At 39.5% G+C, this 117245-nt stretch overlaps 18 protein-coding genes and 3 long non-coding RNA genes across 31 annotated transcripts; 13 read left to right on the top strand and 8 right to left on the bottom strand.

Moving 5' to 3' along the window:
- Positions 1-20249: 20249 nt before the first annotated feature.
- On the bottom strand, positions 20250-30882 carry LOC115760077 (potassium voltage-gated channel protein Shaw). 9 transcript variants are annotated; one of them, XM_030701257.1, is made up of 10 exons: positions 30659-30882; positions 28509-28538; positions 28251-28437; positions 27868-28078; positions 27697-27814; positions 27445-27639; positions 27165-27383; positions 25777-26386; positions 25583-25705; positions 20250-22447 (listed from the first exon to the last, which is right to left on the bottom strand). In XM_030701257.1, the coding sequence occupies exons 4-10, from the start codon at positions 28074-28076 to the stop codon at positions 22086-22088; spliced, it is 1836 nt and encodes a 611-aa protein (XP_030557117.1). In that variant the 5' UTR covers positions 28077-28078; positions 28251-28437; positions 28509-28538; positions 30659-30882; the 3' UTR covers positions 20250-22085. The 9 variants fall into 9 exon arrangements, 7 of the variants coding, with proteins under 7 accessions (XP_030557117.1, XP_030557116.1, XP_030557114.1 ...); XR_004017574.1 differs by adding an exon at positions 24086-24413 and having other exon boundaries at positions 22351-22429; positions 27868-28437; XR_004017575.1 differs by adding an exon at positions 24086-24413 and having other exon boundaries at positions 22376-22447; positions 27868-28437.
- An 851-nt stretch (positions 30883-31733) lies between these two features.
- Positions 31734-36445, bottom strand: LOC115760056 (glycerophosphocholine phosphodiesterase GPCPD1). 2 transcript variants are annotated; one of them, XM_030701233.1, is made up of 4 exons: positions 34824-36439; positions 33278-33985; positions 33079-33225; positions 31734-33015 (listed from the first exon to the last, which is right to left on the bottom strand). In XM_030701233.1, the coding sequence occupies exons 1-4, from the start codon at positions 35973-35975 to the stop codon at positions 32896-32898; spliced, it is 2127 nt and encodes a 708-aa protein (XP_030557093.1). In that variant the 5' UTR covers positions 35976-36439; the 3' UTR covers positions 31734-32895. The 2 variants fall into 2 exon arrangements, with proteins under 2 accessions (XP_030557093.1, XP_030557094.1); XM_030701234.1 differs by lacking the exons at positions 31734-33015; positions 33079-33225; positions 33278-33985 and adding an exon at positions 34397-34720 and having other exon boundaries at positions 34824-36445.
- Positions 36446-36897: 452 nt separating this feature from the next.
- On the top strand, positions 36898-42015 carry LOC115759919 (chromosome transmission fidelity protein 18 homolog). Its single transcript, XM_030701054.1, has 12 exons — positions 36898-37776; positions 37831-38395; positions 38461-38689; positions 38750-38866; positions 39114-39216; positions 39376-39518; positions 39573-39807; positions 40141-40316; positions 40842-40975; positions 41048-41280; positions 41787-41850; positions 41915-42015. Exons 1-12 carry the CDS (start codon positions 36898-36900, stop codon positions 42013-42015), a joined length of 2979 nt encoding a protein of 992 aa, XP_030556914.1.
- Positions 41933-42586, bottom strand: LOC115759921. The gene is made up of 3 exons (XR_004017561.1): positions 42504-42586; positions 42066-42262; positions 41933-42006 (listed from the first exon to the last, which is right to left on the bottom strand). It is a non-coding gene; the product is annotated as an uncharacterized LOC115759921 (long non-coding RNA).
- A 120-nt stretch (positions 42587-42706) lies between these two features.
- Positions 42707-43159, top strand: LOC115759920. The gene is made up of 2 exons (XM_030701055.1): positions 42707-42844; positions 42906-43159. The coding sequence occupies exons 1-2, from the start codon at positions 42757-42759 to the stop codon at positions 43115-43117; spliced, it is 300 nt and encodes a 99-aa protein (XP_030556915.1). The 5' UTR covers positions 42707-42756; the 3' UTR covers positions 43118-43159.
- An 826-nt stretch (positions 43160-43985) lies between these two features.
- On the top strand, positions 43986-44940 carry LOC115760212. Of its 2 annotated transcripts, XM_030701462.1 has the most exons (3): positions 43986-44303; positions 44366-44636; positions 44699-44940. In XM_030701462.1, the coding sequence occupies exons 2-3, from the start codon at positions 44543-44545 to the stop codon at positions 44917-44919; spliced, it is 315 nt and encodes a 104-aa protein (XP_030557322.1). In that variant the 5' UTR covers positions 43986-44303; positions 44366-44542; the 3' UTR covers positions 44920-44940. The 2 variants fall into 2 exon arrangements, with proteins under 2 accessions (XP_030557322.1, XP_030557321.1); XM_030701461.1 differs by having other exon boundaries at positions 43986-44636.
- A 39-nt stretch (positions 44941-44979) lies between these two features.
- On the bottom strand, positions 44980-45699 carry LOC115760213 (PI-actitoxin-Afv2a). The gene is made up of 2 exons (XM_030701463.1): positions 45247-45699; positions 44980-45189 (listed from the first exon to the last, which is right to left on the bottom strand). Exons 1-2 carry the CDS (start codon positions 45323-45325, stop codon positions 45017-45019), a joined length of 252 nt encoding a protein of 83 aa, XP_030557323.1. The 5' UTR covers positions 45326-45699; the 3' UTR covers positions 44980-45016.
- Positions 45700-48347: 2648 nt separating this feature from the next.
- Positions 48348-48969, top strand: LOC115760016 (collagen alpha-1(XXVIII) chain). Its single transcript, XM_030701177.1, has 2 exons — positions 48348-48625; positions 48689-48969. The coding sequence occupies exons 1-2, from the start codon at positions 48421-48423 to the stop codon at positions 48862-48864; spliced, it is 381 nt and encodes a 126-aa protein (XP_030557037.1). The 5' UTR covers positions 48348-48420; the 3' UTR covers positions 48865-48969.
- Positions 48970-50450: 1481 nt separating this feature from the next.
- Positions 50451-51448, top strand: LOC115760194 (early lactation protein). Its single transcript, XM_030701424.1, has one exon. The coding sequence runs from the start codon at positions 50487-50489 to the stop codon at positions 50919-50921; it is 435 nt and encodes a 144-aa protein (XP_030557284.1). The 5' UTR covers positions 50451-50486; the 3' UTR covers positions 50922-51448.
- Positions 51449-51548: 100 nt separating this feature from the next.
- Positions 51549-52232, top strand: LOC115760195 (male accessory gland serine protease inhibitor-like). Its single transcript, XM_030701425.1, has 2 exons — positions 51549-51708; positions 51769-52232. The coding sequence occupies exons 1-2, from the start codon at positions 51642-51644 to the stop codon at positions 51948-51950; spliced, it is 249 nt and encodes an 82-aa protein (XP_030557285.1). The 5' UTR covers positions 51549-51641; the 3' UTR covers positions 51951-52232.
- Positions 52233-53695: 1463 nt separating this feature from the next.
- On the top strand, positions 53696-54139 carry LOC115760029 (male accessory gland serine protease inhibitor-like). Its single transcript, XM_030701196.1, has 2 exons — positions 53696-53829; positions 53893-54139. Exons 1-2 carry the CDS (start codon positions 53763-53765, stop codon positions 54072-54074), a joined length of 249 nt encoding a protein of 82 aa, XP_030557056.1. The 5' UTR covers positions 53696-53762; the 3' UTR covers positions 54075-54139.
- A 666-nt stretch (positions 54140-54805) lies between these two features.
- On the top strand, positions 54806-55590 carry LOC115759928 (male accessory gland serine protease inhibitor-like). Its single transcript, XM_030701065.1, has 2 exons — positions 54806-54934; positions 55009-55590. The coding sequence occupies exons 1-2, from the start codon at positions 54868-54870 to the stop codon at positions 55188-55190; spliced, it is 249 nt and encodes an 82-aa protein (XP_030556925.1). The 5' UTR covers positions 54806-54867; the 3' UTR covers positions 55191-55590.
- A 1872-nt stretch (positions 55591-57462) lies between these two features.
- LOC115759930 (kunitz-type serine protease inhibitor homolog delta-dendrotoxin-like) lies at positions 57463-57901 on the top strand. The gene is made up of 2 exons (XM_030701067.1): positions 57463-57549; positions 57616-57901. The coding sequence occupies exons 1-2, from the start codon at positions 57483-57485 to the stop codon at positions 57831-57833; spliced, it is 285 nt and encodes a 94-aa protein (XP_030556927.1). The 5' UTR covers positions 57463-57482; the 3' UTR covers positions 57834-57901.
- Positions 57902-57985: 84 nt separating this feature from the next.
- On the top strand, positions 57986-58934 carry LOC115759929 (kunitz-type serine protease inhibitor PIVL). Its single transcript, XM_030701066.1, has 2 exons — positions 57986-58584; positions 58648-58934. The coding sequence occupies exons 1-2, from the start codon at positions 58386-58388 to the stop codon at positions 58833-58835; spliced, it is 387 nt and encodes a 128-aa protein (XP_030556926.1). The 5' UTR covers positions 57986-58385; the 3' UTR covers positions 58836-58934.
- A 192-nt stretch (positions 58935-59126) lies between these two features.
- LOC115760026 (male accessory gland serine protease inhibitor) lies at positions 59127-59542 on the top strand. Its single transcript, XM_030701188.1, has 2 exons — positions 59127-59255; positions 59319-59542. Exons 1-2 carry the CDS (start codon positions 59186-59188, stop codon positions 59486-59488), a joined length of 240 nt encoding a protein of 79 aa, XP_030557048.1. The 5' UTR covers positions 59127-59185; the 3' UTR covers positions 59489-59542.
- Positions 59543-60519: 977 nt separating this feature from the next.
- LOC115760317 (homeobox protein aristaless) lies at positions 60520-97190 on the bottom strand. Its single transcript, XM_030701605.1, has 7 exons — positions 97079-97190; positions 90036-90127; positions 89838-89939; positions 77737-77838; positions 77042-77565; positions 61454-61617; positions 60520-61268 (listed from the first exon to the last, which is right to left on the bottom strand). Exons 1-7 carry the CDS (start codon positions 97173-97175, stop codon positions 60583-60585), a joined length of 1767 nt encoding a protein of 588 aa, XP_030557465.1. The 5' UTR covers positions 97176-97190; the 3' UTR covers positions 60520-60582.
- On the bottom strand, positions 67376-67749 carry LOC115760320 (male accessory gland serine protease inhibitor-like). The gene is made up of 2 exons (XM_030701608.1): positions 67646-67749; positions 67376-67579 (listed from the first exon to the last, which is right to left on the bottom strand). Exons 1-2 carry the CDS (start codon positions 67710-67712, stop codon positions 67395-67397), a joined length of 252 nt encoding a protein of 83 aa, XP_030557468.1. The 5' UTR covers positions 67713-67749; the 3' UTR covers positions 67376-67394.
- On the top strand, positions 67883-68189 carry LOC115760322. The gene is made up of 2 exons (XR_004017593.1): positions 67883-67965; positions 68033-68189. It is a non-coding gene; the product is annotated as an uncharacterized LOC115760322 (long non-coding RNA).
- Positions 70617-71099, bottom strand: LOC115760319 (male accessory gland serine protease inhibitor-like). The gene is made up of 2 exons (XM_030701607.1): positions 70992-71099; positions 70617-70923 (listed from the first exon to the last, which is right to left on the bottom strand). The coding sequence occupies exons 1-2, from the start codon at positions 71059-71061 to the stop codon at positions 70739-70741; spliced, it is 255 nt and encodes an 84-aa protein (XP_030557467.1). The 5' UTR covers positions 71062-71099; the 3' UTR covers positions 70617-70738.
- Positions 71233-71534, top strand: LOC115760323. Its single transcript, XR_004017594.1, has 2 exons — positions 71233-71295; positions 71359-71534. It is a non-coding gene; the product is annotated as an uncharacterized LOC115760323 (long non-coding RNA).
- On the bottom strand, positions 71440-71903 carry LOC115760318 (kappaPI-actitoxin-Avd3c-like). Its single transcript, XM_030701606.1, has 2 exons — positions 71807-71903; positions 71440-71740 (listed from the first exon to the last, which is right to left on the bottom strand). The coding sequence occupies exons 1-2, from the start codon at positions 71871-71873 to the stop codon at positions 71526-71528; spliced, it is 282 nt and encodes a 93-aa protein (XP_030557466.1). The 5' UTR covers positions 71874-71903; the 3' UTR covers positions 71440-71525.
- Positions 97191-117245: the final 20055 nt, after the last annotated feature.

The raw sequence follows: 117245 nt of genomic DNA on the forward strand, positions 1-117245 counted from the left end.
ATACTCATTCATCTGTGCTGAGCTGAGGAATCAATCATCACTTATCGGTAATCATGAGCGCACACAAGAAGAAGTCGAACTGGTTGAAGTATTTATAGCCCGGGTGCGTCACATAGCTAACTGGGCTAAAATAAGATAACTGGCAGGCGAGGCACATCATTCAATTTGCACAATAACCGCTTGGGAATTAGAAATGAAAAGTGAATTATCGCCTGTGGCTGCCAGAGAGTGGCTGATGAACTGAGTAACGAAGGACATGCCAAAAATGAATTCAATTAGGGTATCTGCAAATAGTTAAACGAATTAAAACTGCGGCACAAACAAACAAGTTGCAAAACGAATTTGCTGGCACTCGCAAGAGTGAGGATTAAACCATTATTCGAGCGAGCTCTGACTTTGAGAAATTGACCAACTGATTGTTGTGGACAGTTTGGCACTTTTGTTACTAAAGTTTTTGTCCGCATTTATAGAAATTTGCCAGCAACAAAAAAAAGCCAGACTTTAAATATGAATATAGGTCACAAATCAATTGTACACAATTGTGCACTTAAAAAAAAAATTAATAATATGTATGTTTAATGAAGGCAATGTAAGTTCCATGATCCTAATAATAAAAAAAAAATTGGGAAAATAAAATCTATTAAGGAAAATGTTTAATTCAAAGAAACAGCAGAAAAATTATAAGTAATTATATATTGTTTTGTATATTCTATTTCTACTTGGAATATCTACTTTGATTGCATCGAATTGGATTCGATATCTAATACAAATATATTTACAAAAAGTCCTTTCAAAAGATTGTATCGTAGTCCTAGAATATCTGCTTGAATGCTATTAAAATAACATTCCCAAATTAATTCAGGTATACAAAACTTTTATAAGTCTGAATGCATTTGCTATGAATGTAGACTTTTCCACATTAATTCCATATGCAAATTCGTTATCATCCAGATAAATACAATTCCCCATTTGTTGGTGCCAGGCCTGGAAGATTTCAATTTTTTAAGTGTACTTTTTTTATAGGTGAGCTCGCTTTATATTTTAAGCACATAAAAAATAAGATTTAAATGAAAATTTTCAGCAATCCCCGATAATGCTTCTCTTAAGTCGTTCCCAGTTTTATTTTTTCAGGTTGTCTTGTCACATGATTGATTTGTGTTGTTGTCGTTGTTGTTATTTATGGAACGAGAAGGTCTTGCACAGTAGCTATCTTGATAGCATTGGGGACGATTTGCAGGCATCGATTAGTCCAGTGTCCATGGAACAGGCTATAAAGATGATAAATGATTTGGTTTGTTCAGCTATAAGGAAAAACTTGCAACATTTTCCATCTGACCCGGCTGGCATGTGCAACACCTACCAAAGCAAACAGCATCAATTGCAAGGGCTTCACCCTGGCTGCCCCACTATTCCATTTTTATGGTTTCACATAACGATTTTGGCCGACAACAGCAAGAGTGGAACTTTTTACAATGCACAACGGCGCATTTAAATTGATTGTAAGCAAGCGGGAAGCAAAACAGGAAGCATCCAACGAACAGCCAACATCAATCAAAACGCATTGTGCCCCGGCGCCCACGTTAAGCATCCATCGGGGAGCTGCACAACACGCAGCCAGCTTAAAAATGAGGCAACATCCAAATCCACCAAGCCCCAGTACCCACCCACTACCTGTAGCAACATTAAATTTAAGCACAGCAGAAGAAGTAGCAGGAGCAGGAGCAGCAGCAATAGCAGCTGTTGGAGCAGCAGTAACACCTACAACCAATACGTGAGGACATCCTCGTCTAGTCGAAGCGCTTCCTTTCCAGTAAATGTGTGAGCATACACAAAAGAATGTCAAAGTCGCATGACTACGAAGTACCCGTAAAAACATCTTAAGCACAAGCTAGATATGTGCTCGTGACACGAAATACAGTTTTCAGTTTTCTATCATTCTCAATCATTGCAAAATCAAAATTCTTTACAATAATGCAACCGCCAGGCTGATCTTTCAATTCGCGAAGAATCATGTTAAAAGATTAAAGTGGAAAAATACAATGATAGCCAGCAATAGCATTAGCATTATAATTCTAAAGACTTTGAGCTTAGTGGTCATTTTTATATCCTTGAAAAATACGAATTTATATAATTATTATTATATTAAACAATAAATAAAAATCTTATATATTTTAATCTCACAACATTTCTGTGATATTTCTTCGAAACTCTAATTCATTAAATGGGATGTCAGGCATACATGTAAAGTCTTAGGAATTTATATGAAATATATTATGTAGACCATTTGGGCTGGCTTTCAGTTATAACATAATAATTTACAAATATTTAAATCTTGCATGGATCTCGGCACAGATCTCCACTTCTGGCAGTGATAATCCCTTAAGAGAGCATCTTTCTCCAAAACTGCAGTTTCTACTAAGCTCAAAATACACAGACTAAACATATCATATCTAAGATTATACCCCATAGCAAACGCTTGGTGCGGGTATAAAAATATTTTACGAAAAAATATATATATATATTTTTATTTGTTACCAGTCGAGTGTAAAATGTTGCACGAGCTCGAGGATGCCTTTGGGTTTGCTCTGCGTAGATGCCGCAACTGGCCGCAGGCAGCGCTTAATGTCAGTCGCACATTTCAATAATATCCTAGATATCCTTGTGCCCTACCCAGTACATATATACATATATATTTATATATGTGTATTATTATTATTATTTCCTTCGTTTTTAGCTTTCTGTTTAGTCGTGGAGGTCAGGGCTTTATGTCCTTTTAAAATGCTATATTAAAATGTAAGCGTTGTGCAAATTCAAATAACTCACAATGTTGATAATCTGAACATTCAAAGTTTATGGGCGCGCCCACGCATACGCCCCGTCGGCCAAACCAGGTTCATGTGCTGACTTAACTGGTCATTGACTTTACCAACTTTATGATGCACTAAAATTAAATATACAACGTTCCATATAAATATCGTGCATCGTGTCTCTGTGCATGTGCATGTAAAAAAAAAAAGGGACAACTTTTATATGCCGCAGCGCAAGAGGAGCAGACGGCAGCCTGTTTGCAGGACCAGGCGGCAGCAAGGCGCAAAATGTTGGTCCTTTTCGGTGGGAGGTGTCGCTGAGCCTGGTCAGCTCACTGGTTTACTCTGCTGATTAAACATATTGCGGCAACGACGATGTTCCCACCACCCAAAAAAAAAAAAAAGATAAAATATTTGACTCAGCTTACTCGACTTGAAGATACCCACAATATGTTTGGACTGATCTAAGCCAAACTCGATTGTATATGTTGCCAACTATTTTCTATTATAAGCAATTAATAAATAACAAAGACATTTTTTATTCGACTGTCATGAAATTTTCCACAAATACGTGTAACAAAACTCAATGCTTTTTCATAAGAAAATATTTGTTAGATCTCTCTAACGACTTTGTATACAATATTATTAAGATTTGGATATTTATAAGGGATATATCCTATCCTCTTATGTATCAGAGTACACAAATGTCGAAGTTTTTGTAAGCGTATTTACGACACGCCCTTTTTATAGCTTACAGGGTATTGGATAAAGGGAAAAAATTCGAACAACTTTAAGCCACAAAATTAAATTCACACCGAGAAGTTTTTGAGCTGTTTTTGCTATGGGGCTGACGTCGCTTTTTTTCACGCCCGTTGGGTGAACGTCGCAGCAGACTTTGGTCCCTAGTCCCTAGCCGAAAGATAATGGATATCATGTTGCCGCTGGGTTTACATTTTAGTTTTGCACTTTTCGTTGTAATAAACACATGACAATATGAGAGGCTCCTGGCGCTGCATGCACCCTTCAAGGAAATAGCGAAATAAAAAGGAAATGGTGTTGCAATCGTTCCAAAAATCAAATTCTCTTTACGTCGTACAAAGTTGATCAATCAAAATTTATCGGAATTAAGTGTAATTTAATTTTTTATGACAATTTTTGCTGTTTTGAAGAGATATTGAAATATGCATTTTAAATGGTTTTCGCATTATATTCTCTATATACCCTGAGGATCTCGATACAATCTCCTTGCAATAATCTGAATACTTTTTAAATATGAATTTTGCTTAGGAAACTTCAATTTAATTTCAGCACTTTCCAAATTGTGGTGAATGCGTTTTGAAGAACGCAAAAGGCATTTCTATAAGCAAACTTTTTATTTCGCCGACTGCTGAAAGGGTTTCAAATTTTGATGTCCTTTTGTGTTTATGCGAGCGTGCTTGTGTTTGTGTCTGTGTTCGTGTTTCTGCATGCATGTGTATGTAAAATGTTCGCAATCCCTGAGGAAAAATAATTCGAATACTGCTGCCTGCTGGCAACTGGAAAATATTAATACTTTTTCATTTACTTTGGGCAACGGACGACTCCAAGGCGTTCCAAGGCTTTGCTGAAAACTTTACAAGTTGACCAAATATTTTGGTTGTCCCCGAACTTTGTGCATATTTTATGTGCAGCACTTGAGAAAGAGTTTTGCGACTTCTGTTAAGCGCTGAATAATGCCTTTTCGTATTCCCCAATAACAATTTGTGAGTCCTACATGAACTGGAAAAGTGTTACTAATAAGCCAATTGGAATAGCACCCTCTAAATAATCAAATTAAATGACGAGGTCATCCGCTTAAATGCCGGCCCATGGCCCCTTAAAGTATGCCGCGATTTTATTTGCAGAGATTGTGTTAAATACCCCATGGATTTGTGCGCTTTTTATCAGAATCCGTGTGGCAGCAATACCGCAAGTGCCATTAACCTTACTCAAAAATCCTATCCTGGGCGTAATTAGGTTGCCCGCTGAGCAGCCAGGATCAGGACCTCGAACAGGGCCACGACCAGGACCAGTCAACCTTAATATTAATATTATTATAAATAAATTTAAAACCTAAACTTGCTTAGGCCTCAAATTTAACACAAACAGCCACACACACACACACATACACACAAAGGCAGACAGATAAATTGTGCGGGTGGTGCGGCGGATGAGGGTGGAGGCTGATGATTTGCGGCGGGCGTGAGCCACATCATAAAGCGAAAGCTAAACCCTTCTTTGGCTGAAAAATGACACTTCCGCAAAAAGGCGACGAACGGAAGGTCTAAAACAACGAAAATTACAGTCACAGCCACTGGACGCAGCTGCGGCTGAATCTGTGGGTGGTTTTCGGGCGGTTTGGGCCTTGGTTTTTGGTCTGGTTTTGATTTTCTGACTTGGCTGCAGGCAACGCCGACTGCTTTATCAACATCGAAGGCAAGCCCGGGAAATCGACACAAGCAATTTTATGATTGGGCTGGCGCCCCATAAACCGTTTCGCCCTACCCAGCCGGTGTTACCCTTGCCCTGTAGCACATCTTATCCACTTTGTTTGTGCTGCTTTCGGAGAATCGAATTAGCATGCAAAATCTTTTGTTTGACTAACAATGTGTCAAAGTGTATGACGAGAGCGCGTTAGTCTTTGTCAAGGCACCCGCCACACACCCCGCTCCGGCTGACAGAGCCCCTGGAGCCTGCGGGCTATTAGGCCGATAGAGTCACAGCTTCGGCTTCAATGTTCCCCAAAGGCAAGGAGGAGGCATGCCTTGGCCTGGTTGACATGCCACAATGCTGGTCACCTAAATGGAAACCGCAAAAGATTCTGTCGTAATTTCGTTTACAGCTCACAAAGTGAATTATTACTGAAATGTTGCCCTAAGAGTTGGGTCATTAAGCGCGCCCCAGAAGCTGTAGCAAAAAAGTAATTCTTTTAATTAGTAGCTTAGCCACAATGCCCATTTAAAACAATAAAAAAGTTGACCAACCTTTTGCACCTATTCCTACGGGGCGTCCCTTTGGAGTCTACTTTTTAATTTAATCTTTTGGCATATGAACGAATGTTATGAATAAGAAAAGGTGGACTCGAGGCTTTTTCTTATAGAAAAGATTAAAAATTATCTAAGCTACTGTATTTTAAACGAATCTGAAATGGAAGTTTCATGGATATTATTAAGTATACGAATCGAAATTTCATATTCTAATAAAAAACAAACGAATTAGCAAATCTCTATAATACAGATATCTACAGCTAGAAACGATTCTATACATTTTTGGGCTATTTTGACTTAAATTCAGGAAAATGTTTACCCAAATTTAAGGGCATGGCTGCCTTTAAGCCCGATAATATTATAAGCGCTACAATAATGTATTTTATATATATATTTACCTTTAGACAGTTTTTACCTTTAGTAAGTTTAGCATTTAAGTTTCAAAACTAGTTCAGCTTTTTAGTTTAAAGGAAGTATCCTTTTTCCATGCTCCTTGTGAAAAGTTTTGTTGCATGTTGCCTTTGACATGTCGTTAAATTTAACATCAAGTTGATTTTTTGCCCATACTCATATTCTTGTTAGAAAATTGTTCAAATTGTGCGCCGGGTGGCAAAGATGCAATTTAATCTTGTTGTTAAATATTTAATAGAGGATAAACTGTCTGCTAACAAGCACACTTGAACAACTTTCAGAAGCAGTTGCAATTTTACAATGTGTGTATGTTGCATTATCATCAAGCTGCTAATGGACACAAAACCAATAAGAATACCAAGCGTATCCAATAAGTATTTTAAGCCTCATCAATAATGCTAGTGTACATTTAGATACTGTGACACAAGAATGGAAATATGGCCGTTTAAATACAGAGAATCATAATTGAACAAATTAATTTAAGATTTGCTTAAGTGAGCTCTGCCCTTAAAAAAGCTAGATTAAAAATTAAATAAATTGTATGTTAAAATGAGAGCGAAAACAGATTATCTTGATATGTTGACATCTAATTCCCCACATTTTATATCAAGGAATTCGAATGACAAATATATTTAGAAGCTAAGCAAGATTCCTGCAAATGTTCTAACAGAAAAATGATAAATGGTATCAATAAATTCATAAGTGTTTTTCATATAATAAAACAGTACATTTATCATAATGATTTAGAAATATTTTGCGCTCCCCATTTCAAACACATATATTTCATCGAGAACTCTTACGAATGTCCCAGACCCAGTTATATGAGTCAGGCCTACTCAAGCGTTGGGCATAGTAGGCATTAAGAAATAAACAAGTTATTCGGAATATTGTGGGTCATCAATTTCCACCAAACTGTGGCTGCTTAATTAATGTTCGTTTGCTTTGATGATGTTGATGCGACGGCTGCGGCTTCCACATTGTGTTGACCTTTCTGGCAAATGCAACTTGAACCACTGTGAGGGAATCAAGTAGAAGTAGCCCAACAGCTTGTGCTAAATTAGCAAATGACATAGTCAACATGGCCAACATAGCGACTGGCGGCAGCTCATGCCCATGCCCGGCAAGGCCTGCTAACCCACAAAACAACGTGCAATGCCGACACCATTTACAGCTACCCCCCTTTCCCACAGCTCAGCGTACGCTATATGACTCCGCATTCTGGGTCTCCCCTCCACAGTCAACCTGCCACGGACGCCTTTGCGCTGACACAGAACATAATGCCGACGGGCAATGCTCTTTTAAGCACGCAGTTCTGAATGGCGCAGGCCCCAGGAAGGGGGTGTTGCGCGGTGGGTTGCTTTTGGTTTGGCCGCTCTTAGTGCTGCTTGTCTAGCGAAAGTGCCTCAAATGCGCGTAACAATGATGATTATATATACATATACATATATACTACATAAAACTACGTGAGGGTCGTGTACGACCGACTAGCAGGTACTCAGTAAACACGGACGAGATGCTTTAACAAGCAAATGGGAGCGCCTCCTCTTGCATCCTTGATTGCCTCTGTTGTTTATAGCAGAAGGTAGGACTTATATGTTTAAATATTCGGAATCTATGTATACTTAAGGAAAAGCTGCTTATTAAATGTATTCTCTATTTGCGCACTTTCAATCATTTAAAATAAACTTGATCAATACGTTCCAAATGCCTACTTTCTGTTCTTGGTCTAAATCTGTAACTGGTGCTGATCAAGAAAATGAATACCATAGACTCTTCTGCTTCTCACATTTTTAGTCCGTTTTCAAGGGGTACAGGGTATAGAGAGTAGAGTTCCACTGGCTGCTGCTGTCGCACTCATCAAAATGTGACAAAAAAACAAACAAACAAAGAGATAAACAAAGAGACACTGAACAGAGACGTTGGATTTCACGCGGCTTTCATTAGTCGCAGTTTACCTAGGATCGAGCTACCCCCATGTACCGCGTAAGCACCTAGCGGGACCCATAAAGGTCTCGCTGATAACTTCTTTACGTCTTGGGTCCAACTAGAGACGACGCCGCGCCAGCTGACACTGACACACAGATAGCTCCCAGTCCACCAACAAAATAAAAATATGCTAAGGCAGCACGAAAATATTTTAAATTGAAATTCTGTTTATCGCGCTGACGAAATCGTCCAAACAGACCAAAGCCTGCAGTCCTCAAGCCCCAAATCCCAAACCTTCAGCACCGACGACCGTCAGCACACATTGTGGCCTGGCCTGCTTGGCCTGGTTGGCTTGGTTGGCCCGGCTTTGCTTAGCTTTTTGGGGGTAATTCAATAAAGTGGAAAATGATGCTCATCGTCAACGTAATTTGCTTTCGTGGTTTGCACAAATCTGCCAAGGAGACCAAACCGACTAATGATATGAGGACTGTGCACGGAAAACGAGCCACTTCAATGCCGCTAATCGGTTCTTCATATCATATCAAAGGGAGTACGAATCGCTGAAACTTGGCATAATCATCAGCGACAACATAATCTCAAATAGAGAACAGCCGGAGCTAGAGATGGGCCGTTTTTTTTTTTCTCTTATCTTGATATTGAACTTCATGCGTGCGAGACGGACTTGGTGCTCAACGTGTGCAGGATTTTATGTATATGAATTATTTATCATCTTATAAGGGCGTGATTACGAAAAATGATTATTAATTGTGAATGCCTACTAGCTTAAATATATTGTTGACTGAAAAAAATCCTAGGGGTCAACGCTTATAAACATTTTTTAATTTAACAAACGACAAAAGTATGAAAAGTTTCATTACCAATTAGTGGAATAGTTTGTTAGCTGTAAATGGGAAAAAGTTTAAGGGCGGAAACCTAATCAAAGCTAAATAAAAAATGTTTTCAGTTAGGAGCTAAAACATGTATGGCGCCCAATGTGGGCTGCTAAGCTTAAAGAGTTTGAGAAAATCAATTACTCAAAATCCATTAGGTGCCAGATTAAAAAAATTAGAAATATAAATAGAAATAGAAAAATTAGCTAGCTTTTCGGTTGCTTTTACTTTAAAATATGAAATATTATTTGAAGCTTCCTTTTCTTAAAGCCAACCAACGAGAGCTAAGTTTGTGCATGCAACAATTAATATTCGTTTGTTTCTATTTCTCAAAAAAGACCGCAGAATGTAATTTAGGATTGTAAAATTAATCTTAGATATGCATGCATTAAAAAGATTAATTGTGTTAGCTAGAGCAGTTGCTTTGTGTGTGTGAGTGAGTGTAAGTGTATGGTTGCGTGGGTGTGCGCGGTTAAACTTGGCAGCCCAAGCCCATCTCTAATAGGAGTCGCATTAGCAGCTAGTGAGCGCGTCATCATCAAGTGGCAAGCGATGGGCGAACGGCGACAGACTCTGGTGCTGGAGATGCCAAGGAAACCAGGCAACCAAGCCAAACGAAACCAAACCAAACCGAAGCAGCATATACAAAAGGCAACTGCTGCCTGAGTGGCCGGAATGGTGGGGCGTCTGTCTTTGTGTGTGCCTCTGTGTGTGTGTGTGTGTGTGTGTGTGCATGGGCCGACCCCATTACGTGCCAAAGCACTAAAAACAAGACCAGGCGGCATCCCAAGCGCCACCACAGGGTGTTTCATATGCCAGTGTGTTTGTGTGTGTGTGTGTGTGTGTGTGGGCCTCCAAATATGTGTGAACAGCGCTCGTAAATTTTGTCATATTTTCTCGTCTTTCACGTTCAACTTTTTCCATGATTTTGTTGCTGTTGATGCCTTTTTTTCAGGCGCACAGTTTCTTGTTAATGCGCCTGACTTTTTGTTTTGTTTTGTTTTGTTGTGATTTTATTTTCATTTTGTATTTTAGCAGCCCATTAAAAAATGCGGCCGCACGCACAGTTTGACATGCACTTTTAATCGATTATAAAGGAGAACGAACCGCAACAACAACAACAACCATAACAGCAAGCTGTTAAAATTTTCTTGGCACACGATTTTCCATATTTATAAAAATTTTTATTTCTTCACGATTTTTCTTCATTTTTTTTTGGCACACATGCGAAATGTGTTTGTGTGTGTGTTTGTTAATGTGTGTGCTCATGTGTGTGTTGTCTTTTGTACACTTTTAGTTATTGTTGTTGCTTTAATGCTGCTGCTGCTGCTGCTGCGACGGCTGCTGATGTCTGCGGTGCGATTAAAGTTTATTTTTGCTGCTTTAATTGAATAATAAATTAAGCGAATGGCCCCGACACAAAGGCTCAAGCAGGAAAATATCCAGCTGACATAAGTGCACGACAACAAGAACTAGTTATATCCAGAGATTTATGCTCGTGTGAGTGTGTGTGTGTGTGCGTATGGTCCTCAGAATTTCAGGTTGTTTTAGCCAAAAATGTCTGCCCTGGCATCTAATTAAAATCTAATTCATGTACGGTTCAAATGGGCTTTTAAACGCAAGTACTTCACGCTGTCTGTCTTTGTAATGGCCCAATTGGGGGAAACATTAGTTTCTTCATTATTCTGTTTAGAGCCAAAACTTAGAACATTAGCCTTGCAATAAGCGAAACATATGGTTTTATTAGCATAATTATTAGTATATGATTCAGTTCACGACTTTTACTAGCTCCTTGTCTTGGGACTCGATTCGATTAAAGCTCGATTTCAAATGCATCAACCTAGGTTTTGTTTAAAGCTATGAAAGTTGGATTTTTGTTTTCTGTAAAAACTAAATGTGTTAACAAAATGCATAAAATAAGTAACCAAATGAGTATTCCATTCAATTATCAAGGTATTTAACATAATAAAGTAAAACAAACTTTTACTTGCAGCTAGAAAAGTAGTTTATCAATTTTTTTATGCATAAGTCCAAATAATATACAACTAGTTTGGAATTGGTATAAATTCATTTGATATTCAGACTCGACTTACAAGGACCCTGTAGGGAGTTGCGAAGCTTAGAATATCTGGCAAAGTAGCATAAGAATTGTAGTTATATTTCCGAAATGCACTCTACATTTATATGATTTATATTTGGCCTTAGAGAACCGTTAGACACAGTTTGTTAAGCTTAATTTCTTTTGAGTACAGGGTATAAAAATAAAAACAAATACAGAGTGTGTGAGGAAGGATTCTGTGTTCCACATGCTTCGTTTGCATATTGTAACACGCTTTGTTAACCCGCTGAAGAACAGCGAGGGTAAAACACACACAACCACACACAGGCAGGAGGGTTGAGAACAGGTAAGCTCCAGAGGGCAATGAATACAATAAACAAAATGCGTAAACAAGGCGTGAGGAAGCGCTCAAAGCGAGCATGATTAAAAAGTAAGCAAGAATAATTGCGAAACATTTAAGGACAAGGACCAAGAGACAACCAAGGAAGCTGCAGAGCAAATGAAGTGCATTAGAAAATAAGAAATTAAATTTTTGCCATGCCAAAACCAATTTTAGACACTAATGGAAACGTTTTAAGGAACGCATGAGCGATGTGGTGTGTGGGTGTGTTGGTGTGTGCGTGTGTGGGATGTGGGGGTGTGTGCGTGTGTGCGTGGGTGCGTGTAAGGATGAAGAGTGCTTAGTACTGCACATTTAGCAGATAACAGATACCGGGTTGGATATATATACAGCTATAGCTATCTGTATATATACACAAAATGCATAAGCTGCTCGAAGTTTAATCGGTTTATGTGACAGTTGAGATACGAGGCTTGTGGGTGGCATGAACAGAGGGTTGGGCTTGGGCTTGGGATTGTGGGCTTTGGCAGCTTGACTGGCGCAATAAAACGCACTATATCATAAAGGATCCGAAGCGATAAACTGCATGACGCACGAATACGATTCCTACTGCCCCCAAAACGAGACAAGCAGCAGCATAAGCTGGCGCAGTCGAACTCCAAGGGGAAGAAGCAGTCGCAGCTGAGGCTGGAGTTAAGGGGCTGAAACCGTAGCAGCCGGAGCAGCAAGTGGCTGTCAATGCATTTGGGCAGTGCTTAAGATAAGATGTAGGTCTTTGGGGCTTTACTGTGGCTGCGGATACGACACCCACGCACACACACACACACAGCCAGTTGGCTGTCAAACTTTCTTGGGATTACGCAGAAAACAAAAAGCGAGCGAAGATGAAGGCGAAATGCAATCCAGAACAGTTTAGACCAACTGTGGACGCTCGTATAGCAAAGCTCCAGCAATAAATGAATGAGTTATTGTTTCGAGATAGTAGTAAAGCCAATTAAGGCAATACTTTTGTCCAAACATCATAATATCAAATGTGTCGCAAATGGCCACATTTATCTGAGCTGTCACGGAACAATTTCCTGAAGCATTTCAAAATTCGATTACATACAATACGAATTAGAATTTATCTCTAGTGATAAAAGTTTTATTAAAATGAATCGAAAAATAGCGACAGTTGACAATTCGCAAACAAACCCAAAACTAGCCATAAACATTGTTATATATGTCGGCGAGAGGTAAAAGAAAAACTTTTGCTTTGTAATTGAAATGCAAAATTTCATTTGCCAGTTAATCCATTAAAAACTTTAGCAAAAACAAAAATTATGAGCGCACATTATGTAACACATTAAAGATATATATTTTAGTCTGCTGCGAGCTCCATGAAAGAGTTTTTTTTACGCCACGCCCCACTCTGATAAACCTTCAAAACGCCTTAGAAATTGGTCAGAAAATAAAAAAGTGAAATGATTGGCAGGTAATTTACCAAAACATAAAGAAAAGCCCGTACTAAAACTGTACTATTTTCATTCATAAAGTGCACAATCAACTTTGATTAAAATGTAATATGTGCTAACCGCAAAATCCATTCAAGCGAAGCAACCGTTTCGAGCCTTTGACAGCACAACCAGCTGAATCCAAGCCAATTTGTACTCATTTACATTTATATGATTTGTTTTTCCATTTGATAAAACCACACACATACACACACACACACACAATTTTCAAATCAATTCCAATCCGAACTGTAGCCAATCAATAATTTTCACTTTTCATTTATTGAAATTGGATAGGCATAGGAATTTTACATAAGGCATTGGCAAACAAACGAAAGGGGTTTTTCCCAGGATAAGCTCTGTTAAATTAAAGTCCAAAACTTGTTGACAACAAAAGCCCGCAGCCAAATTATTTGCCATTTCGAACAAGACAAAATTGTTCGTTTCGATGATATGCTTGAATTTGAAATAGGATCTTAGAAACAAAGAATTTTGTTATTTTGTTTTGCGCCCCCTAAAAATGAACTTGTCACTGAAATTGCTTCGAAATTTGAGTTATAAAATTGACAACAGAAAACACGTAAGAAAATGCTGATGAAAAGTCCGCGACAGGGTGATACCCTGTACGACAATCTAAAAAGAAGAAAGTAAAGTTGTCTAGTCACGGACTCGGCTATTGATGCTGATCAAGAATAATTATACTCTTCCGAGTCGGAGATGCTTCCTTCTGCCTGTTACATAGATAAATAGAAAAATAATTTAATAATTTATGCTGACTCTCAAGTTTTCATTTCTTGTGACCAACATTTGATTCCTTTAAGTTTAAAATATATTAAATGATGCCCGTTTACCCAAAACATATTCGCACATACATATATTTATTGTCATATATTTTATTTGGTTTCAATATTCAGTTGAGCACAACCTATTCCCTATGTATTTTCAATTTTAACATGTTTGCAATGCGGAATCAAATGTTTCCCTAACTTTCCACAAGGAATCTGAACAACTTTCCTTGCTCGACTGCTTCAAGGATCATTCTGGTCTATTTGCAATCGTCGTAAGTCGAATTTAAACAAATCCTTACCTTGAATACACATACACCCTTTAATGGAATACACTTAATATGTACCCCATCTGGTTTGGCTGGGCTTTAAATGTTGCCATATTGTGTTTTGTTATTCTCGTGTGCATGTAAACAGGTGACTTCACAGCTGAGGGTTGGTCGAAGCGTAAAACATATGGATTACTGCTCCAGAAAATGGAAAAACAAATGCAATATGACAGTTGGAAATTGTGAATAAAAACAAGTGACAAAGTCGATGGCACTTAAAGCTTCGATTGATTTTTGACAAAATTCTGAAATTCTCTTTCAGTTTCAGCTTGTGCATTGCTTGCACAGCTGTCAATTGTCAACAGCGTCAAATTCAAACAAAATCAAGCAGAGCTATGCAAATTCGCACCTCTATTGACCCCAAAACCCCACCCTAAGACAAAACAAATGAAAAATCAACAAACACAACATTTATCAAAAGTGAGTGAATGAATATTTTTAATTTGCTGGTCTGTCAATGGGTCGCAATAAATGTAAATTTCATAAATGAAGTACTGAAATGATATGATAGCTGACAGGTCTCACACACTCAAACACAACTGCCATCAATAATAAAATGCAATTACAATTGCGAATGGAATGAAAAAAATGGTGCACAGAATACCCGCATAAATAAAAAGCTAACAAAGGTTATAAAAATTACACAGCTCAGCAGAGCGAATTGAATTGCATTTTCACTGCAACTGCTGTGCAGCTAACAGTTGTAATTGTAGCCAAAGATACAGATACATTCCAGAGATACATTTGCAGTTAGAGTTACAGATACATTTGGAGATACACCGATTGCCGGCGGATGGGAGACATCAGCTTCTGGATAACCTTTCATTAATCGCTGAATGAGTTTACCCTCTTTCTCTCCCTCTCCCTCTCGATCCCTCTTCCTCTAGCCCTTATGCCTTTTCTTCTTTTTCTATCTAAATAAAATGTCGTTGTTACTACTGTGCGCATTGTTCATGGAAAACTAAGAGGAGGGCCCTGATTTCTGTTGCCTTTTCAACTTTGCACTTAGCAGCGCTTCGCTTAACCATTTCCAGCACAAACATAGATTAGTGAGTGGGTTAGTTGAATTAAATAGATGCTGTCGATAGTAAAATTATTCAGACTAAATTAAGAAAAACTACACAAAGATTTAATGGAAAATCAGAACCAAAAATAGATTACCCCGGTTGGTTTGGTAGTTTTCGCCAGAAAGTAGATTTATCGGACTCACGATTGAAATACTTGGTTAAAGCTCCTTAGATGACCTCTTTCCACAAAGAGTCAGCTGCAACCAGAGTTTGGTGAAGAATAGAGAGGTCTGGGCTTTTATCAAAGACACCAGCTGAGTCTCTAGATGTCACAGACTCTCCATGACATTCCAACTTCTAAGCAAAGGCAAATAGGGCGTTTATGGCTCCGTCTGCCTTTCAATCGGATAGCTGCGACATACGTTATGCAATTTTTGAGCCATTCGCTTTCAGTTGAAGTATAAAAGCGCGGAAATGTGATTCGGATTGCGCCTTGCCAAAGTTCCCGGCACATTCGAAAGTTTGCTAACTGTCTTATAAGGCAATTGATAATGACATCCGTCGGATTATAAACTAAATACGTTTGATCAAAAGAATGTTGAAATAATATAATAAAAATAACTAACTTACTCATAGTTATAATAACTAGCACAGCACAAAGGATAATATGAAGATTCGTAAGCACTCTCGTCTAGCTTTGAGAGGCTGAAGTTCCCATTAATTTCTTGCCTCGTCTTTAGCTAAACGGAAGCCCAACTCAATTACATCTGACTGCAATAAAAGACAGCATTAAGCACGGCTAGATAATTAATACATTACAGACAACACAAGGAGATCCCGAATTCCTGGAGCTGACAATTACATACAAAAGCGACATGCATATATAAATACACATATGTGAGAAAGTTTGAATTGAATAAAATGTATATTTGCGATTTATATTTGAGTCGTGCATAAGAAGGTTTTGCTTGCGATTTCAAAATTTAAAATCTTGATTGATTCTTTCGAAATCAAAATAATTGCTGGCCACAGGAGCTTTAAATTGCTAATATCATATGAATTTCTATAATTTGACAATTGGGAATATATCATAAAATTCAAAAAATTAAAATTGCTTTTCACAATTATTTAGGTCCAAACTTTTTCCAATTTGCTGCTCTCTCGTTTAAAGCTTTATTTTGTTTTGTTTGATTTGCTCTTCATAATCTTAACTTCATTTTCACCTATATTCCCAGAAAAAAAAATTGTGTGTCGTTTGACATGGGTAGAACTTCTTTAACAGGTCAAATTGGTAGGTATTGAAAAAATTATGTCAAATTTAAAATGTCAAAAAGTTGTAAGATGATGTCTTAAGCACAGTGTGCTTAAAGTAATTAGCTAAACATGCTTGTACCTGGCTTACAAAATAAAATTAAAGAATTAAGCGCAATACTTGAAGCTTAATTGCACACAAAAATTGTATAAGAATATACATTTATGTGACATATTTAATAGGCTGAGTTAGGCCACATTTGGGCCCGCGAATCGGCTATTTTTAATATCCTTCTACCTAGCTTTAAAATAGAATCCAGTTGGATGAACTTATGCTTGGACTTACATCTGCTAGTTCGCTTAGATTGCTCAGAAAAAGACATCCAGGAAATCTACAATATATAATGTGGGAACATAAACATAAACATTTCTGGTGGGTAAAATATTTGAACTGCAAACGTAATTTGTTTATTTATTAATTTTATTTTATTACTGTGATAGCTGCAATTACAGCTGCAGCTGCAACTGCTGCATGCAACATGCCGCAATATTTGTCATGAAATGTTATTAATTTATGAGCGGACTTCAAGCGCGCTCCAGAGGCGCAAAATGTGCTAATAATAAAAATTCAAAAAAGTGAAGAAAACGAAAAAAAACGAATAAAAATAAACAAGCAAACACTGTGAAATAAAAGCTTCAGCGCACACTTAATCTAGTTGAGTTTTCCCCCATACCCCGACGCACCGCGCACTTCGGCGCCCGGCGCCCGGCCCCACAGTCCTGCAGTGGCGCTTATGTTTAATGCATGCCACAGTCAGTGTGGCAGTTGTAAACGTAACCAGGCAACAACTGCGGACAGCAACTATGACTGGTCTTAATCGCAATCGCAGAGCCAGTCAAGCAAACGCCTGAGACCTGAGACCCGAGACCTGGAGACCCAGGCGACTACAGCGATTGCTACAAGTGTAACTGCAGGAGGGAAAACCCGTGAAAACTCTGGGTTCGGGGGGCATGGGGCGCAATTTGCGCTGACTGCCAGGGCGGGCATTCGGTGCGTAGGGCATTCAGAGTGGAGCTGGGGGACAACACTCGCACACTCGCACACTCGCACACTCACACATTCACACACAAAACTGTCGTCCTCGCACTTGGCTTTAATATTCAAATGACAACCAACCTCAAGCAATTGTAGAAAACGCAACGCGACGCAGCAAATACTAAAAAAAAAAAACAAAAAAATCCCAAAAAAAAAAAATAAAGGAAAAACTTGTAGATGCGACCGCGAAGAGCAACAGACGACGGCAACGACGACGGTGACGGCGACGGCGACGGTGCGACGGACTGACAACGACTCCGCTGACAGCTGGAGCACGACGTAGCACACAGATACGATGCCACACGACACACACACACACTCATGCACGCAAGCACGCACGCACGCACACACACATTCACGTACACACGCGCGCTCAAGACACTTGGATATGGCAATTTGTTGTTCCGGGTCCCCAGAGCGACGTGGAGACTAACACGCCGCGCAGCCAAAATTACACTGAAACCGTTTGTGAATGTGAACTCCAGCAGCAGCAGCAGCAGCAGCCGCCGCCAGCGACCGCCGCTGCTGCCGAGCCGGGACCGGCAGACAAACCGACCAAATACAACGGGATCAGAGCGCTCCATGGAGTATCTATGGTAACCGAAGGCAGCGCACGAGAGCCTCACACAGCCAGACTGACTGCTGGGCCAGCGCTGGGCTCGCCTGGGCTGGGGGCTGCGGGCTGGGAAGGGGGCGGGCGCTAGGGCAGTCGTCCATGCAAAATAGCCAAATAGCCAGAGAAATGTATTTTTGGCTGTGAACAAGAGAAAGAGAGAAGAGAGCTTCATTGGCAAATGCCAAAGAGATGGACAGAGAGTCGCAGCGAACGAGAGAGCGAGAAAGAGAGAAGGAGAGAGAGAGAGCTTTTTCCAGGCAACTCTCACCGCGCATAGACAAAAATCTGAAAACTGAAAACTGGAAAACTGTTAATGTAAATGCCTTTCAACTCTCACGCAATGTCGGCAAGTCTTTAGCTTGTTTTCATGCTCTAACGCAGGGTATTCCAAATTTGTCACTTAATTTGGTAGAGCTAAACAAATATTGATATCTCTTATAACTCTTTTTTAAAGGCAGCGTACATATCAGAGCCGACTTAAAGATTTAGCGATAGCTATGTTATAATCATAAAAATTAATATTAATATTTTAATCTCGAAGTTGGCGCCATAGCAACGAAAATTCACTAACCGGCTACTTAATTCCCTTTTTCTAAATAAGCATGTTAACTAGAAGCTTAGTTGCGCTAAATGTAATCATGTTTTACAACATAAATAAAAACATAAGCAATAAATGAAATTAGAAAAAAATAATATAAAATAAAATAAAAATAAATAATTTATTAATAATATTATTAATAATATAGCATTGACCATAAGTTCCCACATCTTAAAGCTGTCATTAAGGTAAATACGAACGTTTGTAAAGAAAATCTTGAAACTAGTAAATAAAGTGTATTTCAAATTCGATACTCACTTGATTGCTGATTTCTTTTCATTTTCTTTACCTGCTCCCACAACATTCCAGCAACTGAGAGCCAATAGCAACTACACCACCAGCAGCAACAACAACAGGAACAACAACAACATCTTTGATGTTTATGACGCTCAAAGATTTGCCAAGCAATGCGTAGCAGTACGTAGATACATTAATAGATGCGTACATACCCATAGATACTCATAGCATTTAGCTGGCCTATGATTTTTGACTCGTAATTGAAATTTCATGGATTATTAGATTTTGGTGTGGGCGCTTCAAATTACGAAGCACGAAGATTGACGCCAGTCCCGATGCGGCCGAAGAGCAGCTGACTGTCTGGGCGCCAACTGTTGATTGGTAAACTGTCAACTGCCCTTTGGGGCTGTGTTCCCTGTTGTAGATGTGCTTAGGTGTATTTTGGATTTCAGCTGGGCTTGTGGCTGTGGGTTTTGTTATGTCCTGACGCTTTCATGGGCCATGTGGCAGCCTAATGAAGCGCTCTGCTGGTCAATAGCCTCGGGCCTTTGCACCTGGTCAAAGCTCTTAGCTTAACTCCAAAGTTCAAGCCGTTGGGGCTTGGGTTGGCCTTCAGGTATTCATGATGCGCTGCCCAACGGTACGAGTAATGTAATTGCTTTCACAATTGAGCAATGAAATCGAGACATTTAAATGCCCAAGTTGTTGTTGTGGTACATGTTCCAAGGCAACCCAAAAATAAAAGAAAAAAAAATAAAAAAAAGTATAAAACTAAACAACTTAAGGTCTTGGTTATCCGCGCATTTTGCATAGGTTTGATGACTCGGCGAAAAAGTGAAAGAAATAAGCAAATAGCAAAGTCTATGGCAAAAAAAAAGTCTGCCTGTTTACTTTCAAAACGTTGGTAAATAAATAAACAGCAAAACGAAATCTCACTAAGGCCATAAGTCCTGTTTGGGTTCCCGAAGTAGGGTATGGACTTTGCTAAAAGCATTTGTTGACAGTTCTACGTAGCCATGGTGAATAAATCTAAATTAAAACGTTTTAAGATAAATTTAGTAAAATATTCTTAAATTCTTAAGCACACTTTTAACAATTAATCTAGTTTGTAGTTTAAGTATTAGAGTTTTGTATCTGCACAACTCGATAAAAACGCTTCTGGAAGGCATTTTGCAGAGAGTGTAAGAAAATAAATAAATAAACAAACTTGCATTTTCCACGTCTTCTGATGGAAGGGCAACTGTATGATACGTATTTCTATTCCTTTATATAAAAAACTAAGGATACTTTTTACAGCTGCCGTCTTTGAGCAAAAATGCGCTGAGCTGAGAAATGGCTCCAAAGTAAAATACGTTAAAATTTAAAGTTTTTTGTTTGCATTTTTTGCAGCTTTTGGTGTTCAATAGATTTGTTTATTGCATTTCAGTTTTGAGTTTCGTATATTTATTATATATAATTAAATTAATTCTTCTTCATGCGTTATTGAAAGAACAGTTTTGCCATTAGTTCAAATAGTATACAATTCGCTTAACTATACAATTACAAATCAGTTTTTAAATTGTTTGAAAAGGAAAACAATATTCATAACAATCAGAAATAAAAACAAAACAATGTTTAAACGCATTCGCATATTTCATATATATATTTATATATGCACGCTTGGGTACTATTTATTTTTTTTTATAAGTTTCTCGTAAATGCTTTTCCATTGTAAAAACTTAACAAATGTTTTGCAAACTTTATTCATTTTATCGTTTTCCTTCTTTAACGAATTATTTTGGTATTTATTGCAAAGCGTTAGAATCTTCTTAGAAATTATCGTTATTATTATGTATAGATACAATAACTATGTTCGTATGTAAGTATGTATAATGCTTGCTGAGAGATATTTAAAATGTACAAGAGGGTTTACCTAATGATATCCAAGAGAAACACATTAATATGTTTCATGTATATGCACTCTGCTGTGAACTCTGACCCCCTACCACTGTCCTTATTACCTAAGAAAAAGAAAGTATTTAAAAGGAAAACAAGCTGTGAACTACGTTTGCCTACAACAACTGTGAAGATGAAAAACATTTGAATATATGCAATTTAAATCGTTTTACGCTCGTTAAAGCAAAGTCCTGCCAGAGAGATTTTCCATGCCAATTTACACTTCTTCTCCAACTTCTACACGAGGCTTCTGCCGTCTGTTCCAGGTTTAAAACAGAAAAAAATGTAATTAAAGTTGAAGCGTTTCTTTCATGGGCCCCTCTGCTAATTTGTCTGGTGCTCATGATGAGAGCACGGGCAGCCGGAAAATTTCATTTGTTTTTCTAAAGTTTTCTAAAGTTTGCACAATGTTTTTCGGTTGGTAGCATCAACGCCAAAGTCAAGGAAAGCCCGTTGGATGTAAGCACTTATTAGCTGAAAAAGTTAACACGTGCCTTAAACAAGCGATTGGCAGCGTTGAATGCTTCAATGAATTTTAAGCAGTTGCTATAACATTGTGAAAAACTTTCATATTTATAGATCTTCTGTCTGAGCCATGCGTATATTTTCTAATTAGGCAATAACAAAGCTTCTAAGCAAAGAAACGCTAGCACAGCACGAACCAAAGTCCAGCTACTTGAGTTGGTTTTTTCAGCTGAGGCATACAAAAAAGACAATACTTAGGGCACATGAATACTTAGCTTTGGGAACTGTTGAGCTTTAAGGAAAATGGCATAACTGATTTGATGTTGTGTCTAGATTCTAGATGAAATTAAAGCTTTCGAAACACAACTGTCCTTGGACAATACTTAAGGAACTGGCAAACCGAATAAAAAACATTGTTAATTTTCTTTGTTATTGTTCTTGAGTCCTACGGCTGTTAAAATCGTTAGCTATGTAGTATATACACTTCTGGCTATTTCTGGCTAATAATGTATTTATATAAAATGGATCGATAACCACGCTAAATAAAATACTAAAAAACGTCGTCATTAAAAACTTGTTCAATATCTGTTTAAAACGCCAAGCAGTGCCGATGCATTATTAATTGTAATAATACTTATATAGCTACAGTAATATGTATGTCATGATATGGCCGAATATGGGAGTCTATGTTAGCTTGCGTGATAATAGATTTATAGAGATATTTACTCGTAAATAGTCATACGTATGCGAAGGTTATGATAGGTTATAGGCTAAATATTGCTTGATGGGATTTTTGAGAATATCATCATGTTCCATTGTTCCAATTCCAAATCCTTTAAAGAAATGCCTTCTTGGTGGCCTCCAGAGTGGTGCTGGTCGTCGTTGTGGTGCCAGTGCCAGTGCTATCCTTACCCAGACTCGCGGTGGTGGATACCGCTATGCTGGGCACCGCTGGCATTGTACCAGATGCGGCTGCAGCCGCTGCACCCGCTGCCGTGGCTGTTGCTGTTGCATTTGCTGCCAATGTCACTGGTATTGTTGGGGACACTGTCGCTGGGGGCGTGGCCGCTAGCTGTGTCGGGAAACGCGGCTGAAATGTGGGCTTACCCATGGCCAGCGCCGGATTCAGATCTAACATGGTGCGTGGACTCATCGCAACGATGCTGGCGCCCAGGGGACCTGTGAAGAGTTGAGCAACTGTTTGGTTTTAGCGCAGTTAAGCGAGAGCAGAAGAATGTAGGTTGTAGAGCAGAGAGACAGCGAGAAAGAAACAGAGAGAGAGAGAGAGAAAGAGAGATAAAGAGTAGAGAGAGAGAGAAAAAAATAAGCATTTATATTAAATTTGGTTAATAAAGCTAGAAAATCAATCCAATTTCAATTAACTTAATTCGAATTCAAGGGTAGACGCAACGCTATTAGTGTTGTTTATTACAGGGTGCACTTGAAACTACTAATTACAGGGTGTGTGGTTGGGATAAACAATATACAACACACACATACAAAAGACAACACACACACGCACGGGCAGAGAGTGTTGCACATGTTTAGTTAATACACACAACTTAAGGTAATTAACAACTAACTAGGTTTAATGACACTCGAGTGGTTCGTGCCACACAGACGGGCAACATGCAGCATGCAGCATTGAAAACAATCAACTACTTTGGATACTTGAGGTTGGTTGCTTAAAGTTTTCGCAAACTTTTCGAATCAACGCTGGATGATGGTTAAGGTGTGAAGGTTACGATTTTGGTTTTGTTTTCGATTCCGGTTTAGGTTTTGGTTATTGTTTGCGGTTTCTTGAAGGTTTTGCTACAAACTATTTAGTTTTAGAAATTAAAGTTTCTGGTAGGACCTGTTGCCAGCGCCTACACTACATAGATAGGATTCGTATTGGGATTAGAGTAGAGAGTACTAGTACATAGAGCTATACTATTTAGAATATGGTAAAACCAACACACCCGCCCAGCTTAGTCCGTTACATTTTGGCATTGCCTGAGAGCATGATAGATGAGCGTTTTACGATAACGATAACGATTACGATTGCGATTGCTTTTGTTAAGTCTTCCGATTTTAAATAGTTTTGATTTTTGTTTTTTTGATTTCGATTTTGAGCTTTTATTGAGTTTTTGTCATTTTTTTGTGCTTGCATTTGAACTGTGTTTTCTTTTTCGGTACTTTGGAAGAATATAAATTACAAAATATGAACTGGTTTTATCTTTTAGTCGAAACTGAAGGCCATATCTGAAATACAAAAGTTCAAGATAATACAAATATGTTTGTCTATAAAAATGTAATACGTATATAACTATATATATTATGTTGAACGCCATCTGAGCGTTTCGAAAAACAATAAAGTATATGAAATACACACACGCAGACACACATTTAGATATTCAACATGTGAAATAGATATAGAGATATAGATAGATAGATAGTTAGATAGAGAGATAGATAGAGAGAGAGAGAGACATATAGAAGATATATGGGGATACTTGTAGAGTAGATATTTAGATATGTATGCATAGAGAGTAAATACTTTTGAACGAACAAACGAACGAGCCAGAACTGATGAACAACACGTATACGATGCGCAATATCAATATATCAATAGTCGTATATAGTAAGTTTATATATATATGGAAGAATACACGTAGAAAATTACATATTGTATTTATATACGATCATATATATGGGATATATACGATTATATAGCAAGTTGTAGTAGTTATAGTAGTAGTAGTAGTAGTAGTAGGTGTTGGTAGTAGTAGTAGCAGACGCCGACGAGCTTGGCACGTGTATTGAATCATATAGAATCCTTGGAGGCCAACGTACCACGATAAGAATCTCAATCCTGCGGCTCCTTTAAAGTTGTATTCAGATAGTGTGCATTTTATTTGATATTGGCTTTCTAATGTGTGGATACTTCTAGTCGGGATGAATTCTTTCTAAATAATAATGATGCCAGTTCGATAGTTGCTTCATAGATATGCTCCATTCTTTATGTTCCTTATTTATGCCTTGCCTTGCATTGCTCTTTGCATTTAAATATTTCGCTAGAGTTCAGGGTTCAGAGTTCAGTGTTCTTGATACATGGTTATGGCTCAGAGCAGCCTGCTCTTTTTGCCATCACGTGGCTTGCCAATCATTGTTGTATATTCATCTAAGTATTTACATAAGATTTTTGGTTTTTGATTGGGTTTTATCAAAAAAAATTATAAAAAATACATTTTAACCAAAATTATCCAAAAATCGATTTGTTTGATATGAATAAAAAGAAATAAACCCGATAGGACCAAAAACTGAGTGGGTAGGACTTCAATATATTGTACAAAATATTTTGGAATTTCCTTAGCTTTTTTTTAAGCCATGGAATGGAAGCTCGAATATGGGAATGATGAATGTTGATTAGAGATCTGCAAGAGAGCTGCTAAAACATCGATGGCACTAACAAACATATGAAAATATATCATAAATGAGGAGTTCTCTCCTCCATATAACCATTAAACATTTTATTTAAATTTATGAAATGCAAAGCTTTTCTTGTATTTTATATTAAAGTATCTTGTTGATATTGAAGATATAGATACAATCGTGGTTATTTGTCGATATTTTTACAGTTCCAATAATTATTCTTGGATCAATGTGCTTGAGTATCTAAACTATCTTTACCGATCTCTGATCAACAGCTCTCTGAGCTCATAAGTAGCGTTAAACGAAAGCCAAGCCTTGGGATGATTCAGAAAATGAGCTTTCGATGAATTGATTCGAATATGCATTCATATTTTAATTACATAGAGTACATATATACACACACAATTTTAATAGTATATTGTATTGCAACGCTCAAGGAGCGCACCCCAAAAATAAAAATTTAAATATCATATAGGGTCAAAGGATCATTAGTCAACTCTTAGAACTGTAGCCTTGTTCGCTAGCTTTTGCAAAATTTTGGAATATTGTTTCCAATAGATATTGCCTAGTATGCTTTATATATATATAGAGAGAGAAAGAGATAGTGAGAGAAGGGACCAGGGTACAGCGCAGCAACTGCTAAGTGAAACTCAAAGACTTGAGTACTGAGTGCAGCTGTGCAAGCTTTGAGCTTTCGTGTGGGTTAGGAACTGATTGCCGCATGGCTTTCAAAATGGTTATTGAACACTGTTTTTTTTTTTTTTTTTTTTGGGTTGTTTGCTTGGTACTACATAGAGAGGCATACGTTAGGTGTACCGGGTGTTCCGGGTGTTGAAGCGCAGCTCAGTTGTAAGGTGGTAAGGTACATTGGTGCTGCGGATGGTAATCTATTTGGCGACGGCGCAACCAAACACTTACCTGACTTGGGACTAACCAGATCCTTGGTTTTGTTGTTCATGCGGCGCGGTCCGGTGCCGCCGGAGCCCATGGGACCCGAGTGTGGACCAGATCCTGGTGTGCCGCAGCCACTGACTGGAGCGCCTGGATTAAGCAGAGAGTGAGCGTGAGAATGGGGTATATTGGCTTTTAAGTTGTCGCGATTCGATACTTACGCTCACCTGGCCGGTGTGGCTGTCGCGGCTGTTCCACGGGAAGCACTCGTCTTCGCTTCTTTGGCAGTTTGGCTCGCGCCTGCGTATGCGAATAATACATGGCAAAGTTGCTGACTATGACGGGCACTGGCAGTGCAATGGTTAGCACACCGGCAAGGGCGCATAGGGCGCCGACAAACATGCCAATGTAGGTCTTGGGCGCCATGTCACCATAGCCGACAGTGGTCATGGTGACCAATGCCCACCACAGGCCCAGCGGTATGCTATTGAAGTCGTTGTGCGGATTGGGCTGTATGCGCTCGGCATAATAGACAAGGCTGGCAAAGATCACAATGCCCAGCACCAGGAAGAATACGAGCAGTGTCAGCTCCTTGGCCGATGCCCGGAACGTTTGTATAAGGATTTTCAGGCCGGACGAGTGGCGTGTCAGCTTGAACAGCCGCATTATGCGTATGATCGAGAAGAACTCGAGTATGTCAGCGTTCTCCAGATGCGATGCGAATCGCTGAAGCACTAGATCGATATAAAAGCTAAGCGTCGCTATATAATCTATGATGTTAACAGATGACTTTAAGAATTCACACTTGTTGGGCGATGAGATAAAGCGCACCTGCAATGAACAAAATTTAAATGAATTTCATTTGCGTTTAAGTTTACATTTTATTTAGTTTGAAGATGGATCAGTTAATATACAAGTTTTGCTGACAATATATATACAAGCCTTTTTCTTGACGATATATGCTTTATAAATTCGTAGCAGAAGGCCATAGTTTTTTGGTATATTCAAGACTTAGGTTGTCAATTTCTAACTATATAAAATCGAAGCCTATATATTATTTATACTTTTTGTTATAATATTTCTTGTATATAAAAAGTATACTTTGAAATTCAAGTCCTGGGCTATAAGTTTTTTTTTCTTGCTCAAAAATACTTCGTTTAGGTGAAAAATCAATTCATTTATATTGATATTTTTTGTCGCCTTATGATGTGTAGAACTACTCAGCGATTGGGTTTATCTATTGTCTTCAATTCACTATCTGCTGCTTATTATCGGAAACATTCTTTTTTGATCTATATGCACATATATATCTTTGGTTAAATTGTTTCTATCCTGTTTTAATTGCTCAATAATTGTTTTGTGGTCGTCAGACTTTGTAGCTTCTATTTATCAGCTTATTAATATCTTGTATGTATTATCTGGCATGGCTCTTTTAGATCTGCAAGAATAAGAGTTTATCTTGCAGATCTTAATAACACTGTCTTTGATCTATAAGAGTAAATACGTACTCCTGTTATCCTACCAAGTAACTAAAGGCTTATCATCTCTCATCGATAGTCGTTTGTATCGAGAATCGATATATCTTTTCGATAGTCTATCGGTCACTTACCAATATCTCAAACGTAAACCATGCATTGCAAACGCATTCTATATAGAAGAAGGCAATGTGCGCATTGGTCATTGACTTGTCCAGAAACCATGCGGCGCTCCCATTTGCCGTTTTCACGGTCACATTGTGCACGATGGGCACGCGCATGTCCGGATGGGTTTTCAGGCAGAAGGACAATATCGAAATGCATATGAAGAATACCGAGACGACGCCAATTGTCTGTAAAGGAGTTGAGATATTAAGTTAGGCTGCGAAAGAGCAGAGATTCATGAGCGTATACCTTGGCGGCATTGGAACTGTAAGGCTCATCGAATAGCGACCAGATGCGTGGCTTCATTTCCTGCCACCAGGATATGGTGCCTTTGTAATAGTCCTCCTCAAAGCCAAATTTGCGCGCCAATTCCTCTTCGGACGGTTTTTCCGTATCCAGATCTAAGCGATCCAGTACGGCTAGGGTTTCTTGTGTGTCACGATGCTGCGAGATAAAAAAACCTTAGTATCGCTTTATCTTTTGTAAAATGCATGACCTTACCTGTGTATAGGTCATCCAGCAACAGGGCTCCACCTGATTCGAGTCAAGACCCCAAAATTCCAATTCTTCCTCAAACAGCGGACCGCACACATCTGTGGGATAGTGCAGCTTACCAGTTCTGTAAAGGATTCATCAAATTACTTTACGCAGTATGCATATTATAAAAGTTACCTGTAGTAGTTGAGCACTTGTGCGAATACGCCCGGATGCCGATCGAAGAAGTATTCGTTAAGTATGGGATCATAGTTGGCCAGCGCCTCGGTCAGACGGGACAGACGCGTCGCTGGTATCTTCTTCAATGTGGCCTTGTATGTCTCATGCCTAATGCCGCCCACATTGAGCACGACACGATTCTCCGAGTCCATGTTGATCAGATTCATGGCTGCATGCGCATAGTGATGCATATTTTTAGGTATATAAGTCATGATCACAGTGTAAATACGATCGCTTAGCAAATATGATCAGTTGTAATTGTTTTTGTATCTGTGTGCTGTTTGTGGCTAAATTCTACGGTTTTGGATTCGTGTCTGGTGGGATTTGTGTTGGCCGCAAACCTGAATGTTTTTCGTATTCCTTGCCCGCGATTATGTTTGTAGATGTCGCGTGTCCAGCTGAAAGGCACACACACACTCACACACTCGCACTCGCTCTCCAGCCGGAGCCAGGTGGTCAGTCACGCCCACTGATGTCACCCCACTCTTCCACTCACTCTGTCACTTGAACGTGCCTGGCGCGTATGCACTTGAAATTGAACTAGATGTTAGCACGCCGAATGCATTTTGGTTGCTTTTCATTGGCATTGGGCTACTCACTAGGTTGGGGTTTGGTCGGGCAACATTGCGCTGAAAGAATAAGAAAGAAAATCAATTGCATTACAATAACGAGCTCAAACTATTCATAAGGTCGAGCATAAGATCAGCGCAAAAAGAATTCTAAACGAATGCAGCCATAACCTTGGTCTGTGTCCATGATATATACAAAAGTGTGTCTTTAATCAAGAATTGTGTAAACAATTCATTAGCATATTCATATTTTATATCACTACAAATGAATCTCACACTTTCACACATCCTCAATTAATTAGGGAAAAACAAATGGTTTATTGAACGATTTGTTATGAATACACATATCTCATCTCAGGGTACACATGAGAGCTATGCAGGTTAAATAATGATTCAACTCTCGCTCTCTATGCAAATTCAAAGAAACCCATAACTGATTGATGCTTCCTATTTCCCGAACGATTCGATTTCGAGTATTACGAATCCAGGTAATTTTTCCATTGTATATATGGTATACATAGAAGAACGCAATAGCAGAAGCCAAATCAAGCACTTATACCAAGTACCACTGGCAATAATATTTGGTTCAATTGAAATGACCCATTAGCAGCTCGTGAAAGGCATCCCACAAAAAAATGTTTTGCTTTTCTAATGACTAAATATAATCGCAGGTAGCTAGTTGGCAGAACTCAGATATATAAATATAGGAAAGAATATCATCGATAGCGTCATTAATTTGCTTTGGGGTTGGCGGAGCAGCTGCGAAAAAATCGGTGATTCGTGATTTGCACAAAAGGCAAATATTTGTTCTTAAACAATATTTAGTTTTAACGCTGCATTTGTTTACACGCACACACACACACAGCCGCACGCACCCATTGTATTCACAAATACACTCGCAACGAGAAACACCCACATGCGGTCGTTCCGTCGAACTGTCTCTCGAGATAGCCTCTGTTCTCTTCTGTCTGTCTGTCTGCCTGTCTGTCTGTCGATTGTCGATTCTCAACTGTCGATTTTCAATGTTCAATGTTTATTCACAGGCCGGCAGCTCGGCGGACTGCTCGGATAGACAGACCAACAGGCCAACAGACCGACAGACCGACAGACAGGCGGACAGTGGGGCACAATGAAAAACATGAGCTGTATAAACAAAACAAACAATCGAAATACACACGGCGAGGGCAGTCCCCGACAAAATGGACGAGCAGCCCATACCGACCAATATATTTATATATATATATATAAGTAGGGGTATTCCATTTGCGGTTTGCCGCTGTACTTGACCATTAATGCTAATGATTATGTGGGCACACTCAGACTCAGTCGACACTCAAATGTGTACCCGGCTAGCCCAATGCTTGTCAAACTGCTGGCGGCTGAAAATACTATTATATTATTTATGAATATCTGCATAAGAAGTGCCGGCCATTAAATATCCAATTAATGTAGGTAACCCTCGTGCTAGCTGCTATATTAGGGGCACTCATTTGCCCTGCAGGCCACATCATTTATTCACTTTTAATGAGCATGGGAGAACTTCAAAAAGCTCGGCGCGTACACATATTTAAAATGAGTTTTCTGTTTTTGTGGGCCGCTTGTTTGCCTTTTTATACCCAAATTTCCTAGCTTAAGCACACAAGCACACACACGCACACATTTAAAACACACCCACTACATGCACATGGCCACATCCTGTTGGCAGCACACGCACAGGGCTCGGGGCAAGCAGCAGGGCGCCTGGGTGGCAGTAGGTCAGGAGTGCTGCAAGTAGCGTGTAGCAAGTGCGGCTCTGCCTCTAAATGCTGCTGTTTTTCTTCATTCTTTTTTTTCTACTCTCTTTTTTGTTGTGGTATGAAGTCGTTGCTGCCTTCTGTTAACTTGGAGTGTACATTTCACACACACACACACACATACGGGTTAGCTCTCTGTGCATGTGTGTGTGTGTATGGGAACAGGCGCACGCATCGATTTTTCCGTTTTGTGTAGCACGAAAAACTTCCTGATTGTTTTGTTGCCCGTTGACTTTAAAATGAAACGACTTTTTATGCCCATCTTGTCATAGATCAAGCTTTACGCATTTTCCACTAGTGTGTACACACATAAGAGACACGCACGTACACACACTCTCAAACACACACACATACACAAACTAACCATTTTCAATGACCGCTTCTCACCTATTTGCTGGCCTTTTGGTTGTTGTGCGCTTTGCCAATAAACATAATCGCCGAGTAGTTTTCGCGTGTTTCTGTGCTTGTGTTAATTGTGTCAAATAAAAGGATTGCAATAAAATAAAAAAAAAAACAGAACCAAAATAAGGGGAAAAAACAACTTAAAGCCTAGAACTACACTACACTTTTGTGCCGTTTAACGTGCCCCGTCTCGACGTTGCTTCACGTTTTGCTCGGCTCTCGTCTGTTATTTTTTGTTTTTTTTTTTTTGGGCTCAGCGCGTTCCGAACGATCCGATGCGATACAACAAACTGAAACCCGAAATACAAATCTGATGGAATTTTCTGATTCCCTTTATCTGTTCTCCGTGCTCTTCGAGTTTGCTGTGGTGCATGCGCCCTGCTCTTCTCGCTCAATTCTCTTTTGTGATGACGTTCCACGTGGCGGCAAATGCAACGCTGCGTATACGTGATTTTTGTGATTAGAAATTTTTATAAGCATGCTATAATATCTGTAAAATAAGTGAGTTTTCAATTTTTTTTTTTTTAAGCAAAATAAAACAACAATAATTTCACGCCGAAGATAAAATACTTGTAGACATAAGGCATAAAACTGGTTCCATCGAAATAACTTGTTTCCGACAAATATGTGTCCTATAGGAGCCATATAATAATAATGGTAGGTTGTGAGAATAATCTTTAAGATCGTTATTGCTAAGTCCGGTCAAGATATATAAAACAAAAATCTTTCTTACAAAAATTGAGTTTTTAACGTTTGAAGAAATGTAGGAAGCTAAAGAACCTTCGTGTCCGATTATGGTAAGACTCTTCACACAATGATTAAGTATATATATAATTAATAGGTCGGAGATCTCCCTATTCATTACACATTTCATGAAAAAATATCCGTCGACAAGGGTATACTAAGGAGCATAACATTTTTACAACCGCTGTTACACTCTGCGTATACGTGATTTTGAACTTATGAATTTATAATATGATTAAAGTTTAATATATTTACCATATATACCATATACATATTTTATCTTAAAAATAAAAAAATTGTGCTTGCTTTTTCCCGTATAGTTAAAAAAAACTTTTAAGTTTACAAGTCATTTTTATTATTTGGACTGCGCCTGGGCAACTTGTGGTAACATTTCGGGAAATTCAGCTTTTTGGTTCCTTTAATTTCCTTATATATATGTAAGCTCTCATAGTTTGTATTTGTGAATTAGAAGTTTGGATTCTCTTTTGGATCTATGAGTTGTATTTTAGCATTTTAGAGTCAAATAAGTTTCATAAAATATTTAAAATAACTATATTTTAACGAATATTTTCGTGTTTTTTATAGTTTAGTATTTTCTTCAAAGGTGTTTTTAAATTGCAAGCTTTATGAAATTCTTGCTGCATAGCTTTTTCATGTCTGAAGAATGATCTTAATAACTTATTATTGAATTTTGGCTTATTCTCTTTACAGCATTTAAGAGAAAAAAAAGTGTTCTAAATTCAGGCGAGGCATTTATCTTCAAAAGTTTAATTCACAAGAACTAGTCAAATATTATCAAGCAATTCTTAATAGGCCGGGATTTTTTGCTGTTTAATTCTTAGAACTATCTGTCCGATATTTACCTGAACATTTATTTGCTTTCGGAGCTCATGGTACTTGTATCGAACATTTTGATCTGATTTTTCAGTTTAAAGAGATTTTACATATTGAATTGTTCGATATCTTAAGGCGATTTAGTTTAAACAAATTTAAACTTTGTTGAGCCTTACTATTAAAATTAATTGCATTTAATAATACCGCAGTTTGAAGTATACTCTGCCAAATATAAATCGAAATACGAATTATTTTATCATTTATTTTATTGTAAATCAATTTTTCGCTGTTGCATTCAATAAAAGATAGAAGACGTAAAAATTGGAATATAGAGTGGACTGTAATAACAAGCGTTAATCAGTGCATAGAAGAACAAAAACAATTTGATACCATAGGAAAAAGTTTTGAGTAGGCAACTTAGAAAAACAATTAAAATTTACTAGAAAATGCAAATGCAAATTGGCTAGACGAGAAAATGAGTACGTGTGTGTGTGTGTGTTTGCATGCACGTGTGTTTGCAATATTTATGTAATTGGAGAGTTTCCATTGATAACAGACTGATCCACAGAAAATATATAAATAAACATCTTTCAATCAGCTGTCTCGGATTGCGGTTAATGATTTAAGCTAAAGCTATGCAAAGTTCAGGCCTGCTGCTCCTCGCTGCCCGAGGCAGTGGTATGCCAGACGTGGCCCATTTCGAGTGCCTGCAATTTGAGCATCTCCTTTTGGCTGTCCTTGGCCTGCAGCAAGAAAACGCTTTGCTGCAAGTAAAGAGAAACAATCATTAATGTATGGATTCTTATAAATATAATATGGATACTCACCTTGACCTCCTTGGTGGTTAGGACATCCATTTTGTCATAAATAATGGCATGCAGACCCAATTCCTTAAGCAGCTTTATGGTGTCTTTGGAATTGTTGTCATCGCCCCAGCAGAAAAGCACGAGGCCACGCTCCTTAGCCAGATTTACCTAAAACGCCCGTTTAGGTAAAAGTCCAACAAAGGCCAAAGCTTCAGTTTACCTGGCTGGGATCTCGCAACAAGTCCTCCGTGTGCGCTACAATGCCCAACAGCTGCATGGCAACCGCATGCCATACCGCTGTCTCCATGGAATTACCACGCGGGTCCATATACTTCTCGTACTTGGAGGTGTGTCCAAGCGTTAGGAACATGACCGGATAACGATTCTGCTTGTAGCGCAACATGGTGCATATGTCTGGATCAAAACAGCTGAATACAATCCGCCGGCTGGCCGCTTTGCGCAGCACCACATCCAGAATGCAATCGATGTAGAGATTGCGATCGACCACATGCTCAAACTCCTCCTCCATGCGACCGTCTTGCAGACGTTGCGACCACTTGATTTCTATATTAAATCCTATGTGCTCATCTAACGCATCTAGCACATCCGCCAACTGCGGGAACGGCTGATGCTCCAGCTGATCCTCGTTTTGAAAGGATCGCGTCTCACGTGACAGCCCTTCGGCCGTGTGATAGACTTTCAGTTTCCTTAGCTGCTCCAGCGTCAATTCGCGCATGGGCAGCGAGAGGAAATCATGCTCCTGCATGCTGCACTTGCTTTTCAGCGATACATATATCATGAAATCATGATATACAACCGGCACAAGATCCTTACTAAGTTGCACATCGAACTCCACCATGTCGGCGCCATGTTCGGCGGCATTCTTTAGCGATGTGATTGTGTTCTCCCGGATAACTGCATCTTTGGCCTAGAATTATAATCATTTAATAACTATTTTGGGCACCTAATAGGTTTTGATAAAAATTTAAATGCATTTTATGCGCACTTCCAAAAATAAACAATATATATACCAAATTCAGGTGATGACATTTAAATGCAAGTCCATTTACAATCCAAATACTATAATATAACCCGTAAACTGTTGGTTTGCAATCAAATGCAATATCATTTTGGAACTCTCTCATTCTCGAGTAAATGAAATATACTTTCTTGCCACGGCAAAATGTTTGACTAGGGCATGCGATTGTGAATTATCACATTAAATCATATTTTTCTACAATTATTTAAATAATAAACCAATTAACACAACTTTTATCTGTTATCCATATGTTGAATGTCTAACGCTTATAAGGAAATATGGAATGACTTTTCTGACCAAGTAAGAAAGTGAAAAAGCTGATTTGTTTATCTGATGGTGTACCGGAGACTTATCTCCTAGTGTGTTTAAGAGTATACATATGCTTATCGATTGCTAATGACTTGAGTCGATTATAAACATGGTCTGATTTGTTTAATTGAATGCTCCAGCCCGCATCTTCCGAATCGTCTGAATGAACTGGAAACTGCTAAGTAGAATAATCTGTGCAAAATACCTTAAGTTCATCATATTGTACATATATCTGTGTATGCATGTATGTATGTATGTACGTTTATCATCAGAACGACACAAAACGGACTATTAAAGGATTCTTCATATAAAAATCTATAATATTGATATTTTTGGAAGAGTCGACAGAAATAAGAATAAATCAATATTAATAAATTTAACAAAATCATAAATTTATACTCATTTATTATGAACTTACCTTAAAGCTGGTGCCGGAGCCGCGATGGCCCACGTCCAGGCCGGTCCACTTATTGTTCCAATATCGAGCATAGCTCACGCGCATGTCCATGTGGGCGCTGTGGGACGAGGGTCGGACTATCAGATAGCCCAGCCGCATCATGCCCAGCGGACGATGGCCCTTGGCGCAAGTAATGGGTAGCTCAAGATTGCCCTCGGAGCGCTTAAACAAGTTGGGCAACACATAATGATAGCCCAGGTGCAACGGCGGGCCATCTTCTCTTGCCACTTTCGAGCTATAACTGTACAAATCAACCAGATAAGCCGTATTCTCCAGGTCGGCAACGGTCAGATGAAAGATAACCAAATCGCTGGCTGTACACGCTACACCGAACTGCTCCTGAGGGCGCAGTTCGCATTCATTTGCGCTCAGGGTGACCACCTCGCTGAAGGCAAAAGCTGTGCTATCGTTGCCATTCTCACGAGTGTCGTGCGTGTCATTCGATAGCGAATCCTCAAGCGATGATCCGGGCGCCACATCAGCACAACCGTTGACGGGTATGCGCAAATTCATGGGCGTCACCTTGACGTGCACCAGACGTCGTTTCATGCGTTGTTTCCAGGTGAAGGGCGCATAAAAGAACTTCAGCTGCACCAGCGATTCTTTGGTCAGCCAGCCGCGATCCACTTTGTGCTTGCCATTGACATAGCCAAACGTGTCCTGGCACTCTGTCGACTGCTCATCTTGCTCCTCAATGCACCTCGGTTGCAGCTGCACCTCCCAGCGTCGCACCAGTAGCTGCTCCGATGCGGCATCCACGCCGCAGACCATATACCGATAATTTGTGGCACAATGCTGTGGTATATACACCTGAGCCATCCACACGTGGCCCTCGTCTTCCTCCTCCTGCGATTCCTGTCGGCTCATTAAAACCGCCCCGCTATGCTGCCAATTGCCCAGCGCCTCGCAACTGCCCACAATGGCCAGCTGCTCGCAAGCTGAGATCTCCTCGTTCATCAGCACACGAAACGTCCAGAGTCGATTTGCACTGATATCGCCGTGGACGCGTTGGGCGGAGGGCAAGGCGGCCGCAACGGCAGCTGCCGCTGGGCAGACAGAAGGTGCGGCCATTGCATCCTCCTCACATCCATGAGCAGACAGCCAGCGTTCCATTTTCAATAACAATCACTTGATAATCTTATGATTACAAAAAACTTTCACCTCAGCAGCAAATTTCCGATTGTCGTTTGTGTTGTTGTTGTTGGTCGAGGCGAGGACAGGGCAAAGTTCTCTGCTGCCTGCTGCTCTTGTTTCTTTTGTTGTTGTTGATGACGTCAAAGTTCCAAGCGCATTTTGACTTGAAATTCGATGCGGAAAAGTGCACACACAAAGAACTCAAAAACACAGACGAAGACTCCAGCAGACTATCCGCTATCGAGCTGGAATTGTTGTTGTTACTACGGCTGCTGCTGCTATCAACGAGCAACTGTTTTTCTTTTATATTATGAACGCATGTCGGCCTTTGAGATATTGTCAGCTACAATACACTTAATTATATTTAATTTACTTGTGGATATATCAACTTTATCGCGAATTAGCGTTCTTAACGCTGAAACTGTGACTGAAAGTTTGCATTGTAAAAAAAACTTGGAGCTGGGCGCACATGGGGAGATGTAATAAGGTTACGCTGTTGACATGCGCTGTGCTGTGTTGTCAACCAAATCAAAGGACGTCACAGGTAGACGCACATAGCTGAATTATTAGAATTAAAAAGCTAGTACTATAGTTTATAAATTGGAAATCCTTTTAAACTCGTCTATAACATCAACTACAATTTCTTTGTTCTTCATATATGTGTTTATCATGCAATCACAATTTTATGATGTCACAACTGTACAGCCAACCACTCATGCACCACCTTTTACATTTCTTGGCCCACTCGCTGCCATTTTGAGTAGCGTTGCCAGACTACCGCAGATGTTTCATAGCAAACAGCTTTAAACAGCTCTATTATTATTTTTGGCGGGAACCTTGCGCACTTGTTTATTGTTTATTGTTTATTATTTGCGGTTTGCTGTCTTTTGCCAATCTCAAAATGGATCAATATCCTGATGAGAATGAAGAGTTCGAGCTGCAGTACCAGGATGAAATGGAATTGCTCGAGGATATACCGCACGAGTACGACGCCGTCAATGATGGACCCAGTACATCGCATCAGGCTGCAGCTGCACTGGGGCAACAACAACAAAAGACAGGAGCAAATGCACCCACTACTGCTGCTGCAATCAAGGATGTATCACGCTTAAGCAATTCCACTCTGAGCTCCCCGCAGCTGTCTCAGATTTCCTTCGGTGCCACTCAAACTGATGCCGGCGGTGGCGGACATGTGAATCGACGTCTCTTTGGCACGCCCAGAGGCCCGACAGTAGGGCGCGGCTGCTCTACGCCCCTGCAGCGCATGCCGGCCATAGAGGAGGTAGCAAATGCCACTGTAGACATCGAAACACCGCTGCCGAACGCCGCCGCAGAACAGCTACAGGAATTGGGGCTGCGCGGCACCAACAAGCGCCGACTTGAACGCGATCTCTTTGGCGACATTGACGATCTATATTACGAAAGCTATGAGGATCCCATGGTAAAGAAGGCGCGCACCGAGGAGCAACGCGATAACGAAGCCATTGAACGCATACTGGAGCTAAGGCGCAAGCTGCGGGAAACTAGCAAAACTGTGCGCCATGATGATGTATCACGTCTGCGAGCCCTGCACGACTTCAAAATGAAGAACCTGTCATATGATATTCCCTCCTGGCCATTCCTGGCACTGCAACGCAGCGATTTGGAACGCCTCTATGTACGTTTTCACTCGGAGGACTATGAGCGACGGCAGCTAGAGCTACTCAGCGCACGAGGCGATCTAATAGGCAGTCTACTGGGCGAGGCCAAGCAGCAGGTGTGGCAGGAAGCCAACGAGCTGGTGAGTTAAGTGTATAATGCTGACAAATAGTATGCTAATAGTCTGCCATTTCAGGTGTTACGACGCTTGGCACCTGCCACGCAGCCCATCAACGCCGCGCCAGCTCCATCTAGTCCTGATATGGGACGCCTTTGGGTGGACAAGTACAAGCCGCGGAAATATATTGATTTGCTCTCGGATGAGATGACCAATCGCAGTCTGCTCTACTGGCTTAAAATGTGGGACAAGGTGGTCTTTGGCAAGGTCTTTCACAGCAAGCAGGAACAGCAGACAGCCAACACTGGAGCATCGGGCGCACAGCAGTTAAATAGCTTCAACAAACGCACTGGCAAATTTGAATCGAATGGCGGCTGGCGACAGCGCAAGGCGCGTCAAGCGTTGAACACTAATGTGGATGAACTGGGCAGGCCCATGCAAAAGGTGGCGCTGCTCTGCGGTCCACCTGGTCTGGGCAAGACGACGCTGGCGCATACAATTGCCCGTCATGCAGGGTACAATGTACGCGAGATCAATGCCTCGGATGATCGCAGTCCAGATGCCTTTAAGCTGGCACTGGAGAATGGCACACAGATGTCATCGGTGCTCAATCAGGATAAAAGACCTAATTGCATTGTGCTGGGTAAGCGGGTACAAGACTTATAAAAATAATCTTTAGACTTGTAACATTTTCCTGATCCTTTGCAGATGAGATTGATGGCGCACCGCGCCAGTCCATCGAGTATCTGGTCAAATTTGTTAGCGATGGCATATTTAGTAAGGTCAAAGCCAAGGGCGCCAAGGCGGAGCACAATGTGCTGCGTCGTCCCATCATCTGCATCTGCAATGACATTTACGATCCCGCGCTGCGACCCTTGCGCCAAATTGCGTTTGTGGTCAACTTTCCGCCCATCGATTCAGCGCGTCTGGCCGAGCGGTAAGCTGCAAAAGTGGTTGCACTTGGTTACAGTTGATTAATGTGATTTGTATATCTTAGGCTGGTGCAAATTGCCAAAAAAGAGCACTTGAAAACGGACTTTGGCTCGCTTATTGCATTGGCTGATAAATCGGGCAACGATGTGCGCAGCTGCATCTCATCTATGCAGTTCTTCAAGTAAGTTAAGATACAAAACTTATCAGTAGCTTAATACGATTAAAAAATTTAATACATCTATCAAATATCCATCAATATAGTTGGATCCTCTTAGTCTTAAACAGCCCAAACGATACTCTGCTAATCATAATCTCATGCATATTTAAGATAAAACAAAATTCTTGTTTGCTTTTCAAATTTGTATCTTATAAGCATTTGTATATAAAAATTTTAATTATTTATTAACTATTTTTGTTTTGTTTTACAGCGTACAAAAGCACAGTCTTACGCTGCAGGATGTGCTTAACAATAATCTGGGTCAAAAGGATCGCCATCAGGGTCTGTTTGATGTGTGGGGTGCTGTGTTTAGGGTGAGTTTCGAATTGACTTCACAGTTAAGTTATTCTCATATTCATGCGAATAATCTATGACCCTGTTTCAAATCATTTTTCTTATATATTATTACTAGCCCATATTTAAAATATTAATAGCAGAACTTAAACAAATTTTTAATGTTTCCTTCTTCACAGATACAACGTCCAAAGAAACAGCTACAGCAAAGCAGCTCGAACAATGCCGAGGAGCCCGTCCAGGTGACCATGACGAATATGTCTGTGGCGACGCGAGTGCGCAATGTGCTCGACGTGGTACATTCCAGCGGAGACTACGAGCGGTAGGCGGGCTTTTATTCCATGAGAAAAACTGAAAACTAAAACTATTTTTGCAGGCTCACTCAAGGCGTCTATGAAAACTATTTGCAGCAAAAGATGCCGGATCCGAATTTTACGGGCATCTGTGAGGCTCTTCAATGGTTCTGCTTCTCGGATACGCTGCAGCATCAAATCTCACGGCAGCAGAACTATAGCATCTATCCATATTTGCAGTACGGCTTTGTGGTCTGGCATTTGCTCTTTGCCACACTGGCCTGGCCGAAAATTGCATTTCCCACGCGTGGCTTTGAGGTAAGCAAACGACGTCGTCGTCGACGACAGAGTTAGCTGCGGGTCGCATCATTTCTTTTCATTTAGCATGTAAGCAGTGTGGGTTCTTTTGAGCCAGCCTCATGTATTATGCAATCCTCATTAGCTGGGGCAAACAGTCCTGGCGAGGGCCACAGAAAAGTGCATAATCAACACAATCAAGCCTTGTAATTTCTTGTGCATTATGTGCCTCAAATGCAATCACAAGATTAATGAGAGTTCTGCATAGATTTGCCACTGTTTACACTAATCCAACCCCCATTCTCTGTCTCTCGTTTTCTCATTCTCTGCCACGTTTCCATTTTTTATTCACAGTTCAATCAGAAGTGCACGAACCAGCGCAACATCTTTCTGGCGCTGCGCAAAGGTGTCACCACATCGGCGCAGGGCGTGGGTCAGGGCAACACTCTGCTACTGGACACGGTCCCGCTGCTGAAGCGGATTCTGTCGCCACAGTTGCGTTCGGTGGCTGTGCAACTGCTATCGCAAAAGTGAGTGTTTCATAAAAAAGTTTGGTCAATTCAAACGGGCTTGGCAGAATGGGATCGATTACTGACAGCGGTCAATTATCGGTAGTCCATTCGAGGTGTTAAAAGAGACTGTCTCTTGAAGTTTCTAAACATTGTCGAGAATATAATTTGTATGTAAACGGTAGAGATTGTGGGAAACGCTCGCTATATTGAAAGCCATTTGAAAAGCTAGTCGCAGCCAGTTCATTTGTATCTTGGAGTCAGTCGAATCTGATCTGATCCTAATCCTAATCCCCAAAACAAAGGCTGCCCAAAATGTTAAATAGACATACCAAATTCGATTCTTATTATGCGTATTATTTCAAGTATGTACTTCTTTTTAATTTTCGTTTTTGCAATCTAATTGGAACTTATGTCCAGTTCGTCAGCTGTAAAGTCAAGACTAGAATATTGTTATATGTTTAATTATCCATTAATTAAATAAGTGTTTTGTAATTTTTGTAAGTTGATTCGGTTAGTTTTAAGCGAAATCATTTTTTCTTACAGAGAGCAATACGATCTGCGGCACACAATTCAAGTAATGGTTGATCTTGGCTTGACCTTTGTGCAAGTCAAATCGGCGGAGGGTCATTATGTCTTTCAAACCGAACCGGACTTGGATACGCTCTGTGCATTTCCAGGTAAGTTAAAAGCTCAGCCGACCTAGCTAAAACAATATTATCAATTAATAATAAATGATCCATATGTTATAGGATTTACCGGTCTCACGCTGCCCTATTTCAGTCGCCAGCTGATTGCACGCGAGGTCGATCTGGAGCGCATACGTCGCGCCGCGCCCAAAGGTGACCAGGCGGATGCAACAAGAAGCGCGGCAGCTGCTCCAGTGGCTGCTACAAAGCAGAAGCCAGTTGCTGCACGTCTGCCGAATCATTTGCAAACATTGAAGCCAAAACAAATAACCGACTTCAATGCGCCCAAACAGCAGGTGAATTGCGGCTCTTTCCATATTTCTATCAATTTGCATGCCTTGCATTTACTTAGCAGCAATTTTGTTGCAAATTTGTGTGGAGCAACTTATTGAAATTTAGCTATGTCAGAAACTACCCCTCCCATTCAACAGCCGTCTCTGAGCAGGCTTTAGTTTCTGCGTTTTTCTTGCTTCTGCGGCAAATCCTGTAAAAGCTAATAACCCATAAGGGGATTCGCTGCCCATTGTCTTTAGGGTCGTAATGTGGGATCAACGCAAACGAACATTTATTGCCAATCCTAAGCGAAAGCGACTGCCACAAAAACAACAACAACAAGCGTCCCTTTCATTGGGGGTTGCGCATTTGTTCAGGGGTTGCTTTTGCTGGTCTTATCATTCCTCTCACTTCATAGAAGGCTTTTTATATTATTATGTGCTAAATTGTAGCAAATGTCATTGTTTGTTACTTTTTATGCCACTTAATAAATAAATTATTTAACTCTAATTTAAAAATTTGTCTTTAGCTTACCAAAGACTTTTTTGGACGAGTTACCCATAAAACATCAGCAGCGTCTGTGACGGAGGAGGGTAAGACAATGGCTTTGAAAACCAAAACATATTTTTAAATAATTCTTAAATATTTATTTAACAGTCAAAACAGATGCGATTGTTAAGAGCCCAATATGGTATCGCTATAAGGAGGGCTTCAACAATGCTGTGCGCAAGGATGTTCATCTAAACGAGCTGCTTTAAAAGAAAAACCATTATATATATGTTGTTATTATAATAAAAATATTTATTACTAGCTGGTATTCACCGACAAAAACGTGTTTTTCTAACTATTTTAATCATCCGAAATCCACATCGAAAAATCGTCAAAAATTAATATTTCACCACTGAAACCTTTTCTTCGCATACTTTTCATCTTATTTGCAGGGCGTAAAGGGCATATAGAATTTGTCCTTCTATGCAAATGCACCATAATCTGCAAGTAGATTCCCTACAGGGAAATTTGCAAAATAAATCAAATGAATCACAAGCAAAGTTTCAAACAAGACATTTGCAGAATTAAATTTGGATCTGCAATAATTCTGATATCACGAATATTTTTGACAAGAAATAGTTGATCTAATCGGAACGTATTTTCCTTATTCCGATTGCAATACAAAAATGATCTTTTTTCTCTCACTAATGGTCCAATTGTTCGCATTTTATTCGCTATCGCTGGTTACGCTATATACCTCTGGAGATCCACATATGTGGCCTACAATCCGAACTCATGTGCGCCCCTTTGGCATATAACTGAGGCATGGCCCCACGCTTCTTATCGCAACCCCACGGGCTATCGGCAGCTGTATGTGTTTGTATGTGCGAGTGTGTGCGAGTGTGTGTGTGTGTGTGAGGTGTTGCCGCTGCCAACTTTGATGTCGGTCTGGCCTCACTCAGTCACTCAGTTGTCCGGCGGGTGGTGCTGTGCTATATACTATCAGCCAGATGTCACCGCTGAAGCCTTTGTTGCTGCTGCTGCTAGGATGGCTCGGATGCGGCCACATTGAGGCACGCTATGTGCACGGCATACCAAGTGAGTGGATGAGGTGAATCCGCCTTGACCAGGCGCTAATTGTCACGTTTGATTTCGATAGATATTTGCATGAAGCCACCGCCGTTCTCCGAGGGTATGTGCACCATTGAGATCGAGGGTTTCTTTTATGATCCGGCGACGCTCGACTGCCGGATGTACTCGATTGGCGCATGCCGGCTGACGCCCGGCCAAAGCTTTGGCAGCCACCAAGACTGCATCGCGACCTGTGTGCGGGGCCAGCGTCGCAGTCGCGATTACTATAAGAATGAATGAGGCGTCTCAATAAACAGATCTGTGTGTCTACTATAACAACAAACTGCGTCTGATTTAAATCCAGTGCTCCAGTGTTAATCACCGCCCTGACCCGTGACGTAATTGTTTATTTCCAATGAGCATCTGAAACGTATCTGAAACGTGTTTGACTTTGTCTTCTTGTGGCATGTTCCAAGTCGCAGCCTAATTAATTACTTTACTTGAGCATCGAGTAGTGCTTGCGTCAGCTATTAATACGCTTTATCGAAGGGTATTATAATTAAAGCGTTTACGTTTGTTCACATTATCACAATATTGGAAAAGACGCTAAAGATGAAGTTTATTTGTCCCAAAACATTAATATTTTCGAACAAAATATATATTATAATGGCTTTTAGAAAGAGGCGTAGTTGGTATTTCGAGCTGCGATTAATAAAGTTAAGAATTTAAAAATAATTCTTTTTAAAAAACTTTTATTCGCACAATCCGATTGAGCGAAGAGTAATTTTAGTGCTAAATTATAAATAATGCCAAGATGTTGTTGTAGAGCTAAATGTAGTCAGGGTATACAAATGTCGATGTTCGACAGCTGGTTTGATTGGAGCCCTGGCTGTTGGGCCGGCCTTCTGCAACAGGCGCTCGCCGGTTTCAGCCGGAACCACAACCCCCAAGCAGCATTCCTCAGGCAGGCGGCAGCTGAGCTCGTCAGCACCATGCATATTATCAACATGGCACATGCAGGCTACGAGACGTCTTAGTTGTTGTTATTGTTGTTGTTGTTGTTGTTGTTGCTCTTATCAGTCAACGGCAGCGTCAGCAGCGGCTATTGGCAGAGCGCAACCTGATTACAAATCCGTTTGCCTTTTGTTCGAGGTTTCGAGTCGAGTTTGCGACAGCTCAAACAGCAGAGTAACAGCTTGGGCGGGCAGTGATCAAAAGTGTCGCAACACTCATTTTCACATTCATTTACAATAATTGTGAATACACAAAGTATTCATTTGTGATCTGTCGCATAGGTGACCGGAACAAGTCGTATAGAGAAGAATATTAATCTTTCAAGTGTGCCAAAAGAATTTTGTGGAATTTTTGGCTTGGCTACTGTACTGTGCTGAACTTGTGTGTCGAGTATTAAAAAACTCATAAATTGAAAAAGAAGACGCGAAAGACATATCAACAAATCGGTATACTATATATACCAACGGCTACGGTTAGCATCAACAACATTCCATATTTCAATTATAATTACCCCATATATATGGCGCGAAGCAGCTGGCACTGCTGCGCATTTGACTTCAACTTCGTCGCAGCGACAGTCTACAGCGATTCTATGGAAATACAGATGATATCTTTGCCAGCCACAATACAGAGCTGAATTTGCCAGGAGCCAATAACAATCAAATAGGATTCAAATTTCTGTGCCAAAGAAGTTAACATAGTATTTGCAAAATGAGCGCCCAGATTCGGAGTAGACAAATCTCGCTGTGTCTGCTGCTGCTGCTGGCCCTGTGCCTGGACTGGCAAATGGTTTTGGCACGCACACGTAAGTCTCAAGTGTTTGTGTGAATATATTTTTTTGTGGTCAACTAAAGTGGTGTCCCGCAGGTGATCTGTGCCAGGTGAAGCCCAGCACGAGCAGCCTCTGTGTCCCGACCACACTGGGCATCTATTATGATGAGGAGACCCAGCACTGCCACTACATGGGCTGCAGCAACAAGCGACTCTTTGGCTCGCTCGAGGATTGCGAAAAGATATGCAACAATGCACGACACGTCAAGCGGCGCAATAACGTGGCCAGCAGCAAAACCAATCAAACCACTAATTGAATATAAGCACTTACAATATCAGTAGTCGTAGTTGTTATTCACGTCTTTCATCATACATTGCTCGCGAACATCATGCATCATTCACTTGTATATCAGCTTAAATATCACGACAGCTAAACTCGCACTCGGCCCGGCTGTCAAAACGATTCTCGTTGCCACCACAGCCGCCATAGATGAAGGATTCGCAGCGGCGCTCGAGCGGATTATAGGCATAGCTCTCCACATGTCCAAAGCAGCGACCGCTGACCATGGGCTGCAGGCACATCTTAACTGCAACAGGAGGCACATTTGAATTGCCTGATGCCACACTGGCAGACAGCGACTTACCACGTTTGGAGGCGCCATTGACCTGACCCAGCAGCAGTTGGAGCAGCATTAGCTGGATTAGCAGCCATTGCCAAGGCATTTCGCTGAGTTCCGTACAACCGACTCGTTCTTTGGCCAACAGCTCACTAAACGCTACGTCAATTGTTTGTTGTTTTTCAAATGTTTCTTTTTTTTTTTTGCTTAGCCAAGATTCAACATTGACCAATTTAAATGAAAAGTGCTGTTAATAACGGCCATATCGACAGTTAGCTCACCTACTTCATTCAGATTGCACTTTTTGAAACATTGCAAGCCTTGTTTGCTGTAGCTTTGGCTTAGATCATTTATTTATTTTAAATACTAACCTTAAGATTAGATTTTAATAATGCTGAGATTGCATAAATTTAGTCCATTAAATAAGAAAGTTTTCTTTTGTGACAATGCGCATATTCATATATAGTATGAAATACATAATATTTAATAAAAATATATAATGTATATAGCTGGCAATCGATTATGACAGCGTTTTCTTATAACCTCCAATGCATGTGGGTGTGAGGTAGGGAGGCTTGGGGTATATTAACTTTCGTTTTTTCAAGTCTTTCGAATGATCTTCTGCGCATTAATTAAAACGTTGTAAACAAAAACTATGTTGAATACAAATAGGAGAGTTACAAGCTTTTAATTGCGTTATTATACTGATTTTATTTTATTATACCTGTTTTCAGGGTTCTCTGTATACAACAAAATATTTTTCGATTTGCATTAATTAAACATTGAGTTCAAAGGCTTTTAGAAATAAACATTTAAAATATGGATTTTAATAATATATATATGTGGGAATACATCATATGAATACTGTAAGTGTTAAAAATAATGTACTTTGTAAAATTCCCAAATCAGATAACATTGTTGACACATTCAAAACGTTGATTAAAAGATCGTTGAATAAGATAAGTTAAGGTTTAGCATTTTTTAAATATTTTGCTGAAACAACTTTAAACGTTGCTTGTAAAATTTCGGATTTTTATTTTCAGTGATTATTAAAATGTAGATAGTTAAACGACTTCTGTTTACACCCTGGGCTCTGATACCATACGCTTGGTTCGTTCACAACTCAAAAGGATGTAAGCATGATAATACTGAACTTTTTTTTAGCTTCATGTTGATATTAAATATATGGAAAGTGAATTTATCTATGTAGGCCTAACTTTCCCACCGATACCCTACACTCATAACACTCATAACAAACGGCGCCGGCGCTTACATGAAATGACGTAAAACTTTGCAGTGGCAACAAAAACATGTTCCGCATATCAATGACAACAGCGGCAACAGCAGCAGCGACAACAGCTTCAGATACAGATACAACAAATTGAAGTTGATTTTCAATACATGTGCAAAAATAGAGCCAGTGGAGCTGGGCAGCGGCAAGTGGGCATTCGGTTTCGAGCTGTAGTTGTTTACGCACTGCCTCATGTATATGCTAATTGAGGTACAGATATAGATACATATACACGGATACAGAAACAGATACAGATACACTTGGGACTTAGCTATTCAGTTAAGGCGCATAGGCATCTGTGAGTAAGTTAATTGAATGAATTAATGAATGCTGAGTCTATACACTTGCATGTCGAGCCGAGATGAGTTGGCTCTCAGTTGGTTGTCAGTTGCAACTTCTCAATTTGGGTCTCTGCCTAATTTAGTAATTAAACGCAGTTTTGGATGACGAGCGGCACAATTAATGTGTCTCGCCTGGGCAGCATTTCAATTATTTCAAGCAAATTAAACAGTTAACTGAATTGTCACCACATTACACACACACACACACACACAAACACATAGAGAGAGAGAGGCATAAACATCATTTCGGCCATTCAATCAGCCAAATTTGCGTGCCACCCACGACCCATGTGTGTGCCGAGTTCAGCTAATGAATAAATAGCACGACTGTTGACTGCACTCCTCATCATCATCATCATCATCATCATGATTACCAGCATAGTTAAGTGATAATTCAATTTGCCCTATGCATTAGCACCTAACTAACGTTTTTGCCCAACCTTAGTCCGTTAGCCATGCCCACATCTTTAGCCTACATCAATCAGGCTAATTATTGCTTGGGCTAGACCCAACTGGTCTGCAACCTGTCCCAACTGCAAATGCAATTTTAATGAGCCTCAAGTCTTCGCACTTGCACTTACTTACATTTAGTTACTGTTTTCACCCACATGAGTTATTTAAAGGCAGATAATTCTTATGCAAATTGATGTAACACCAGGAAATTATATTTGCTTGTAAAATATGTCTCTTGGTATGTGAACATAGAAATTAATAGATACTTTTTCTAATAATGTTTATTGCATCATAAAATGTGTAACTTTGTTGACCAACAAATTAAGGCAAAATAATTTGATGGATCGGCAAACGATCCGAGCAAAGCAGTCTAATTTTGTAGGTAGTCGGCTAAGGTGATACCCTTCTATCTAATATTTGTATAGCTTTTAAAGTATATCATAAATACAAAATTAAACTGGAGAATGTGTAAAGCCAGTTTCTTTTTAATTATTTTATTTTTAAACCATTTCATAGACCTCAAACTTAACTTTACATTTTAGAAATCTTAAAATGAACTCATCGAATATTGAGAACTTTGTAAACACCTGATAAAATTGTTATGCACCAGTAAGTCAAACAACAAATTATTTTATATTATTCGACAAAAAATTATTTCGAAATCGAATGTATTTACGTATATGATCATGAGATATTACATGGACATATCAAGCTAGCCTAAATATCGTACTGAAGGGTATTCAAATGGTTACCTTCATCAGACTGATAGCTGCTGGCTGACTAGCTGTGCCTTTATATTTTTATATATATGTTTTTATTTTACATAGTCTATGTACAGATGCGTACGCCTGTGTAAAAAATTGTTGGTATTTATACATATAGTATAAATCTGATAATTAAGCTCGCTTGTGTTCAACACTTCGTATGCGCAATTTGAGTTAAATGCCTCGCTTAACAGCATTGACACACAGATACATACAATCGCACACGCACACCCAGCTCACTTATACTATATTATAATTTTCAAAAAAGCTCGTTAGACAGCTTAGGTAAAAATAGAAGATTCAGTTGTTGTTTGCAGCTATTAACGTGCAGTTATCGGTGATCACATTGAGAATGAAACGAACGACGAGAATGACCCAATTTCTGTGGCTTGCCGCAATTGTTTTACTCTGCCTTACACAAATGGCCCAGGCGGTGACCACGCCCAAGCCCAAGGGGCTGGCACAGGCACCACAGGTGACCGCCACCACCACGACCAGCCCCACCTCAAAGCCCAAGCCAAACCAGCAACCACCACAACAACCACAGCGCACACAAGGTAAGGTCACAAAAATATGTTTGAGTTGCATTTGAAAGTTGCAAGTATCGATCCTCTCGACAGATGCCAAATGCCTGCAGCCACTGGAAACGGGACCCTGTCGAATGAGCCTGGAGCGCTATTATTACAATAAGGAGGCAAATGCCTGTGAGACATTCAAATATGGCGGCTGTAAAGGCAATGACAATCGTTGGGGCTTTCGACAGACCTGCGAGGATGCCTGTCTGGTCAAGAAGTGACTTAAGTTCAACGAATCCACAATACTTCCATGGCCATTCTCCAAACATAGTAAATAAATTATCTATAAAAGAGTATAAATTTTCTGAAAATTCTCAATATATATAAACAATTTGACTTATATCCCAATTCCAGCTGAACCAATTAATGGTAATTTCACAAATATATTTTTTGACCAAATAGTAAATATAAATATTAATATATATAACCGAATATTTATATGGCATTTTGGCCCACATACATTTATAACATGTATTTTAAATGCATATCTACATGTTGCCAAAAAACAGAAAGTAATGCTATGTGTTGGGTCGAAAATAATTAAACTGATGTTATCAAGCATAAAAATAATCTTACAATTTCTATTCACCACTCATCCCTTTTGACTATGCCAGTTGAAAAATCATCAAAATATGTACGTCTGGCTTTATTTTCTGAGAATCGCTTAGTGGGGCGGACGTCCAGTTTAAATAGTTAGCTGAACAATTTGTATTCACATGATTCTTTCAGTTTGTAGCCACTAGTCACATCACAAAACAAAAACTTAACTGAAATTACATAGATTGCGCAGGCCACACATGAATTTTTGAGAATCGCGGAGGAGGGCGGCCGCTGAGCTTAAATAGTTGCCACAACACCTTTCCTTTCCATAGCACTTTTAGTTTGCATCCACTGTTAATCACATCACAAAAAATCACTAAAATAACATAGAAATGCGCAAGCCCTACTTGAATTTTTGAGAATCGCAGAGGAGAGAAGTCGTTATATTCCAATTTTTATTTCGTATTAAAGACGAGCTTATGTCCTTCAGTTAGTACTGACTACAGCTTGAATTTTTTTCTCCTTTTTTGTCTCCCTCATTCTTTCTCTTCTCTCTCTTTCTCTCTCTCTCTCTCTCTCTCTCTCTCTCTCTCTTTCTATCTCTATTTCTATCTCTATTTCTATCTGTATCTCTCTCTCCCGATCTCTTTCTCCCTCTTTCGCTAATCTCTAATATTTTTATCTTTCTTATATACTTTCCATCTTTCTTATATATCCATCTCGCTCTCCCTCAATTTCTCTGTTTACTAATCTCCCTCCTACAGCTCCTTTTATAACTCTCGCCTCACTACTCTGATTGTATTCAATAAATCGCTCATAGCTCAAGATTTCATATACATATTGGACATTTTTAATAAATAATATTTGTTTTGGAATACTGATCGGCTGATCGGCACGCCTTGTTCCGTGACAGTTTTTCAAAATATCCAAAAAGTTCATCAAAACAAATTGTGGAACTTCCCACAGCTGTGCGGAAATAAACCAGCATATGATTTAGCCGTGCTGAACTATCATTACGCTTAGCAATATTAATAGGTGCGTTGAACTGCAACTGAGGCATTGGACGTCTGAAAACTGTCAACGAGACGAGACAAGAGGCGACGAGACGAGGTGTCGCGGCTTGTCGCCGTGATTTACATGCCTCGGCGAATGATTCGGGCAAATACAAAATGATAAAAAAAAACTACGGATACGTGCGGTCTTGGGCCAGAGTTGACTCACTTCGAGGGGCAGTTTGTTTGACTATTTAAGGCTGGTTAAGTATGAGAGCTGAAGTCATTCGCAGCAAAGAAACCGAAACGAAATGTGCTACAAGTTGTCCCTAATTGCGCTCAGTGTGCTGATCAGCATAGTGTGCGTGCACAGCGCCGCGGTGGATCAGACGCATCTGGTGGTGGAGAAACAGCAGCTGGAGGGCCAGACAACAACTGATGACATCGATGCGACCAGTGTGCCGGAGCAATGCCATCAGCCAAAGGAGACGGGTCGCTGTTTTGCGCTCTTCTATCGCTTTGCCTACAATCTGGACACGCATGCCTGCGAAGAGTTCGTCTACGGCGGCTGCGCCGGCAACAGCAACAACTTTGAGACCAAAGAGCAGTGCGAGCAGCTCTGCCTGGGCATATCAGCGCCATCAACCGCAGCTTCCGCGACAGAGCAGAGCACGGAACTGACTGCGGAGCAACAGCAAGCGGCAGAGACGACCACGAGCAGCGCCAACCAGCCCGCTTCGGATTAGTGGGAAGAACCCGGACACTGTCTATATAGTACATAAGTAAAAAGCTAACACTCACAATTATATTAATCACGCTCCCACTATACATACCCATATGTGTACAGATTTAATGTATCGACACATATACACTTAAGTACACAGCTCCAGGGGCGGACTCTGAAGTAAAGGGTCCCAGTATTAAAAAAAATTTAAAAAATCGATCTATACCAAATCATCTTCTTAAATACAGTTTTAATAACAAGAAAAGTCACGTGTTCCACTAATAAATACGTCCGTCATAGATTAAGTACTATTGCAGACAATATTGTATCAATATCAATTATATATATCAATTGTTAGCGGCATAGTAAAGTTATAAACTGCCGATTGTAGGCAAATCAAAATTTTACTCAAACAAGAATGTTATTTCCTTCCGAACGTTCCTTTGGGAACTTTATGATATGGTGGTCCAATCCGGTACATTCGAAATATTCTTCACAACGGCGCCTTAGATTGTTGAGCGCCGCCTTCACTCCGTTCCTGCTTAGCTCCACCTATTTATTGAATTATTTGCAACCATTTGTTAATGAACTTTAACTTAACATATAAACAAACATACATACACACATACTGATAAGTTTCATTGAGCACGTACGGCCATAGATAAGTATAAAACATCTGGCTCTGTAGCCAAATCTAGTTAGTCGCTCTACGAAAGCCCTAAATAAATCACAATTCTTCAAAATGAAATTCGCTGCAGTAATTTGCCTGCTCTTCGCACTGTTCGGCGTGTCCCTGGCTCTCAAGGATTGTAAGCATTAGGATGGTTTCTTAATGGATGATCCTCTTTTAACTTTTGCTTCTCCCTCAGCCATTTGTGGTCTGCCACCTGCAGCCGATGGCAACGGTTTGATCAAGTGCGCCGCTTTCATGCCTAGCTGGAGCTACTATCCTGAAGAAAATGCATGCAAGAAATTCATTTACGGCGGATGCGGAGGCAATGAAAATCGTTTCGGAACCGAGGAGCTCTGCGCATCCAAGTGCGTGGAGTAAAATTGCAAAATGAAAACTTGACCTGCGTCTTAATAAATAAATTCGTTGAATGAAATTTAAAAAGCCCACGTTGTTTGACCTTCAAAGGTGTTCAATGAGATCATGATTGTTCCATGCTTTACTTATGCTGTGAAATATAGAGGAATTTGGGAGCACACGCTTTCGAGTCTTTAAAAAATGGCACAGTATCCTTTCACTATCCCTCAAAAGCTAAGCTCCTGTGTATAACTTATTTGAATCAAAATCCGCTCTCAACTATTTTAAAAGAATAGATAGAAAGATTTTTGTGTTTCATACTTTAAATTTGATTATTAAAATTAGACACGAGTGAATCGAAGCTTGCTTTTCAGTTGAAAAACAAAATGCAGATTTAAACTCTAAATATAGTTTCTCCTCGCTTCAGTCAAAGTTTGTTAATTGCGGTTACAAGTTCGCAAATCTTAAAAGGAAGCTGATTTTATATTTTTTTGGTTCTCGCTGCATACGTGGTCAGTTCTTCACTTCTTAAACATGGTCAGTACTAGTACTGGAACACTCCTCAAATAAATTTAGCTTTTGTCTCGATAATGCCCACAAAGACGACTGCGGATTAAAATATGCTTAAGATGGACCACCTTATATTACTTATAAAATATTCTTATAATGTAGAGGAAAACAGATGCACACCTTTTATTTATGGAGGTTGCGCTGGAAATGCAATAAAAAGAAAAACGTAAATATATAAATTCATTCCATTCGCTTATCAAAGCTTTTTACAAACGTTTTGAATTACAAAATGAAATATCACTTTTACTTATTTTGAATCATTAAGCGTAGTAATCATGTATTTAATTCTGGGAAATGAGTTTGTTTACTAACAGCTCGGGACTTTCCGAAAAAGATACTATAGCTAGACTCTGTGAAACCAAGTTGGGTATTGTGCTCATTGAAAAGTAAACAATAAACAAGCAAATTGAGGCAACAATTCACATATTTACACTCTGTTCAAAAGACGAACCGGGGTATACGGGCTTTGAGCAGTAACTTTCGCAATATTTTTCGACACTCAAATTATTCGATACTTCAAATGTTCAATATGCATATAACTATCGTTGGCTCCCATTCAGATTGTAAGTGCCTGTGTTACAGTTGTAGAGTTACTTTTAAGCTGTTTTTAAACTGTGAACAGAGTAATGTGCAGTCGGGTGCATTCAAGTGCATTATTTTCACTTATTGTTATGTATTTTCCGCGCCAGATTTAAGATCTAGAGAAGTGACAAGAATTGCACCCAGGTGATTGAGTATATTGTGCCCGCGACACAATAAAGCTAAAATAATCCATTAAATTTGTACCTATTGTTGTTATTCACTATAAAAGAGTATTTAAACTCTGTCATGAAACAAGTAATGCAACGAAACTGAAACCATTTCGTAGCAATTCAATATTTAACTAGAATTCGTTCTTTGTGTGATTCTAAAAACTCGCTTAACTGGCAAAACTGGTGAGCATGTTAAATGTTGAGTAGATTTGAATGGGGTTATCGATGAAGATCTTAAACTTATTAATTAAAAGGCTGAGCATTGCCACATATATTTTAGCTATAATTTGGGTTTTGTTTCGATTTACTTCCCCTTGAAATTTTTTTAGTATTTTTTTTTTACCCGAGCATGAGGTAAGAGTGTGCGATAAGACTGTCAAACAAAGCTACAAAAAAACGGAATATTTGTATAATAAATGCGAGTTCGACTTGTACACAGCTTAGTTGAAATTTGTCACTGATTACATAGAGTTAACGTGCGAAGCGAAAAAATAAATAAATAAAAATATTCAACATGAAGTTTTTTCTATTGCTTGTGATTGTTGCTGCCTTTTTGGCCAACTGCCTGGCCCTAAAAAATGGTGTGTAATCCAATGTGAAATACTCTTCCAAAATAATGAACTAACTTTAAATGGTCCTTGCAGATATCTGCGGTCAGCCCCACTCGCGTAATGGGGACGGAGTCGCCGTCTGCCTGGCCTATATGCCTAGATGGACCTACGATGCGGCGGCCAATGAGTGCATTAAATTCATCTATGGAGGCTGTGGAGGCAATAAGAACCAGTTTCCCGACCAGGAGAAATGCGAGGCAGCCTGCCTTGAATGAGTTTTTATATTGTAATATTTTATGTGCATTCTAATAAACAATCAATGAGTTCCAAAATGCCGAAACTAACAAAAAAAAAAAATAACTAATTTGTGTCTTTGACAAAAGTTAACCATAGATTATTTTATTCTGAACGGGGTTGAGGTTGATGAAAATTCTCCAAATATTTTGATAAAAAGTAGAGAAGAACTGAATTGCTTCGTTGGGTCAGGGCTCGAGTTATTTCCTTGTATTTAATTAAAAGCCTGATTTTTCCCACATATAAATCCATAGAGAATGTTATTTAATAAAAATGCAAATTCTGCAATCGGCTTTTATATTGATGTAGGCTGGCTTCCACTAAATTCTGTCCAATGTCATTTTAAGAAAATGAAACCTATTTGGCACAAGGTTCGTTGCAAGGTTCGGTTAACACTTGATATTAAAATTTCTGGTTCAAACTGGTTCGGTCATATGGCCTACGTCATGAATCTCAGAAAGCGAAATGTTTACACTCGAATGAGAAGAATAGCATGTGTATTTAGCAATCTCAACTGAAAAGTTCCCCTTTTTAATACGTTTACTCAATATTGCTAAACATTGAGAACAAATATTTACGAATACTAAAACAACAAACTTCGGAATACATTTATTCTATAGTCAAAGGTTTCGACAGTCGAGGCATTGCGATAAGACGGCTGAGCAGAGCTCTAGGAATGTATTTATTATTGCGAGTTTGAGTTTTGTGGTCTTTAGTTGAAATTTATCACTGATCGCATTCAGTTCTCATAGTTACTAAAATAAAAAAGTTATTATGAAGCTTTTGGTATTGTGTGTAATGCTCATTGGCTTGATTGTCAGCTGCTTTGCGTTCAAAAATGGTGTGTTTTCAATTTCACATATTTTCCCAAAGATCACTTTCTTATTTAATATGATATATGATATGTGTTCATAGATGTGTGCAGTCAGCCCCATTCCAGAAATGGCGACGGACGAATTTCATGTGAGGCTTATATACCCAGATGGAGCTTCGATGCGGATGCTAACGAATGCGTTAAATTCATCTATGGAGGCTGTGGAGGCAATGACAATAGCTTTGGCACCAAGGAGTTATGTGAGGAGAAGTGCTTGGTATAAACGGCTGTTACTCACTGAATGATAGATCAACAAAGGATAACAAGAATCCAATTTAATTTAATACCGCTTAAAAGCGCCTTTCTTGTTTTATTTCATTATGAGATCTTTGATTTAATAGCTCAAAGTACCTTTACCCTATACCTTTGTACCCTTAGATATCTTGTAAGACATATATCAACCTTTCCCACCCTATATAACTTGATCAAATCTCATATAAATAAATATATATATTTTACTTATATATTTAAAAACGTACTTACCTGCATTATTGTAATATCCTCATCTATCAGTGGGAAGGAAAGACGACATTTCTTATCAACACACTGAAAGAACAGAAAAGCATAAATAAATTTAATGTCACAATGTGTAAAATAACTTGCAAGCATACGACTGCATTAGTTGTAAATATAATAAGACAAAGTTGTTATACATATATATGTTAATATTACTTACCTGTTTTTTTGAAAATACCAAATCGCCTCCTCAGCCACAGCCATCGCTTCGTTCATAGTTAAATCCGCCTTCTCCATTTTTAAAGCAGTCTATTGCTTAGACCGCCTTTACTTTAGCTACCAGCTTATCCAATATTAAAGCCGCCGCCTCCTCTATTGCTGAAGCCTCCGTATCCTCTAGAGTTAAAGCTGCCGCTTCTTCCATTGAAGCTGCCGCGTCCATTGAAGCCGACTCCTCCATTAAAGCCGCCATTACCACCGTCATTCATTTGGAGGCACCGTCTTCTGCAATACTTAATACCGCGCCTCCTCTATTGCTGGAGCTGCTGCCTCCTGGAGCTGCCGAATCCTCTATAGGTGAAGCCTCCTCCTGCACAGTTTAAGTCGCCGTTTCCTTCATCGCTGAAGCCGCCTCCTGCATAGTCGAAGCCGCCTCCTGCATAGTTGAAGTTGCCGTCTCCTGCACAGTTGAAGCCGCCTCCTGCATAGTTGAAGTCGCCGTCTCCTGCATAGTGGAAGCCGCCTCCTGCTTAGTTGAAGTCGCCGTCTCCTGCATAGTCGAAGCCGCCTCCTGCATAGTTGAAGCTGCCTCCTCCACTCGAACTCGGGCTTACTTTAATTTATGAGAATCGAGTAGAAGGGTCTTAGTTAGAATATGTTTTTTTTTTAATTTGCAGCGCAACTAGGGTAAAATTGGTCTTGCATACAATGCATTTAAATATATATATATATATATATATATATATATATATATATATATATATATATATATATATATATATATGCATAGACATGTATACACACACATGCATATATAATACTTATAAACATACAGACATTTATACAAACATACATGCACACTAATATATTTACGTACATGTATATGCATACGCACATACATACATACTACTTAATGGGCGTACTTAAACGCCCATCAATACAAACACACATTCATACACACATACATACACACAAAAATCTATACTTACGTAAATACACTCAAACATATATACATACGAATACTTACAAACATACATGTACACCTACGTACATACACGCATTCATACAAATGTCCATACATACATACATACATACATACATACATACATACATACATACATACATACATACATACATACAAACATACATACATACATACATACATACATACATACATACATACATACATACATACATACATACATACAAACATACACACATACACACGTACATACTTACATACACACATACATACATACATACATACATACATACATACATACATACATACATACATACACACATACACACATACACACGTACATATTTACATACACACACACATACATACATACATACATACATACATACATACATACATACATACATACATACATTCATACAAACATACATACATATTAGAAAACAAACATGTATGCATATATATATACATTAACAAGCCCACGCACACAATTACACACAAGTACATACACACACGCACGCATATAAAGTGCTGCACATATATAATACTTAAACGGTATACATTGTATTATCGCCATGCTTTTCGATATCACCTTCCATTTTCAGAGTACCGATAAATATCGATTTTATGACTTGGCTTATAAAGCATAGAGTTATGCTTATTATAAGAAATACATATACCAATCAGTGGGTATATTGTATATATTCAGATTTAGAATATTTCAACCACATCATGTCTAATTATTTGATTGGACACGGGTGTGTGAAGTGTTGTTAAACAGATTAACACAGCATTGTATGTTTTTTATTATTTTTTTTTAGACATACTGTAAATAAGTTCTGGTTCTTAATCCTTAGAATGAAGCTGTGTTTTTTCTTCACGGTGCTTGCTGCATCGATTGCCAGCTCTGAAGCTAAGCAAAATGGTAGATAGCGAATAAAAAACTTGATCTGCAAGTAAAACTTAGTTGTTAACCTTTTGTACCACACAGTGACATGCGGATTGCCGATTGCCTTTAACGAAAAAAAGCCCTGCAAGGGAAAAGAACTAGCTTGGTCTTATGATTGGCTAACCAAGAAATGCGTTGCGTTCGTCCATAAAGGTTGCCACGGAAATCGAAATCAATTTAAAAAGAGAAAGGAATGTGCGGAAAAGTGCAAGGTTGAACAGACTAAACTTACAACCACCGTGAAACCAAAAAAAGGTTAATCGACATCATATGCACATATATATTGGTCATAGATATCAATAAAACACATATATGATAAAAGCCGAAATATAAAAGATTTGCACGTCTATTAACTGCAAGCTTAACATAAAGTTAACCATGTTAAATGAATCTGCCTGATAAAACCTGCGAGGCACTTTTTGAGCAATAATTTCAAATTTGTTAATTTTAAAAATACATTTTAATAAAATTTAATTAGATAAATATATTGAAATAAGCATGAGCAAACGCAATATTCTTGGCATATTTATTGTCGTAGCAATTCCCATTTACTTCACAATGAAGACGATAAAACGCAACACAAATTATCCTCTTGTTAATTGAACGGCCACCACGAATTTTGCAATAAGCATGAAAAAGCGGTCTTCACTATTCATTTTTTTTTTCTCACATATTTATTGTTTTATAACTTGCTATATAGTGCGCCGATTATCTCAGTTTAATATATATATATATAATTATATATATACTCGGAAGCTTCATTACGGTTATCGGTGTGGACTTTCTATATTGACCCATTGCGTTCTGCTCTGATGCCGTCTAAGCACCGCACAGATAAGGCACACTTCTTTTGCACTTCTTCAGATGTCGGATCCTATATGTATTTTGGTTTATATAGCGCCGATGTGGTCAGCAGCAGTTGCAGTCTCATTGCAAATATGAAGTACGAGTATTTGTTGCCTACAGCAATTGGATTGCTGTTGTGCCTCGCCAGTGTGCACGCCAAGCCAGGTGAGTGGAGCGCTGGAACTTTGAGGAGTTGGTACCGACTGGACTAACTATTCCCCTTGCTAGAGATGTGCAATGAGCAGCACTCGATGTCGGGCATGGCACAGGATGGTGCAGCCTGCATGGCCTACATGCCCAGCTGGACCTACGATGCCGCCAAGAATGCCTGCGTCGAGTTTGTATTTGGTGGCTGCGGTGGCAATAAAAATCAATTTGGCAGCAAAGGTGAATGCGAAACGGCTTGCAAGGACTAAGTTGGAAGCACACCGTCAAACCAGTCTCAAGTGCTGGCAAAACCCAGCGCAAAGGCGAATAAACAATAACAAACAAAAAAAAAAAAAGGAATTATATAACTATAAAAAAAACGACGAAGCTTGTTTTGTAAAATAAATACACATTTTTCTACAGTTTTCAAGGTTTGTTGTTGTTTTTGTTGCTGTTTTTGCAAGAGAGCGCTCATCTTGACCCAGGAGATAAACCTACAGCCGGTTTCTGCCTATATAACGAGCCCCACATGCCGGCAACCAGATCAGTTGCAACCGACGCAGTGCCCAAACATCAGTTTCATATTTTTTCGATTTTTTTGTATCAACCCGAATTCAAGATGAAATCTTTCGCTGTGCTGTTGTTGCTCTGCGCGCTGCTTGGTGCTGCGTTGGCCACACTTAAGAATCGTAAGTTTTCAAACAGCCCGCGCTGCACTCTGTGATCATCACTCTGTGATCCTCTGTATTTAGCTGCCTGCGGTGAGGAGTTTGGCAAAATAGGCAACTGTCGCGCCCAGAAGTCGATGTGGACCTATCGCCGGGACACCAATGAGTGCATCAATTTCACCTACGGCGGCTGCCAAGGCAACAACAATCTCTTCGACACGAAGAACTTGTGCGAGCAGACCTGCAAAGTTTAAGTGGAGCTTGTTTTGTTAAATAATAAATATATAAATATATATAAAATAACTTAATTGAGAATTATGTGCTTTTTAATTTCGTAATAGGTAAGTATATTCATTTATTGTTTTTTAATTAACTTGTTAAACTTTAATTAACTGGATTTTACTCTTTGCTCTTTTTTGTGTTATTTAGATATTTGCTGACTTAAATAATGTTTTGTTGTTGGTTCAATCTGTTCTTCTATACTCTTTCTGGCTGCTGTAGGTTTTCAGTGAAATAATCTACTTATTTGTTATCGCTATTTGTTAGCTATCTGCTCTTCTATACATGAGTATATATTTTTATTTTATTATTATGCATATGTTCTTTTATTGATATTTTATAACCATTCGAAGGGGCACTCTGTCACCGAAAATGTGAGCACTATTCCAAGGAAATGCTATTGCAACGCAGATTATGAGGGTACAGCTATCTCTGTCTACAGTTCTCTCCCTGCGAGCTCTATTTTACAAATTGCACAATATAATGAATATGTGTAACTTAAACAGAAATCTAAAAAATCCTATAAATTTTATACAATTTTATATATTATAAAAAATTAAAAAGAAATTTAAAACATTTAGTAATCTTCTGTCAGACATAGAAATCCGCTTAACTGCTCTCGCTCTCTCTCTCTCTCTCTCTCTCTCTCTCTCTCTCTTTCTCGCTCTCTCTCTCTTTTGCTCTCTCGCGCCCTTCCTCTCTCTGTTCTCTAGGTGCACTTTAATTAAACTTAAACTTTATGGTCTTGTTTGCTTTTCTCGCCCTTACTTGTCCTCTCTCTCATTCTCCCTCTCTTTCGATTCTCCAGCTTATCTCAAGCTGCACTCTCTGCTTAGATTTTCAGCTGAACGCCCCTAACAAGTCGCTAAATGTCTAGCTAAGTAATCTAAAAGTATTTTAGATGTGTGTTTTTATTGTGTATTGCCCTCTAGCTGCGTAAAACTAATGCTTAAATGGTAAATCCGCCACATAGATTATGTTTATATATATATATATATATATAAAGTTTTTATAATGGTAAATGATTAATTTCATTTAATTTTATTATTCCACACCATTCATGCTCTCTTTATTCGGTTTTGGTGAGCAGCGCGTTGCCATTAACAGCGGCCGTTGCTGGCGGCGAATCCGGACGCACAGCAGCCGATGATGGCAGCTGCTGCTGCGACTGCAGCTGAGTGGGCGTGGTCGGAGGCGACAGAGTGGCATGGTGTTGCTGCTGCTGATGCAGTTGCTGCTGCTGCTGCTGATGGTGATGATATGCCGCTGCCGACTCGGCCAAATCGAGCAGAGCTGCCGATGTGGAGCTTGTGGCTGTGCCGGCGCCCGGGCCCAGGCCATTCATTGTGCTGGCCGTCATATCCTGTGCCTCATGCTTGAGACGCAGCGGATTATTATTGTTGTTATTGTTGTTGTGATTAACGGCATGCCCCAGTGCCGGATGATGGGCAAATGAGAGTGGTGGCAAGTGCAGGCCCGGAAACGCCAAGCCGGCCGCAGCTGCCGCATGCAGAGACTGGAGCAGCGCTGCCGAATGCTCCTGTGCCTTGCGCCGCAGCTCTGCCACCGAATTGGAGCGTGGATCATGCGTGCCACCGCCACTTGACTTGGGCGACTCTGGCGAGCTGGCCGCCGAGCTGCTGCTCACCGGCACGCTCAGAGGCGCCATAACCGAGGTCGAGGCGGACGACGATGGTGGCAGCGGCGGCGGCTTCAGGGAGCAGCACGAACAGAGACTTTGAAACGGCGATACACCTGAGAAAAAGTCAAAAGATGAATTGTATTATCAATTTTTAAATTAGTTTTGATGTCGATGCATCATCTTTGGGCTGGCAACAGCTGCTAATTTGATTAGCAATTGCTTTTGATTTTGATTTTTTCTCTCTTGTGCGCATTGATTGACAGCCCATCGATGGAGATTATGCCATTAGTCCACCCACCTTTGAGGCCCGGAAAGAGCGGCTGGTGCGTGAACTGAGCCGCCAAATGTGGCGGCAGGAAAAGCGGTGGATGATTGGCGCTGCGCTGAGCCGCTGCGGCGGCGGCTGCTGCTGCCGCTGCCACAGAGTTCTGGTCGCTGAGTACCGGACGAAAGCCGCAATTACTGCAAACGAAGAAAGAAATTCATGTTAATATAGATTTAGATAGGATAATACTTAAGACTATATTGTTTATAAGGCACAAAGTTATTATAAGAAAACACAGAGTATTCGACGAGAATTTAGGATTAACATATCCATATTTAAAACATATGAGAAAACATAAGAGAAAACAAAACATTTTCTATGTATTTGTAGATTATGTGGACAGACTAATTATTACGTAATCTGTGAGCCTGCATGTTCTCTGATATCAAACGCCTTACTGCGCAAATGCCTTACTATGTGATTCTCATGAATTCAAAAAGGGCTTAAAGGTTTTCATGCACTTATAAGTGTTATATGAACAAGCTGTGTCAACAGTATTCTTCTAGTTTTATGGGTAAATATTATCAGATAATGTGCCAATTAGAAATGGATCAAAAATGGTTTGACAGAGTGCAACGAATCTATTTAATATACAAAATTAAATTTGCAGCAGTTCAATTTAGCTTCAACGCTGGTGGGTTCAACTTGTCGCGAATCTTGCAATGAAGCTGATTCTCATATTTTCTCTAATCGCTACACTCTTTGTTTTATTTCTTATTTTATTTTTAATTCTCTTAACGGGCAACACTGTTGGCCCAAAAAATGGTGAGTACTTAAAATGTATGTATATACTTTATAATAACTTTCATTGTCATTTCCCCAGCGGCGTGCCACTTGCCACATTCAGTAGATGGATACAAAGATGGAACAGTCTGTGGGAGAATGCGAGAAAACTGGTCCTACGATTCGGTGACCAAAACATGCACTATGTTCATTTATGGAGGCTGCGGTGGCAATGATAACAATTTCAACACGTTTAAGGAATGTAAAGACACATGCCTAAGCTGAATGGCTGATACTTTTTCTATATATTAAAATCTAGTAATAAAGTAAAATAAGCAAAGAGAACACAGCTCTATTCGAATTTTGTATTATGTTTTACATAATATTTAGAGGCTTTTCATATTCAATTAAGATATTGTCAAATCGTAATTGAAACATGAAGGAATATTAACGTTAAAACGAAGGGTTCCTAAAAAAGTGTACTGCAAGGGTGGCTTTTGCTTAATGGAGCTTATAAAATATATATACATACATATTTGAGCTTTAGGTTTGCTTTAAATTTGTACAAATTTATGATTTTTGTTACCCATTATACTTGCTGCAAGTCCTAAGAGTTATATTGTGCTTGACAGTAGACGTACGTATACCCTTTACTTTTTCCATTTGCTATTCCTTTTTGAATACAAACTCATTTGCATAAAATGTTCACTTACTTTTCAACTTAAGAAATCAACTAAACTTATCAATAATTATATGATTATTTTTAAGATTCCTAAGAGTATCATATCATGTTGTCAAAATCTCGAGATCATAAAGGATTACTTAATATTTTTCTTACAACCCCAGTCCTAACATGAACACAAAGAAAATATTGAGGCTTCTTCTTTTCTAGACATGCTTTGATATTCCACAATACCATGCAATAACATAGCACCAAGAGTTTCTTTGTGCGGAGCATATTGTATCTCATGTCAATCGCGGTTGACTATCCCAGCAATGGGAAAGTTGTGACCGCTCTGGCCTTTCAACTTTCCCCATGCATTTCACAATTCCACTGTGACAATCTAGATGAATATGTATACAAGCTTCGTTTTTATAACACCCAACACACAAACAGACAAACAACAACAAACGCAGCTTTTAATTAACGCTTAATTGAAATAAATTAAAACATTTTTATGCGTAATTGCATTATTATTAATAAACCTAAATATTTTGTATATGTAAAAAGCGGCAGCTGTTGTCACTTGTTCTTGTCGTTGTTGTTATTGTTGTTGTTGTCTAGGCCCCTACTCGGTTTAATTGAATGAAATATAACGCTTAGGTCGCCTACCATACCATACTCCCATTCGTTAAGTCCCCGAGCAAACAGTTAATGCAATTTAAACAATTTTAATTGATAAGCGCGCCAACAATTTTTAGGAACAAAAAAAAAACGCTTATGTAAGCATGGTATAGATAAATTATATGCCTGGCATAATCCATTAATAAAATTATCATTTTTTTTATTAGTCATAATTGTTGGATATTATTGGTATTTTTTTCATGTACTCATAACCAAATAAATTCAATGCCATAAACGATAAACGAGTTTCTATGCGAATAAAAAAAACGTGAAAATGTTAATAGAAAAAAAATTCAATTTCCATTTATTTCAATTTGCGTTAAGCTTTTTAGCGTTTAGTCCATTTGAATCTAGTCCTGCGGGACTTTTGGAGCTGAAGCTGGATGCAAATGTGTCCAAAATTTAATAACTCTTAGTGCGCGGCCTAACTCGACGCGAGGGGAGCAGTCAGGTGTATGCGTATGTAGCTGCCACAAGCAGGGGGACAAATCTCTGAATGCTAATCGAGTTGCGGGTGGGATGCTGGCCAGGACGAGCCGACCGAATGTCGCGACCACAGCCACTGGGCCACAGTCGTCGCGGCTGTTGCTTTTAATTCTTTTCACTTTTTTCCACTCTAAACTTGACGGTTTTTTGGCTTTTGCTTTTGCGTTTGCCGCTGCCTACCTCCCCGTTCACCCACCATGCTCTTGTCCTAATTCTGAGCTGCGTTGCGCCTGTTCTGATTTCAGGAGATTGCAGGAGGTGGACATACTATTTGGCAGCTTGAAACAGAATTTTGTATACGGCGACTGCGTAATTTTTTGTTGTTTTATTTTTCCTCCGTTTTGCCCATTTATTTTCATGTAAACTTTATGAATTTTTCAAAGAATTGTAAGCTATTTTTAAAATGATTTAGAGAACATTAGATTAGGGCGAACCTTTTGTAGCGAGAGCTAAGGCTAAAGGAAAGCTTAACTAACAGATTAAAGAGTGGAGGAAATTGTCAGTCAATATTGAGAAAACTTAAGGTAGCTTAGACTTAAATACATTTTTAAGTGTTCACATATATATATTGGTGAATTTATAAAAGAATTTTCTGTAAATTAAATCAGTTGTGTTTTTTACAGTGCGCATACTTTTTAATTATATTATCATATTATTTTGTATATATTATATATTTTATAAAATGTTGAATTCTTTGTTCTATTTCTTGCCGAGCTAAGCTCCTTTTTAATATTTATCTATTAAACACATATATAACACGTATATATTTTATAATTTCTTTAACAACTTGATACTTTTCACACAAAAATGACAGCCCAATTAGGCCCAAAGGCAAAAGGAAAAAGCAAAAGTCCGAGCTCAACGAGAAGAGTTGGCAAACAGAGACTCTTGGAAGTGCGCTCACTAGCAGTATTTATAGTTCCAGTTCCATTTTGAGTCCCAGTCTGTGTCTGAGTCCCAGTTGTAGCGAAAAAAGCAGTAAACTTAAATGTTTGCGTATAATTAAGCACTCATCCTTTGGTCGTAATTAAATTTTGCATGTGCACATCCAACAGCTGCCGTTGTGGCGCCATCTACAGTCGGTGCCGGTGACGGGCGGACGCGGGTTATGGTTAGGGGCTGGGAAAGGGGTGGGCTGTGTGCTCTGTCTGAGACTGGCAAAAATGTTGCAGCATCAACGACGTTTGCCGCAGGCGACACATCAGGCGAGCGCGCGGTGCTGTTTGACAGGGCCCCGCCCACACGGCTACCGCCGCCCTAATTGCAACACTCAAGAGCAGGCCCAGCCCTCCGACTGACGGCACTCGCACTCCAAATTAAGACATTCAGCAACTCGAGTGTTGTCGTTGAGCTCGTTAGTTAGTACATAACTTTTGCTGTGGGCCAACTGGCGCAAGGCTGGGCCGTAGGGGTTGGCGGAGGAGGTTGGGGGGTGGGCAGACTTGTGCGTTTGTCAATGTCAGACAGAGCGCGTAGCATGCTCACCTAGCGCACAAAAGTTTTCTTTAAATTTTCGCACTTTTCACAGATTGCCGTTGCCAAGGAGAAACTTTTACCGACTTGGCTTAATGAATTTTTACACATGTTGCCCGCGCTCCGACAATGCTCCCAGCACCCCCCAAGCCCCCGCCCCCGTGCACATAATTTTTCTGGCAAACATTTTAATGCTTTACGCAATTCTAACAAATTAAACTCGAGCAATCAACACCTCAACGGCTTAGCGGGCTACGCACCGCGCTAAACCCCATTTTGGCGAGCGCCAAACCCAATTTCCGCAAAATGTTTGCACTAGCGAAAGTCTGTGTTCTTTTTAATACCCTGCACCCATTAAACATGAATGAAGAGGGTATAATAATGCTTATTAATATACCTTATTATATATGTATATATACATATTTCCTCAATACATTGATATCTCTTTTTAGCTTTAAAGCTAAGAATTGGCTATGGAGCAGAAAGCAATTGGCTAGAATTTTTCAACGTCTCGTTATCCAGGCTGCAAGCTAGCTCAGCGCCAAAATGGTTAGAACCTTCAATTTCTCTTTTTATATACCACGAATTGAACCTTAAGCCTGATTAGCTGGTTAACAAGGCAAGATCAAACGAAACTTAAATCGAGCCAGTCTTTTCTTTTTTAACGGGTTGGTCTTGAAAAAATAGTTTTGAAAACTTTTCAAACTTTTCATGATGAAAGATAACAAAGCGATAAATGAGCGATACGAAATTACGTGCTTATATGGCTACTTAACTAAGAGTACAGGGTATTTGATGGGCAAGCACTCTCTACTGGCGCAATGTGACTGCTTTTTATTGGCGCTATCCTTGGCTGAAATTATTTTCTACTTCCTACACGAGCTGGCAGCTAAAGCGAGGGCTCTGAACATTATATGCTTATTATATTAGGCAACCCAAGGTCTTTGTTGGAGCTGTTCGAGGAGGAAGAAGCAGGGGGTAGTAGGAGGGATTCTGTTGGTTGGTTGTTTGGCTGTTTGCTGTGCGCGAGTCAGCGGCTTATTTTAATTGCATGATGAATATTAAAATATTTGCTTAATTTATTATTCAAGCATTCGTGCGCGCAAACATCACAAATGCGCTTACATACATGTCGGTAAATATGTATATACATTATATGCTCAAGTATATAGCTGGCATATAGCTTGGGTACATCATTTGATTTTTGGCCTCCACCTGGGCATGCGGCTGTTTACATGTTTAAGTAGCTCAGATTTTACATGCCTTGGCGTCTAATTACGTATTTAGTTAGTTGTGCATACAATATTTGGCAATTCTGTTTCAAATTTTTTGGCAAATATTTTCACATTTTGGTGCGCTATTTAATTACTTCAGTTTCCTGAACCAGCCAAAAGGGATTTGAAATTGGGCACAGGTTCAAAATGCTGCGGTCTGGAAATTGTTTTTCAACAACAAATTGTAAGAAACGAAATGTTTTTTAGTAGACAAAATAAGTTTCCAATTACATAAATATTATCGCTATGCTTTCAAGGCGAGCCACAGAATTATCAAGCCACAAGTTACTTATTTAATTATCCCAATTAGTTCCATGGTCTATAAAAGGGAGCGAAATCATGGAAAAAGCAATATCAGCCGATATTCAAATGCCAAGTTGGCAACTAAAGCGGAAAGTTACAATTTGTATAGCTATATGTTTACCTAACAAATGACAAAGCGAAATCTTAAAAAGGAATCATCACTGACACTTTTCAAATGCGTAAATTCCTCAGCCCCTATAGAACATCAGAAGAAAGCAGGCACCATAAGCAACAAATCTAGCGAGAACCTTAAAGGACTTCCGAAGAACCACTAAATAGAATAACAGAACATGCTTTCTTCATTGGGTATTTATTCCAGACACTTATCCTCACAATCCTTTTCGCTTAAAAAGCGATTAGCATTTCCACCGCAGCCTCCATATACAAACCTTAAGCATTTGTTGGCCGCTGCATTATAGGACCATAACTTTTTAAAAAACAAGCAATATCTTCCGTCATCAAAGCCATTTTTAGCTTGTGGCAATCCGCAGTCCTCTTTGTTGGAAATAACGAGATAAAAGCTGAGTTTATCTGAAGAATTTTCCAGTTTCTAGTACTGACCATGTTTAAGAGCTAAAGAACTGCCCACGTATGCAGCGAGAACCAAAAAATATAAAATCAGCTTCATTCTAAGATTTGAGAACTTGTAACCGCAATTGACAAAAGTTGACTGAAGCAAGGAGAAACAATATTTAGATTTTAAATCTGTGTTGGGGTTTTCATCCGGAAAACAAGCGCCGATTCACTCGTGTCTAATTGAATAATCAAATTTATTGAATGAAATGATCTTGTGAGTATTAAATAGAGTGTAATCTCTCTATCTAGAGTCATCTTGGCAGGGAGTCAAGGCATTCATTGCCACCTGCTGGCGGTAGAGTAAAGTACTATAAGGCGAAATTTAAGAAAGAATCATCAAATTTACATTTTTCAAATTCTTAAATTCCTCAGCGCCTTTAGAAAGTCTGAAGTATGGAAGGAGCAAATAATTTAATGAGTACCAAAAAGGACTTCTGTAGAACGGAACAAAATGATTTATGCGATGTATAAGCCTCATAAGAAATTTATAACTAAAGTGTGAAATATTAAATTAAAAGGCGCAACTGAATTGATTTGTACAAAGAACATAACGCTGGGGAAGTCTTTAGGAATTATCAATATATTGTTTAATATCCTGGCCCAATTGCATATTCTACACATAATTAGTTAGAAGATGATAACCTATTATGCTTTCTTCATTGGATATTTATTCCACGCACTTGTCCTCACAATCTTTTCGGCTCAAAAAACTATTAGCATTTCCACCGCAGCCTCCATACATAAACATTATGCATTTTTTTGCCGCTACTCTATAGGACCATAACTTTTTGAAAATCAAGCAGAATCTTCCGTCACCAAAGCCATTTTTAGCATTTGGCAATCCGCACACCTCTATGTTGGAAATAACGAGATAAAAGCTGAGTTTATGTAAAGAATTTTCCAGTTTCTAGTACTAACCATTTTTAAGGGCTAAGGAACTGCCCACATATGCAGCGAGAATCAAAAAATATAAAATCAGCTTCATTCTAAGATTTGAGAACTTGTAACCGCAATTGACAAAAGTTGACTGAAGCAAGGAGAAACAATATTTAGATTTTAAATCTGTGTTGGGTTTTTCATCCGGAAAACAAGCGCCGATTCACTCGTGTCTAATTGAATAATCAAATTTATTGAAAGAAATTATCTTGTGAGTATTGAAGAGAGGGTAATCTTTCTATCAAGAGTCACCTTGGCAGGGAGGCAAGGCATTCATTGCCACCTGCTGGCGATAGAGTAAAGTACTATAAGGCGAAATTTAGGAAAGAATCATCAAATTTACATTTTTCAAATGCTTAAATTCCTCAACGCCTAAAAAGGACTTCTGTAGAACGGAACACAATGATTTATGCGATGTATAAGCCTCATAAGAAATTTATAACTAAAGTGTGAAATATTAAATTAAAAGGCGCAACTGAATTGATTTGTACAAAGAACATAACGCTGGGGAAGTCTTTAGGAACTATCAAAATAATGTTTAATATCCTGGCCCGATTGCATATTCTACACAATTGTTTAAGCAATTTTGGCTAACGTAATTCCTATCACGATTCATTTTTGGGTATTCACTCCAGGCACTGGTCCTCACAATCTTTTCGGCTCAAAAAACTATTAGCATTTCCACCGCAGCCTCCATAAATAAACATTGAGCATTCTTTGGTCACAGTATTATAGGACCATCTTTCGTAGTAAGCCATGCACATGAATCCACCAGCAGTTCCTTGTTTAGTATGTGGCAATCCGCACACCTCTATGTTGGTAATAACGAGATAAAAGCTGAATTCACTTGAAGTTTGTCTCAGTGTCTTTTACTAACCATTTTTAAGGGCTAAGGAACTGCCCACGTATGCAGCGAGAACCAAAATATATAAAATCAGCTTCATTCTAAGATTTGTGAACTTGTAACCGCAATTGACAAACGTTGACTGAAGCAAAGAGAAACAATATTTAGATTTTAAATCTGTGTTGGGTTTTTCATCCGGAAAACAAGCGCCGATTCACTCGTGTCTAATTGAATAATCAAATTTATTGAAAGAAATTATCTTGTGAGTATTAAATAGAGTGTAATCTTTCTATCTAGAGTCACCTTGGCAGGGAGTCAAGGTATTCATTGCCACCTACTGGCGGTAGAGTAAAGTACATTTTTCAAATGCTTAAATTCCTCAACGCCTAAAAAGGACTTCTGTAGAACGGAACACAATGATTTATGCGATGTATAAGCCTCATAAGAAATTTATAACTAAAGTGTGAAACATTAAATTAAAAGGCGCAACTGAATTGATTTGTACAAAGAACATAACGCTGGGGAAGTCTTCAGGAATTATCAATATGTTGTTTAATATCCTGGCCCGATTGCATATTCTACACAATTGTTTAACCAATTTTGGCTAACAAAATTAGTTAGAAGATGATAGCCTATCATGATTTCTTCATTGGGTATTTATTCCAGGCACTTATCCTCGCAATCCTTTTGGCTTAAAAAGCGATTATCATTTCCACCGCAGCCTCCATATACAAACCCTAAGCATTTTTTTGCCGCTGCATTATAGGACCATACCTTTTTGAAAATCAAGCAGAATCTTCCGTCACCAAAGCCATTTTTAGCATTTGGCAATCCGCACACCTCTATGTTGGTAATAACGAGATAAAAGCTGAATTTACTTGAATTTTGTCTCAGTGTCTTTTACTAACCATTTTTAAGGGCTAAGGAACTGCCCACGTATGCAGCGAGAACCAAAAAATATAAAATCAGCTTCATTCTTAGATTTGAGAATTTGTAACCGCAGTTGAAAAGCGTTGACTGAAGCATGGGTAAAATATATATACAGTTTAAATCTGTATTGTGTGTTTCATGCGGAAAACAAGCCCCGGTTCACTCGTGTCGGATTTCAATAATCAAATATGGTGTGTATACAAAATATTCTATTCACTATAAAAAAGGTGGAACTAAATTGAAACGTACATATTGTATACATTGTTTATTACCTAAGCCAATTGCATATTCTAAAAATTTTATAATCAATCTTGGATAACATAATTATTTAGATCATGTCAACCTATCATGCTGACTACCTTGGTTATTCACTCCAGGCACTTATCCTCACAATCTTGTTGTGTAAAAAAGTTATTAGCATTTCCACCGCAGCTCCCATAAACAAATTGTGTGCATTTTTTGGTCACCGCATCATAGGACCATCTGTTGCCGCGAGCCAAGCAGATTATTCCATCATCAAATCCATCTTTAGCATGTGGCAAACCGCAGTCCTCTTTGTTGGAATTAACGATAAAAAACAGCTGAGTTTATTTGAGGAACGATCCAGTTTCTAGTACTAACCATGTTTAAGAGCTAAGGAACTGCCCACGCATGCGCAGGCTAGAACCAAAAAATATAAAATCAGCTTCATTCTAAGATTTGAGAACTTGTAGCCGCAGTTGACAAATGTTGACTGAAGCAAGGAGAAACAATATTTGGATTTTAAATCTGTGTTGGGTTTTTCATCCGGAAAACAAGCCTCGATTCACTCGTGTCTAATTTTGATAATCAAATTTAGCATGTATAAAAAGTATTTATATCTACAGTCACCTTGGCAAGTCGGCAAGGCATTCATTTTCGCCGGCTGCCAGTAGAGTAAAGTACTGTTAGTCGAAATTTAAGAACGAATCATCAATTGACATATTAAAATACTTGAATTCCTCCGCAGGCAACAATCTAATGAGGACTATAAAGGATTTCCGATGTACGAATAAATAGAACAACAGAACGCATATAAACTTCAAAACAATTAAGTGTGATATATTAACTTTTATATAAAATCTCAGCGCTGTTGCACGTTCTGATAAGTTTGCTAACATATTAAATTAGTTCATGCTAAGCTATCATGCTGTCTTCATTTGTTATTTGCTCCAGGCACTTTTCCTCACAATCTGCTTGTGTTAAAAAGTTATTAGCATTTCCACAGCAGCCTCTATAAGAAAAAAGTGTGCATTTGTTGTTCACTGAATTATAGGACCATCTGTTGTTGAGAATCAAGTAGATTCTTCCAATATCAATACCATTATCAGCATATGGCAAATCGCAGACCTCTTTGTGGGTATTAACAAGATAAAAGCTGAGTTTATGTGAAGAATTTTCCAGTTTCTAGTACTGACCATGTTTAAGAGCTAAAGAACTGCCCACGTATGCAGCGAGAACCAAAAAATATAAAATCAGCTTCATTCCAAGATTTGAGAAATTGTAGCCGCAGTTGACAAAAGTTGACTGAAGCAAGGAGAAACAATATTTAGAGTTTCAATATGTGTTGGGTTTTTCATCCAGAAAACAAGCCCCGATTCACTCGTGTCTAATTTAATAATCAAATTTAATGTTTTAAAATTATCGTGTGTGTTAGGTCTTTATCCCTAGAGATCCCATAGTAGTCTGGTAATTTTTATGTCATTTTAGGATAGTAGCTTCACCTTGTAATGTGGGCGTGGCATGAAATAAATGCGGCTAAGGCTTAAGTGAACGCTCAGTAAGGATCATCCATTGAAAGCTGCGAATCCCAAACACCCAGAGAAATTTCATACAATTTATACGATTTCAAGTCACATGTAAATACGAAACTAATTAATGTGAAATATTAAATTAAAAGCTAGAGCTATGCAGATTTGGACTTGATGCACGAAGTTCGCGACGAGATTAGGTTGAATGCCAGAGTTAAACAGAGATGAAGTAGACTCGGAATGGGTTTCAAGTTTCTAGTTGTAGTAGAGTCAAAGCATGTACGGACAGACAGACATTGCACAAAGCTAAGATACTCTTAATAACTTCACAAACAAACTATGACAGTAAGATGCATTGCGGAAGGGAGATACAGCTCAAGTGCTACATGGCAGGAAGCTTAAATTCCCTTAAACTATAATATATACTAAGTAAGGTATAGTTAAATCAAGATATAATATACTAATAATAGCATGCAAATTGTTCAGTCTGTGTCATTAAAAAATTCAAATTGTGTTTGGCCTTCTGAAGATCAACGCACGTATTCAATTTTAGTGTATTCTCGTGTTTTAATTGTTTATACAAATTCTCAAGATAAATGTAATTAAAGTGCTTCACACTCTTGCCAGCAAGAAAACAACAAAAAACTTAAATGTTTGCGAGCGCAGCTGGCAGGTGTTTACTTTAATTGTTATTGTTTTTTTTTTTTCAGTCGGTCAAGATTATACGATTTGTTGTATTACTTGAAATTTGAATAAAAGCAATTGAAAACCTGTCTATACAGTATCTTTGAATAGCGCACCTTTTGTTCTTAAACAAGCATATACATTTTTGTCAAATTAAAATATAAGCTAAATAAACTTTTATTTTAATAATTTGTTTAGGCACGTTGCATATTCAACTCGGGGTTATGTAAGAAATCTGCCCTCGTTATATTTACAAAACTGCTTTAATTTATTATTATTTCATTTTGCTGCCTTATGCAATCATTAAATCGAGTGTCTTTTTTTATTGTTTGCATAATTTTAAAGGTTTTTCTCTGCTGACAAAAAAAATTACTCGTTTCAAGATAAAAGTAAATGTTGGGAGGATGCTTGGAAATTTTTCAATAAGAGTAAGAAAAAAGTGAAGATTTTGTATGGATATTTTTTTGAGATTTATTAATCTAATTTGCCAGACAGAAAGACAGACATGATAATAGCAATACAATATTCTGAATGGAATCGGAGATGTCTCTTTCTATAAAACGCACATTACATTAAAGATAATACTCTCTACATAGGTATAAGAAGGGATTTTAAAATTCATATTTATCGATTTAGATGCTTGAAGTTATCAATAATCGGATATGGCCTGATTTATAAATAAATAATAATAATAATACAAATAAATCAGGCCATATCCGATTATTGATAACTTCAAGCATCTAAATCGATAAATATGAATTTTAAAATCCCTTCTTATACCTATGTAGAGAGTATTATCTTTAATGTAATGTGCGTTTTATAGAAAGAGACATCTCCGATTCCATTCAGAATATTGTATTGCTATTATTATGTCTGTCTTTCTGTCTGGCAAATTAGATTAATAAATCTCAAAAAAACGTAGTATATATCCAACTTTCTGGCCCAGGTACTACATATGTCGATTCGAATTCTATATCATATAACTGGCTTCTGAATATAAAGTTTTTGAATATAAATTGTATGTATGAAAAGAGTTGTTCAATTTCAGGATATCCTAACCAAACCCACTGTGCTCCTTATATATGAGAAAAATCGTAACAACATTGAACCACAATATTATTTTTCTATTCACATAAGCCCAACATATTGAAGCGTATTCAATATTTGGCATGGCACAGATTAAGGTTCATTATTGTGTGAGGTAATTTTTGATACATTTGAAATTGTGAATGTCATCTAATTATGCCAACTGAGCTTGGCGCCCTTAAATTCATTTTTTTTATTTACTCTATTTACAATTTTTTGATTGACTTTCGGAATTACTGAGTTGACATCAGCATAAAAGTTAGGCTCCAGTTCCAGGCGAATGATTGGCTTGTGAGTGTTGGTTTTTTTACTACAGCATTGCAATTTGCATAAAATATGCGAGAATATCGAGATAAAGAAATGCTTGGAGTCAGCTGAGTGCATATCAAATGCGATGATAAATGCTTGCGATGAAACGCTCGACTTGAGATTAGCTGCAAAAAGATGGCAAAATGGTAAATGGAAGATGGAAGCACACACAGGACATCCGGTTGAAGGCATTTGAATAACAATAACGATATCAAACGATATCAAAGTGCTGAGTGCATGTATTGAGAGCCAAAGGCAATTGCCATTAGCATATATGGCACAAAGTCGGAATTGATTTGGTCAACCGTTACAACAACAAACAGCGGGCAATGATTCAGCTAAAACAGCAGCAGCAGGAACAGCAGCAAAAGCAGTCGACCTTCTGCCCAGTGGGTTGTCCCCTCGCCCACTTGGCTTGTCAGCTACTGCCGCTGCGCTATTATATCCTGATCCATATCCTGATCCCATGTTAGTTTGTGCGTGTCTTGTTGTTGTTTTTTTTTTTTCTTCTTTTTTTTATTGTGGTGTGTCGCTTTATTGTTGTTCTTGCTTTGGTTGTTGTTGTCTGGGCGCGTTGACATGTGAGCTAAAGCAGAGCCGGGCCGCCCGTGGCCTTTTTGCCGGCTGATGAGACCGCCCACCGCTAACCGGCGGACACTTCCTCCCTGCCACACTTATCGCAAAAAAAAAAAAAACAAAAACCAGCAGCCGCCTTTTGCCTGGGTGTGGCATATGGTTACATTGGCAGCACAACAAAACACAAAACACCCTCATTTACGCCCAATTAAATTTTCAAGTCGGTTTTTTACGAGCGAAACCATTTGATTTTGAATAAATGAATTCCACTGTACTTAAAAAAGTATAATTCTAACTCTTGCACAATTAAGTTTAAGTTTTAGTTAAGAAAAAAGAGAAAAGAGACAGTTATGGATATCTTAAGCGCACCGAAGATTTTATACCCTTGTAGACATTTGCTTTATGAATATTTGCTTCCTATAGCGATATAGAATATAGAAATGCGATAGCATGTGGTCTGATACAGATAAGGAGCAGTCTATTCCAGATAACTTAAAGCACAATAAGTTGCCATACAAGATCCTCCTTTTTTATAGATACTATATCAAGTCGATTGTTAATGCTGATCTAGAATATACATATGTCGGAAATAACTCCTTCTATGCGTTACACATATCATGACGAATATTATAATACCCAACGGGGGTATAAAAAATAACATAAAGGGTGACAACAATCAATTTAAATAAAGCACACGTTTGCAATTCCCAATGGGTTTAGGAACTGACTGGTCGAATGCGTTGCTTGACTTGAAAACTGCTTATAGAAGGATGCTGAAGGGTTATCAGTTTGATATTGCTTTACTTTTGTATCTATGGAATGCAGATGATATAATTTTTATAAATTTAAACATATATTAATATAATATAACTGAGTCTACGGGCTATGCTAGGCGGGCATTCAAAACTAATGAATTCAAAATCGATTAACCATCTTATATATCTGGCTCACTGAGAATCTCGATGCTAAAGACAATGCTGGAGTCATTCAGGCGCTGTTCCGTTGGTGATTAGAGGCTGGCATTGATAGCACGCGTCGGTCATATCAATGCAGCATCATTAAGTCGCTAGTTTCACTTTCTTTTTGAGAACTTAGCGTGTGGGGCTGGACCAGAAGGGGGGCACTCTTAATGTTTCCGCTGGCGCACACGACATCCGCTGACCGGATGTGCGCCAATGGAATTTAAACGTTTTCATCCAAAACATTAACTGAATCGTCTTCCGCTGCGCACGCCTGTTCAATAGCCCGTGCCCGGGTCCGGCACCGCAGGAGTCGCCAGGCGAGAGTCAAAAGTCTCGCCATCAGCCAGAACCAACCCGGCAGCCAGCCACCCACCCAACCAGCTAATATCATTACTGCTCTCATTGTGGTCGTTGTCTGGCTATAATAATACACAGCTCCCAAAATTTCTGCTTTTTTTCCACTGCCTCGTTTCTTTCTCCCGGTCGTAATCAATTGCTAATTTAGTCATCGCCGCCTTTAGGGGTGACATTTGTCCTGCTCGGATTTGTAAATATTTGCTTGGAAAATTGCACTCGGGGGTGGCGTTCGTTCTGTTCTGTTTGCCCTTGTACTCTTTATTCTATTTTCCTTTTTTTCTTTTTTTTTGCTGGCAGTTGTTTTTGTGCTCAGTCGCATTGTTATTGTCAAATTGAGGACAAAATGCGACACTTGCCATAAATTTATTGTTTGTTGTTGCCTAATGCCATTGTAAGTGGAGGCTTAATGACACGCAGGCAATTAGCAGATCGTTGAGTTTTAATCGCGCTGGCTTACAGGGGTGTGCACCAGGGGTTTCATATAAGTATTATACTTAAGGAAGAGTGTGTGTGCTGCCATGGATAGCCCTTGGCATCAACTGGAGCTAACAACAGGAGCTACACGTAATTGGATTGCGTGATACTTTTCCACAAGAAATCAGAGCATATGAAATGTTCTAATTTTGCATTTTTCTTTTCAATATTGAGAATAGCTATTTCCCCAACACTATTTTATAGAGATCAAAGAACTCGAGTTAAATTCTTGATATTAATATTAGAATGCACATATTTGAAATACTCGATTGAGGCTATTTCCAAATTTTTGATAGTTTGAATCAAAGTAAGGTCAATAAATCGATATTTCTAAAGCAAACATAGAAAGCTTCAAATAGACACGTGAATAATCAATATACGAAAATTTTAAATAAGGTAATAGTAAAATTGTTATTTAGAGATTATTGTAGTAAAGAGAAATAATACTACTTACTTATCGTTGGTAACGCTGCCAGCGCCAAAGCTGCCAAAGATGTGACTGTTAAAGGCTGCAGCGGCTGCCGAATGTGGCAGCTGGGCTGCATGCGGCGTTGTTGGTGTTGGTGTGGACGAGGCCGAGTTGTTGGACGATGCCGCCATACGCGAGCCGGTGGTCAGCGACATGGGGCCACCCACCTCGATTGGTGAGTCTGTGTTGCGCGAATTGGAGGGGCTGCTGGGGCCCAGGCCGCCGGCCAACGGCGTGTGTTCGCGCATGCCCGGCGAGGGGGAACCGGCGCTAATGGAGCCCAGTGACTGCGAGGCGGAGTGTGGTGTGGCGGTCAGCTGGGCAGAGGACAGCGGTCGCTCATTGTCGCTCGAGTCCAGATGATGACCGCCAGTCGGACTGCGTGAATGCTGCTGTTCCATGGGTCCATTTGTCAAAGGACTATGCGAACGTTGACGTGGCGGCAGCTCATCCATATCATCATCAATTTCGCCGGTGATATCTGGCGAGGATTCGCGCGAGTCATGAAGCTGCAGAAGAGAAGAAATGCATGATTGTTAATATATGTTAAGCTTTTTCCTCCAAATGAGATTAATAGTTCAATTCAGCCTTATCTATAGCTTTCCTTTGTATTATATATCTATATGTATATATATATATATATATATATATATATATATATATATATATATATATCTTACCTTGTCCAGCGAGCTGCTGCTTTCGCCATTTTCCCGCTTGCGCTGCTCATCCTTGAGTCGCTCCGCTTTGCGCCATTTGGCGCGTCGATTCTGGAACCAGACCTGTGAACGAAAAGGAGCAGGAGATTTGGTGGGGGGGAGAGCGGGAGAATAAAGTTAGAAAATTGCTTTTGTATGGCTGAGTGCTGTTATTTATGCTGTGGGCTAAAGTTGTGACTTGACTTGGCTGCCAGCCAATTGAAAATTGGAAAACTTTCCCCACACACACACACACGCACGCACACACACACCCACATGTACGGGCGAAAAACAATAAACGAAATTTTCCACCTCAGAAACTTTAACAATTTGTTGTTTGCACCAAGCAACCAACCCACGCCCACATTTGCCGCCTGCGCCCTGCGTTCGCATTGTGTCTTCGAAGACATAAACAAACAAAATCTGATTTTCAATTTTGCGCAGGCACACAAAACAAATTTGGCCTGTAATCAGCGCCTAAATTGGTAAGAGGCTGCAAGGGGCAGGGGGTGTGTGCCACCCACCACACACACACACATGCCATCAGAGCATCTTCACTAATGAGCTTCAATCAAGACAATGCCCAGGCATCCTTCGAAGTTGCCCCCGCGCTCTGCTCTGTTTCCTCGCATCCTTGGCATCCTTTTGCCTGCTTGCTTATGCGCGCGTGTTTCCTTTTTGTGCTATTGTTGTTCTTGTTGTTGTTGTTGTTGTTGTTGCTGTTGTTGCTGCTGTATTTGCTTTTAGTTCCGGTTACGCTGATTCCATGCTTAAAGCGGCCCCTAATGGGATTTCTAACTTGAGGGGGCGCGCCATCTAACTGCCTCTCCCCCGCCCTCCCACTCTTTGTGCCTGTGTGTGTGTGTGTGTGTGTGTGTAAGTAAATTTCCTAATCAAAATTCAAATTATACATTGAGCAAAAGTTCGCATTGTTGTAATCATAACGCAACATAAAACAATTTCAACATTTTGCGCCTCGAGGCAACTTTCTCCGCTCTCTCTCACTCTCTCTATGTCTCTCCCTCTCTGTCTCTCTCGCCTTGCTCTTCTGCTCCACTGCCATGGCCGCCATGTTGGCTTTATACCAGACACAATACTCGCACACACACCCACTTAACCAAACACTAGCCCAACCCAGGCCCATGCGCCCTGCCAGGCTCCAGCTAACAATAAATTGCGCACAATCCAACCCCCAAAAGGCAGTTACAGCTACCACCCACAACCACACACCCCCAAGCAGACTTGCAGCAAAGTTATTGCGGGGGTTTTCACGTTTTGATATATACATATATATTTTTTTTTTCGTTCTTTTTGGTGGTGACGCCCACCAGTTACTTAATACAATATTTATGCCATAAGCACATTACCAATAAAATATGGCTGGGTAAACTTTTTTCCAAGTGCAGCGACCACCTCGGGGTTCGCTCCGCTGAGCGAGACACATATAGCTGGCAGGAGGGAGACAGACAGTGTGTGGCTGTTGCCTCTGCTGAGCTGCTGAGCTTGGGTTATTATTATGACAAAAATTGAATAATGAAAAACAATTGTGTGCGTCTGCCTTGACTTTATCCAGCCCACCCACCCAGATAACCCATATATATACATGAGTATGTGTGTGTGTGTTTCCTTCTGCCAATAATAATTTCATGCACATTTTTGCAAACCCAACCCTCAATCTACAGTAAGACATTACCATATTTCTTATTTATTCAATTCGCTTGGTTTAGTTCCTTGATTGCTTCTCAATGCTTCACTGTGGAGGGCACCTAGAGAGCTGAAGTAACTTTTCGGTTTTTGTTGCTTTTTGCCTTTTGGCATATTAATTTACAACAAGGCTAATTGATTTCGTTTGGCTACAACATTTTTGCATATTTAATTCAAGTTTTAATTTTTATTTTATTTTCTGATGATGCAGCTGCTTGGATTTGGCTGCATACTTTTAGGTGCTGCGCTTAAAGTTTTTGCTAATCTGGACTTAAGTTTATTTAAGCCGAAAGCTCCCTAATGCTTCAGATGTATGTTTTAGACATTAGAGAATTTGTTCTAAATAATTTAATAGCACATATAATAAAAGAAATTTCTATTAATAACCAAATTACATATAAAACAATTTTTACGTATTGAAGATCATAAGCCAAATATTCTCATAAATATTGTTATTAATATTAAATATTATTAACAATTAATACGGCTTAAGAATATTCATTTGTAAAATTCGAGTTTTATATAATTCTTTGAAGGGCAAAAAGGTGACCAGGCGTATAGGCCAAATCCAAGAACAGGAAGCTTATTCTGTATATGATCCTCTGATGATGATAAGGAATAAAGGCTTAATATTCTGCGAGATACATATTGCTATATTCTAAGGTTAAAAAATAGATATATTTCCTGATTCCAACTCATTTCTAGACAAGGCATTAAAAAGTTTCCTTCATAGATACTTTTAGCATTTTATGTAGGTCCCACTCACAATATTTCATAGCGTTTGTATTCCTATAAAAATATTTGCAATAAGCAAGCATACTTGGGACACTTTTCAACACCGTTTTTTTTTTGTTTTATTTTTTTCCTGCATCCCACATTCGCTTCACAGCACACGTCGCTACTTATAAATAGAAGCATTTCAGAGCAGCTCTCCCTATGGCATTGATGGCAGCCCTACTCTATATAATTTGCTTACCTCTGCAAAAAGTAAAAAAATAAAAGAAAAAAGAAACGCCCGAAGGCGGCAAAAGTGCTCATAATTTCGGTAACAATGCGACATAAGGTAAACATTGGTACTGGGATTGAAACACAGGGTTTCAGGTCTCAAAAAAATGAAACAAATAAAAAAGAAATTGTGGTTACAAGTTACAAAAAGCGATTTGTGATGAACAAGCAAAAACAAATAAGCAAACAGCGGTAAATAAAGCAAAGTTGTTTAACAAAATGGAAACAATGCGAAGGTAAACACCACCCAAAGGCGGACGCGCAGCAGGCCGAGAATGTGAGAAGGAAAATGAGGATGTGGCCGAGATCGGCCCGGGGTAATTATGGCAAGTGCGCACCATTAGCTTCCGCAAACAGTTTGGCGGGCAGCCACTCTACACAGGACGATGATGTCGCTCAGCTCAAGTGGAATGAATGAACAGATGTGTTAATATCAAACGCATTTCGTGAACCCTTTGCCAACAACAGTTGCCGCTGTCACTGCCGCTGCCTGTGCCGCAGCAACAATAATTGGGCTACCGCAACAGCAACACCTCTCGGTAACCGCCCCGTTCGCCGGCGGCGAGCATATGCGGCAGCAGAACTCCTGATACCAAGTGCTCGGCCCATCAAGTTGGATCAGCATTAAAGGATTATTGAAGCAAATGCAATTATTTGACAGCACACACACACACACACTCACACACACGCTGCCAACCCCTTTGGGCAGAGCGAACGGGGCAATGTCTTGAGATGTGGTTTTGGTTGGGTTGAGTGGCTGCTGGTTGACTGATTCCCACTAGTTTCTACACAATTCCCATAGTCTGTGATTATAATAAATTATCAATTATTGGCATTATATGCGGTCGCATTTCTTTTCGACTCTTTCCTTGGGGCATTGTGGGCGTTGTGGGTGTGCCTTTTGTGCATTGTCATGCTGCAGACATAATTCTAAACGAATTAACTATGAAATGGGAACTTTTTGTAATACGAAACGTTATAATCGGCATGTGCTGAGCTATTCATATATCCGCAATGAATATTAATGTTTCATTTTGTGGAGTAATTGAGATTGAATGTATTTTCTAAGGGCATTTGAGCTATCATAAATCCTGCTTTAGAATGGATTTTTCTGTTTTCTTGTCAATTCATTTGTTTTTTACATATGAACAGGGACTTTTATACGTTAGTTTATATGTTAATATTAATGTTTTTTTATTTTATTTTTTATTTATTTAATTTATTTTGCTAACCAGCTAGAAGTAATTTTAAAACTTTAATTCAAAAGGTTTGGCTTTTTGTTCATGGTTTGGCCCCAATATCAATTCTGCATCAAAATATGGCATCGTAATTTTTGGTCAAAATCCATGTCAAAATGGTACCCTCAAATATCCTATATAGACTTAGTCAAAACTTCCCATCCCCATAACTTGGTCAAATCTCATCCGATTTTCATGGTTTGGCCTCATTATCAATTCTGCATCAAAATACGGCAACGTAATTTTTGGTCAAAATCCATGTCAAAATGGTACCCTCAAATATCCTATATAGACTTAGTCAAAACTTCCCATCCCCATAACTTGGTCAAATCTCATCCGATTTTAATAAGGTTTGGCTTTTTGTTCATGCTTTGGCCTCAATACCAATTCTGCATCAAAATCTGGTAACATAATTTTTGGTCAAAATCCATGTCAAAATGGTACCCTCAAATATCCTATATAGACGTAGTCAAAACTTCCCATCCCCATAACTTGGTCAAATCTCATCCGATTTTCAAAAGGTTTGGCTTTTTGTTCATGGTTTGGCCTCAGTATCAATTCTGCATCAAAATATGGTAACATAATTTTTGGTCAAAATCCATGCCAAAATGGTACCCTCAAATATCCTATATAGACTTAGTCAAAACTTCCCATCCCCATAACTTGGTCAAATCTCATCCGATTTTCAAAAGGTTTGGCTTTCTGTTCATGGTTTGGCCTCATTATCAATTCTGCATCAAAATATGGCAACGTAATTTTTGGTCAAAATCCATGTCAAAATGGTACCCTCAAATATCCTATATAGACTTAGTCAAAACTTCCCATCCCCATAACTTGGTCAAATCTCATCCGATTTTCAAAAGGTTCGGCTTTTTGTTCATGGTTTGGCCTCATTATCAATTTTGCATCAAAATATGGCAACGTAATTTTTGGTCAAAATCCATGTCAAAATGGTACCCTCCTATATAGACTTATTCAAAACTTCCCATCCCCATAACTCGGTCAAATCTCATCCGATTTTATTAAGGTTTGGCTCTTTGTTCATGCTTTGGCCTCAATATCAATTCTGCATCAAAATCTGGTAACATAATTTTTGGTCAAAATCCATGCCAAAATGGTACCCTCAAATATCCTATATAGACTTAGTCAAAACTTCCCATCCCCATAGCTTGGTCAAATCTCATCCGATTTCCAAAAGGTTTGGCTTTTTGTTCATGGTTTGGCCTCAATATCAATTCTGCATCAAAATATGGCAACGTAATTTTTAGTCAAAATCCATGTCAAAATGGTACCCTCAAATATCCTATATAGACGTAGTCAAAACTTCCCATCCCGATAACTTGTTCAAATCTCATCCGATTTTCAAAAGGTTTGGATTTTTGTTCATGGTTTGGCCTCAATATCAATTCTGCATCAAAATATGGCAACGTAATTTTTGGTCAAAATCCATGTCAAAATGGTACCCTCAAATATCCTATATAGACGTAGTCAAAACTTCCCATCCCCATAACTTGGTCAAATCTCATCCGATTTTCAAAAGGTTCGGCTTTTTGTTCATGGTTTGGCCTCATTATCAACTTTGCATCAAAATATGGCAACGTAATTTTTGGTCCATATCCATGTCAAAATGGTACCCTCAAATATCCTATATAGACTTAGTCAAAACTTCCCATCCCCATAACTCGGTCAAATCTTATCCGATTTTAATAAGGTTTGGCTTTTTGTTCATGCTTTGGCCCCAATATCAATTCTGCATCAAAATCTGGGAAACATAATTTTTGGTCAAAATCCATGCCAAAATGGTACCCTCAAATATCCTATATAGACTTAGTTAAAACTTCCCATCCCCATAACTTGGTCAAATCTCATCCGATTTCCAAAAGGTTTGGCCTTTTGTTCATGGTTTGGCCTCAATATCAATTCCGCATCAAAATATGGCAACGTAATTTTTAGTCAAAATCCATGTCAAAATGGTACCCTCAAATATCCTATATAGACTTAGTCAAAACTTCCCATCCCCATAACTTGGTCAAATCTCATCCGATTTTCAAAAGGTTTGGATTTTAGTTCATGGTTTGGCCTCAATATCAATTCTGCATTAAAATATGGCAACGTAATTTTTGGTCAAAATCCATGTCAAAATGGTACCCTCAAATATCCTATATAGACTTAGTTAAAACTTCCCATCCCCATAACTTGGTCAAATCTCATCCGATTTTCAAAAGGTTCGGCTTTTTGTTCATGGTTTGGCCTCAATATCAATTCTGCATCAAAATATGGCAACATAATTTTTGGTCGAAATTCATGTCAAAATGGTACCCTCAAATATCCTATATAGACTTAGTCAAAATTTCCCATCCCCATAACTTGGTCAAATCTCATCCGATTTCCAAAAGGTTTGGCTTTTTGTTCATGGTTTGGCCTCAATATCAATTCTGCATCAAAATATGGCAACGTAATTTTTAGTCAAAATCCATGTCAAAATGGTACCCTCAAATATCCTATATAGACTTAGTTAAAACTTCCCATCCCCATAACTTGGTCAAATCTCATCCGATTTTCAAAAGGTTTGGATTTTAGTTCATGGTTTGGCCTCAATATCAATTCTGCATCAAAATATGGCAACGTCATTTTTGGTCAAAATCCATGTCAAAATGGTACCCTCAAATATCCTATATAGACTTAGTCAAAACTTCCCATCCCCATAACTTGGTCAAATCTCATCCGATTTTCAAAAGGTTTGGATTTTAGTTCATGGTTTGGCCTCAATATCAATTCTGCATTAAAATATGGCAACGTCATTTTTGGTCAAAATCCATGTCAAAATGGTACCCTCAAATATCCTATATAGACTTAGTTAAAACTTCCCATCCCCATAACTTGGTCAAATCTCATCCGATTTTCAAAAGGTTCGGCTTTTTGTTCATGGTTTGGCCTCAATATCAATTCTGCATCAAAATATGGCAACATAATTTTTGGTCGAAATTCATGTCAAAATGGTACCCTCAAATATCCTATATAGACTTAGTCAAAATTTCCCATCCCCATAACTTGGTCAAATCTCATCCGATTTCCAAAAGGTTTGGCTTTTTGTTCATGGTTTGGCCTCAATATCAATTCTGCATCAAAATATGGCAACGTAATTTTTAGTCAAAATCCATGTCAAAATGGTACCCTCAAATATCCTATATAGACTTAGTTAAAACTTCCCATCCCCATAACTTGGTCAAATCTCATCCGATTTTCAAAAGGTTTGGCTTTTTGTTCATGGTTTGGCCTCAATATCAATTCTGCATCAAAATATGGCAACGTAATTTTTGGTCAAAATCCATGTCAAAATGGTACCCTCAAATATCCTATATAGACTTAGTTAAAACTTCCCATCCCCATAACTTGGTCAAATCTCATCCGATTTTCAAAAGGTTCGGCTTTTTGTTCATGGTTTGGCCTCATTATCAATTCTGCATCAAAATATGGCAACGTAATTTTTGGTCAAAATCCATGTCAAAATGGTACCCTCAAATATCCTATATAGACTTAGTCAAAACTTCCCATCCCCATAACTCGGTCAAATCTCATCCGATTTTAATAAGGTTTGGCTTTTTGTTCATGCTTTGGCCCCAATATCAATTCTGCATCAAAATCTGGTAACATAATTTTTGGTCAAAATCCATGCCAAAATGGTACCCTCAAATATCCTATATAGACTTAGTGAAAACTTCCCATCCCCATAACTTGGTCAAATCTCATCCGATTTTCAAAAGGTTCGGCTTTTTGTTCATGGTTTGGCCTCAATATCAATTCTGCATCAAAATATGGCAACATAATTTTTGGTCGAAATTCATGTCAAAATGGTATCCTCGAATATCCTATATAGACTTAGTCAAAACTTCCCATCCCCATAACTTGGTCAAATCTCATCCGATTTCCAAAAGGTTCGGCTTTTTGTTCATGGTTTGGCCTCAATATCAATTCTGCATCAAAATATGGCAACGTAATTTTTAGTCAAAATCCATGTCAAAATGGTACCCTCAAATATCCAATATAGACTTAGTTAAAACTTCCCATCCCCATAACTTGGTCAAATCTCATCCGATTTTCAAAAGGTTCGGCTTTTTGTTCATGGTTTGGCCTCATTATCAATTCTGCATCAAAATATGGCAACGTAATTTTTGGTCAAAATCCATGTCAAAATGGTACCCTCAAATATCCTATATAGACTTAGTCAAAACTTCCCATCCCCATAACTCGGTCAAATCTCATCCGATTTTAATAAGGTTTGGCTTTTTGTTCATGCTTTGGCCCCAATATCAATTCTGCATCAAAATCTGGTAACATAATTTTTGGTCAAAATCCATGCCAAAATGGTACCCTCAAATATCCTATATAGACTTAGTTAAAACTTCCCATCCCCATAACTTGGTCAAATCTCATCCGATTTTCAAAAGGTTCGGCTTTTTGTTCATGGTTTGGCCTCAATATCAATTCTGCATCAAAATATGGCAACATAATTTTTGGTCGAAATTCATGTCAAAATGGTATCCTCGAATATCCCATATAGACTTAGTCAAAATTTCCCATCCCCATAACTTGGTCAAATCTCATCCGATTTCCAAAAGGTTCGGCTTTTTGTTCATGGTTTGGCCTCAATATCAATTCTGCATCAAAATATGGCAACATAATTTTTAGTCAAAATCCATGTCAAAATGGTACCCTCAAATATCCTATATAGACTTAGTCAAAACTTCCCATCCCCATAACTTGGTCAAATCTCATCCGATTTCCAAAAGGTTTGGCTTTTTGTTCATGGTTTGGCCTCATTATCAATTCTGCATCAAAATATGGCAACGTAATTTTTGGTCAAAATCCATGTCAAAATGGTACCCTCAAATATCCTATATAGACTTAGTCAAAACTTCCCATCCCCATAACTCGGTCAAATCTCATCCGATTTTAATAAGGTTTGGCTTTTTGTTCATGCTTTGGCCTCAATATCAATTCTGCATCAAAATCTGGTAACATAATTTTTGGTCAAAATCCATGCCAAAATGGTACCCTCAAATATCCTATATAGACTTAGTCAAAACTTCCCATCCCCATAACTTGGTCAAATCTCATCCGATTTCCAAAAGGTTTGGCTTTTTGTTCATGGTTTGGCCTCATTATCAATTCTGCATTAAAATATGGCAACGTAATTTTTGGTCAAAATCCATGTCAAAATGGTACCCTCAAATATCCTATATAGACTTGGATCAATATATTCCACCCTCATAACTCAGTCAAATCTCATCCGATTTTAAAAAGGTTTGGCCTTTTGTTCATGTCTTGGCCTCATTATCAATTCTGCATCGAAATATGGCAACATAATTTTATAACTCAGTTTAATCTTATCCGATTATCTTCTATAATAAAAATATCTACCTCTTTCCAGCCTCTTGTGACAATAGTTTTAAAATTATATGAAATTTACGCGTCGAAAGTTGGGCATGGACACAAAAATGCGCTTCTTGATCAAAAATAATTTCGGAAATGGCATCTAAGAGAAATTTTGAAGCATATTTTAAAGTATCTTATCAATGACTGTCTATCTTCATCGATCTTTAAAAATATCTTTTCATCGTCATTTTAAAACATCAAAAATATGAAATCTGTGCGCAGTTGTTTGCTACTCATACTTTTAGTCAACTTAAATTGAATCTTACTTGCAGCCGATTTATCAATCAATATCGTTTATAAGCAAGCACTGACACATTAGCTTAACTTCAAAGCACTTCGTCTTTGTCAAGGCCTGGTATACATAGTATATTACCAATCAGTTGACGTCTAGACGGAGCAAAAAAGAGAGAGTGAGACGGGCAGGAAGAAAGGGAGAGTGCGACCCGTCTTAACAAAACTCAGCCTGGCTTACACAGCCTCACGGATATGCATTAAGTAAATGATTTTGCTTCGGAACGAAATGCGTCGCGACAGACGCCGAACATCAAAAATTGACAGTGGCAAAAACATATCAGGTTACCAAGTACCCGGCTTTACGAGTCCAAGTGAGCGTCAAACGAGCTGGCGAGGGGTTGGGCGACGGAATCAAACGTAGTACATAATAAATTTTATTATAAAATTTATTTTCGCATTTTGGGAAAATGTGTCAAAATGCGGTCGCTGAAAATGCGCTGCGCAAAGCCACCCTCATCAAAATATTTGGCATTCATTCCATTATCGAAATCCCAGACTAAGCCCGGCCCCAAAAACGACTCTCACCAATTGTTTTTGTTCCTTCCATTTTTTTTCCGTTGGCTTTTTGCTGTATTTTTCATGATTTTATTTTATTTTTTTTTATGCGTCTGACATTTAAAGGCCAGTTTGAGTTGGAAACTTGGACAGAAGTCAGCGAGCTGACAAGCGGGCGACCTGGGTGTTTGTATGGCTGGGCATCTACATAACTTTGTTAGGCTGACAAGTACACGTGTTTGCCACAAGTGTCCCATTGTTGGACGTTTGACATATAAATTTGTAGCAAATTTAATTGAAAATATCAGGTTGCGCCTGGGAACCTTGCCAGCTCTGGCCAGGTCGAGGGGTTGCTGGGCTCGCAGGATGAAGCCGGGCACACTGTGCCGCTAATTGTGCCGGAAATAGTCAAGAGTGCGTCATTGTCATCGCCTAACGCCACCAAAGTGTTTCTAATAGCCACCTGTGTGTGGGTGGCGCACTTATCGCAACACATCTCACAAGCTACGTGTCTAGTTAACGTTGCATCCTCATTAAGTTTTCTGCCACATAATTTGCTCAGTCTTCATCTTTCTCTGGCCGCCCCCGCATGGGCAACGTGCCTGAGTGCCAGCCACCCACGACTTCAGCGAATGCCTCCAAGTGTGGAAGTAGATCCGCTAATTGTCAGCTGCCCCTGCACTAATCCGACAATATCTCGCTCACAGTGTCGCAAATTGTCATTGCTAATGATAGCAGCTCGCAATTCTCACTCAAGACAAGTCCAATTGCAATTTCACTGATTCTCTGACTTAATTTGCATGCAACCACAATTATTCGCATAAGTTCATAGATTTCAATGTGCAGCCACAATTTGGCAATGCCAAGCGCTGACTAATTTGGGACAGGCAAAAAGAAAATTATGAATGAATTTAAATATGAGTAAGTAGTCAATATACCCGGACAAAAGGCAGCAGGTGTAGGCATAAGATCTAGTCAGAATTATAAATAAATATAAGTAAAATTAAGTCTCCACTCGAAGCTCAAAATATTTCCCCCTTTAATATATTTTATCTAATTTCTTGCCGTTGTTCTTAATTGTCTTGCTTCCAGGCAAGCCCAGGAATTTCTCTAGATGAGCTGATTTATGCGAGTTCCATAAAATAACTACACTCAAAACTAAACTAATGAGAATATTAAAAAAAACTTGTAAAATTCCAAGACAGATATAACTTATCATAGACTAAACAAAAATGAGCTCTTCTCTGCGCTTCTCACAAAATAGAGCTGCTGGCTTCTGCCCGTTATAGACTTTTTGCAAATATTTCTTTCTTCTTGTTGCCTTGTCAAAATGCCGCTACAAAGCTTTCAAAGCTGTCTATCATAAAACTCGCAACCAACTGTATATTGAAAAATAAATTAGATTTATTACGAGAATTGCCCTGCCCTGCAACATTTTTCCCAGAAGCTGGCCAAGTTAAGAAAGAGAGAGCGAGAGAGAGAGAGAGAGCAGCTTCTGGCTTTTATAAGAACTTTGCATATTTGCTTCATTCAAAATGTATATAGAATATTTTTAAAGGCAGTTATTGCATTAGGTTGTACATGACCCCAACGAGCTACCCCTTCTGCTCTCTGCCGCTCCTTATATACGACATGCATATGCATTATTAATAGTGAGAGTGGGCGAGGCTTTGAGCTTTGATCAGGCTGCGTGACCGGGCTAGGGTTTCCCAGTTCGCTATTCTTGTGAAATTTGATACAATTTATGAACGAAATTTTATTTCATTTTCTGCCATTTCTCGTTCATATTTTTGTTTTTAACTTAACCTTTTTTCGGCTCTTGAATATATTTTTGCATAATTTCGAAGGGTTGACCGGCCGCATACAGAAAATCACAGTCACAGTCACAGTCTCTGCTGACAGTTAACTCACCTGCACTCGCGCCTCCGTTAAGTTAATTTTCATCGCCAGATCCTCGCGCGTAAACACATCCGGATAATGGGTCTGGGCAAATGCCGTTTCCAGCTCCTCCAGCTGATGCCGAAAACATAAAAAATTTAAGGTTTTCTCTTAGCTTTTCATTTTATTTTCATCTTGTTTTTCTTTATTCTGTTCGGATAGTTTGCTTACCTGTTGCAGTGTGAAGGTTGTGCGATTTCGTCGCTGCTTGCGCCGCACAAAAGTCTCATCATGTATGGCAGGATGATACGAGTAGCTGGTGTCTGCAATCAGGGAAGAGAACACGGAAGTTACAGTCAAGGAATTAGGCATTAGCTATCCCAAGGTGTTTGCATTAGCAGGCATAATTGAGATAGTTGCAGTTCCCGGTCTGCTGTTGGTGTTGGTGCATAAGCTCAGGCAGCATAAGCGCCACTAAGCCGGTTACAGTGTTGGATAAGAGACTATGACGAAGGCATTTATCGAACCATTAGTAAGATTTGCCTCTTCATGCAGTAATGGAAAGATTGTATAAGACTATTTTTAAGACTTTTGAAATTCGTTTCGTGATAAGTTTCTCAAAATATTAACATTAATTTATAGGGGAAATACAAATTCAATTTTGCAGAAATTTGTGGAGGATTATAAATACAAATATTTTTTTCATCATAATTATCATTTGTATATTTGAATAATCAAGTTTATTTATGCCGTCTGGGATTTGTTGACTTCAGAGTCAAAAAATCAAAATCCGATCAGCATTGTTTTAAAATTTGGTATAGTTAGATTCAATTATGGTCCCAAATATCTAAGAGCTCGAGTTAAATTTCGTAATCGCTTTGAGTACGGTTCCCTTACACATAAAAATGCACATCAAGAGTAACTGAACTTCGGTGCTTGGAATAAGTATATAACTTTGCCAACTCCTTACTTGGACCCATCTATGTGCCAGTTATAAAATGTGTGAGACTAAAAATATGCTGGCCGGCGGCAGGATGAGGCATTTGCTGAAAGGCAGCTGTTGCCAAAATTGCAGGCTAATTGAATTTTCTAGCAGCAGCGCCATTTTGTATGCTACAAAATATTTTATAACTGCCTTTTGAGCAGACCAAACGCAAGCGAAGCACAGAGAGATAGAGCGAAAGAGAGAGATGGAGAGAGAGAGGAGAGAGACAGAGAGAGTGGGCATAGATCGTTAAGGCTGAGCATGTTGACAGCCGCACTTGACCCCGGCAGAAGGCAGCACAGAAAAGGCCAAAAACTGAGGCTGAAAATGTTCGGACGTTTCATTGTTGTTGTTGTTGAGCCTTTTGCCATGTTGTAAAATTAATTTTCAATTTGATTTTAAATAAATAATTAGCTAGCAAATTGGAAAATTTAATTTTAATTTCTTGCTGCTGACGCTCCTAAGCTCCAGGACAACGCTCTCCCAGGCCGCTGTGTCAAGCATTTGTCTTTTTTAATTTTTTTTTTTGCTGGAAAGGTTGCATAATCCGATTAGCTTGAAAATGTTGTTAGCAGCCCTTGGACGCTCATTTGCGCCATTTGCCTGAAGGTCGTGTACCAGGCTGCCACGCCCTCCCTGGGGAGTACATCTAATGCGCTCTAATGTTGTTTGGCTCACAACTGGGAAAGAACTTTTGCCGGCTGCTTATCAAAGTGTCGCTATGCCAGCTGCTACCCATTTGTGTCTGCTATTAATATTTAATTATGAAAATAATTGGAAAATTTTTGCAGCTAAGTTGCACAAGTTGCAACTGCCACCTGCCGACTGCCAACTGCCACTTGACATTTGCTAATGAAGCACGCATTTGGCCGACAGTTTGGCAGCTCTAACACACATATTTGGGCTAAGTATCGGCTCCGAAAAGTGCCTTGGCTAATGAAATAGTCAATGAGCCGTGCTAGGTGCACTCTTTGGCTCGTTTCGTTTCGTTTTCGGGCTAATCAAATTTTTTGTTGCCAATAATCGCTTGAAATGCAAATGGACGCCTTGAACATGTGGCATGTGGCATGGCCTACGGTTTGAGGCCAAAAAGCAAACGGCATCGGCAACGGCAATTAGCACAATTAGGTTGCCAGTGCAAATCCCCAAAGCGCTCACCGGGCTCAATTCTCTATAAACGCCCCAGCTTCAACCCCTCTCCAACTGCTCGTACTCACCCGCTCGCTGCTGCTGCTTTCAATAAGAATTTCATGCTGAAAGCATCGACCTGCCTACTAGACCAAACATCAAATGTCAGCCAGGCAGCAGCAGCACCAGCAGCAGCAGCAGCAACAACAACTCAACTAACCGCACTTGTCAGGAAGACAGGATTAACAAATCCTTGTTGGCAAATTGATTCAAAAAGTACGCAGAGCAGGGCACACAGAGCACACGCCGACACACACACAGCACGTACAATATATATGTAAGAAGGCTAAAGCTAGATAATGAACAACATTTAAATACCCTGTGTGTAGAAATCTAAAACTGAAATTTTGTTTACCGAACTGAAATATGAGGCTGATAATGAAATATATATGATATTTTGTTTCTTATTTTTAATGCGGATACTTAGATATAATCCTAACCAAAGGAGATACGCGAAAGAAAAACAATGAACAAATCATTGGAACTTGTAAGAAAGAAATATTTTCGTATAAGAGCTCTAACACAATATTTTTTATTGTCGAAAGCCACAACTTTTCAAACATATTAATACCTAATAAAAAAAGCATCCATACAGCTCATACAACCTCTTTGCCCCGTCTTTACAGGGCATAGCAAGACCTCTCTATTTCTACTCAACACTCGCTCATCCCTTCTTTTTCTCTCTCTCTCTCTCTCACTTTCTCGCACTGTGTCTGTCTGCCGCCCCGCTCGTTAGCTGCGACTGTAATGGGAGATAATTCAATTTTTAAACATTTGGCATAACAAGCGAAACCGTCATTAAGGGATTTTTGGTCCTGACTCTGTCGAGAGTCCTTGCAATCAGCTACCCCTGGCACTGGCTGCCTCGGCTGCTGTGTAGCTGTGGCTGTGGCTGTATCTGTGCCTGTGTCTGTGTCTGTATTTGTATCTATGTATCTGTAAGATACTTGTCTGCAACTTTTTGTGTCTGTGTCTGCTGCTTGATTGGCATGCAGCTTGACTTTGACTTCATCTGTGAGATATACACACTGAGCCAGAAAATCAATTTTCATTCGATTTTTGCCCTCTCTCTCCCTCTTTCTCTCTCCCTCTCTCTTTCTCTCTCTCTCTCTCTCTCTCTCTCTCTCTCTCTCTGTGTGCGTCTTGCGTAATCTCAGACAAATTAACATTTATTATAGTTTTGCAGTAAATTAGTTTTGGCCCAGTTTCTCATGCAACATGCCAGCTCGCAAATTTCTTGCGACACTTTTTTGACATTTCCATCTTTTGCTTGATTTCCCCAATTCCCAATGCATAGGGCAGCCCTTTGGCCCGTACCCCCGCCCAGCCCGTGCCACGGTTTCGATTTCAGAGTCCCGCATCGAGCACTCAGTTCTCAGTTCTCAACTCTCGACGATGTCGCACGCGCTCGAAATTTTAAATTAGTTTAGCAATTGAGAAGCGTTCTTGGTGTCGAGTGGCGGAATCACAAAACACGAATCACGAAACGAGACTAAATTGAATTAGCCATGCAAATGTTGAGCCTTTCTGATTTGTGTAAAGTGTCGCACTTGATACCTTACCTATTTCATGTATACGCAATGAAATATGTATAACTAAGGTGGGTTTCCGTTTGCCAAGCTCTATCGACTATGACAAACATAAATGGATTAGTTACAAACTATTTACCTTACTTTTATAGATGCGACTAAGATTTAAGTGAATCTAGATATTTGCGTAAAATTCGAACCATAAACTTTCTTTTTAAAGTTCGAATTCACCCGCTACCTTAATAATTCGTGAAGCTGGCTTACGACATCCTTGAATCCATGTCTAGATTCAATGTTAACCAAAATTGGGGCTAATTTTCATCTCAATATGAGGAAAAGGAATAGGAAATATAGGAATATGAAAAATTATAGGAAATGGAATACTAATAGATATCGGAATAGGAATAATTATAGGAATAGGAATAAATGTAGGTTTAGGAATGAAATGATAAATGGGAATAGAACAATAAAATAGGAATACGAAAAGGAATAGGAGTAAAAATAGGTAAGAAAAATGTGAATAGTAAAAGGAATAAGAATATGTGTTGATAAAGAAATATAAATGGAAATTGAACTGGGAATAAGAATAGCAATCGGAGGAGGAATAAGAATAGGCGTAAGACTAAGAATAAGAATAGACATAAGACTAAGAATAAGAATAGAAAGTCATACGAATAAAAATAGAAGTAGGAATAGGAATAGGTACAGGAATAGAAATAGGTATAGGAATTTGAATAGAAATAAAAAAAGAAAAGGAATCGGAGTAGGAATGGTAATAGGAATACGAATAGGAAAAGGAATAGGAAGAGAAATAGCAAGAGAAATTGTAATGAAATATGATAAGCTTATATTATCAATAAAAAAAGGTAACTAATATGTTTTTCAGCAAAAAGTTTCCCCTCGTCAAACTTTGAGTGTCATATTTTGTATGAATTTCAGATGTTGTTCTTTAATTGAAACACAAGTTATCGCAGAATGACTGCGTCTTCTAGGCATTATTATAGCCTTATGACATTAATATTTGTCGCTCGTAATTCAACTCATATTTGAACTCTTAAGTCATTAGCAGTCACAGAGTAGATAGTCAAGTAACTGCTAAGCAGCCACAATTTATAAATTGCATTAGTAACACCTGCTTCACACACGTGTGTGTGGCTCAGGCAGAACTCGTCTCGACTCAAATCATAAGCGACAGTTGAATTTGTTAGGTAATAAGCCGCAAATATGCGTAGCTTGCCACATTATGTGGCATAAGTTGCAAGTTGTAAGTACAAGCTGCCTCCAGTCTGTCTGTCCCTCTGTCCGTCTGTCCCTCTGTCTGTCTGTCATATTGAATAAATCAGTCGGGGCCAAAATGGAATTTGCACCTTCTGGGCAGCAAAAGCAGCAGCTGATTAGAGAGCAGGACGTGAGCCAGCTCTACGTGCAGAAGGCTCATGCATTATATATAAGAGTAATGGGCCCCTTCGCCCTCCCGGCACTATCTATATATGAAGTTTATGTAATGCGTTCGTAAGTCTTCGGCTAATCCCATTAAGTACTCGTACATTCGCTCAGGCATCCCAAAAACTAAATGCGCTGCAATTTGCCCAGCAAATTGTCAGACGTATCGACAAATTCGTCTTTGTCGGCGCCTTTTATGTGCGACATGCAGCCAAAAATCAATAAAAAAAATAAAAAAAACAGTTATTGGCGGCAGGTGGCACTTTGATTTTGATTTGGATTTGGGTAAATGCAGCTGACGAAATCGCGCTGAAGTTTTGCCATATCTGAGCGACACTTTCGCACATTCCAGCGACTGAAGGAAATTTGCATGCCAAAGCATTAACGCTTTGCCGCATAATTGCATGATACGAGATCCGTGCCAAATACGAAACCGAACCCAAAAACTAACCTCACTTCTTGGGCGCCCTTTGCGGAGGCAGCCACTCCTTTGAATCTCGCGCCGAATATCGATTGAGTTGCCGCCTCGCTTCGCTTCGTTTTGGTTTGGTTTTGGTTGCGTTGTTGTTTTTTTTTTTTATTATTCAATTATAGTTATCTGGCAACGATGGGGAGCTCCTATTGGACCTTGTGCACAGGCAAAGTTTATTATTGCTGTGTAGCGGAGGGGAGGGGCAGGCGGGGCATAGAAAATCGAATTGCCCTGTGGTTTTCTTTCGACATTCGTCGAACAGCGTTTAATGGAATTTTTATGCCCTGCCATTCCGCGAATTGTCAGTCACAGAGTTTCTGACTGACTCACTCTGCATGCTAAGCTTCGTTATGCTGGCAGAGGAATTATGATAAAAACAAATAAAAATCATATTTTGAGCACTTTCATAAAGTGCAATCAGCGTCAAGGTGGCAGCTCGAGTGCATAACTAAATTGCATAGTGTTGGGTAATAACAAACTAATTTGTTCTATCTGAGACAGTAGCTCCTCCAAAAAATGTATTATATTTTTTAATGGCTACTTTTAACTAGAAAGAGCAAAAGTGTTTGGCACATTTGAAATTTGTAATATTTGTTATGTCAATGAATAGTTTCTCCAACATTGCATAATGCCCTTCTATGCGATTCTCATGAATTCAATTAAGAGTCATGGGCTTATGCTTTGATTATAATATATCTTGTATTGACACAGTTGCTTGGGCAGTCAAATAAAGATGGATCTCTATACACCTTAAGTTATTCTCTTGCAATTTGTTTTCCTTTCTCTCTCTGTCCCCTTGAGTTTATTCTCTATTCTTTCCCCTGTCTCCACTATAGCTCTAGCTCTTTAAATTTGTTGATTATAATCAACATTTTTTATCTTAATATAAAAATAAATTGATATCAAAGTATATATTAAGCCTATCCTTACGATTGGACAGTGAGATCTAGAAACATTTATTTGTATTATAAATTAATCTTTACTTTTCTCTTTATCTGGAGGTTATCATATTTCTACCTCCATTGGGAATAAAATTTGCAATAGTTGCCAAATTATTTTTGTATTCGTAATGGCAAGATTCTGTGCTAAGCAAATTTGTCAGTTTATGGAATCTAAGAATAATTAATTAGATGCGAAATCGACACTCAATAACACTCCCTTTGCTTAGTTCACTCTCCATCTCGCTCACTATATTGTTCTCACTCTCTCTCTCCCTCTCTCTCTCTCTCTCTCTCTCCTTTTCATTGGCACTTGTGCACACACTTACCCTCTGACCAATTCGGCACAAAGTTCTGCGCATAATTCATGCAACAACAACAGGAACAGACGAAGCCCAATGCAAACCCTTGACATGTGCGTCCATGTAATCCGATATGCGACAAAGTCCTAGTCGTGATGCCCGCCCTACCCCCTCGCAGCCCATCGTTGAGCCCGTTGCACGTTTTTCATTCAGCGTGCCACTAATAGAATAATTCGTTAATGTAACTACAAGATACAAAGTAGAATATAATCCGTTGTCGGGCGATTATCATTGGCTTTTTATCTAAACTCAATTGAGAGCTGATGGGCATTTGGCAGGCACTAAGCGAGCAGCTGTTCGGCTGAGCTGCTATCTAACAGAAAGTATCTAACAGATACATTTGTATTTCATACTCACATGGATGGGTGGCAGCAAATGGATAGTCGAGTGTAGGCAGACGCGGCGGATGCGGACCGCACGGATGCAGGGCGGGCGGGCACTGATAGCAAAACATTCCTCTGCCCGCAGCTGCAGGACCGAGCTGTAAATACGAACAACAAAACAAATATTGATGAATAAAAAGATACAGATAAACAAATTGGTTAAAGATTGTCAGTAATTTTGATTAATTTACTTGCCAATCACGTACTCGAACTGTTACGAGCATTTCAGTATTGAGGCTGGGCGAACTTGTAATTTAAATGCAATTCAATTGACGACGATGTCGACGGCGACTGCAACGCCGACAGCGACAGCGACTGCGACAGCGACTGCGACTGCAGCGCATGCGGGCCGACTTTGCGTCGCCTTTAATGTTGTCATATGCACCTCAAACTCAATTCGATTCAATTAAAGACAATTACAGCCTTATGACAAATAATCTACAATCGATTTGAGTTTTTATTTCTTCGCTTTTGCATTTCTCTGCCACACAGAATGCAGCGCTGCCGAAGTCGCTGTCTGCATACAATTAAATTGTCCTCAAACGAATCAATTGATTTAAATTAATTGCATTTGCCGCAAAGTCGAGTCCGCTCGTCACTCAACCAAACTGCTCGTCGGCCTCTACTTTGCCCAGTTGATGAACAGACATCAGCTCTGGATGCAACTGCCGCCCAGTTGGCGCCTTTTGCATCTCTGCATAACTCTTAATTAGACCAAAGAATTTCCCATGAAACGGCTCACAGCCATAGCGAAAGTCCAAATTCATAGGGGAAACGTCGAAAGAAGGCAGTCAACCATTAATAACCATCTGATAAGATATTTGGAAATATGTGAAAGTTCAATAGATTTCCCCTTTCGCATGTGTAAGCGATACATGTGAGAAATAGATATCTGCCGATAGGCGAAAATACAAATTATTATAACGCAAATATTAATACACGTGGTATCTTCTGCAAATCTGCCAAGGCGGATACGTGAGACTAGTGAAGCTCCTAAATGCTGAGATTGAAGAAATTATTTTGGAAATCAATACTATATATAATAAGTCGGATATTGATAAGATTGCATGTAGACGATGCAGAGCTTGGTTAAGATATCTTGAGAAGCAAAAACGTTTTTCAAACAAGAACTTAATTTAACACCGATCGTTCCTATGGCAGATATATGATACAGTGGCTCGACGTACTACCTTCAAAATAAAGCGAATTTTTCAAGATGATAGCTGGGAGACTAGTTCGCATAGAAACAGATAGACGGGGTAGGAGATATTATAGCTTAACCCAAAAAAACCTTCGATATGCAAGAACTATTTCTGAAGTCCAATACAAAGGATTTGCTATACCTTTTCATATACCTAAGAGCCTGTACTTGAATTTAGATATCGTCGATAGATAATATCATTTAGTGTTTCAGGACATATATCACTCGAAGAACATTGGAATTGTCTATTTAATTTACAGTCCAACTTTTACTATACCCAACTCTCCAGCTAAGCCTGAGCAACAGCCGAAGCTCTATGCTGCAATGCACCTGCTGATTACCTACAAAACACGCTACGCTGTCGGCACATTAAAATTGTAAAAATCAATTTCAGAAATAGCATTTTGATTTGATTTACATAAAACACCACACTCGAGGGGGGCGGGCGGGGGGAGGTCAGTCGACATTCAGGTATGCTATTTATTATCTATGTAGTCGAGCAGCTACCCATTAAGCCCGGACCTGGAGCTGTGCAGAGGATGTGCTGTGTGGGCTAAAAGCTAGCCTAAAATAGTGGCCGCAAAATGTGCACGGCACGATGCACGGCTATTTAATACGGCCAAATAATTCAGCATAAATTATTCACTGGAAATTAATTCACTAACAACACCAACAGCAGCAGCAGGGCAACAGCTACGACAGTCGACGGCACCTAGTCGGTCCCTGCTCGGGCGCCAGTCAGCCACTAAAACTTTAGACTGGGCGGGCTGTAGTGGGTGTAGGGTGGTGGGTGGTGGGTGATGGGTGGCTGGCTCAGCAATGAGCCGCATGTGCAACATTAGACACGAAATGGCAATTTTCCATTTGGCAAATGAGTTTTGCGGCCGACGGACTCCAAATATAACAATTATGCAAAATTACAAATTCTCACAATTCTAATGGAATGCTATGGTCAGGACGGGCTGCGACTGGGCCTGGGCCTCGGCCTCGGCCAGGGCCACGACTGCAGCTGATGGCGGCTAAATGGAAATTTATTGGCGCCGCGCGCGCAGGTCGCTGCCTGGGGACGCAGCTGACGCCAGGACATTTGCGTCCGCGTCCGCGTCCTCCTCTGATGCCGTTAAATTATTTTGCGTGTGTAAATTTGGCGGAAATAGTCTGTAACATGATATGCTAACACTTGTGGTGGCCGGCGGGAAGGGCGGTTGAGCGGTCGTGTGCATGCCATAAATAAAATTCATAAAGTTTTTTAACAAATTTACTCAAATAAATTAAAATGGCGCAAGGAAGCGGCAACAAATTTGTCGTATTCATGAGTTTTGAATGGATTCGTTGGGCTGGTTGGAGCTACATATATATCTATATATATATATATATATATATATAGATGCGTGTGTGTGGCCATCAGCTGTAATGTGTCACATAGTTGTATGCACACAATTAATTTTAATTGCAATTGAAATTGAAATGTAACTAGAAATGCGAGCACAGGAAATTGCCGGGCAGCAGCGCGAGGCCTGGTCTAAATATGAAAGCAAACAATCTGTAATTCTATTCCCAAATGTTTGCACAACTATCATAAATTGATGAGAAATATATTGCACACATTTATGTTCATCAAGGATTGCACCTAAAATAAAAAACAAAAAAAAATAACATTTTTCAGTGCAGTAAATTGCATTTTTGCTACCTTGAAGCTTATAATAAATGTCTGCAGTTTTCCTTTTAGTTATATTTAAAAAAAAATGCATAAAGTCAGCATCGAATCACTTAATCTGGAAAGGACTTTATGCAGACAAAACGGGGTTTATATAATTTTTGTATTTTATAACAATAAATAAAGAAAGAGCCAAACCTCGTGCAAATCTGAAGAGTTTTGATCGAGTTATGGGGCCGGAAAACGTTGACCTATGTTCACACGAACTTTCACCAAGAATGATAATGATTTTGATGCCAAATTGATTTAGAGGCCAAACCATGAACAAAAAGCAAAAACTCGTGAAAATCGGTTGAGTTTTGACCGAGTTATGGGGGTCGGAAATGTCGACCTAGGTGGGCCCAGGTGGGCCTACTCCGTCCGCGTCTAGAGGCTATGGCACAACAGATTTATTGTTTGAGAATAGTTCAAGCTTAGGTAGTGTACAAGCTGGCCGAGTGCACGTCACAAACGACGCGAAAGAATTAGATCTACGTCTAACAAGGTTCGGAGATCAGATAAACCTTGCTCAGCAGACAGGCAACCCACAAGGTGCTGCGCCATTCGAACGGCTGACCCCATCGCAAAGACGCGACTGCAAGGGTCACACCACCGTCCCTTATGGCTATGGTCCTGAATACCCTTAATATATAAATACCATATAAGTAACAAAATAACCCGTCTATAACCTTCTTTCACATTCTTTCGCTTGTTAGAGATCAGAAGGCACTGATCAATTCAGTTTTTGATCTGGATCTTTGTCAATGCTAACCCCAGCAATTATTAAAATTATATTATTTAAGTTGCATTTTCTTAAGGCATATTCGCCTAATACAAAGGATCACAAAGATCTCGAATCTCTCTGAAGGATTCTGCAAATTCAATAATAAAAAAGCGTTGCCTACTTTCGGGCTGAACCAACTAATTAAGGCACATAGTCAGCAATTGCTGCTAATGCTGCAACACACGCGACACACAGCCGGCAACTTGCTGCGGCTGTTGCAGCTGCAGGCTAAATGCAATTATCCAATTGCAGTGAAATGCGCTTGCAAAGTGCTTGTCGGGCCTGCTGCACCCGGACAATGCAACGCGGCCGAGGTGCTGACTTGAAGCGCAGCACACGCGAAATTCAATTAGGTGTGCACTAAACAGCGCAACGTTTCGATTTGACTGCTCCAAGGGGTGGCAGGGTGGCAAGGTGGCTGGGTGGGGCTATTAGGAAACAGAGGCAATTGCTAGTGCAAGAGACGCTGCCAAAACTGGGCAAATCTGTGTGCTAAGCTCGGACTGGAAATGCCTTTGTTGTCGTGTGCTCTATGCGTGTGTGTGCTGTTGTGTGTGTTGTTGTGTGTGTTGCTGTTGTCGCTAGTTGCTGCCACGAGCCGACGCCAAAACGGGAAATTCAATCAGAGCTGTAGGATTAGGCTGTGGCAGCCACTGTCTACCCCAATTGCATTTGGGAGCTGCATTCGAGTTGTTCCGCTTGCTCATTGTCCGGCTTGTCTATGTGTGCGTGTGTGTGTGTGTGTGTTTTAGGGTTGTCAACATCCGCGTCTACTGACTGCGTTAATGGAATTAAAAATTTAACAATTTTTTATATATGTATGTTTTTTTTGTTCTTCCATTTTTTATGCTTGTTTGCTGTGCGCTTTTTATGCCAACTCGTTTGGAGCCGCAACGCGACAGCTTCCCGCTTTGAATGCGCTATCTCTTTCGCTCCCGCCAGCTGTTGCTGTCTCTGTCTGCCGCCCCGTTGCGTGCTGGGTGTTGCTGCCGCTGATTGACTTGTGTTTCATTTTAATTTGGTTAATTCAAATTAATCAAGTCGACAATTTGTTTTTCTTTTTTTAATTTTTATCGCCCTGTGCGTGTCTGGTAGTGCATTTGTTGTGCATACCCCTTTCAGAACTCAAATAGGGCATGATGGGCTAGACTGAATCGGTTGTTGATGCAGCCTAGCCGAACCACGAATATACTCTGCTTGGCTAATGGAATGGGTATACTAGAGGCTAGTCTGAATCGGTTGTGGTTACATTATTCATGTTACTTGATATAATCTATAATAAGATCCTAGAATAGAGAAAATAGAAGAAGAATGTGGAGAGAAGAATGTTATGGATAGACTCGAAGCCCACCTTTGCAGGTGTATTAATTGATTTAACTAAATTACATTTTTGTATTTCAGAAATAGATCAACTATATTTTCGGAAACCTCACATTCCCACTTGTTTATAGTATTTGTATCTGAAACAAGAGGGTCTAGTCATGAGTTCCCGACTAGTGGATACCCTGAACCCTCTCGGGCAGGAGGACCAACGTTCAAAATTTGAATTCTCAGGTTCTTCTGAGATCGTCGCGTTCATACATACGGATAGATGGATAGATGGACAGACAGACGAACATGGCTAATGATGCTGATCAGGAATATATTTTCTTTATGTGGTCCATTATTCTCTTTCTTCAGGGTATAAAACAGAAATAAAACTTTTCGAATTGAGTTTTAATTTCTACTTAATTGACTTTAAAATGTTTGACTTCATATCTTGGCGAAAACTTTTCGAATATTTGATTTTCTCCAAATATGGAAATACATTAAAATATTTTCTAAATTAACTAAATATTTATTACATATAAAAATATTTGTAGTTAGGCTCCAAAAGCCTTTTAGATGGAACTGTTTGCATGCTTAAAACAAGTACAGGGTATGCGAGCGTCATTTTCTGGCCATTCTGCTTGGCAAAGTGCATTGGCATATTGGTTGATATACGGTATGAATATGCATATGCTCCGGCAGTGCCATATTTCCGACGTGCACAGACCCGGACAACCCGGACAACCCGGACAACCTGGACGTCAGCTGTCGCAGACGCATTTCCACTTTGTTGTGTGCTCAATTAATGCAATTGCCCCGCTGGTTGTTGTTTTTTGGGTATGCTTTTTTTTCTCTTCTTTTTTGTAACATTATTAATTTATATTTTTATTACTTTTACGCTGCTGCTGCAGCTGCTGTTGCATAATGCGCATCAGACGTAGCTGCTGCAAATTGCATTACATTTTGATGCGTTTTAATTAATTTTGTGTTAATTTTTGTTGTGTGTGTGCCTTTTCTCTTTTATTGCTGCCGCATTTCATTTGAGCAGCACTCAATCAGACAATCAGCTGTTTTCCATATCAATCTGATAATTAATGTGACGTAGACTTAAAGCATTTCTTATGCAGCTTAAAAGTTATATAAAATCGATTTCAATATTCAAATTTCCATTTACTTCCAGACTAATTATGCAGTTTATTAATTGGGTTAAATAATTTTCTAGAATTTTAAATTTCCTGCATGGTTATTAATCAGAATTCATGAAAAAAAAACAATATGTTTTCTCAATAATCTATATATTTTATAAAATACTGTTTTTCTATGCATCGAAATTCTGTTATAACTATTTTTCTATCCACCAAAAATCATTTTCAAACTTTTTTTCTATGCATCAATATGATTATCAAACTCTCTCATATAAAAGAAATATTATTATTATATTGATCTCGATAAGAAGGACAAATTCCATCCGAAAATATCATTTCTAAATGAAGAAGGCACAGACTAGTTCCCTTGCTTTTGGCTGGACTTGAACCAATTCAATTATATATATAATTACATTAAATTTTATATACATATGATCTAATATAATATCTCGATTTGTCTATATTAAAATCTTATTTCCATAAGCTAGTCAAGACTTTTTGAATGCAAATTTTGTTTAGAAATAACTATATATAGCTGATTTTCAAGAGTATAGTATACAAATCATTGGCTCTTAAATCTTATATATATAATGTTGCATAATATTAGTAAGTATTTTTCTGCACTTCTCGCTCAAAATACTTATATGCACACGGATATTACAACACACACAGGCCACAACTAACCCAGATTTGCAGCCGAGTGCCCGGTTTTCTCCTGCTCTTCAGCCCGTTCTCCAGTTAAGCTGGCAAGGTCATAGTCAGAGCCATAACGTCACTTCAAAACCTCTCCATTCCCTAATGGACTTATCGGCTGGCAAAATCTCAGCGTTCGCTCACAAATCGCGACTAAACGGGCAAAAAATAAAACCAACAACAACAACAACAACAGCTGCAGAGAGAAGCACACGGCAAATGGAGAAGCACAATTGGCAGCTGGCATAATTCGCATGGCAGACAGCGTCATCATCATCATCATCATCAGCTGGAGCAGCAGCATCATCATCATCATCATCATCAATATCATTGGCCATAGCCGTATCCACGTGCGAGGCAGCCCCAATCCCGGCCAGCTGCCTCATCCCGCCTGCATTAGGTCCACTTAAACGCATTTGCAAAATTGTCTGCCACCCACACAACAACAACAACTCGGACTATTGTTGTTGTTGTTGTTGTGCCTAAAAGCGCGATAATTTTGAGCCGCGCGTTAGACGAGGGCCTGGCTGCGGGGGCAGCTGCGGGGGCGGCTGCGGGGGCGGCTCTCGGCTCACAGTTGTTGATGATGAGGTTATCACTTTGCGAAAAGTAAAGTGCATCCGTTTTTCGAATTGTCCGTCCGCGTAATCAAACTAAACTGGCGCAGAGACCACCTAACCCCTAGCCAAAAACCAACCCCTCCCCCTCCCCCCCTCTCTCGCTGCCATCAGCAACACCCCTGCACGCCCCTCTAGCTTGTTGATGCTGCATTTCTGGCGTTGATTGCATATTTTGGCCGTTGTTGTTTTTGTTTTTGCTGCATTAAGCGCATTTGATTGTGTCAATTGGCTCGCGCCTAGGCTCAAAATAAAACAACAACAAAAAACGTATAACTATATATATACATATATAGTTATGATCTAGGCACGTGTGCTCGACTTGAAGGTATCCTATTCCATCATACATTTATTCACTTACTTCTCGCACTACATAAGATTAAGATCTAGAGGATTCCTGTACTGGACACCTAGGTGGAGGTCTTCAGTATTCTAATATATAACGAGGATCCTAAGTATTCTGACAAATAATCTTTATCTTAAGAGCTGCGAACACGCGAGTGAAGAGATATTATTACATAATAGTTATGTTATCTATTTCGAGGTGTTCTACGTGAAGATCTTAAGTAATATATAGAATAATCTTTATCTTACGTAGCAGAGGGTATTCTATAAGAAGATCTTAAGTATGCTATACGAAGCTGCCAATTATTCTAAAATATAATTCTAAATGGATTCAAGTTTCTTCAGTTTCTTACAAAAGTCTTCAGTGGATTCATTAATTTGGCAGAATCCTTTTACATTATGCATATATCTTCAGTATACTCAAATAAATTTTATTTTTTTACTTACACAAAATCTGCAGTTTTCGAAAATATTATCTACATTAATTTCATTTTCATTCAATTAACTATTCAATACGAATTTTAGAATAAGATACGAATTATTTCATAGATAACATGATAAGTGTATGCTCCGAATATCAGTAATATCTCCTCTGTATAAGAAATAATGGATTGTCAGATCAAATCGAGAAATAACGTGATATGTCATATTTCTGTTAAAAGTAAATACTAGCAATAAGTAAGTCGAATTTCAAACAGTTCGAATAGAAACTAGTATTCTGGGTTCTTGGGGGATTCAATAGCTAATCCCTTTGAAAGATTAAAAAAAAAGGAAATGCTTTATCCGTAGATTCGCTTTTGCCACTTTGGGCAACTTTCAGATACCCTTTTCTTCACATATGTTTAGGGTATATCTAAAAAAATCAGTTGTTAGCTTTGGAATCTGCTTTTAAATTGAATTATGTGCCCGGCACAACTGCGTCGAACACCCGCTGCCCGCCGCCCGCCGCCCGCTGGCGTTGGCTGCAGTTGCTCCGACTGCGATCCGTGTCCAAGTGTCGCCAATTGTGCAATGCGCAGGGGTAGCTGTTGTGGCTGTTGGCTGAGCCGAGTCAACCCCTTCAATGTGAATTCGTCTTCGGGGCGCCCGCATGTAGGAGGTCTGCATATAGCGCAATCTACATATATATATATATATATATATATATATATATATATATTCATATATAAGCTCTGGTATTGTCGCATATTGCACTCTTGACAATTGCTTGGCTGGTGTTTTGTTTTATTATAAATATTTTGATTGAATTTTCTGTTTAATTAAAGCAAATTGCTTTTTATGTGCATTTGCCCAAGGGGCAACTGCTTGTGGCACACACTTCTTTTTTTTCCCCCGATGTCATTTGTTGTTGTTGTTCTTGGGGGAGGGGGGGGAGAGAAGGCTTTTCGCTCTGGGCGGTCCGTTGGTTGGTTGAGAGAGAGGACGCCAGCCAATTGAGCAATTGCGAGAATACTTTGAGAAATACCAACATATATTGTTCACATTTTCTCTTTCTTCTCTGTTATGTTGAAGATCTTAGATAATCTTAAATTAATATAAGATATTTCTTAAATTAAGCTTTATAATTGCACTGTAAATAAGCCTATATATATAAGAATTCTTTATTCCAAACGAATTTAAGTTGATTAATATTTGAAGAACTTCCTACTTTTATTCTAAGCTCGCGAACTTAATCCAAGTTGAAAAATCATGTACTTGTTATTGAAATTTCGCACTACTGAAATCTTACTTAAAATAATCGAAGGTTGACTTTCCAATTAGTATTGCTTGACTTAAGTCCAAGTAATGCAAGTCCTTAACATTTTGAAGTCGTTCTGTATTATAATGTATCTATACCTATCTCTCCCTCGCCCTCTTTCTCCCTCCCTCCCTCTCTCTCTCTCTCTCTCTCTGGCTTGCCTTGCTTGTTTGTTTCAAATTCCAATATTGTACAAAAGTTGTTCAATCTATTTTCTAATACCACTTAAGCCAGACAAACAATAATTCCAATTATTTCAGTTAACTCTATTTGGAACGCATTGCCCATTGGCTGGCAATTTTTATTTGCGGCTGGCCATTCGCGTTGCGGCATTTGACAAAAACAGAGGCCCCAATTGGGCCAAAAATATTTCCCAATTTTCGCTGGCCAATTCAATGAAGCAATCAATAAACATGGCAACTAACCTGCACACTTGCACGATAATTCTATTTGCTAATTTAAATATGCCAAATTGTATTTTATTTCTGTGCGCCAGCCCCCAAACCGTGCCCTCCCCCCTCCAGACAGACAGACCCCCCGCGCCAGGCTAATTGAGTTGCACGAAATGAAAACGAATCGAAACTTGGCGTTGACAACCGACCGCATCCCCCCCTCCCCTACTCCCCTACTCCCCTACTCCATGGGGCCAACCCTCGAGGGGCACCCACTCAATTGAGGCAACTCCCGAGGCAGGCGGGAGTTGGTCCAGTGGAGCGCGCCTGGCTGCCAATTAATTTGCGGTTGATCAATTCAATTTGAAGCTGTGCCCCTCTGCTGCTGCTCCTCCTCCTGCTGCTGCTGCTTCTCCTACCTTTTTTTTGTATGCTTCTTGCACAGAGGAACCGGCAGCGGGCACGTTTAATTTGTTGGCGCGTTTCGGATTCGTTTGGCGAATTATTGGCCATTGATTTTGTGCTCCTCTTCCTGCCCACTCCAGCACGTGTCTGGCTGCAGCTGTGCGGGCGCGGAGGGTTTAGGGGTAGGGTGAACCGCAGCAGCCGGCACTCTTTATTTTTTTTTTTAATTATCATCAATTATTCAAACTGCATTTGAAGCGATCAACTTTGGCTCCGTTCTCAATTGGAGCGAGTGTTGAACTGCAGCCTTAAATCGTTCCCTTTTCTTTCCTTTCTCTTGCCAAAAGCAGAGTCCACATTTTATTTGCGCTTCTGCTGAAGTCCTTTTGACGAAGTGTTCACAAATTTTGTGCGATTTCTCACAGGAAAGGCATCAACACAAACACTTTTGGTGTGCCTACGAGTGGGGGCACTTAAGCAATTCACACATACACACACACACACACTCGCACACACACACGCACACTGTTGTGTTGAAAACACTTGAGCAAGATTTTTATCGCATCTGAACTCATTAAGAAATTTTTAATTCAAATTAAAAGCGTCTAAATAAATTATGCTCAAAATGCTTGTGCCTTGAATTGAATTGAAAAAACATTTTTGAGGCTGGCAAAATTTACCTGTCTTCAGCTTAGCATAAAACACACGCAGGTATGTCCATATATATATATATATACCGATATGATCTCTAATATATGTGTATATAAATTTATATGATCGCCTGTGCAAGAAGCTGCCTGCGTTTCCTTTGCTTTACTGTTTTGCCTTCAAGGAAGTCAGGAAATAGAAAGGACCTTAGCCCCCTGTATCCTGTCGTAGTTTGTATACCCTAAACCCACTAAAAATGGGTATAAGGGTATATTGTATTTGTGCAAAATCCAAATGTATGTAACAGGCAGAAGGAAGCATCTCCGACCCCATAAAGTATATATATTCTGTCCGTCTGTCCGTCCGTCCGTCCGTCCTTATGTATGTATGAACGCAAGGATCTCAGAACCTATAAGAGCTAGAGACTTGAAATTTAGGATGTAGATGCTCCTAGCTCCCGCGCAGATCGAGATTGTTTCCGATAATCGATAACTTGCCCCGTTCCCAAGTAATCGATAAATATCGATATCGATATCCTGTTTTTGGGGCAATTTTGGTAAATAATAGAGAGTCACCAATCTTGATATAAAGCTTCTAAAATAGAATATATGCATTTGATGTTGGAAGAAGAGGGTTCAGGGTATCCCCTAGTCGGGAGCTGCCGACTAGAACCTCTTACTTGTTTCATATAATCATCGTCTGATTAGATTACAAGAATATATCAAAGCATGTACCTTATGGCTCGGAGATGTGCCCTTCTATGGGCTAGTAATATGTTTATAAGCAATAATTAGTTATAATATCAACAATTTTGATTGCTAATTTAAAAGATTTGCATCCCCCATCATCCCAAGCGACGTCCTTTAAAGAGACGTAGAATTGGGGCAGATCAATTGAGATCTCAGATCTTTCTAACTTTATATAAAAGTCTGTTTTATAAAAGTCAAATTCAAAATAGAACAAATGAAACAAACAAAACAAAAAAGTAGCATCTACTTTTTATGCTTTCTTACTTTATCGAAAGAGAACTCAATAAATTTTGATACCTTCATATATATCTTATATAAAATTTGACTAGTTCTATAAATAGGCTATATTAATACTAACTAAAAAAAAGTATTTTTCTTTCCCTATCAAAAGATTCTCATCTCCATTTTGTGCTTACATATTTTACTATATCGAAAAATACATCCATAAATGGTATAAGAGTTCACCTGACATAAGCCTTATATATTTTGATCTATATCTATTTAATATTACCCATTTCTAAGCATTGTATATATTTAATACTAACAAAAAGCTGATTAAAAGCTTTTCATCCCAATTTTATCCATTTATATATTTTACTTTGTCAGGAAACCTCAAGCTTCATGTATTTAATATGTTTTGGAATAGTCTTATAAATGGGATATTTTATAACTAGGAATAAATATTTCCCTTTTGATATATAAGATTCTTGGCAGATAAAGAAAATATATATATAATCGCAGATTGATTAAGTTTATACTAATAGAAAAATAAAGGGATTTAAAGAAAACTCTATATATATATATATATAAATAGATCCGAAAAATAATGTTAATTTAATCATATAATATTTCGTCTTACTAAAAAATGCAACTATAATTCGTCGGATATATCTTTAAAATCTTGCTTTACTCTAATCTCGCAATATTATTGCATAAGATCGTTCTATTTACGTAACCACATATGGAATACCTGTAATTCTCTGAACTGAAGGAATGCAGCTCTATGCAATAGGAACCAGGTCCTGAGACTACGAAAGTGAATTCTTCCGTTTGTTCAAGTTTCCTAAATACTCGATACTTTCTTTTGCCGTCTCTGACTAATCGACTTACCTTATTGCCGTCCGTGAAAATTTTGGCAGTAATTCTTCAAGCGTGGCACAGAAAGAAAATCCTTTGATTTGGCCCGGCCCGTGGAAAGGTGGAAAGTCGTCAAGCGAAGCGGCAACAAAGAGTGAAACTTTCGACAGCGTCTAAAAGGCGTCTCAAAGCACTTGTCAGTAAACTTTTATGGAGTGCGTGCAGGTGTAGAGTTCCAGTGTTGGGCAGGTGTGAACTTTAACGGTGCAGCTGGGCAAACTTTTTCGAGTCACACTCAATCAGAGCTCAAATTTAGCACAAAAAGTTTTCGAGTCGAACACACACACATGCACACGCACGCTCGCACACACACACACACACACACACGCACGCAACCCACACACAGCACACACGTGACTTGATTGCGTTGCGTTTTGCGATATTGTTTGTCCTCCTCACACTTTACACTTGGGGTCAACCGACGCGAATGCACAAATTGCAATTGTTTGTCGTTTGTAATCCACACGTAGATTTGCATAGACTGTTCGCTTGGCTGGCTGCTGTTATACTGTTATACTGTTGGAATTGCTGTGTACCGAACGCGTGCAACGGTTGATTGCGAATGATCTAACAGAGGCCGCAGTGGCTGCGACGTTGTTTCTGTTTCTGTTTCTGCCGCTGCTGCGGCTGACGTCGCTGCCGTCGCTGCCGTCGTCTAAAGATGGCCGCAACGGGGGTTGGGTTGGCTGCGCTCGTTCGGGTTCGGCCGCGGGCTCGTTGTCGGGCTCAGCTCGTATCTGCGACCCCCTAAGCGCCGCCTTTGCTGCCTTTTGTGTATTTCCCTTTATTTTTCGCGCAGGCGCTGCGCTGCCAGCCAGCCAAAGCAGCGGCCCTGCTGCCAGCCTGCTCACACAGACGCGCGCTCTATCACACGCATGTAAGACAATTTTCTCATTTTTCGCAGGCCAGCAAGTTTTCTTCTTGTACGCGCATTTTCATTGTGAAATTGAATTTTCGGCATGGGAACGTCCAGGACGTCAGGACGACGACGTCGACGTAGATGTTGCCTGCCTTCTAATTTCTCCACACGGCGAGGCTACTTTATTTTATTACACTTTATGCGCTTGTGTATTGGTATGTGTGTGTGTGTGTGTGTGACAGAGTGGGAAAGAGAGAGCAAGAACAAAGCGTCTCACTCACTGAGGCAGCCTTAAATTGGATTTTCATCGTTATGCTTGCCGTTAAGTGAGCGCGGGAAGAGGTTGTTGCGGTAAAGAAACTGTGAGAGAGTGAGAGAGCTACACAGGCAGAGCATGATAGCGGGAATATGTATGTGTGTGTGTGTTTATATGCTGGGAGGGAGTGCAAAGCTTTCATCCATTGTGCTTTGGGTGGTCCGTTATTGTTGCTGCTGCTGCTGTGCCCTGACTAAAAGCGATTACTCACCGTTGGAATTTATTTGGCATATCATTTTTGACAACTCAATTTATTTTTATTAATTTGCAGCTGAGCAGCAACGCCGACGCCGCAGTCGCCCACTTGTTATCCCTCGCTCTTGCTCTCGCTCTCGCTCTCGCTCTCTCTCCCTCTCGCGCCATCAATACAAATCCCTTGCAGAACATATAAGTGAATTTCAGTTAATTTATTATCTTGCATTATTGCCTTTATTGTTATTTGCTGACTTGCTGCTCCCTCGCACTCTCTCTCTCTCTCGCGCTCTCCCGCTCTCTCGCATTGACTGGCCGCCATGTTGGCACGGCCTGATCCATTTATTATTGTTTGCGATTGGGTCGTTGGCCACAATTACGAAATGAATTCGCTGCCTGAGCCCCTTCCTTTCCCTTGGCCTACCCCCGCCCACCGCGCGCTGCCTGCGCGCCACTGCTTTGACTTTTGGGCGTTCTGCTTATCAGAAACTATTTGCTCTCCGCCTCCGTCACGTGAGCTTCGACTCCCTCGGCTGCTGCTTCTTCTTCTACTTCTTCTTCTGCTGTGTCTTCTTCGTCTTTGGGGGCCGCCTGTCAGCCTCGCAAATTGGCGCGCTGATTTATGAGTTTGTCTATTGTTAGTTTCCCAGCCCTCTCTCTCTCTCTCGCTCTCTCTCGCTCTCTTTCCCTATGCCTCCTCAGCCATTTGTTTGTGTTTTAGTTCTATTAGTTTTTCATTTCATTTTTGCTTTGTTTTACTTTATTTCATTTTATATCACTTTATTTGCCTGCTTCATTTTTCTTTTGCTCTTCTCATCGTTTTAGTGGAATTACCTGCTTAATAATAGATGCCTTGGGTTCCTTGTCTTCTTCCTTCTTCCACTTCTACTTCTTATTCTTCTTCTGCTACCTTCTTGGATGCCAAATTGCATCTGCAGCTTGCAATGTTTTGCGGCTTGACAGTTTTTCTTTTCTTTTTTTGCCTTATGTTTGGGTGGGTGAGAGATTTTATGGTTAGAGATTTTTTTCTCCAGTGTTGTATAGTGTGGAAATATATATTGCTAGAGAATAGCTGGATGAAAATTAAATTTTAGTGAGCTGTAAACACTAAAAAACTGAATAATTGTTTAAATATATACATACAAACATTCATACATACATGCATACATATGCAAATTCCATTTTCTTAGACATACTTTTGTATGGAATGGAACGGAGGAATTGAAACTCTTCGGCTTCATTGAATATATAAATATGGTAATTTTTTAAACAACAAATTATTTTTATGATCAATTTAATTGACTTTTAGTTATTTTTTATGTCTATCAATATAGAAAGTTATCTTTTTGCATTCTATTCAGATCCCGTGCTGTCTGTCTCTTTCTCCTATCTGCCTCTTTCGCTCTCTCTATCAATCTGTCTCTCTTTCTCTCACTCTGTCTCCCTCTCTCTCTCTTTTTATTTCTTTCTCTCCCTTTCTCTCTTTCTAGCTCTCTCTATCTCTCTCTCTCTCACTCACGCTCTCCTTCTCTGACTGTTTCTATCTATCTCTCCCTCTCTCTCTGTCTGCTTCCTTTCCCCTTCTCTCTCGCTTCCTCTCTCTCTCTCTCTCTTCATCCTTCTTCCTTCCTTGACTATAATAATCTTATTAGTTCTTACATTCTTACACACTCTTTTGTTCCACATCAATACCTTAAGTAATCCGTGTTTCATTCCATTTCATTCCGCTCTATTCCTTGCCTTGTATTCTATTGCATTGCTTAATACAATGCAAAGAGAAACCGCTAAAGAGGTCGACGAAAGCAAGCTGCAATCATTTCCGTTTCATTTCCCGCCATCCCCCCGCTCCACGTGCGAGTGCCTCGGGCAGTTGCTTTACAATTTGGTCTAGGGAACGAAATGGAATGGGAATGGTACGCATACCGTTTATTAAGCGCACAATGTGAAGAGGTGGACTACCATAAGGTGGCGGAGGGAGGGGGGAGGGGTCGGGCGCAAGACGCAGAGTAGCAGGACGCCCAGCACTCAGTGGGCTCCACTTCCATTGGCAGTCGCACTTTGTGCGGAACTCTGGGTGAAATTTATGTAATTTATATGGGCACTTGACTGTCTAAATTGCCTGCGGAGAGCAGCCAAACGCCTCTCTCCCCCCCCCCCTCCTGCCACGCCCTGCGCCTGCTGCTGCTGCCACTTTTTATATCATCTACTTAGCCCTAATGGCAAATAATTAATTTCGTGCTTCCGCGTTTCGTGTCGCCGACCGCCATTGGCCCACACGCCCACACGCCCACCGCCCACCGCCCACTGGCCAGCTGGCTGTTACGCCCTAGCTACCCCCGCCCACCCAGCCAACGCCCCCCAACGACCATTTTCAATTTACAAATTGCTTATTTTTCGAAAACCAAATTGCGAGTGCCTTGGACTTGGACCAGAAGCTGAGCAGAGGCACGAGGCAGAGGCACGAGGCAGAGGCAACTGGCAGTTAATGCATTTTACGTGCGGCCCTGGCCGACCAGTCAGCCAGCGAGTCAGCGGGGAGGCGGGAAGGCGGGGAGGCGGGGAGTTAGCCCCGCAAGCCAAAAAGCTGAGCTCGGCGCCCGAGCAGGGACTCGAGCAGGCTTCTCAATTACGGTTATAAATTTGCCCAAGCCAAAATGGCGCAGCTCGAAATGAATAGCCTGCCTGCCTGCGCCGCCCCCCCCCCTCCCTCACACACACACTCGCACACTGCGCAAAATGTTATTAACTTCTTTTAGCCAAGTTGAGCCAAATTACATTGCGGTTGCCACTCAGCAGTCACTTTTATTGAGCTCCTCAGTTATTCTCGGTTATGCGTCTGTCATTAGACGCTGCCCCGCCCACTTTTCGCTGGCGTGTGGCCTGTTGGGTGTGGAGTGCGGGGCGTGCTGTGGGGGGGGGGGGGGGGGGTTGAGTTTATTTATGGTGCGACATTTCAGCGAAATTTCGAGGCATGAAAACAAATTTATTGGCGCCATCAAATTGTTTTTGGGGCTACGCCTCTATTGAGCTCACCCCCCCCCCCCACCCCCCGCACCACGCCCTGTCTTAGCCAAGCCCTTCTCAGTCACCTCCCCCTGCTCCCAGCCTGGTCGGCATGCCGTGGTCCATTTGCCCGTGGTCCACTTGGCCTTTTTATGGCCAACGCATAATTTTCTTGAGAGGACTCGCTCTCTCTCTCTCTCTCTCTCTCTCTCTCTCTCTCGCTCTCCCTCTCTCTCTCTCTCGCTGGGCCATTTACTTGCTGAGCCGCCATTTTTCGACTGAATGGCCAATGCATAAAACGCATAATAAAATAAATGACTAAACAGAATTACGACAAGGACCCGCACTTAAATGGAGTCTTACGTAGAGTTCCACTTGAGCAAAGGTAAATTTGCTGAGCATTTGTTTTTATTTGAGAGCATCGGAATATCAATTGCCTGTCTTAAAATATCAATAAACATATTACGAAAGTATCTTGGAAGAGTGTATATATATATTATATAGAAAAACCTTTTTGGAATTCTTGTACTCTCTGAATTGAGCAAATAATTGGAAAGTTCTGTTTTAAAAGTTAAACATTCTAGATTCCAGTTACTTTTATTATATTCGATTAAAATCGGATGGAAATCGAGAAATTCTCGAAGGTTCAATGTTCAACTAATTTTTAACACATTTCAGACTTACATTCGATTTTGAGACAACTATTTCGAAAAAGTTTACGAAATATCTAGAAATTATATTCTCTATTCTCCACTAGAAGTCAAATAGTTTTTGTTATACAAATGAAATCCCTTTTGAGTAGAATAGTTTCCATAACAAAACTCATATATTTTGATATTACAGATCCTACTCCACGAGATTTACCCACAATTATATCAAAGTAATGTGTAGCAGCTTATCTAAATATCCCCATCATAAAAAAACATTTACAACACTTACTTTTCAACTTTTACAACACCTTCTGAGAACCTAATATAAAAGAATGTAATACAATTAGTTTCTGTATAAAGTAAAACCGTTTCCTAAACCTAAACCTAAACAACTATCGTAAAGAATAATAAATAACAGTTGTATTCCAGTTATTCCAGTTATTAGATTGATCTCCGCTAAAGAGAGCAGCATTGAGCGTAAAGTGACTCGCATACATAACGCCATTTCACAATTATAACAGTTGCTACGATCTATGTAAGTATTGCCGTCTCGTTCGCTCTCGACAAAGTGCAGCTCGCTTAATTTCATTTCGTTCATTTGGCCCACAAAATCAATTAAAAGCGCAATTAATTTGTTTGACAGCCAAAGACAACAAACGCCAGAGTTTTGAGTAAAAGCTCGACGAGAGAGTCGGGGCGAGGCGGGGGCGAACGAAAGGCAAATTAAATGGCGCATAGATGAACAAATTAAGCTCGCGAACGTTGGATAAATAAAGAATAACAGAAACAACAACAACAGCAGCAGCAAAAGCTCTGCCAGCTGCGGCAGCAGAGTCGTTATAATAAAAGTAATTTAATTTTAATGAAATTGTTAATACGAAAACAATTTCATTTTGTAAAAAGTTTCACAGCAGAGCAACAACAATGCTGCAGGGGCGATAGGGCGAGCGGGCAGCAGGGGCGTGGCAGGCAGCGCAAATTGCTCGTGACAATGAGTGAGTGCAAAGGAATACAAAAAGCACACATAAACACGCACTCACACACACACACACACGAACACGAGCAACTTGCACAAACAGAAAAACAATAAACAAAAGCGTGCGAAAAAGAGAAAACCAAAGCCAGGAGTATCAACAACAACAACAACAAGAGAAGCAAAAACATAACCAAAGCACACAGCAAAAGCCATCGGAAGAGCAGCAGCAGCAGCAGCGGCGGCAGCGGCAGCGACAGCGACAGCGGCAACAACAACTGCAAACGGCAAAACGAAAGAAGGAGAAAATACGAAAAATGAAATGCTGATGCGAAGATTTAATAAATGAAATTGGTGTGTGATTAAAAACACAAAAACCAAACGAAATCCATCTAATCAACTTTTGCTGCCGCCATCGTCCTTCTTGCCTCGTCTAACTGCTATGCTTCCACCCCCCCCCCCCCCCCCCCCCCTCCCGTGCGCACACCCACAACCAGAAGCCTTGCAGCTAGCAAGAGCGACGGCGACGGCGACAGCAGCAGCAGCGCTTGCGACCGAGCAGAACCGCAGCGACGCAGCCAGTGGGTGGCTGGCTTGGAACGCCTACTGGCGGCTGCTTCTGCTGGCGGGGTGCAAACAAATACAGGGAAATATTCACAAATGCAGGGAATGCTTGTAGGGAAGATCTTGTCAAGGCTGCGGAGCAGATGTGCAACTTAATACAAAAAGAAATCCCCATGCAAAGAGTTATTGTGAATGTAAGTACTTAACTTTTTTAACATATCTTTGGTTTTCAAGCATATTTGATGTACTTTAACCCAATTCTCCTTAATCGCCCATTTGCACAGTAAAGCCTTTTCCCACTATTAAATTTCCCTACATATGGCTGGTGCTATTTTTGGGCTCCGCCCCTATGTATGTGCATAAAATGGCTGCAACGCTGCGTCTCGCTTGCACTTAAGCACTAAGGTAATTTATAATAAGATTTAAGCATTGGTGCAAAAGAGAAACGTGCACCAACAAAACGAGATATTCCATAGAAGCACAGCTTTTGTCAGTGAGCAATATTACCTTTGCCTTTTTGGGCACATTTCAGTAGAGCTCACAACCAACTGCAGCGTGTACATCAACCAAGTGTGCTTTATAACTGGTTTGTGTGCCAGCTAAAAGTGATATTTCCTTGTGGTGCTAAAAAAAAAACTCAAAAGCTCTGTCAGCACGTATAATGCCAGATATATCGGAAAATAACTTTTATTCTCAACTAATTTTCCACTAGTACAACAGTAAGAT

The sequence above is a fragment of the Drosophila novamexicana genome, unplaced genomic scaffold (assembly GCF_003285875.2).
Source record: "Drosophila novamexicana strain 15010-1031.04,08,12 unplaced genomic scaffold, DnovRS2.1 tig00000387-arrow-pilon, whole genome shotgun sequence".
NCBI classification, from domain to species: domain Eukaryota; kingdom Metazoa; phylum Arthropoda; class Insecta; order Diptera; family Drosophilidae; genus Drosophila; species Drosophila novamexicana.

Bases quoted from the DNA above. Each gene is read 5' to 3' on its own strand.
- LOC115760077 (XM_030701254.1), bottom strand. From the start codon at position 28,121: ATGACTTATATACCTAAAAATATGCATCACTATGCGCATGCAGCCATG. The intron at 26,387-27,164 runs GTAAGTGACCGA...TGTTCATTGCAG, and splicing joins GGTTTACGTTTGAGATATTG to GTGCGCTTTATCTCATCGCC. The intron at 22,448-25,582 runs GTAAGTGTTTGG...AAAACCAAACAG, and splicing joins TCTGGTTAGTCCCAAGTCAG to TTGCTCAACTCTTCACAGGT.
- LOC115760056 (XM_030701233.1), bottom strand. From the start codon at position 35,975: ATGGAACGCTGGCTGTCTGCTCATGGATGTGAGGAGGATGCAATGGCC. The intron at 33,986-34,823 runs GTAAGTTCATAA...TTATAATTCTAG, and splicing joins GCTCCGGCACCAGCTTTAAG to GCCAAAGATGCAGTTATCCG. The intron at 33,226-33,277 runs GTAAACTGAAGC...CGGGCGTTTTAG, and splicing joins TGTTGCGAGATCCCAGCCAG to GTAAATCTGGCTAAGGAGCG.
- LOC115759919 (XM_030701054.1), top strand. From the start codon at position 36,898: ATGGATCAATATCCTGATGAGAATGAAGAGTTCGAGCTGCAGTACCAG. The intron at 37,777-37,830 runs GTGAGTTAAGTG...CTGCCATTTCAG, and splicing joins GGCAGGAAGCCAACGAGCTG to GTGTTACGACGCTTGGCACC. The intron at 40,317-40,841 runs GTGAGTGTTTCA...TTTTTCTTACAG, and splicing joins GTGCAACTGCTATCGCAAAA to AGAGCAATACGATCTGCGGC.
- LOC115759920 (XM_030701055.1), top strand. From the start codon at position 42,757: ATGTCACCGCTGAAGCCTTTGTTGCTGCTGCTGCTAGGATGGCTCGGA. The intron at 42,845-42,905 runs GTGAGTGGATGA...TGATTTCGATAG, and splicing joins CTATGTGCACGGCATACCAA to ATATTTGCATGAAGCCACCG.
- LOC115760212 (XM_030701461.1), top strand. From the start codon at position 44,543: ATGAGCGCCCAGATTCGGAGTAGACAAATCTCGCTGTGTCTGCTGCTG. The intron at 44,637-44,698 runs GTAAGTCTCAAG...GGTGTCCCGCAG, and splicing joins AATGGTTTTGGCACGCACAC to GTGATCTGTGCCAGGTGAAG.
- LOC115760213 (XM_030701463.1), bottom strand. From the start codon at position 45,325: ATGCCTTGGCAATGGCTGCTAATCCAGCTAATGCTGCTCCAACTGCTG. The intron at 45,190-45,246 runs GTAAGTCGCTGT...CTCCTGTTGCAG, and splicing joins CAATGGCGCCTCCAAACGTG to TTAAGATGTGCCTGCAGCCC.
- LOC115760016 (XM_030701177.1), top strand. From the start codon at position 48,421: ATGAAACGAACGACGAGAATGACCCAATTTCTGTGGCTTGCCGCAATT. The intron at 48,626-48,688 runs GTAAGGTCACAA...TCCTCTCGACAG, and splicing joins ACAACCACAGCGCACACAAG to ATGCCAAATGCCTGCAGCCA.
- LOC115760194 (XM_030701424.1), top strand. From the start codon at position 50,487: ATGTGCTACAAGTTGTCCCTAATTGCGCTCAGTGTGCTGATCAGCATA.
- LOC115760195 (XM_030701425.1), top strand. From the start codon at position 51,642: ATGAAATTCGCTGCAGTAATTTGCCTGCTCTTCGCACTGTTCGGCGTG. The intron at 51,709-51,768 runs GTAAGCATTAGG...CTTCTCCCTCAG, and splicing joins GTCCCTGGCTCTCAAGGATT to CCATTTGTGGTCTGCCACCT.
- LOC115760029 (XM_030701196.1), top strand. From the start codon at position 53,763: ATGAAGTTTTTTCTATTGCTTGTGATTGTTGCTGCCTTTTTGGCCAAC. The intron at 53,830-53,892 runs GTGTGTAATCCA...TGGTCCTTGCAG, and splicing joins CTGCCTGGCCCTAAAAAATG to ATATCTGCGGTCAGCCCCAC.
- LOC115759928 (XM_030701065.1), top strand. From the start codon at position 54,868: ATGAAGCTTTTGGTATTGTGTGTAATGCTCATTGGCTTGATTGTCAGC. The intron at 54,935-55,008 runs GTGTGTTTTCAA...ATGTGTTCATAG, and splicing joins CTGCTTTGCGTTCAAAAATG to ATGTGTGCAGTCAGCCCCAT.
- LOC115759930 (XM_030701067.1), top strand. From the start codon at position 57,483: ATGAAGCTGTGTTTTTTCTTCACGGTGCTTGCTGCATCGATTGCCAGC. The intron at 57,550-57,615 runs GTAGATAGCGAA...TGTACCACACAG, and splicing joins CTCTGAAGCTAAGCAAAATG to TGACATGCGGATTGCCGATT.
- LOC115759929 (XM_030701066.1), top strand. From the start codon at position 58,386: ATGCCGTCTAAGCACCGCACAGATAAGGCACACTTCTTTTGCACTTCT. The intron at 58,585-58,647 runs GTGAGTGGAGCG...TCCCCTTGCTAG, and splicing joins CAGTGTGCACGCCAAGCCAG to AGATGTGCAATGAGCAGCAC.
- LOC115760026 (XM_030701188.1), top strand. From the start codon at position 59,186: ATGAAATCTTTCGCTGTGCTGTTGTTGCTCTGCGCGCTGCTTGGTGCT. The intron at 59,256-59,318 runs GTAAGTTTTCAA...CTCTGTATTTAG, and splicing joins GTTGGCCACACTTAAGAATC to CTGCCTGCGGTGAGGAGTTT.
- LOC115760320 (XM_030701608.1), bottom strand. From the start codon at position 67,712: ATGAAGCTGATTTTATATTTTTTGGTTCTCGCTGCATACGTGGGCAGT. The intron at 67,580-67,645 runs GTCAGTACTAGA...TTTCCAACAAAG, and splicing joins TTCTTTAGCTCTTAAACATG to AGGACTGCGGATTGCCACAA.
- LOC115760319 (XM_030701607.1), bottom strand. From the start codon at position 71,061: ATGAAGCTGATTTTATATTTTTTGGTTCTAGCCTGCGCATGCGTGGGC. The intron at 70,924-70,991 runs GTTAGTACTAGA...ATTCCAACAAAG, and splicing joins TTCCTTAGCTCTTAAACATG to AGGACTGCGGTTTGCCACAT.
- LOC115760318 (XM_030701606.1), bottom strand. From the start codon at position 71,873: ATGAAGCTGATTTTATATTTTTTGGTTCTCGCTGCATACGTGGGCAGT. The intron at 71,741-71,806 runs GTCAGTACTAGA...ATACCCACAAAG, and splicing joins TTCTTTAGCTCTTAAACATG to AGGTCTGCGATTTGCCATAT.
- LOC115760317 (XM_030701605.1), bottom strand. From the start codon at position 97,175: ATGTTTTGCTATCAGTGCCCGCCCGCCCTGCATCCGTGCGGTCCGCAT. The intron at 77,566-77,736 runs GTAAGATATATA...TCTCTTCTGCAG, and splicing joins GCAGCAGCTCGCTGGACAAG to CTTCATGACTCGCGCGAATC. The intron at 61,269-61,453 runs GTGGGTGGACTA...ACTTTTTCTCAG, and splicing joins GCTCTTTCCGGGCCTCAAAG to GTGTATCGCCGTTTCAAAGT.